Source organism: Podarcis muralis, chromosome 1 (assembly GCF_964188315.1).
Source record: "Podarcis muralis chromosome 1, rPodMur119.hap1.1, whole genome shotgun sequence".
In the NCBI taxonomy this organism is placed as follows: domain Eukaryota; kingdom Metazoa; phylum Chordata; class Lepidosauria; order Squamata; family Lacertidae; genus Podarcis; species Podarcis muralis.
The window spans coordinates 52,383,199-52,527,377 of record NC_135655.1 but is presented as its reverse complement, the minus strand read 5'-3'; the positions used below and the strand labels follow the sequence as shown (position 1 = coordinate 52,527,377).

Below are 144,179 nucleotides of genomic sequence, written 5' to 3'. Positions count from 1 at the left end.
GAATCATAGAAACATAGAATCATAGAGTTGGAATAGACCACAAGGGCCATCGAGTCCAACCCCCTGCCAAGCAGGAAACACCATCAGAGCACTCCTGACATATGGTTGTCAAGCCTCTGCTTAAAGACCTCCAAAGAAGGAGACTCCACCACACTCCTTGGCAGCAAATTCCACTGTCGAACAGCTCTTACTGTCAGGAAGTTCTTCCTAATGTTTAGGTGGAATCTTCTTTCTTGTAGTCTGGATCCATTGCTCCGCTCTGGAGCAGCAGAAAACAACCTTTCTCCCTCCTCTATATGACATCCTTTTATATATTTGAACATGGCTATCATATCACCCCTTAACCTCCTCTTCTCCAGGCTAAACATGCCCAGCTCCCTTAGCCGTTCCTCATAAGGCATCGTTTCCAGGCCTTTGACCATTTTGGTTGCCCTCCTCTGGACACGTTCCAGTTTGTCAGTGTCCTTCTTGAACTGTGGTGCCCAGAACTGGACACAGTACTCCAGGTGAGGTCTGACCAGAGCAGAATACAGTGGCACTATTACTTCCCTTGATCTAGATGCTATACTCCTATTGATGCAGCCCAGCTGCATACTCTGGTGAATCAGGGCTTCACTAAGGCTCAGGTTTGAGCTGGCCATTCAAGAAGCAAATGTAGCGGGCAGCCAGGCTAGTGAGCAAGAGCTGCTACATGTTCATTGATTTAAAGCAAAAAAATGTACAATGCCTCTAAATACTTAATAGAGTTGTGGTGGCCGAGTTTCACTCCATGGTTGCTTCTAGGTTACCTGTTTATTGAACATTCTTACTGATTTGCTTGCGCCAAGTTTGCAGGGAGATTGCACTGTGTTGCATGAATGAAGCATCATCACACACTTTCCAGTGTGTTTTCCTGTCATGCTCCCTATTGCAAAAAGTTTGAGTTGCAGGGAAGGGAGCCACCAGGGAGCAGGTTTGTTTTGCAAGAGGTCCAAATCAACTTAATCTGTGCAACCTGAATTTGCAGGTAAAGATAGTGACAATCTGGGAGCACCCCAGTTCACCTGGTTTCCCCTTCTTTCTTGCCAATCACAAAGCAGTGCTATTATAATGTTCATGCTTTAACGCCACCAAAACGAAATGCACGAAATATTATACTGGAGCTCGTGTCAGTGACATTACTGATATTAGAATCAGGTAGGTAGCTGTGTTGGTCTGACGCAGTTGAAATAAATAAATAATAATAAAAAATGTCCAGTAGCACCTTAGAGACCAACTAAGTTTGTTCTGGGTATAAGCTTTTGTGTGCATGCACACCTCTTCAGATACCAATTAGTGATATTAGTGTTATTCAAACTAACATCCTCTCTGATTGTTTCACTGATGTCTTTGTCTCTTCCCTCCTCTCCCATCACTGCTATTTCCTTTGGGTTTTTTTTCTGCTGCTCCCAGTGACTTTCTTGGCTTCCATGTTTTCTTATTAGACCCATAATGGTCATATTTAATGATTAACAAGAGCAATCCAGAAGGACAACCTCCAAACCAGCAAACAATAGTACAGAAAAACAAAGCCACAGGTACACAGACCCTATACCTTTTAAGCATGGCTGTTCATCAGAAGCAAACAGTATAATATTTTGTGAAGATCTCATAAAGGATGGAAAACATGTAGGGCACTTATTTTTTTTATTTTTTTTTGGAATAAACGCTTTGTGAGTACCTGTGGCTTTATTCTTTCATGAAAGAATAATAAGTAATAATTGACGTCTCTAAATGTTAAAAGAAAGGCGGGCATTTTTTACATTGCACATGCCTGCATATGTGTAGCATCACGAGGAAACCTAACAGCCAAAACATGTGTGCCACTAACCACCAACCTGAGAACAATGGATCATGCATTCCAGATGTCAGAGGAAAAGACCTAAGGGACAATATTGAACCAGATCACTTTGAAACATTGATCAAGAGAGGAAGAGGAGTCACTGAAAGCCCATATATACATCACAAAACAAATGTTCTCCACACAGCAAGGGGACACAGAGTGTTTGAACAAGTACAACCAATAATATATGTTTTTTTTTATTTATAATAGATCTCTCAGGCGCAGCCCATAAACTAATAGTAATTTTCATTGATATCATAGTTTCGAATGGACATAAAATTATGTGATAAAATATGATATAGTATAGCATATATACTGTAGAGCAGCCTTCCCCAGCCGTGCTGGCTGGGGCTTATGGGAGTTGTAGTCCAAAACATCTGGATGGTACCAGTTTGGGGAAGCCTGCTGCAGAGCATACTATAGCTGCTTCATAAGGATGCTATTCCGCATCACAGATGTTATATTGATTACAAGATGAATTCTAGCTACTTAAGGGTAAATAGATTATCCAGACCCTCCAAGTGTCCCAGTTTCTGATTGGATTCTACTTTTCCTTAGGGCACCCCTGTTTTCATTGGAGGAATGTTGGAGGGTATGGAGTTATCTGGCCTCCTAGCCAAGGGGACATCTGTAGACAGCCCTGTATAGGGAAGTTTTTTTAATGTTTAATGTTTTATTATGTTTTTATATATGTTGGAAGCCACCCAGAGTGGTTGGGGTTATAATAATAATCTGTGCTTTTTTCTGGGGGGACGCAGGGGTAAACATACCCCTAAACATTTTGTGAATCTTTCTTCTTTTGTCCATTTACTAACTATAAAATGGTGATTTTCTTGAGTCAAAATGAGAGTACCCCTAAACATTTTTTAAGAAAAAAGCACTAATAATAATAATAACAATAACAATAATAGTGTTATTCAAGCTAACAAATCCCACAAATCCTCTCTGATAGTTTCACTGAAGTAATAATAATAATAATAATAATAATAATAATAATTGAATAGAAAGTCCCTATTTCCATCGGAGAAATATTGGAGGGTATGGATTATCTGGTTAGAATATCTTGCTATAGAGAATTGCTTTCCTTCAGAGGGATTTCTCTCTTTCCCCCTGTCCATCCATATGCCATAAGCTCTGCCTGAGTCAGACCTCTGCTTTCTCGTTCCCCCTTCATTCATGCTATAACACAAGAGGGAATTTTATGGTGATAGGGAAGGATAACAAGGCAGGCCTGAAGCAGGTTGCTAGACTCCAAAAGCTACAAGGAAAGGCTGGAGGCACAGGAGACTCTGAAGAAAAATCTAATCCTCTTCAGATGAGAATCTTTAACCTCGTTGACCCAAGAGCCATGAATCACCCATTAACAGCCTGTCCCCTCTGCATGCTTTGCTTTATTATCGATTTAGCAGTGCAGAGAAAATATTCTTTCTACGTTTCCTTCAGAGGCATTACATCTGCCCAGGCAGCAGCAGAGGTGTAGCCCTAGACCGAAGCAGTGCGAGCTCCTCCCTGTGGTGAAAAAGGGGGAATGTCAAGTTGCGAAGGTTGCTTGGATGACGTGTGGGATGCCGCGCAGAATGTTGTTGCGCCCTCCCGCAAATCAGCACTTCTATGAAAGTAAAAAATATTTTTCTACATATGCAAGCTGTCCTCAAGGCCGTCTCCCATAACTGGAAATTACAGGAGTTCTACTTCAACAGGATATAAGTAGAGATTGAAATAAAGTTAGGTCATCCCAGAAAGGATTACCAGTGTTTTCTATCCCAATTGAGTTTATTACTGGGTCTTTCAGTATCATAGAAATTGGCAACTTGATTCCTTAGTTAGCCCTTCTTGCAGAAAGTAAGATATTCATTACATTGTTTTAAGCAAACAATAGCCACTGCTTTTCTTGCAATGTGTCAGTGTTGAGGATGCTACAGATTGCCATGATTTCACATGATGTAGCAGCGCATCAATAAAGACAGGCCAGGTATAGGAACCATTAGCAAACCAAAATGCAGTGGAGGAATCTAAAGCAAGTGGGATTTGCAACTAAACATTGCAGTATGGAGTCTTCTCTTCAGGATTCCAGCCAGCCTATCATGCTCTTTTTCAGAATACTCCATTCTCCCTACTCCACTCAGTTTCCACCCCCAGTCAGTCAGCATTTGGGGTCCACCGAGCATGCTCAGTCCTCAATCGGATATTGATTTACTACCCTTAAAAAAAATGTATTTTGTCCTTTTGCAAACTTTGAGGTTTCTCCCAAGCCGGCTGCTACTTCCCTCTGCTGGCTGGATGGCTGTTTTGGCTGTATACCTTTTGTCACTTGGAGAATGGAATATTAATATATATGATGAATTTTCCCAAAGGTATTGCTACTTCAACAAAGTTTATTTGCTGTGGTTCATGACTTATTTGGAAGAGTCTTACCCCTGAGAGCAAATTAAGTTCTGCTGTCTCAACCACTAAATCAGATCCCATCTTTGTTCTGGAGTTTTCCTTTAATCTGGCAGAACTCAAAGAATATTAGAGAGTATATGTATGAGCTACATTTTAGAAATAACAGTAATTGGGGGGGGGCGTTTATGTTTTGTTGAAATGACTTTAAGGACTTGTGATAGTCTTAAATTGTAGAATTATAAAGCTCTGAGAAATACTCTGGTCTCTGGTCCAGTCCTCACACTGTCCTCTTCCTCTATATGTATAGCTGCCTCAAACCCTGTTCCCATATTTATTTTGTTTAGCTTACATAATTTATCTCTCCTGTAGACTAGGTGGTGCCTCTCAACAAGAGTCCAATAGATAAAATGGTGACTGCAAATTAGGAGTGGGCCAGGGAGAAATAATGATTTTGTTACACATTGTTTAGAATTACATTCATTTTGTTACTAATTCAACATTGTTCAGTTGTTTTCTTAACTCTGATTTGCACGCCATTAATTTCAGTGGGATGCCCTGTCAGCCTTCCACTGTTGGCAACTTTGGTAGTTTCCATCCAAATTGCACAACATTTTCAGGCACCTTATCACTATTTCAAGGCGTCAGATCTGCCAAATATCAAACAGGTTGGGGGAATTAAAAAATTAGAGGGCAACCTGTCAACTTCCCATTGCTTTCAGTGAGAAACCCAGTTGCTTTTCTCGTGCTAGTAACCTCTGTGCTTGTGATCTTATTGGAATAAATTTCAGTCATTCTGAGCTATCACAGAGGATTCCTATTATATAGTAAGAAATGACAAAGGGTTCCTATTTTACAGCAATGTAAAAGGCACAAAGACTAACTGCTATCTAAACTAAACAGAACTACCAAGAGCAAGCAGGCAAGCAGGCAGGTGAGTGCCTGTCTTAAGCAGCCTCAGTGTGGCAGGCAGAGGATCTGAGCAGGGGCCAGGCTTACAGTGCAATTCTGTACATGTCTACTGAGAAATAAACACCATTGCATTAATTGAATGCACACGTAAGTGTGTATAGCACTGCACCCTTAGGTGACAGCAGCAGGAGCAGCAGCAAAACTGATTTGCTTTTGTACAATAAGCAGAAAGAGGACATTAAACCCTCATCAATCAATAGCCGCATTCTTTAGTTGACTTGCATCTAGTCCCTCTTTAAATATTGGGGGGGGGGGGGAATAAACCTTAGAAGAGACATGAGAGCACACTACATTTACAGGACATTAGATAAGTCCAAATAGGTGCTATAACTAATTGAGATACTTTGGTTTCGTTTAAAGAAGGCCGCAGGGACAAGAGTCAGTGGCTGCAAATTGTATGCTAATGAATGCAATTTTGAAATAAGAAGAGTGTCAGAGCAAAAATATTTCCAGAACCTCACCAAGAATATTGTGCTATTTCTTTATGTTGCGACTCTTTGGCATTGGAAAGGTGTCAACTAGGAACAGGGTTACTGTTGGTGCAGAAATGGACCCAGTTACATTTCCTTTGAAGGATGGGAACCTGGGTTTCGGGAATAAATTTTCCCTCAGGCCAGCAAGGTGAGTGAAAGAGGTTGTACTTTTCTGAGGAATGTGCTCTTGGTCAGTGTCTATGGTTGCAATCCTAATGGCACTTTGCTGGAAATAAGCCCCTCTGAATTCAGTATTACTTATGCTTGCATAGGCGTAGTTAGGATTGTGCTATAGGTCTTTTCAAGATGTTTGTTCCCTCAGAATCTTTCTGCAGTCTTTCTCCTCTTTGCTTGTGACAGACAATAACCTGAAATTCATGGACTGAGGTTGCTGGTGGACAGATAATCCTGCTATGGGGGAAAAGTTGTGGATGAGAAAGGCTTATGTTCTTTTTTTCCCTGTTGCTTTGATTCTGTGGAGTACAGTGGTACCTTGGGTTACAAACACCTCGGATTACAAACATTTCGGGTTACAGACTCCGCTAACTCAGAAGTAGTACCTCAGGTTAAGAACTTTACCTCAGAATGAGAACAGAAATCGTGCGGTGGTGGCGTGGCGGCAGCGGGAGGCCCCTTTAGCTAAAGTGGTACCTCAGGTTAAGAACAGTTTCAGGTTAAGAACGGACCTCCGGAACAAATTGAGTTCTTAACCCGAGGTACCACTGTACCATGATCTGGAGATGGATTGCCTTTGCCTTTGAACAGAGGCGGTTTCAGGGAAATGCAACCAGTTAGGCCACACTGGCTGCTGCACTGCAGGGGGTGCCACAACAATGCTGTAGAATGAAGCGGGACACGGGTGGTGCTGTGGTCTAAACCACCAAGCCTCTTGAGCTTGCTCATCCTAAGGTCGGAAGTTTGAATCCACACGACAGGGTGAGCGCCTGTTGCTTTTGTCCCAGCTCCTGCCAACCTCGCAATTTGAAAGCACATCAGTGCAAGTAGGTAAATAAGTACTGCTTTGATGGGAAGGTAAATAGTGTTTCTGTGCGCTCTGGCTTCCATCACGGTGTTCCGTTGTGCCAGAAGTGGTTTAGTCATGCTGGCCACATGACCCAGAAAGCTATCTGCAGACAAACTCAGGCTCCCTCAGCCTGAAGCAAGATGAGCGCCACACCCCATAGTTGCCTTTGACTAGACTTAACTGTCCAGGGGTCCTTTACCTTACCTAGAAGGGAGCATGAGAGGCAGTGGGGCACTGAATTTTGGTGTCACACAGGGTGCTGGTGAAATTTGACAGCCCAATGTCTGCCACTGCTTTGAAGCCAACAAGCCACACAGAGCAGCTCTGGGGTTGTTTTTTTTCTGAGTCACAAGAATGGCTGAAGGGCTGAGGCAATAGAGTGTGGTCAAAAGAGCGGTCCTGGGTGCTGTTGGGTCCATTGTCTTTGAGCAGCCTTCCTTGAACCCAGTGTCCTGCAGAAGTTTTGAACTACAGCTCCCATCAGCCCCAGCCAGAGTGGCAAAGGGTCAGAGACTGTGAGAGTTGCAGTCCTAAACTTCTGGAGGGCACCAGCCTGGGGGAAGGCTGCCTTAAGGAATGAAAGATGGCTGCAATATCTCAGCCTGAACTCCATTTTAGCTGGAGGATGCTCATATCACAGCATTTGCCTCAGGCCAATCCTGGGCTGTCAGTGCCAACTTCGCAAAGGCAAGCCGTTTGAGGCACACAGGTGCTCGGCTGCATTTAAATAATGAAACACATCTTAATGGACTACCACTTTTCATTGAAGCAGGGGTCAGTGCTGCACCGTGTCTTATTCGTAGAAGGGGGTGGGGAGATAAAAGAAAGGACCCAACATTTAGGCAGCAAAAACAGCTTCCCCAGCACAATAAAGACGTGTTTCATTACACAAAGTGACTGACGATTTGTGTGCGTCTTCCAGGTCTGGGTTTTGACACTTGCTTTTCTGACCAGAACCACATTGGTGCAGCTGGCTTTGTTAAAAAGAAAGAAAGAAAAAGCAGGCAGCCAGCAACTGGAAATTGAATAGCACACATGCTTTGAGGTCCTTTGGGCAAGCTCCATGCACATAGCACTTAGGAGCCCTCCTAGATCTCTTCTCCTGGGGCAACAATACTTAGCATGGAAGGTATCTGTTAAATGTTGGACTGAATGGTTGCTTCCTGTGTGATTGCCAATGTTCTGCACATGACCAGGAAAAGTAGGAAAATGTCCCTCTCTTGGGACAGCATTGTATATCAGCAGCTGACATTTTGTTTAGTACAGTGCATTCTTATAGTAAAATCACTACTACCCTCTTTTGCCTGCCTTGTGTTGATCCTTCACACGATTATATTCAGATTGGTTAAGAATGATATCTTCTGACTGTCCAAGGAAAATGTCAGTGAGCAGACATGATCAAACCACCCAGATCTTTGCTGGATCTGAGGATAGCAGCAAACAATTGCACTGTTAATTGCATATAGTTGCTTCAATACAGCAATTATACTCCAAGAGGAAGGATTTTCATCTTTGTGAGACAGGCACTGATAATATAATGCCAAGAGGGTTATGTTAGAGATAGCAAGGGAAGGTGGAGGTAGATAGAGAAACGCTCACAATTAAAAAAGATACTGAAATATCTTAAGTAGGCAAAGAACAACAACTATGAAAGAAAACACTAACACCAAAACTTTAAAAGGGTGTAATAGCTGACATGGAAATGGATGTCCTACACAGAATTAGTTCAAAACCTACTTATGTTCAATAGGATATAATCCAGGATACTACCTGGCTTTCACATCTGTAGAGTCTTAGAAATGAATTCTGCTCCTATGACCGTAAGAAATACTTACATGGGTGGCTCAATATATTAAATGTATGTATCATTTTTTAAAAAAAGGATGCCTTTAATTTTACACTTGATTAGCATAAAGAAAGTGTATAAGAAATCTTCTGAAAGATCTAGCTAATGCTGTGGAAACTTTAGAGAAACTTTATTTTAGATTAGTGGAAGTGTAAAAGGATTCTGGAATTTCGGAAACAGGAGTTTCTCAAATATATCATATAATTTTCCTCATGTCCTTCTACATGTCATCTGGGCTTACTGATGGATATTGTGACATGGGCATTGCTGGGAATATGTTACCACCAATGCTAGAATATCACAACATCAATTTAGTTTTTCCACTAACATGGAATTGTGCATTGGAAATGGTGGTGCTGGTGTGTGTGTGTGTGTGTGTGTAACTAGGAATGATCCTGTCCAGTAGATATAAATAAGGGGTAACTGCTTACTAAGACTTTGAATAGAATGGATATTACTCTGCCCCAGCCTGCTTCCCAGGTGTTTTGAACTACAATTCCTATCAACCCCAGCCAGCCTGGCCAATTGTCAGAAATGAAATGGAAGTAGTAGTGCAAAACATCTGGAAAGCACTAGGTTGTGGGAGACTCATGCATACAAATAAATTAACCAATCACAGGGTCTGGGGGAGAGGTTTCCATACACCTTTTTTATTCAGAAAAAAAACATGTTAGCACTTGCATAAATACTATGATTATATGTGTGTTCACTGTATGGTGCCAACATTTATCCTTTCTATCTGTTAATCAGCAATACAAGTCAATGTCTTTACATCCCTTATTTGTTAATATTCTCAACAGAAAATTATTGGCAGGGTATGAACATAAGAAGAGTCAGGCTGAATAAGACCAAAGACCCGTCCAGTTCAGCCACTATGGGAAGCCCTCAAACAGCATCTGAGAGCAACAGCACTCACCCAACTTGTAATTTGTAGCAACTGGTGTAGAAGCACATACTGTGTCTGACATGGTTCCCTCCACTCATAAGAAGTGTATTATGAATGTTCACCAACAAGTTGCCTGAAATCATTTGGAAAGTGGTCTTCTTTTTGTTTCCTGGTCAGATTTACTTGGACGTGTTTTTATACAATACACAAGCCAGCTATCAGTCACCTCTGGCACTTTTGGATTGGAGGCACTTTATTTCTTCTCCATTATTTAGTAAATGGCCAGTGAAAATGTGACATGCCAGCCATTTGACATCATTAAATTGCAGTTGCTCTGCAGATCATGTAGCGATAAGCTGGGCAGGGGAAGGCAGAAGGGGGAGATTTGTGATGCAGAGCCCAGGTCAGCCGTGGTTTATTAAGTCCCATTAACCATATGGTCATGATTATAATAAAAGCTTGAGTTATAGCTAGTGACAAGTATAACTCCCCAAACCATGATATATATGTGATAGATGTAGATGGGTGTCAATTCAATAGTACTGATGCAGGCTTATACTATAGCAATCATGTTCATACCAGTCCCAAAGACAAGGAGGAAAGTTACGTGAAATCCCCACTATAGGAAACCCTATGAAAAGCACAACTTCTTCTTTTTACTTTTAAAAGTTCTCTCCCTGTCTGCCTTCTCTCAGCTGAGCTGTCATTTCTGTAACAAAGATCTGGTCGCCACTAGATCTTTGTTACAGATAAGATTGTGTGGTGGCAGTATATTACATGGTGTTTCATCTTTATGAGCTTTTACTGCAGTGTGTTAATTTGTGGTGATCACATGTGCAGAGATCTCCATCTTACATGCAACACGCTACAGTGTAAGTCTACCCAGTGTAGAAGGGATGGAAAGCAATCATGAACCACCATTTATTTCACAGAGGGATTGAGGGCATCATCTCCTGAGGTGCTATTTGCCAGTCCTTTGCATGGCACCAAATAAGCGAAACAGAGAAAGGGGTTGCCAACAGAGGTTCCATATAGGGCTAAGGGCTAGAGTGGCAATGTCCTTTTGAAAAATTCCTTTCTTATCACCAACCAAAACATCACAAAGTAGAGAGCAAGCTTTTGGGACCACCAGAATGTTAAAAATTCTTCATGGGGTGGCAATTTGCTGCCCCTCACACCCACCACCTGAGGCAATTGTCTCATTCCACATCATGGATTGTGCAACGATTAATGTACCGTATTTTAGAATCTCTCTGGAATTTATTTAAGTCACTAAACTTTGGCATTCTGTTTTGCAAAACAAAACAAAAAAAACCTTCAAAGTGGCTAAGAAAAATTAATAAATATGTAGAATCCAACACAATCAAATGTAAATGTGCATACACAAGCAGCAGCATCAAGGGTAAACCATGTGTTTCTGTATTTCCCATATCCCTGTGTAAAATCAGAAAAGTGTCCTTGGGCATCTTACCTAACAAATAATACGCTCCCGGTACACTTCTGAGCACAATTCAAAGTGTTGGTGCTGACCTGTAAAGCCCTAAATGTCCTCTGTCCTGTACACCTGAAGGAGCGTCTCCTCCCCCATCGTTCTGCCCGGACACTGAGGTCCAGCACTGAGGGCCTTCTGGTGGTTCCCTCGCTGCCAGAAGAAGAAGAAGAGAAGAGTTTGGATTTGATATCCCGCCTTTCACTCCCCTTCAGGAGTCTCAAAGCGGCTAACAATCTCCTTTCCCTTCCTCCCCCAGAAGTGAGGTTACAGGGAACCAGGCAGAGGGCCTTCTTTGTAGTGGTGCCCGCCCTGTGGAATACCCTCCCATCAGATGTCAAGGAAATAAGCAACTATTTTACTTTTAAAAGACAGCTGAAGGTGGCCCTGTTTAGGGAAGTTTTTAATGTTTGATGCTGTATTGTTTTTAATATTCGGTTGGAAGCCGCCCAGAGTGGCTGGGAAAACCCAGCCAGATGGGCTGGGTATAAATAATAAATTATTATTATTATTGAAGGTTACTGAGCTCAGGTAAGAGAAACACTTGAATTACTTCACACATGCTGTATAAAGGTTGGGTATTTTTATTATCATACCATATGGTTCCTGCCCTCCTAAGGGGCACTATTGAAGCTCTTTCCCTTTATCTGATGATTAACACTGATGTTTCTTCCTTTCCTTCAACAGGATTTCTGTTTTATTTAACTTTAACAAAGCATTACGTCCCAGGTGTGAGTCTTACCCACCTGTATCCTCTCACAACATCTGTCTGAATCAGTTCCTCCTCTTACTGTGTTATTTATCCCCATACAATGGAGCTTCGTGGTATAGCAGCCGCCTTGCATGCAAAAGGTACCAAGTTCGATTCATAGCATTTGTAGGTTGGGCTGGGAGAGCCACTGCCAGGTAGTGTGGACCAGGGATGTGCAGTACATCCTTAGACCCAGGGAGATCAGAAGTGGACCTCTCAGCCTATCTGGCCCTCTCCTGGGCCACACGCCTAATCAGCCCTGTTTCATACCTTCCTTGATTATATTTTACCCAGCTGAAATGTGTCCTCAAACTCTGATTGTGCCTCTTCCTTCCCCTGGATGGAGAGCAGAGAAGGGCCTCACTGGATAAATGTAAACTATATTTGTTGGCCTACTGTTTTTGCCCATGGCCCCACTCACTACCAGCTTGTGGTCCTCAGAAGGTTGCTTAGATATGGCACTGGGCCAAAGAAAGCTTCACCATCCTTGGTGTAGACAGTATGGACACAGCTAGCACTTTGGAGACTCATGATCACTTTGTTGATGTTGCCAAGCCTTCTACTTCCAGGTTTACTCAGAAAAGGACAAGAGCTGCATAAGCTACCCGCCACTGCATATTGCACCCCAAAATATTAAAGAATGGCTGCTTGCTTCCTTCTCCTCCTTCTCCTCCTCCTCCTCCTCTTCTTATGTTGATATATATAGTGCCTCTAAGCAGTGCTTTCTCCAATATTACTTTGTTTTAAAGAAGTTAATATCAAAGTGCCCGTGAACATGCACAAAATGTTTCTTCTCTTTGCTAAAGGTAACAGTGTCTGGTTTTTTAAAAACTGGACACAGTTTTTAAAACTGTGGAGAGCCAGTGTGGTGTAGTGGTTAAGAGCGGTAGTCTCGTAATCTGGGGAACCGTGTTCACGTCTCCGCTCCTCCACATGTAGCTGCTGGGTGACCTTGGGCTAGTCACACTTCTTTGAAGTCTCTCAGCCCCACTCACTTCACAGAGTGTATCAATCCAAACTCTTCTTCTTCTTCTTCTTCAGTGCCATAGAGCATATGCAGAATGCCTCTGAGGATGGGAAGCAGCCTTTTGCAATAAATAAGATTAGCCAGAGGTATGATCACATAATACTCCCATTCACCCTCTCCAAACACAGGCATGGTACTTGCTCACGTTTCTCTTTGGACACATTTGCCACCCAGGTCCTCAGAACGTTGACCTTTCTTTTGCCATTGCGATATTCTCACCCTTCTGCAGGAATAAGAGGCTCAAACTTTGGAGGGCCTCTCGAAGCTTCGGAAGCCTTTCTTGGGCTTCTCTTCCACCATCTTCTATCTGGAAGCTATAACGCTGGGATCTTGGGGGTATAAATAAGAGTAATTTGGTAAAGACAGCATTGGGAAATGCCGGGCAAGCCCCCTCCCCCCCATATGACCTAAAAGGCAAGCGCTGAAGATAAATAAGAACAGTTCGTGTAACCCATGTGCTCATCTTAACAATAAACAGAATGGCTGCGGAGCAGGGACTTTAAAAGGTTTCTCCTCCGCAAAGATGAATGGTTTGCTGGAGCTGCCTTGGATTCCGTTCTAGGGGGTTAAGTATGAGTAATTGGGTGTTAGAAGTGCTTGCTCAGAATGAGGGCTTGTGCGCACCAGCTCCAGGGGGAAGAGAGCATGTAATGATGGCTTTTGAGTAATTTATTGTTTCGTTTGCTTATTAGCTTGGCATCACCATAAGTCTTCGGTCGCTGCATGTGATGCCTTTGAACTGGAGCCCCGGGTGTGGTACACACTGTGACACAGAGTTTTGATGTGTGCCCCGCAGCTCCCGTAGGATTTCCGCTCTTTGCTCCGTGCAGCTGAGCTGTCCAGAGAGGGATAAATCATCCTCCGTTCCTCAGAGCAAGGCTGGGTTTTATGGGTATTATCTATCATTGTAGGTTCTTCATCTGGACATGCATAAGCTTACCATCTCTCAACATTCAGAGCAGGATTTCACTAGGTTGATAGGATTGAAACATGGAGAGCAGTGGCCCTGTGGGCCTCCCTTGCATTTGCGCCTGGGCCAGAGAATGTGGAATTGGAGGCCGATTGTATGCAACGAATAAACAAAGCCTGGCCTGGGCTACTCTTACAACGATAAGGCAGATCATTCAAGAAGACAAATTCCTAGACTACGGCTCTTGCCAGTGTGATAGCAAACTTCACTTTGGTTGTTTGAGCAGGGGGGCAAGTTCTTGCCAGAATATCAGTTTCTGCCAAGGGCCAGTGTGATCCAATGAAGTATGATTATGAATATTTATAAACTTATAAATTTTATACTGCCCTTCATCCGAAGATCACAGGGTGGCTTATAATATAAAAATGTGATGGCTTTGAACATGAGAGATTAGAGCTCCACTGTTGTTTGCATCTATCTGTCCGAGAGATGGTGGAATCCACCTCCGGGGGGTGAAGTCAACTGATGGAGAATCACAGCACCTGCTGTAGCTGCAGAGACCGGTAACTCATAACTGCTGCTTTCTGTGTTGTTTTTGCTGTTAGCAGCACTGAAGTGAACTCCCCAGGGCACAAGTGTGTATGGAGATCCTGGACTACCTAGACAACAAGAGGGTTCTTGGCCTTGCTAATGGAAAGCAGAGCAATAAATTTGGCACCAGTTTGGCTGCAGGAATTGCTCAAAGGAGGCAAACAGGGTGCAGTCCAACCATCTTAAGGACTCCACTACATACTTGTGCAGGGTTAAGTCCTTAGTTTTTTCTTCTCCCACAGAAAAGGCAACAGGGGTTTTTCCTTGGGGTTTACTCCTGAAGCCTTTCTCACGAATGAGTATAGCCACAAGGCAGCAGAGGTTTAGGATCAGAGTTTACCTTCTTCTACATGGGCTACCTCTGCAAGTCAATGAGCCCCACCTGACCCTCATTTCCCTCAACAGCACAGGCAGTAGCCACCTTCTTGACTGTTGATCCTGCCATTGGTATTGTCTGCTCAATCTGACAGAGCCTGCCTTCGCATGCAGGTGAAGTCCCTTACTCACCAAGGGTTTGAGACCCATGGACTACCCTCACCTGGGTTAGCCAGACAATTGGAGCCGTTTCCCAGGGTGTGGCTGCTGTCGCATGTTGACAGCTTCTAGGAGCCACAGGTGAGAGCTGAGTACAGGATGGAGACCAAGGGAGGATAAACTACCCCCAAAGGAGCATGACTGTCCCCCGCCAGAGGTGCTACCCCTCCCCTAATTTTGTTGTTGTTTAGCCGTTTAGTCGTGCCCGACTCTTCGTGACCCCATGGACCAGAGCACGCCAGGCACTCCTGTCTTCCACTGCCTCCCGCAGTTTGGTCAGACTCATGTTTGTGGCTTCGAGAACACTGTCCAACCATCTCGTCCTCTGTCGCCCCCTTCTCCTTGTGCCTTCCATCTTTCCCAACATCAGGGTCTTTTCCAGGGAGTCTTCTCTTCTCATGAGGTGGCCAAAGTATTGGAGCCTCAGCTTCACGATCTGTCCTTCCAGTGAGCACTCAGGGCTGATTTCCTTAAGAGCCCCCTCCCCTAATACCCCATATCAATAGTTACATGGCCTTTTGGCAGTTTTCAAAGTTACCATTCCTTTTATAAAATGGCCTAGTTTAATAATTTTCAAATTGTGTTCTGAAATCCTGGCTTTTTTTCTATTAGAATATCAATAGTGTTATATAACCTGACCTGAATAGCTAGCTTAGCAACTACAGCCAATTATCTTCTGTAGTTAAGATCTGCAGAGGAGTGCTAGATGTGTTACCAACACAGCACCATGTGTTCATATAAGGTCATGGTGAGACCAAAGAAGCTTGGATAAGCCTCTCCTCCTTACAGAGGGGAGGAGTTGTGAGCAGGAGCCGTTTCCAGCATTGGTAGAGGGCATTCCAGCCCCTGCCCAGCTGGCCTGGCTGCTGCGCCATGCCCCCAGGTAGCCAACCAATCAGGTGGTGGCTTGGGGGCGGGGTTTAGCTGCTCAAATACAGCTGCGGCAGCACTTCCCTTTCATTCCGCTTCTGGTTTTTGTTGGATCACCCACCCACCCTCCCTTTAGTTCATTGCTTGGTTCTTGAAATTGCTATGGACCTGTGGTTGGTCGCCTTGGTCGTCCAAGGGGCCTAGTAGGAATTTTTATCCAACTGGCGAATTGGCACCGGCCTCTTGGTTTTTCGCCTACCTCGTAGCAAATCGTCACAACTTTTAGGTATTGGCGGTTAGGCATTGGAGTATGTTTGTGTATTGGAGGGCAGGATGTGGCCATCGCCTACTCCTCCACTTTTTGGTTATTCCGTTAAAGGAATCCGGCAGTCGTGGATCCTGTCCAATGCCCTTGCTGGTAGCTAGGGCCATGGCACGACCCCCGGTGACATCAGGGGGAGCTTTCAGTTGTATTTGCATCAACAGGCTCCTCCCACTGGTGGTTAACCCTTGTTAGACTCACCCCTCCCTGAGGGGGTGGAGTCACGCTCTGTTGTTTTATCCAATGCCTAAGCCAATACCTCTCACATGCTGTAATCAATAAAGTTGTGGCCTTTTTTTAGCCCATTAACCTAATATACTGTGTCCATGTGTCTTTCTTATCCCCAAGTGGGTGGCGGGTGCTTGAATCACAATGAGCATATGCTCTAAAATATGTCGTTGACTTCACAGGGAAGAGCTGTTGTTCGGTGGGAGAGCATCTACTTATATGCAGAAGGTCCCAGGATCCATTCCCAGCACATTCAGGTAGGTCTGGGAGAGACCCTGTCTGAAATCCTAGATGGCTACTGCCAAACAGTGTATACAGTATTGGTCTAGATCAGGGGTCAGCAACCCGCGGCTCCGGAGCCGCATGTGGCTCTTTTACACCTTTGCCGCGGCTCTGGGGCGGATACTAGCGAGGGGAGGAGGTGCATTGTGTGCCCTGACACTCCCCACTGTTTTAAATGTTGCAATGGTTTTGCAGCTCCCAGGTTTTTTTTCTTCGGTTCAAGTGGCTCTTTTTGTCTTAAAGGTTGCAGACCCCTGGTCTAGATGGATCATAGGGCAGGTTTCTATTTTCCACAATTCTGTGAGAAATGCAGAAGAGTTAGGGTTAGGGTTGATACCATCCCTCATAAAGGGACCCCTTGCCATTAAGTCCAGTCGTAGATGACTCTGGGGTTGTGGCGCTCATCTTACTTTACTGGCTGAGGGAGCTGGTGTTTTTCCGCAGGCAGCTTCCGGGTCATGTGGCCAGCATGACTAAGCTGCTTCTGGCAAACCAGAGCAGCACACGGAAATACTGTTTACCTTCCTGCCAGCACGGTACCTATTTATCTACTTGTACTTTGACGTGCTTTCGAACTGCTAGGTTGGCAGGAGCAGGGACTGAACAATGGGTGCTCACCCCATTGTGGGGATTCGAACCACCGACCTTCTGATCGGCAAGTTCTAGGCTCTGTGGTTTAGACCACAGCGCCACCTGCGTCAAAAGTGTCAAAAGTGTGGTCCTCTTTCATATACTTGTACAAATAATGTGATGTTCATATAATACAGTGGTACCTCGGGTTACATACGCTTCAGGTTACAGACTCTGCTAACCCAGAAATAGTACCTTGGGTTAAGAACTTTGCTACAGGATGAGAACAGAAATTGTGCTCCAGCGGCGCAGCAGCAGCAGCAGGAGGCCCCATTAGCTAAAGTGGTGCTTCAGGTTAAGTACTGTTTCAGGTTAAGAACAGACCTCCGGAATGAATTAAGTACTTAACCTGAGGTACCACTGTACTCTGAAATATAAAAGTGCTACTGGGAGTCTCTCTGTGTGTTTGATAACCACAAATATTTCACATGGCCAAATGCATGTGGCCATGAGATTGCTTTGGTTTGTGTCCAACACACAACTCAACCTGTATTTATTAAGTCACTGCAAAGCTACTGGATTAAGGGATCACATGTGAAATGAGTCAGGGCAAATGCTAAAGCAATATGGTTTCTTCAGTGCATCCCATACATACAGTGTATGTATGGTGCTGCATGAGTCCACTCAACTTGTTTTCAGAACATGCCAAGTTGGTTCTATGATTTGGCATCAGATGTTGGCACACATATTTTATGCCTGCTGAACCATCGTCAAATTGTCATATGCTTTGGGGTTGATTTTTTTAATGGTCTTGCAACACATTCATAAAATTAACAGATTTTGAACTTTGTTAGATTGGAAAAGGTTAGTGGAAGCAGGAACCAATTATTTTGACTTGATTGCAACCTTCTCCATAGACAAAAGGGTCATTGACCTGATGTTTTGGGATGAAGTGCTGAAAGCAAACTCACCATTCGACTTCCAAAATGGTTCAGAAACCAAGGCATGGCTTCCAATTGGCTACAGGAGCTTCCTGCACTCAATTGGAAGCCACAGAAACCGCGTCGGACGTTCGGCTTCAGAAAAACTTTTGCAAACTGGAACACTTACTTCCAGGTTTGCAGCGTTTGGGAGCCAATTTGTTCGGGAGCCAAGCCGTTTGAGTACCAAGGTACTACTGTAATAGCCACTGTTTATTGAGGAAAACCAGGAGCATCATTACTGTCATTGAGCCTAATGATAATAACATATATTGTACAATCAGCTTCTATGGCACTTTATAAAGCAATGTAAGCAAGGGGGTCCTGCCCCAAAGAGTTTATAACCTAAGCCAGCATTGTCCAACTAGGTGCCCTTCAGCTACTTCACCCTGTGACTCCCAACAGCACTAACCAGCAGGGCCTACGGTCAGGTAGAGGGGAGTTGTAGTCCAGAAATATGGGGGGGGGGGCACCAGGTGGGGGAGCCTTCATCTAAACGGAAAATTAAGGCTGCCATCTGAAACACACTTAGATAATCAGTCCCATTGGTCACAGTGGGACTTTCTTTTGAGGAAACATGTATAAGTTTGTGCTGCAAATCTTCTCTGGATTGAGGCAGGGATATGCTCTATCATTTTAAGAACCACTTCCAGTGAATCTATCAGGCAAGAGCTTCTGTGGGGGTAAATTGTCTGCAACTTGCATTCTCTTTCAATCCTGGATCTGAGGCTTTCGTCTCTCCTGATTAATTCAGTATTAGCCGGGGGCTTCATTGATCAGAGCAATCATTCCCCCCTTTCGGCAAGATTCTCTGCTGTACTTAGCAATGTCATATGCCCTACACATGTGCCTGTTCCCTGGGGTTGCAGAACTGAGAGGCAGCTGTGTGGCATGCAAAGATATTCTTAGTCACCATTATGCAAAAGAGTGCATATGCCAGTTTGTACTCAATAAACGGAAGATGGTGAACATCTCTGACGTGGACCCGACACCCACCCGCTTTCTCTCCCAGTCAACAGCTGGTGACTGGAACTGGAAAGGCCAACTTCAAAGAATCTATCTGGTTTTCCAGGTTAGCAACCAGACCCCTCTATTGTTCCTTTCGAGCAGGTCACACAAAGCACTTTTTTTTAAAAAAACAATTAAATACCCGGGTAACCTAATCCCTGAAAAGGCCGAAACCCCCCCTTCCTCTGGAAGCCCTCCAGAATGGAACGTTCCATTAAAAAACAACCCCCCTCCCTGAGCCCAAGTGCACCTCTGTAGTGCAGAGTGACAGGCACATTAAAGGGATCTCTTTCGGCTTCTTAAAGCCAGATGCCTCCTCCTTTCTGAGCAGGGCAAAGAGTCGGCTCAGCATGGAGTTTCTCCCCTGTTTCCTAAGGATGTCAGTCAAATGCAGATGCTTGGAAGTTCAAGCGTGGCCAAAAGGAAGCAGATTTCAAAACACACCTCTCTCTCTCTCTCTCTCTCTCTCTCTCTCTCTCTCTCTCTCCAACCCCCACCACCCTTTCCCCTTCTCTCGGTCTTTTGTCTGTTGCTTTCCCCCTCCTGCCATCAAAGAAGGAAACGACAAAAAAGAGAGAAGATTCTAGAGCCATCAAGTCATAATCTATCACTCCTCTAATATTAATCAACGCAAGGCTCACTCAGGCCAGCTCCCCCTTCTTCCCCAGGGAATAGCTAACTTTGGATGGGTATTACAGGTTCCTGAAGGGGTTGTGGAAGAATTCCTTCTTTCGCAGTAGGAGCTTTGGATGATGGTTGGGACCACTGCCAGGTTTTCAGAGACACTCAGAAGATAAATGGACCTCACCCCCTGCTGCACTGTGTGGAGAGGAACTGGAGCCCTCCCTTACTGCAAACCCAAAAGCTTAAAAATTGCCCATGTAGATATAAACACCCGTGCTCTTGTTTTCTGTTCGCTGTGTTAATTATGTGATCCAGGATCCTAATCTCCATCCCATATTTTACACCATAAAAGGGTCAAAACAGCCTGAAGGAATCTTAAAGCAGTTCCCTATTAGCCATAAAACTGACATAGGCTGTGGCCAGTAGCAGTGGGCAGCGAGGTGGAAACTGATTGCTCCCCGAGGCCCCCAAGTCCTTCCCCAGTAAATAACTACAAACGGACACATAATTTTAGTTTAAGTTTTTGGGCAAAATTTAGGCCACAACTTTATTGATTACAAAACAAATTGAGTGGCATTGGACTAGGCATTGGTCAGGGACTATAACTGACTCCAGCCTTTCTGGCTGGCAGTCTGAAAGGGTAAACACCAAACGAGAGAACAACATTGGTGAAGATCGATTGAAGCTCACCCCGGGGTTCCTGTGGTCCTGGCATGGCCCTAGCCCCTCTAGCGGACTTCGGACGAGATCCAGGACCCCCAGATTCCTTTACCGGAATACCCTATTTCTGGAGGGGCAGGTGATGGCCACACCTCCCCTCCCGCACATTTCTATAAACCAATGCCTAACCCTCAAACCTTACAAAGTTGTGACAATTGCTAAGCGGGTAGGCGAAAACCAAGTGGCTAAAGCCAATCTGCCAAATGGAAAAATTCCTACCCAGCCCCTGCTCCAAAGCAGGCGACCCAATCCAAAGCAAGGCCAAAGCAGCAGCACCTAAAATAGGGAGGGAGGGCAGGTGTTCGGCAGCGTGAAGCAAGTGCCCCACCCCCACCCTCGCCCCAGTTGACCCAAACAGCCAAGCGTGATCCCGGGGCCCAACAGACAAAGCTTGGGCCACGCCTAGCAACAACACACCCTGTGGGGGTGGCTTAAGGGTCCTGCGTGCAACCAGGACCCTCGATTTAGGAGGATCCCATGAAGTGGACTCCATTCACACTGTACATTCATATTGATTTGATACCACTTTAAACAGTCTGTTTAAAGAATTATGGGAGCTGTAGTTGGTTAAGGGTGCTGAGAATTGTTAGGAGAGTCCTATTCCTCCCACAGGAGCTACAGTTCCCAGAAAGGTTTAACAATCAATCCTTCTTCTCAGGAAGTTTGAGCCCAAGAATACCAGGAAGGTGCGGTGTTGGCCTGAAGAGGCAGCATGTTCAGATCCGCATCCCTCTTTCCCAGTAGCTTTGCTATCACATTGCTAGTAAGCACATATACAGGCTTTCCATAGCAGGACTTCTTATAGCCCTATTGTTGACTGACCAAATTAATTTCAGGTCAGCCAGAAGAAAATGAGTTTCTATGCAGGTTTGCACAATAAAATCAGGAAAACCATCCTGTGTCTCTCTGGATGTCATGGTATGTTCAGCTTGCCACTGAGAGGATCAGACAAAATGCCATGATAACCACACTTGGCTGGGTGAACCTCTGGTCTGACTCTTTAGGCAAAACTTACATTGTCATTGTTGTGTGTGGCTTTCTGTCTAGGCTTTCTGTCAGAGAAGGAAGGCAAATTTTGAATATTCATTCTCAACCATTGATCCCCCTACACACAAAAAAAAAACCAACAACCAATAATTCTGAAGGTTGAGAGGTCTTTCAGAAAAGCATGGGTGGTGGTCAGGGGGCTGCAAGCGGAGGGCAAATTTGCTGAACTAACTTCCCTCTCCCTTTCACTGATGGGAACTTCCACCCGATCAAAGAGGCTTCCACCCATGGAGAGACTTCACTGGATACAGGCTATCGTATATGTCAGGAATGACAACAGTACATGTATTTGCTTTAGAATATTTGGAAAAGCTTCTATCACTTATATTGAAGGGACAACTTCAAAAACTCACCTGATTTTTCATGCATGCTTTGATTCCATGACTAGGGTTTGAGATTTTCTTTTCATCCTGAAGCTTTTTCATTGTTATGTGTGACTGCAGTATAGCATCTATTATAGCTTTTTTTCTTTTCATTTTGTTCTTCTCTCAAATGTAAATCATAGCTATGAGACCAGCAGCTTTCAATGCCTCCTCTCCTCAAACTTTTCCATCATTAGAGCAACTTGTACCCAATAACTTGATTCTGAGTTGCTTATCTCCTCCCTGCTCCCATCCATTTTCCTTTAGGTCGTGCCTTTTTAGACTGCAAGCCTGAGAGCAGGGATGGTCTTTTTGTGATTTTTGAGTCTTTTTTGTCTAAGGAGCAGATGGAAAATTCTTTACATAATAAACAAACAAAATATTTTCCCATTAGGTATTTACAATGTTTTCTACCATATAAAGTGTAATTATCCTAAAGAAGTGGCTGTAGGCCATGAGGCAAGGACCATTGTTGTGTCATTTCATTGTGACCTGCACAAAGACTATGTAATCTCTGCAAAATTTTTGGTACACAATAAGCTTCCAGACTTCGGGTTGAAATTTATCTTCAAGATTCCCTGCAGGTTTTTGTTTTGTTTTGTTTTGTTTTTGCTAGGACATGTTTAAAAGAACAGCTCTAAATTTGAACTTGGCACCCAGTCAGTGCAAGAGTTTGAGGCTATATCTTTGATACTTTTTTGCCCTATATGGGACCCAGAGAATTCAAAGTGACTCAAAGAGAGCCACGGGGCATTGAAATAATTTGTGAAAGCACCACAGAAAAGACAAAGAATAGACAGAACAAAATGTGTGTAACATGCGTGGAATGAACCTCATTTGTCAGATCTTGAGTAAGGAACGAAACAACTCCCTGGGCCCCATGTTTTGGACTTTCTGCTACATATCTACCTGAGACTTGGTCTGAAGGTCAGGAGGGTGCTACCTTGTTCAAGTCATAGGGAGGTCAATGTTTGGATGCCTGGTATGTATGCTGCTTTGAGTTCCATGGTAGAATAAAAGTAGAATATAAATGCAAGAAAATACAATAGTTTTCCCCCATTTAGCCTGGTTTCAGAAGCAATACAACAGTTAGATAATATACAATCAGGTTTTAATTTCTAGGGCAGAACATCACCTACCATGTGCCCCCCAATGTCAACACTCAGTTTTTAATATGCCTTCAACAAAAACATTCTTTAAAAAGACAGTACAGGAAGGTTCAATAGCTCACTCTTTCAAAGTTCTGGGAATAGTGAAGAAAAGCTGTTGCCAGCATTTCCAATCTACTCCTTTTTATAGCGGAACAGCTGGCCTGACAATCTCTTCCCAGTTCTGTGGTTAGCTGGCTACAGGCATGCAGTCATTACTTTATATTAATGGGAGATGCAAACATTGTTTTGCTGGTTACAATTATTCTCTGAACGATACAATCTTAAAAATTATAGCTTTTGAGAATCTCCCTTTTCTGTAGTTCTTCCCAGGAGCCCTGGCCTGGGTCAGTTCCCAGTAACTTGATTTTCCAGGATGCTTTGGGGAGGGTGGGGAAGTTGGCTTACATAATTATTTGTTTGTTTTTGATTTCTACTTTTTGAATACTCTGTCACTTTGAGATTCTGCAGCATACTCGCTGGCGACCATCTTTGGTACAGGGAGCAGCAGCAAGGGCTTAAAGTCCAAAAGTTCCCTCTTAGGAGCAAGCTGCAGGAAGAGAACTGGTGCCATCACTGTGCAGTGGGTCTCCCAACCGTCCTGTGGCAGCACTCTAGACAAGAGAGTAAACAGTTCGCATCAATAATTTGCTCATGAAACTGCAGTAATGAAAATAACAAGGCAACCAAACACCTGCTGGTTCCAGGACTGGACTGAACCACCCTGTTCCAAAAGCATTATCCCTCTGCTGATTTTCTTGGTGAGGGAAAGGAATCTGGAAAGCCAGTGTGGTATAGTGGTTACAGCGTCAGACTAGGACTTAGCCATGAGGCTCACTTGGGCCACTCACTGCCTCTCAGCCTAATCAACCTCATTGTGTTTTTGTGGGGATTAAATGAGGAAGGGGAGAGCCATGGGTGCCACCTTGAGCCCTTTGGAGAAACAGGTGGGATATAAACGCAATAATTTAAATGAAATTAAATAATCTGAAATTTCCAGAATAAGGTTGCTGTTTATCTTACAGGGCCTATCCTGGAAATATAGCCAGCAGGAAAATGTGAAGAGAGCCTTGTACTGCTTTCTACTGGTTATGCTTCATGAAATGTGATTGGTCCCAAGGCATTCCCGGAAGTGTAATCCCTGGAATGCTGTGGAGGGAACCTTCCTTCCTTCCTTCCTTCCTTCCTTCCTTCCTTCCTTCCTTCCTTCCTTCCTTCCTGTATTTCGTAAAATTTATCTGCAAAATAATTTCAGAGGTTTACTAACCTTATGAGTGGTGCAAACCCCTTTTTCTGAATTTTGTTAGAAAACCACGATCCAGTTCTGTTCACTGTTGTTGGTTCCCCTATCTGCTGCTTCTTCTTTGGGGCCCCTCATGCAACCCTTATGGTGATTGCTTCTTTCTAGTTTAGTCCCCGTTAACGAGCTAATGTCATGAAGCTACTTAGCTAATAAAGAGTTGGTAACGCTTGATGACATCACCAAAGCCTATTGAGAGAGAAGGCTGCAAAGAGCAAGGCAAACGTAGTTAGGAATAGCTGGAATATTCTTGAAAGAGGAAAGGGCTTTTCGGCATTGCCAAAAACGTTCCTGAAATACAATGTGTAAATTTGGCTCAGCCCTATTTTCAACTATTCACCTTTGTTTCAGCACACATTTAAGTTCCTCTTGTGGTTTTCCACTCTAGTTTTACCCACCCCTTTTCTTCACTCTGCTCTGGGAACAATTCAAACAAGCGGTGGGAGGGGGGAAATGGGGCACCATTCATGAGCACGAGAGAGGAGGCCACCCACATTAGCTTCTCTGGGCAGTCTCTTGGCAGGATTCCTCCTTTATCGGGGGGAAACGCGCACAGTTGGTTCCATTAATTGGTACCAAACCTTCTATTTGAATTTTGAATGAATCTCAAGATGTAATCAATGAAGATGTACATATATACACAAGAACTGCATGAGTTTGGAAGTTCTGTTGTGTCTTTACATAGTTATTGTGGGAAGCAAAGTACCTCCATGGCTGGAGATAAAATGATGAGGAAAGCTTCGATTTTTGTGCACCAGGCAGCTGTTAAGAGGAGAAGCAGTTCAAAAGAGGGAAATGCCAAATACATCCCCTCAGTTTCACAGTCATTCTTGCACCCAATCTAGTGCAGTGCAGTGCAGATAGGACAAGTGACAGGAACTCGTCCACTTCTCCAGTGGTGATGAGTAGGATGGAGAACTGGAGCCCTCAGATAAGTAGGCCGGGATGCGAGAGAAATTTGATTTTGTTTCCGTAATAAGAATAAGAATACATAATTTGCACTTCTTGACACAGAAGAAAATACTGAAACACAGCTGTCCTTCAAACTTTGCTCTTCTCTAATGCAGTTCTGCAACTAAATGATGTGTATGAAAATGCGCACAAAATTAGTGAAAATGGTGCATAAAAATTCATATATACGTGAAAATAACATTATAAAATGCATTATATTATGGGAAACTGCTTGCAAAAATGCCTGATAATTATACAAAAATGTATAATTATCTATACAAAATCTATACAACTATACAAATATACAAAAATGTGTTTATTAGGAGAAATTCACTCTAAAACACTCACATTTTCATGAGGATTTTTTATATATATTAATTTTTTTTGCAAATTGTTGCAGATACGTGGAGAACTGAATTCAAGTTGGGAAAAATGAGAAATGCAAATTCACAGATCTGGTCCATTCCTATAAGTAGGACAGATGAAAGGACTGCAGCCCCCCCTTTTTTACTTCCATTTCTCCCTGTCTGTCAAACTTCAAACCTTTAGCTAGTGGCTTCATAACTATGAAGCACAACCAACCCCTGAAATCATTAACAGTCAATTTTCACATTTAATGTACATCTTCATTCCAAATTCTTCCTTCACATGCTGCATGCTTGCAGACAGGAAATTCAGACAACATTACAAAGAAGCATATTCCCACTCCAGATGAACACACATGCAAAAAGCAAGACAAACCCATAAACTTTATGACATCAAGAATTCAAACTCATCAAAATGTTAACCATCCTGACAAAACTGCAGAATGGCTCCCTCCTCCACCAGATGCATATGAAACCTCTAATAATGGAGATGTGTTTGCAAGCTGCTATTACAAGAAGTGTGCAGAATCCCATAATGATCTCAACTGTAGGAACCCATAAGATCAGTTCAGGCAGGACACAACTGGCACCTCTTTCCTTTGGCGCCTTTTCTGTTGAGTTTGGTTAAGTGCTACACTGTTAAGTTGATCGTGGTGGAAGCTGCTACTAGTAAGAAGTTCCTCTCTAGATCAAACCAGAAGCTATTATATATCCAATTATAGGATTTTCCTGTCTGTTGCGAATACATCATATGAATGTTGACGTTCCTCAGGCTGGCTTGGTCTGAAAAGTTCTGATTTGCCTCCAGACTGATTTGAACATCCCAGGTAAACATTTTAGTTCAGGTTTCCCTCATGTCCTGGGAATTAACTGCTTCTGCACCACAATTCTTTCAGTTCCTGATCCATTTCCCAGATCCTGCTTGATCCTGTTATCTCTGTATCAATATATCCCTCCTGAACTTGAACTTCTTTATAAACTTATAAGCATTCTGAGCATGGCAAATTCTTATTCCTTCAGATCAGTCCTAAAAGCCAAGACTCAGACTGCCAGATCCCTTCCTCAGAACTATATCTGGGAACACTCATGATTGCTTTGAAACAAATCCAAAGATTTTGAGGGGGGTGGGGAATGGAAAGCTGGCTTTAGGAGAACGTTCTATGATTTTCAACATTGAGGTGAAGAATAAGATTAGGACAAGGTTATTGAAGAGCATTTGACTTAGTCAACTGCAAAAAATGGCCCTCTCAGGTCTGACAGGACATAAGTATATTTTTGTCTAGAAGCCAAGAAAATTTAGGGCTGGATTCAACTTAACATTTGTGCTGGTGGAAGCCAGTTCAACAAGCACAATGGGGCCTCCCTTCCAGTGGCCCTCCCCCAATTGTCTCTGTGGGGTCAGAAGAACCCATAGAATAGTGTGATGGGTGAGGATATAGACAAAATTATCTGTGCCCCCCCCCCAAGGGAGCTTGGAGTAGCAATGCAGAGCACTGAATTTCTCTCATACACAAATAAGGACACAAATAGCAACAAAGTCAACTCAAGCGCCAAAAATTAATTCTCAGAAATATTCGTGCTCTGAAGCTAGTATGTATAAATTAGAACTTTGGTTATAACATTTCATCCAGGTCAAAGTCTCAATTTCTTATTCTAGAGTAGATCAAACAATGTCTTTCCTGCCAAATACCGGTAATCACAATTCGTCTATTACCGTTATTTATGAGATTTCTGATCTGCATGTAAGGGTTATAAATAATGGAACAGGACTTAGTAATTGGTCTCACCAATTATTCTGTGTTAGCAAAGTCACTCAAATAACAAAGGAGAAAAGAAATCCTGATAAAACTATATTTCAGAAAAGCTGAACAAAAATAGTATATAATTTGGAAAGGAACAGAGAGGTGTTGTCTTTCTTAGTTCAAGCTTTGCATTTAGCAGGGAGACGTTCAACCAAACATACAGGGGTGGCGAGATATCCCACAGAACTGCACAGCCAATTAGGGCATGTGCCACTTCAGCAAAGATCGCCTTACTACTTGTTGCTTGTTGCTACTCCAGCCTTGGCTAGTTGACATAACCCTAGTGAATTAACCCTTTAATTGTGCACAGGGTGATCTTCTGCTCTTGTGGGCGGGCTGTCCAGTTAATAGCATAGAGCACCAGAAAGCAATGCAACAAAAAGAGGGAGCAAGAAGTCCATGCCAGTCAGGTGTTGAATGAGCAGATTCAAGAAGCATTCTGCAAGAGCATCCATTACCTCTCTGGTGGAGGCTGAGGGACTTTAAACAGAGAATTTGCAGCATCTACCCAGATTATAATCTGAATTCTTTAGGAAAAGCCATGGCAGTTTTATAAAGCCAATAATTGTATAATATGGGTATTGGGATATTCACATGTTTCAATATGTGTATTTTGGGGTTCACGTGAGCCACAGACGGGTAACCAGAGTTATAATGTTAAATCTTAGAAAATATAGGGTTAAATAATATTCAATAGCGCCCCCCCCCCTCGAGTCCTAAATCAAATAATCAGAGTCAGGGTTTAGAAAACTGCAGTTATTTTATTTCAGTTGATTTATACTTCATATTTCCTCGCAAAGGGAATCCAGGGCAGCTAACAAATCTGTAATTTTAATGATACAAAATAACAAAAAACCTTTAAATCCACTTTAAAACACCAATAAAAACACACATAACAACCATAATAAAACAGAACAAGCTAGACTCTGCTCATTTGCTTTGGGCTTGCCAACCTGAGACCTTTGTAGACAGAAGAGTGAGACCCAAAGGGCAATGGACCATCCTTATTTTTTGTGTGGCTGCAGTTAATGCTGTTATTTGGCAGTGACAAGGCAAATCAGAATGGCAGTGCCCTTTTGCCACAGAGAAGACGCATCCCTGTGCTTCAGAATGCCTCCGTGTTAAGGGCCCTGGAGTTAATGTTTACCTGATGCTGCACACACTGCAGCAAGAGCAGCAGCACACATGACACCCACATTGATGGCAGCCGAATCTCCAGCCGTCAATTTACCACACACATCATAAGTCAGGGAGACCTCCAGTGCGCTGCCCTCGGAGTGCTGGCTCCAAGCCGCATCTCTACTCGGTTTGCACCATAATCTGCATATTTAACAGTTCACTACAGAGCATAGCCAAGCCATAAATCCCTTGCTGGGAGCGGCACTAGGTTCATTTGGCATGCTGCACAGACAGCTTGAAGCACTTCTGCTGCCCCGGGCAGTTGGGAACTGCCCCTCCTTCCCATTTCCCAGTCACGTAGTTGCACATGAAGGAAGCAGACAGGCGACACTCCCTGTCCCTACTGTTTTGCTGTCACTTCTTCAGCAATTACTGCAGACCCATCCTATCTGGGCCAAAGCCATCGACCACACAGCATGGCCGCCGCTTTGTTTTTGTTCTTTTTTTGTGTGCCTTCAGGCGCTGACCACGTCAGACTCTGGAACTCTTCACAACACATCTTTTTTAATCAGGAAGCACTCCCAACATCATCAGTCTGCCTTGGACCGAGACGTAGTTTCCCAGTTGCCAGAATAGTACAAGGTTTGCCATCAAATATATGGGTTCTGTATCAGTGCCTTTTAGGCGGCTGTGCTTCATGGTCTGTCTTTTGGTTAGAGGGCCAAGGGTTTTTATGGGGTAGTTTCAGCTGGTGGCTAACAGGAATTGCTTCATCTTCCACTTTGCTCATCCCAGCTTCTCTTTGACTCCAAGTTCCCATCAGTGCCAGTAAAAGGAAGGAGGAATGGAATATGAAAACCAGCTCAACAGCTCCAGTAGAAAACTCCTTTGCTGTGCCACAAACCCACTCAATGTCTAGCTCTGCCTTCCATGACGCAACCCTGCTCATTCCCTACTGGACTTTAGCTTTCCTCCTCACCCATTTATATGGCTACAGTATAGCCCTTGAGAGAAGAAAGAAAGAAAGAAAGAAAGAAAGAAAGAAAGAAAGAAAGAAAGAAAGAAAGAAAGATTTTCCTTTCAGGGAAGATTTGACAAACCTTTGCTCTTGAGGTGCCCCCCAAATACTCACATTTTCCAGATGTCAAGAGATGTTTCTGAGAGTCTTATCTGAACCTTCTATGCCTAGTTTTCTTATCAATGACCCAGTTGTCATAGGAACAGATGAAAGTGCCTTATACTGAGCCAGATTTGGTCTGTCCAGCTCAGTATACTGGCAGACAGCTCTCCAGAGTTTCAGGCAGGAATCCCTCCCAGCCCTAACCTGGGGATGCTGGGGATTGAATCTGGGACCTTTTGCATGCAAAGCAGATGCTCTGCCGCTGAGCTACCACCCTCCCCCTGCTTCAGACGTTATTTTGCGCAGCTTACTTGCCCATTCAATTGCTGGTAGCAAGCGTGGCAAACCTTCCAGATGTTGCTGGACTGTTCCCGTAATTCCTGACTGTTGGCCATGTTGGCTGGGTCTGATGGGAGCTTGGTAGCTAATACAGCCAATAACTGAGCAAAAGACTGGACAACCACGTGTTGTGAGGTTAACCTGGGGGTACTGTGAATTAAACACTGGCTTCCTGTGCCACTGGAGCTGCTAGTCAGAGAAAAGAACTACAAGCAGTTCCAGCAGGGACATTCAGACAGATGCCCAAATCCACCTGGTCTGGGAAATCATGTGACACTAGAGGACAAACCAAAGGATATCAAAACTGCCGGTTTCCCTCGCTGTGGGTCATTTGTTGTTGATACCCAGATTCTTTCTCTGTGCCATCACATTGTTGGTATTTGACCTGCCTGCCTCCCAAGATACCAACAACCTGATGGCACAGAGGAAGAATCTGGGTATCAACAAAAAATGCAGCGCTCAAACGATGGAGGTAGATGGGCGGGGAGCTCTAACTGCGCCCGTTCCAGAGACTAGCAGAGAATGCCAGACCCCTTATCATCTTCATTCTTTAACACTTGATTTAACCACACACAAAAAATTAAGCCCTGTGTAGATAGAAAAAAGATAAGATAGTGATGTCCCACAGGCTCACGGTCTTAACAGACACACTGAAAAATAAATAGAAATAAAGAAAAGGGAGGGAAGAGAAAGGAAGAATAGGAGTAGCTGTTCTTCCACTGCCTGGTGGATGGTGACAAGCTGTCCCTTCCCCGCCATGATGCAACCCCTCAATGTCTTGTTTCCCCTGGCTGGTGGCAGAGGCCAGAGCATATTTCCCTTGAGATCTGTAGTCCCAGGACTGTGCCTTACTTACCTCCAGGCAATACAGGACTGTAGTTGTCGCAGTCCTGTGTTTTTTTCTGTACAGTGGTACCTCGGGTTACAGACGCTTCAGGTTACAGACTCCGCTAACCCAGAAATAGTACCTCGGGTTAAGAACTTTGCTTTAGGATGAGAACAGAAATCGCTTGGCGGTGGCGCAGTGGCAGCGGGAGGCCCCATTAGCTAAAGTGGTACCTCATGTTAAGAACAGTTTCAGGTTAAGAACGGATCTCCAGAACAAATTAAGTTCTTAACCCGAGGTACCACTGTATTTCATTTCCTTCTGAGTGTGCATTTGTGTGGAAATCTGATGCAATGTTTGTCAGCTGTGAAGAACTAGATGGGGCAGAGAGGCCGAAACTTGGAAGACTCTGAAGAGAGAAGAGAGAGGTGGTGTTGGTGAGGAGGCTGTCTGATACGTGTGTGCAGACCATCATGAGTGGTTTTACTCTTCTCCTAAAATACCAGATAGTAGCTTGAAGGTGCTCCTTGACCCAGCACATAGGTATTTATACTTTATTTGAAAATTTATAATCCGCTCTTTCATAACATACACCGCAGCTCACAACATATAAAATGTGACAAAATCAAACTATAAACATCTACAAGGTGCAGTTAAGAACACCAGTACATACTGAATGGTGAAAAGAAAAAATCATATTATGAAAGCCCACCTAAGCAATACAGTTTTCAGAAAGATGTCTGAAAAGTAATGTTCCTCTACTGGTGGGGAGTTCCACATTTGTAAATATTTGTGTTCTTTTATCATATAGGTTCTCCACATGCTTCTTTCTTTCTTTCTTTCTTTCTTTCTTTCTTTCTTTCTTTTTCTTTCTGTCAGAGTCACTGCTTCAAACTGAACATCGCAGTGATGACTTGCAGGGAAAAATCCCAACCAAACCATTTTTTTCTCTGGCACAAAATGCAGAATTTGTCAACAAATAACATTTCACGGGAGTGGGGGAAAGCCAGCCCCATATTTTCAACAATTCTTTTGGGTTGGCAAAAGAATCCACTTAATTGAAACAAAATTTTAAATTGACCAAAAAGAGGGAAATTGATGAATGAAGGCGTCCTCATTTGAACAATATCAGTGATTTATTGCTGAGGGGTAGAAGGGATGCTGAGCACATGTATCTTTGCTCCAGTTTAGGAAAATAACTCCTTTGTTCTCTTACGTCAACGCTAATGAAAACTATTGTTAATTGTCAGATGTTTTCAAAAAGTTTAAAAATAAAATTTCGATCTGGGTGGCCTTTCAGAAGCCTTGGCTGCAATACCTAAATTGTGGCCTCTGAATTTAAAATAAAGGCCTAGGTTGCTGAGGCAAAAGGGGAGACTCCAAAAAATGCTAACAATGGAAACATATTTTCTTTAATAACTTAAAGGACTTTTGGTAACCAAAAATTGCATACATCCCTACAAAATGAATTGAGGGTGTTCAGCTGTCAAGTTTTAAATCCCCTATAACTCAGTCGTAGTTATGTTACTTGGAAGTAATTTCCCTCTGCTTTCAGTTGGGTCACCAGGATGGTGAAAGTTGTGGAAACCAATCTTTATGAGGAATAGTGGAAAGAGTTGGGAGTTGGGCATGTTTAGCTTGGAGAAGAAAATGTTAACGGGGGATATGATAGCATTCTACAAGCATCTGAATGGGTGTCATGCAGAAGACTTTTGGTCTCTGTTGCAGAGCTTGAACCAAGGTGTGGGAATGGCAGGGAAGCAGATTTGGGCTAAATATGAGCAGAAACATCAAAACAAGAAGTCCTCCTAGTGATGCACCAATAAAACTGCTAGCACATTTTCATAGCTAAGCAGGGTCCTACATGGTTTCAAATTGGATGGGGGAATCACATGTTGAGATTCCTTCAATATTCTACAGTTTTATGATTCTAATAAATAGTAAGCGATAATGGAACAGATTGCCTTGGGATGGGAGGTCAGCGGAATCTCCTTTGCTGGAGGCATTTAAGCAGTGTACTGTAGTTACACACACACATTCTTTATTACGGTCCAAAGACCCACAAAAACATGTTTGGAAGCAAAATGCAGCGGAGATACATGGGAAAAGATTCCAAGGCAGTCACTATGTTTTATCCAGAGCATGTTGATTTCTATTTCTTATTACCTCTGAGAGAAATTTTGCCATGGCCAGGATAATTAATATTTGACTTATCTTCGAGAAGATACTTGAGATAGAAGATTTCAGTTGCACCCTGTATTAGAGACGTTGCTCTCTGCAGGGAGTCAGACTAAATAACTTCCAAGGTCCTTCCTAACTTTTTAATTCTATGGTTCTAAGCCTCGGTGAGGTAATACTTCTCTGAACAACTGCCCACCGATCCTGTAATGTGCAATGATCCAATATGTACAGTGGCATATTTATAGTTAGAGCAGAGCAATAGCAAAGGATATATGGAAGGCGGCAGATAAATTTGCAATAATAGCAACAGTGCATTTGCTAAATAAATAAATAAATAAATAAGTAAGTAAGTAAGTAAGTAAGTAAGTAAGTAAGTAAGTAAATAAATGTGAAATATCCATGAAGGATGCTGATGCAAAATGACAGATTGAATATACATTGTAGTGTTAAATTGTGTGGATGTTCAGAAGTACAATAACATTAATATGCACAGAGAAGAAGAAGAAGAAGAAGAAGAAGAAGAAGAAGAAGAAGAAGAAGAAGAAGAAACGCTTGATGCTGATTGCTTTATATTTATTTCTTTTATTAACTCTCACCCAGAGGAAACTAGACCTCCTGTAACTCATACATCTTTGGGGCATGGTTATTTAACTAAACATGCTGCTATGATTTTCTGCCTTATACATGTTATTTCGCTTTGTAACTAATACCCATATCAATACCAATGATTTGTTATTTGCCTTGTTTCTTCTGTTTCTTCTTAATAAAATATATATTATTATTTTTTAAAAACAACAATTTTATTTATACCCTGCCCATCTGACTGGGTTTCCCCATTCACTCTGAATTGCCTCTGTTAGCATTGTCAGTTGTTAATCTCCTTCTTTATACTCTTTAGAAAAATATAAAACTCTGGAGAATCTTTTGATATAGGATATTGTAAAGACAAAGGACGGGTTTTTGTGTGTGCTTTCATCCCATTCCCCTTGTTGGGGCCTTTCCAACATTGCAGCCACAATACAAAACACAATAATTCACACACAGTGGCCTGCCTCATTCTCGACAATGTCAAGGAATGCATCTTGCACACAATCCCATTGTATGTGTGCAGAACATTTCCTGACATTTAAGAGAAAACAGCAGTAAGCATATACGGAGCACTGCTGCTGAACTGGGTGCTTGCTAAGCGAATGCACATGAAACTGCTTAGCACAAGTCAAACCAAATAGGACTGGGGGCTGATGAACTGCTTAAAGAAAATAAAAACCCAAGAGAAACTGATAAAGCAGATTCAGTGGAATATACCAGAATAACAGAACATCATCACTGTGAGGGTCATAAGGACTATGGTGATAAAATCCAGGGCCTTCTGAATAGCAGGTAGGACTGCAGAATCCGTCGTGCAAAACCACATAGCTTGCAACACCAACTCTCATATTTTTTAGCCCTAGCTAGTCCATCAAAGTGTGTGATGATGGATGGATGAATTTGTACATTTTGGTTTTCCTCAGTTTCTCATTTTTTCCCAGTCCTAAGAAAACTTATTCACATTCTCACTTAAAAAAAAAAAAGTCCTCATGAAAATGTGCCAGCAATCTAGTGTGCATTTCTTTTATGATACACATTTATACAGTATATGTAATTTTGCCTAATACAGTATATACATTTTTGTATGCACTTCCCCTAATATATTCATTTTGCATGCTATTTTCACTAATGGATGCACAGACATTTTTGTGCACGTTGTTTTGTTGGGAAACGGCAGCAGTAAAATTGGAAAAGTGCAAATTTCAAAGGATAGGATTCCGCCCTCACAGTGTTTGCATATCCTTCTGAAAAGAGCAGATTTAGCAAGTGCACACTAAACCAAGCTATCCCTCATCCTTAGGCTTGCCATATTCCCAAAAGTGAAAATCCAGACAAAGTTGTTCAGCTTTTTTTTGGTGGGGGGCATATCTCCCCCCAAAACAAGCCTTTGGTCTTTAGTAGGATTTTAAAAACATTTTTTTTCTTTTAAAATCACCTTAGTTGACATTCATTTGTCTGGGTTTCCCCGGACATTTAGCCGATTCGGTGAAAATCTGCCGGGACGCCATTTTGACAGTCTGATTCCCGGACATGTCGGGGGAAACCCAGGCATATGGTAGCCCTACTCATTTTTATTTGTGAGGTGGATTCCTAAACATTGCAGAGAATAAATGTGCATTATTATGTTTTGCCTTGAAATCATAGAGTTGGAAAGATCCTGAAAAGCGAGATGGATGGAAACAGCTCAAAGTATTCAATCCTACTGCACCAAAAGAACCTCTGGTCATTCACTGTCTAATCACAAAAATGGCTTTTCTGCCATTTTGTATGTACCTTCTACTGTCGTCTATCACTGACAGAGCTTTGTTGAGATCTGCAGTCCTTCAAGATTTTCAAGGTCTTAGAGATGAATGGAATGGAGATGGAATGCAGTGTTCCATTCAGCTCAGTCAATGGAAAATTGCTTTGTTTTATATTGTATTATTTTTATTGTATATTGTGCTTCATATATTATAACTTCTCTTCTAGGGCCTTCTCGGTAGTGGCGCCTGCCCTGTGGAACACGCTCCCATCAAATGTCAAAGAAATAAACAACTATATGACATTTAGAAGACATCTGAAGGCAGCCCTGTTTAGGGAAGTTTTTAATGACAGATGTTTTAATGTACTATTAATCTTTTGCTGGATGCCGCCCAGAGTGGCTGGGGAAACCCAGCCAGATGGGCGGGGTAGAAATAATAATTTATTATTATTATTATTATTATTATTATTATTATTATTAGTTGTGAACTGCCATAAGACCTATGGCTATAGGGTGGTGTACAAATTGAACAGATAATAAGGCTGGCAATGTAATGCTGAAAACACGTATTTGAGGGCTATGATGTGGACATGTCCTATTTTATTTCTGGTGAGAAATTACTATACATAACTGTGTTTTTGGCAAAATCCTTGACATTTGTGGATGTTCATTCACTCTTCAACTGTATTCCTGTGGTGTAGGGACTAATAGATGGATAACAAAAGTGGTTTCTCTGAGGCCTTATGGCAGCTAAGTGACTTATACTGCAAGGCTACAATATTCAGTGTAGCATCCAGTGGTTTGTGCACCTGGCTTAGAATAATCAATTTCATTTCAAGACCTATTTGGACATTAGGGCTGCTATCTATATTAATTTATGCATTTAAATCAGGATTGATGGGCTCTTTTTATAGTTTATGTCTTCTGGAAATGGTTTTTTAAAATAATAATATAAACAAATGCATTTTCAGTTGCTTCTAGACACCCACCACAGTTAATATTATCCAAATTTACCAAGGATGGACAGTTCAGAAAAATCCTGCTTCCGTGATGATATAAGGTGAAAGTCCATGGATTACAGTAGGATCAGCAGACTCTTCTCTGAAAATTGTAGCGATTGACTATACAGTGGAAGGCTGTCTGCCAAATATCCTGGTTCCAAGTTCTTTCAGTTCAGCAGCAAGCCTCTGAACATGGCCCAGTAAGAGTGGCCAGCGCAGTTCTTTCAGCACAGGTGAAATATTTGCATCACTGGGTGCCCCATTCAGCACCCAAACTGCTGGGTTCTGCACTAGCTGTGACGCCTAGACCAGGTACAAAGGGTAGCCAATGTGGGGGTGAGGCTGTGCCAGACTTGGGCTTCTTACTGCATAATGTGCCAAATATCTCAGGGATAGGAAAGGAAACAGTAACTGCGTTAGTAAGACTGAAGAATGAAAACTAGGTGTGGATCTTTCTCACATGCCCCCCGGATGTTTATATTTTGTTTTTGCATGTGATGTACCTGGTTCTCCCCCTCTGCATTTTACTTCTGTGAGGTAAATTAGGCTGAGAGACAGTGACTGTTCCAATGTGACCCAATTAGCTTTGTGGTAGAGTAGAGCTTTGAACCCTGGTCTCTCAGGTTCCAATCAGACACTTTAACCATCACACCAAAGCAGCTCTTCTCAGAAGGGTTAAATATGAGTCTTCTGTGCAAGTATGTCTATAGAAATAATGGGAGGGGAAGAGCAATCCAAAACACATGAAGTACATCAGCACAACTGACTCAGGAAGGGGAGAGAGCTTTGCATGTCAAAGTTTTCCACAAGGCGTCAGCTGTTCTTTAACCAGAGTGGCGCTTTACAGGCGTCATCCTAGTTTCTTTCCCACTGTGGGAACTGAGCCTTAAAAAAAAGAAAAAAACCTGTTTTGTCTGTAACCAAGGAATTAAGGAGATGGATGAAGGCAGCCGAAAAGTGTGACAATCTCCTAAAGACTCACAGATGGAGAGCAGGCTCTGTGAGCCGAACTACTCTGAATGTTCACTTTTGAATGAGGGCTTTCTACATGATCGATACACGTTTGAAAACCCCAGATTTTACTACTATTTCCCCTTCCCTATTATGTTCTGCTCCCTTCCCCAACCTCAAAATGTTTGACTTTGGGAAAGGAAATAGTGGGTGGTTAAAGGCTCCCTTAACACACCAGAGGACCCACACAGCCTCCTCCTTAGGAGCAACTGACATGCAGAACATCTCTTCCCACAGTGAATCAGGGGACTTGACTACAAGCCCCATGATCTCTGACAGGAAACAATACTCTCTGTGTTATTCCCAGCGAATGAGAGATTGCATGGTGCCTTCTCTTAGGTAGCAGTTGACATGCGGAACATCATTTCCTGTTGGAAATCATGGGGCTCATCCCAGGGATATGCGCTGAAGGCACATGAGTCAACATCTTGCTTAAAGCTAAGCAGGTGCCCGTGTGGTTGGAGCCTGGATGGGTGACCACCTGGAACCACACGTATGCCACCCAGATGCAAGAAATGTGAGATAGAGATATATAACTGTGTACAATCAAATGGTATGTAATTTTTGCTAAATAAAAATAAAACAAACCCTGGAAGGTTCATCCAATCCATTTCTGTAGAGGAGGAACCCTGTGGCAGCTGTCCTGTGTTGAGGGAATCTGCTGTCGGCTGTCCTCTCGACCTTTCTCAAGGTGAGGCTTGAGAAGCAGAAGGAATGGCAGGGAGAGTGGACTGTGAGCTCCAGTTCTCTCATAATAATAGCACTCCTGGACATCCAATGGAGCTCAATGTTGGAAGATGCAGGACAGACAAAATAAGATACTTCTTCATATAGTGCATAGCTTAACTATGGGATTCGCTCCCATGAGAGGTTGTGATGGCCCCCAACTCAAATAGCTTTAGAAGATTAGACAAATTCATAGAGGCTAAGTCTTATCCTTGACAACCATATGTCAGGAGTGCTCTGATGGTGTTTCCTGCTTGGCAGGGGGTTGGACTCGATGGCCCTTGTGGTCTATTCCAACTCAATGATTCTATGATTCTATGATTCTATGATTTATCCATGACTAGTAGCCAAACATCCATTACTACCACCTTCACTGTTGGAGGCAGTATGCCTCTGAATACCAGTTGCTGGGAACTGAATGTGCAGAGAGTGCTGTTGTATTCAGGTCCTGCTTGCAGGCCTCCTGCGGGCATCTGGTTGGCCACTATGAGAACAGGATGCTGGACCAGATAGGCTTTTGCGCTGATCCAGCAGAGCTTAGTGGTGGGGCTGTGTCTTCCTCATACTGAAGCTGCTCAATAACAGAACTTATTAGGGCCCCACCACACTTTGGGATACTCTCCAAGTACTTCCCCTCTGAATAATTGCTCTGTCCCTGGAGACCACATCTCCCATAGTTCCCAGGTCATTCAGATGAAGTACGCCTAATTATCCTGTAAGAAGGGGAAAGCCTTCTTTGTGGTTACATCCCCCTCTCCCTTGAGCATTCAGCTCCAGCCGAGCAGAATGTTTGCAGATCCAGTGTTGCATGTAATAGGCCTTTTCATGCTGTTCTCCTCCTCAAGGAGCCTCTGCTGGTGGCAAGGGAGATGGGAAGGCTGCAAATTGCCTCACCACATCTAAAGCCCCTTTCTTAGCAGCCTGGGCGAGATGAGGAGAAGTTAACAGCAGTTTATAATTGCTGGCATATTTGGAGTGTGTAAACACCAAGGAGGGGAGAGAGGATTGTTTAGGGTGGTCCAAGTGAGCAGAACTAGGGCAAAGGGAAGGGAAACCGAGAAGACAAACAACGCAGGCTGCATAAAGTGGACAGATTCTGCGAAGGGAGGTTGGCCATTTCAGACAATCCTTCATCACTTCTACAGCACCCAGGCACATCCATTTTAGGCCTTTTGCAAGGAGGCTTGTGCAGATGAAGCCACCAAACAGGATACCTGGCAGCATCTATGCCAGCCTTCACCAGTCTGGTGCTGGCATGGTTTTCCAGACTACAACTCCCATCAGTCCCAGCCAGTATGGCTGTTATATACTGAGCTGAATCCTAGAACAATAGGATCCAGAATGCAGCAGTCTGATTGGTCCGCAGGAGCCACCCAATCCAGCTCCACGTGGAAGTGAATCAGCGACCTGACTGGCCTACAGGAGCAGCCCAGAATTAGCCAATCACGCGGGGCCCATTGTGTAAATAATGTATATATAGCTAGAGGTTTTGGGGAAAGTTTCATTCATTGCTACTATGAGCTGAATAAAGAGCATGAAATTCACACTCGACTCAGAGTATATTTCAATGGCCATGCTGGAAAGGGTTTCTGGGAGTTTTGGTCTAGCACATCTAGAGGACACCAGGTTGGCGAAGTCTATAAAAGAGCCCTGCTGGATCAGGCCAAAGGCCCATCTAGTCCCGCGTCTAGTCCAACCCCATGCCTATGGGACAGGGGTGGCACGTCTCCCTTTTGCTGCTTGAGGCTCAATGGGGTTTACCACCCTGCCACCGCCAATGCAACATAGCCTGCTGCCTCTGCCACCAGCATTGGAACCAATTTCAGGAGAGAATGTGCTGAAATTGTGCGAGATCGCACATGATCTGCAAGATCTCGTTGGTACTGGCACCACTTCTCTGCCAGTGGGGCAGGGGGGTGCCCGCTTGTGTGCTGCCTTGGGGGCTTTTGTCACCTGAGGGAACAGCCTCACTCCGCCTAATGGCTGCACCAACTCTGCTATGGGAAGCTCGTAAGCAAGACATGAATGCCACAGCACTCTCCCTACTTGTGATTCTCAGCAACAGACATCCTGCCTCCAACATAACCATCATGGACAAAATTAGCCTCTAAAGAGGTTGACTGCGTCACCACCAAGCCTCTCGGGCTTGCCAACTGGAAGGTCGGTAGTTCGAATCCACGTGACTGAGTGAGCTCCTGTTGCTTTGTCCCAGCTCCAGCCAACCTAGCAGTTCCAAAGCATACCAATGCAAGTGGATAAATAGGTACCATGGTGGTGGGAAGGTAAATGGTGTTACCATGCACTCTGGCACCTGTCATTGTGTTCTGTGCATTTAGTCATGCTGGCTACATGACCCAGAAAAGCTGTCTGCGGACAAACACCGGCTCCCTTGGCCTGAAAGCAGAGATGAGTGCCACACTCCATAGTCAAATTTGACTGGACATAACCGTCCAGGGGTCCTTTACCTATACCTTTAACCTTGTAAATCCCATGGTGTAATAATATGAAAGAACCACTAGATACAGCCTGAGTGGGTTGTGCTCCATGGAAAATCCCAATAACTCATTCAAAGGCAACACCCATTGACCCAAGGAAAGAGTTCACTCACTCAGGAAAACGTAACACAGAATTTGATACTGTAAGCAATCACATCGTCTATAAGCATAGTCTCAGCGGTTCCAGACCACAGTGCAACTCAGAGTTAAGTGTGCTTAAGACAATTGATTTCAAACGACTAATGCGCTGAGTTGAACTGTGGGATTAGACCCTAGTTTGTCTCATGGTTGTCTAACACTGAGAGGCCTCGCAGAGCATGTGCAAAGCATTTCTATTATCACTGAGTAAGCACAGATCACATTTTGTGGATTTAGTGGCTTGGTCTTCCAAGTCAGAGATAGCTTCCAGCTTGAGCCCCGGCAGTTCTCTTTTTAGAAAAGAAATCTGCATTGTAAATTACGTGGGAGGATAGAATATACAGGCAGTGACTGATTTGCATGGGGTTTACATTCCAGACCCCCATGCACGTTGCCGGGACCCACGTAGAGCCACCCTCCCTCATTCCGCCCCTGCTCCATTCTGCCCCCTTTTGTGACATTTTTAGGTCACTTTGGGGTTCAGCACAATGTGTGTGTGTGTGTGTGTGTGTGTGTGTGGCCATGCACATATCGGTTGCATCTAAAATGGTTGCTGCCTGTAATTTAAAGCAGCTCATATGTTTGGTATTGCAATCTTGCAAGCATCCTTACCCTTTGGATAACCAGAGGTTTGAATAAACAAAGGATTTTCAAAGCATCACATTGTCATCATTGATTGTTGATAGCTTTGACTGAATATTGGATAGCTTTGATTGAATGTTGGGTAACAGAGCCGTTAACTTACTGGCCCATCTCTGCCTCGGAGCTTCTTATGCCATATTTACTCCAAAAGTTGTCAATCAACCTTGTGGTTTTCATCACCTGGATGAATGAATTGGCTCCAAGGAAAATGGGGAATGAGAAAACTGCTTAGCATCTGACTGAATTTCAAATTGCCATGTCTGTTACCATTTTCCTATTCGTGGAACTTGACCTGACCAGGAACCTCTCTCATAGGTTTACAGCTGTATTGGATTGAAGCTGAGCAGCTGAATCTTGATATTTTGCAGAGTGTTATCCAACAACAGGCTTCCCCTTTCAGCAACTTCTCTATCAGCACCGAGTCTCCCTATCTGTGACTCTCTTGCGTTAGACAAATGATTATTGCTGGATGAAAGGACATGGGCAGTGTGGAAAGCAGTTAGATGGGTGGGGTATAAATAATAAAAAAATTATATTTATTTTTATTAAATAAACATGTACAGAAATGGAGTGGCATTCCTGACTGAAGTCTCTATATGCCTACAAAACATTGCACACATAGAAACATTTTGGTTTTCTATAGGGTATACATAGCTTGAGGAGGGTATTTTCTACCATGAGGCCTACATACATTTCTCTTACGGAGTGTGTAAAAAGGGTCCCAGAAGTATGACTCGGAAAGCTAGATGAAATATAGGAGGCCATTCTTGAGATTAAAAAATAAAAACCCCATTCCTGAAAGCCATATTTCAACAAGTGACTGTGGAATCTCATAAAGGAAAGTCAACTTAGTGGCAAGATAGTTTAAATGCTTGTTCCTCAAGGAGCTCAGTGCAGTGTTTTACATATATGTGATTCATTCTGTCCTCTGACAGAAACCATGATAGGTTATGTGTGAGAGAATATCTTGCCCAAACCCAGTCAGCTTCCCACAGGCATCTGGTTGGCTACTGTCAGAGCAGGATCCTGGACTAGATGGGCCAATCTAGCAGGGCTTTTCTTATGTTGATGTTTTCTTATGACAGTGATGTTTCAGGACCTGATTCAAAAATTGGAATCAATAGCACTCGTTTTGCTCCTGTTCTTCACAGAATTAGGCCTGAACCTAACCACTTTGTATTTATTATGTTGTTTGTTCCAATGTTTTTAACATCCCCCCCTTGTAAGTTGACTTTTGAGGGTTTGCCTGAAAAGGCACAATAGAAATATGAAGGAGAGACTAAACCACAGAGATTTCATTTCAACATCTTAACAAGGCCTTCTTTCTTCAGATATTCTCCATTGGCAAAGTCACCGCCTCCATAGTTGCATCTGAATCATCCCTCCCCTTGCTAAGGCAGTCCCCAACTTCAGTTCATAATTTTGGCACCACAAAAATACAGCAGTTCCTCTTGATCAGCACAGCAAAAACTATAGTTCATACTCCAGTCACCTCCCTCATCTTCTCCGTCCTCTGGCCTTCAATTATCACACCCCTTTGCTCCCACATCTATCCAGAATTCTATCACAAAAAAAATCATTCACCCATTTCCTATAATTCAGACCATGCTATGTCCTGCTCTCAATCTCAACACTACTTGCACTGGTGTGCTTTTGAACTGCTAGGTTGGCAAGAGCTGGAACAGAGCAATGGGAGCTCACCCCATCACAGGGATTCAAACCGCCAACTTTCTGATCAGCAAGCCCAAGAGGCTCAGTGGTTTAGACCACAGCACCACAGGCCCCTATTACCTTTACCTTACACCCTAAAACCGCCTCTGATAACTCCATTGCTTCCACTTATGTACAGAATGCCCTCCAAAAGCACCTGTGCTATTCCAAATTTCTTCCTTCATATCTTCCCAAGTCCACCTCTTCTGTGAATCCTTAGCCTCAAATCCTCAGTTCTCAGCTCCTACTGAAACTCTACCATTCTCCCATACCTTCCCTCAGTTGTGTCCCTCTCTATCAAATTATAGATTGCAAATTCTTTGGGGCAAGAACTTCACTCCATAAAGTGCTGTCCATGTTGATGGTCTACTACCACTGCAGTAAAATATACAATTTGTGATGGTCTTGGCCTGAAGTTTGTTGTTGTGGTGGTTGTTGTTGTTATAAATTTGCAGTTCATTCTCATCTTGGTAAGAATATCCCACAGTTAGACTCGGAGCAGGATGAATTATTATAAAACTTAGAGGGTTATCTTAATACAGTAACAAAATTATTTAGCCTTCATCCAGCCGGCTGTCTTCACTAGCAAGCCATCAATTTAAAATAAAATCCGAGACTAAAGGCTGACACCAGCTGGCCATTGGGTAGATTACACCTAATGATTTTATTTTATCTGCCAGGTTTTTCCCCCTACCACAACACAGATTTCATTTAAAGATGCTAACGTAATGAACAACACCACAGCCAGGGATCAAAACTGACAGGGAAGCCTCAGACTTTGTGCCCTGGACAATTTGGCTTGCGGTGTTAGAGATCCATAAGACACTGAAATATTGTTATATTTAGATATATGAGGGGAAATGAATGAGAGGAAATGAGAGGAAATATAAAAATTTCAGCATGGGACTGCAATATGCAGTTATTTGGCTACTTAGAGAAATGGTTATTAGTACTTTCTCCTAACCTAATCTCCATAGCTCAGTCGGTAGAGCATCATCAGACGCTTAATTTCAGGGTCAGGGGTTCAAGCCCCACACTGGGCAAAAATATTCCTGCCTTGCAGGGGGTTGGACTGGATGACCCTCAGGATCCCTTCCAACTCTACAACTCTATGGTTTTATGATGTTCAGCTTAACATGCATGCAGGTTTAGATATGACCAGAAGGTGGCATATGTTTACTAACTTGAAAGAGCACAAAAAAGCACGCTTTTCATTTATGTTGTGGCACAAGCTCATCCTGTGTCCCTCACTGGGTTCCACTGAGATGAAGGGTGGGCTATATATCCTCTTAATAAAATTTCAGCATTCTCTACTGCTGCTTCTCCTCTCCCTTGCCTTCTTTTCTTCATTACCATCACTTGTTCTTGGCCATTGTGAGAGCAGGATTCTAGACTAGAGGAGGGCTGTGTAGTTTATTTGTGTTTATTTATTTACTTATAAAAGTTTATGTAAGGCTTGGCTTCTTGTTGCTGTCAAATGATCCTCGCCAACTCAGAATGCAACCAATGGTGCTCCTGAGCTTGATCGCAGTGATTGAGCTGGGATAGAATAATAGAATCCTAGAGCTGGAAGGGACCCAAGGGTCATCTAGTCCAACCCCCTGCAATGCAGGAATCTCAGCTAAAGCATCCATCCAACCTCTGTTTAAAACCTCCAAGGAAGGAGAGTCCACCACCTCTCATGGGAGTCTGTTCCGGGTTCAGGCAGTCCCTTATTGCCTGATCCAATGGGCACTTCTTATGTTTATTTTATTTATTAATTGAATTTATATACTGTCCTATACCCAGCAGTGGAGTAGCTAGCCACTCGGGTGCCAGGTCCTGCACCCAGGGGCGGGTCAAGCCACCCCTGGGGGTGTGTGCTGCGTGGAGCCTCTTCGCCGCCTCCCCATCAGCTGTAGGGCAGCTGAGGGAGAGGCGGTGGGCAGACACAAGCCCTGTCAGGAGTTCAGCCTGCACACACACACACACACACACACAAAATCAAGACCAAGACTTACCATATTTTTCGCCCTATAGGACGCACCGGCCCATAGGATGCACCTAGTTTTTTTTGGGGGGGGGGAATAAAGAGAAAAAAAATTATTCCCCCCCCCCAGCTGCGGCTTCAACGCACCCCACGCTCCAGGCAGCAGGCTGCTATCCGCAGCCTAGGGAGCCCTGTGGGAACTCCCGTGGGCTCCCCAGGCTTGCTGATAGCTTCCTGAAGCCTGGAGAGGTTTCTCTCCAAGCTTCAGCGAAAGCCTGCATTCGCCCCACAGGATGCACACAGATTTCCCCTTCATTTTTGGAGGGGAAAAGTGTGTCCTATAGGGCGAAAAATACGGTATAATTTTAAAGGAGACTCATGAAATAAAATGCGGATTTCATACTTATACAGTCTGAACGCAGAACCCTTGACAGCTTTTGTAATGCAAGCCATACATAAAATACTTAGTGATGGTTAGCTAAGCCAAAGAAAACAACTTGATTCCCAGAACTGTGGCTATCTTGGGATGTTTTGAAACATTATCTCATTGCAGCGTGGTTTTTGATATCTAGTGATAAGGCCATAATGTCAAACAATGCAAGACACAAAATGCGTAACTGTGCGTTTGTTGATTTGCTAGTCAATATCCTAAAAAGGTTTCTACATCTTTAAGAAATGGATAGGCTCGTGTGCAGTTTCTCCCATTATTGCAGTGGTGCGATGGGAAAGCTTACATTGCATTTTTGGAACTAGAAATTCATCATCCCACGTGCAAGAATGTAAGAATAACTTAATATATCATAAAGTTTGTAACAAGAAGAGACAACCTGGCAGCTCTGTCTAGCAGATTCTCTGATGAATATTTAGCTCTTTGTTCACACTCTCTTCACATTATATCCACTTCACCTCAGCAAGCTTGGTGCCACATTGAATCATGTTCTCCACACTTGCATACTGACTGTCTCCAGCAGTGTGCAATCAGGGAAGCATAGAGCCTTCCTTTTTAATTTGCATTACTGGAGTCAGGGGTGGAAGTCCAGCCAATAGCTGAAATTGTTGGCATGCAAATAAATCTGTTGCACTGTAGACAGGAAAATCTGTCCATTTTGCTATCTCTTATTTTTCCAATCCACACATTTTTTAAAAAGTCTGCACAAAAATTCACCAGCATTTTAGTGCTTCCCTCTTAATATGCACATTTTAAATTCTGCCTGCTATGCATATTTTTGCAAGCAATCTTCCCTAGTGTAAGGCATTTTTTCTATTTTATTTCCACTAATCTGCTTTTTCATTCACACTCTCCTCAAAATGTACACGTTGGTTGGAGAACTGCATTACAAAATTCAGAGAAGTGTGAATTTTGAAGGAAAGCTGTATTTTAGTTTTTGTATTGCTCAAGTGTGAATTAAGTATGAAATCAAAATCTCTCCTATTCCTAGCTGTAAATCACAATACATTACTGTAAAATACCACATCATACAGGAGGGGGAAATTGCACCAGTAATAAATCGTGCTTTTGAAGGCCAAAGACAGCCACTGAATTAATATTAATATTTGCATCTCTTACCAGCCTCTGTCAGTCCTGCCACCAAGGCTCATTATAGGCAGCTTTTAAAGGAGACACAGAGACACACCAGAGCTAGGAACGAGACCACATAACACCGGTCCTGAAAGACCTACATTGGCTCCCAGTACGTTTCCAGGCACAATTCAAAGTGTTGGTGTTGACCTTTAAAGCCCTAAATGGCCTTGGTCCAGTATACCTGAAGGAGCGTCTCCACCCCCATCGTTCAGCCTGGACACTGAGGTCCAGCACCAAGGGCCTTCTGGCGGTTCCCTCACTGCGAGAAGCGAAGTTACAGGGAACCAGGCAGAGGGCCTTCTCGGTGGTGGCGCCCACCCAGTGGAACGCCCTCCCAGCAGATGTCAAAGAAATAAACAACCATCAAACTTTTAGAAGACATCTGAAGGCAGACCTGTTTAGGGAAGCTTTTAATACTGGATGAATCATCGTATTTTAATATTCTGCTTGAAGCCGCCCAGAGTGGCTGGGGAAACCCAGTCAGATGGGCAGGGTATAAATATATTATAATTATATAATTATAATTATAATTATTATAACAAGATCACAGCCAATGGACAGCCTAGGTAGGTGGAGCCACTCCAAAACCTGAAGATACTACCCAGAAGATTATGAAGTTCTAATAGACTGAAGACTCCCAGCTCTAGCCCTGGCAGGTCCTGACACCAACTTCAATGTTCCCTAATTTAAGGGCATGTCTTCACATGTTTCAAACATGGAGCTCTGTGACAGATCAGAAGAGGAACTCCACCAGTTTTCAAGGGTTCTTCCAAAGAGAATTGTGCTCATCAGGGCTCATCTAGGCATCTTGGCACCTGGGACAAAGACCGTGAAACACCCCCCCCCCCAACTAACCCTGTATTTTATGATGCAGAAAAGGGACAACGATTGTAATAAAATGATAAGCATGAGTGAAGCTTTTTCGTTTTAATATAAGTTCTTGAATGCCTTTGTACACGGCAGACATATTTGCCCCATTCTCATATCCTTGGCCTCTGGCATTTTTAATATTGATGTCATCCTGTTTTAATATGTGTTTTTGTCCACTAAACCGCTGCCTGTTTTCTGTATTGTTTCAATGAACTCTGCAAAACTTTCCTCAGTCAAAATGTTTCTAGTATCAACAGGGACATAATCTGATGCATTTGTTTGTGGTGAGAAATGTCTGGAGTATAATAAAATAGCAATGGAAAATTACTTTTTTTAATCCTAGAATTCAGCTCACCACAAACATTTCCCCCAATAATTCAAGACATTCATTTCATACTTTATGTGGCACTTTTTATGATTTAACAAATAATTTTTAACTTCACTGTCGTAATGACTAATCAGTACAATGAGATTTAGAAGAATCCTGTATTAGGACTGCTAAAAATCTCTATAGCCTCTAAGAGCAGAATAATGTCCAAAATAACCTTCAGAATGTGCAGCCAGTTCTCCTTTTCTGTCTGAATTGCCTTTTGTAAGGAATCATAAATAAGTCCAACACTTTCCCTTTTTCTTTTCCAAGTTCTTCCGTTTATAAAAAATATATATTGGTGGTCTGATACATTTTCATGATCATTAATTTGACTGAAATGCTTCTTCCAGTCATTGAAACCCTTTGATTTACACAAATATTTGTATATGCTTCAGAGATGTTTGTCGCAAATTTACAAGGAAAGCAAAAGAATGACTTAGAATTTTTTTTGAATATAGCATCCAGTTTTGATCAACATATTTGCCATTCAGAAGTGTATTTAAAAACCAGTTACCAGAAAAATTACAACAGTCCTCTGATGCAGATTCTGAAAAATCAGCATATTCACCTTGTTGGGGTCCATGTTCAATTATTATAAATCTTAATTTGTCCATATTGAACTGAAAGAAAGGCAAGACCCAAATTGAGCTCATATGCACACAGGACTGTGAACATTGTAAGTTTACTAGGAGCAATGTTTGTATATGCTACTGTGTGTCGGTTGGACTTTTGCTTTGCTGCAGACATGCTCTCACCACACACGTACATAAGAATGCAATATGAGCCTTCTGAATCAGCCCAATGCCCCCTCTAGTCCAGCATCCTGTTTTTAGAGTGGCCAACTAGGTGCCTGTGGAAAACCTGCAAGAAGAACATGAGTGCAATAACACTCTGCCCACCTGCATTTCCCAGCGACTGGTGTTCAGATGCACACTGCGTTTGACAGTGGAGGCAGAACAATAGCATCAGGGCTAGTAGCCATTTTTGAGCTGTTGATGTATACTGAGAGCTGTGGCTATATCTCCTACTTGCTACCCAGTTTCTGAAATCTTTGTGCAGTTACCACCCACCAGACTTTACACGTTGTTTTTGCTGCTGCTGCTGTTAATTGAGTTTATATACAGTGGTACCTCGGGTTAAGAACTTAATTCATTCTGGAGGTCCGTTCTTAACCTGAAACTGTTCTTAACCTGAGGTACCACTTCAGCTAATGGGGCCTCCTGCTGCCGCCGTGCCGCCAGAGCACAATTTCTGTTCTCATCCTGAAGCAAAGTTCTTAACCCGAGGTACTATTTCCGGGTTAGCGGATTCTGTAACCTGAAGTGTCTGTAACCCGAGGTGCCAGTGTACAGTGGTACCTTGGGTTAAGTACTTAATTCGTTCTGGAGGTCTGTTCTTAACCTGAAACTGTTCTTAACCTGGGGTACCACTTTAGCTAATAGGGTCTCCCGCTGGTGCCGCACCGCTGCTGCACGATTTCTGTTCTCATCCTGAAGCAAAGTTCTTAACCCGAGGTACTATTTCTGGGTTAGCAAAGTCTGTAACCTGAAGTGTCTGTAACCCGAGGTACCACTGTACTGCCCTATACCCAGAGGTCTCAGGGCGGTTCACAGAAAAGATCACAGCATATATAATCAGAATAAAAACAACAACTCAATAATACCCGTAACCCCCCCCCCCTTAGAAAAGAGCCACATTTTAAGAGGGCATCCAAAGGCCTGGTTAAAAGGGAACGTTTTTGCCTGGCCCCTAAAGGTGTATAATGAAGGCGCCCGGCAAACTTACCTGGGGAGACATTTGACACTCTGCCACTGCAGAGAAGGCCCGTTCTCATGTTGCCACCCTACAGACCTCTCGGAGAGGAGGCACACGAAGGAGGGCCTCAGAAGTGAAGAGGCGTTCCTTGAGGTATTGCAGTCCTGAACCATTTAAGGCTTTTGTTATTGCTGCATCTCCCCACCATAACATTCATTACTATCCATTCCCAATGATCTCACCTCACATAGAATAAAAGTGAGCAAGTTTTGTTCTTGTAAATAATGTGTATAATGTTTGTCTTCATTTGGTTGCCCCTTGGAGTGTCTAGGCTGTCTGAGTAATGGGTGGAGGTTCTAAGATGAACTGAAAAAGGCCCTTCCCTTAAGCCCAGCTCTAGGAATAATGAAGGGGTGGGGGTGGGAAGAGGGTGCTTTAGATTTACTTGACTGATGGCTAGAGGCTGTCAGATCTTACAGAACTTAGAAGAGAAAGCTTAACAATCACATGGCATGTGGGGAAGATTTCAGAGAGAAAAAATAAGAAAAAAGCCTTTTAAAATCAGTGAATCCAAATATTGAAGCATGTAGAATTTTAGTTGGGGGAAAAGGGAAGACAACTCATTACATAAACAGCCTTGCGCGCATATATATATATATATATATATATATATATATATATATATATATATGTCATTCAGCAAAATTTCTTTTTGCCTGCTTGAACAGACACTCGAATTTCAGAGTACATGCAGAGATGCAGAGTTTCACACAGAAGAAAGGTTTGGAGAGAAAGGTTTGGAGAGAAAGGTTTGGAGAGAAAGAGCATCTTTGTTTTTAATTATGTTCCATATTGATAAACAGTTATATTTGTTTGCAGCTATATTTTGAATTGTTATAGGCAATGCAATTTTGTTGTGCACTTTGTCATTTCTGTGGGTTATGTTCAGGAATGTGGAAAGGCAGTATATCAGTCTAAAAAGAAATTAAACCTTTGGTCACCTGGTTGGATAGTTTCCAGGGAGCCTCACATATTTAGGAAACTGAGACAATTAAAAGTCAGCCTCTTTATAGAGCTAGATCAGTGCTTGGGCCAATGACAAGAAGAGCTCAATCTCAGATGTAAATGGTCTAAATGATCAATCAATTAAGAGGCTGCTCCCACCTCATTAATGTTTTCAGACTTGCCTTATAAAAGAAATGTTGAGTTTTCACCAGAGGTGTTATTGGGGGAAAGGGGATTAAAACAGAATGTCAAATGAAGATGAAGATGAAGGTGAAGATATTTGGTTACAGTATCTGGTACAGTATTCTGGGTTGACCACAAGGGTGCAAAATCACAAGACACTCAAGGGGGAGCTCTTAGCTTACATCAGGGTTCTCCACAGGCTCTCATACAAGGGCACTTGATTCCTGCAAGCTTTAAAAGTAGGGTGGCCAACGTTTAAAAACAACTTCTGTAGCTGTGTCTAAGAGTAGCCTGATGGGCAGACATCATGGTAATCTCAATGCTGTTAGATGCTTAATCTGCTAATTTCTGTATAAGGTAAAGGTACCCCTGACCATTAGGTCCAGTCATGGATGACTCTAGGGTTGCAGCGCTCATCTCGCTTTACTGGCCAAGGGAGCTGGCGTTTGTACGCAGACAGCTTCCAGGTCATGTGGCCAGCATGACTAAGCTGCTTCTGGCGAACCAGAGCAGTGCACGGAAACGCCATTTACCTTCCCGCAGGAGCGGTACCTATTTACCGGTATCTACTTGCACTTTGACGTGCTTTTGAACTGCTAGGTTGGCAGAAGCAGGGACCAAGCAACAGGAGCTCACGCCGTTGCAGGGATTCAAACCACCAACCTTCTGATTGGAAAGCCCTAGGCTCTGTGGTTTAGACCACAGTGCCATATCAAACTGCAATTAGAAGCAAAACAGCAGGCCAGGCCTTTTTCCCCCTTCTGATCAGTTGACAACCCTAGTATCAAACAAAGAATGCAGGAGTTCTTCATGCACACATATTTTTTATATTCAAACCTTAGGGGGAGATTCTATTTATATGCATTCATAGCCTGCCTTCATTATGTGGTCTCAGGACTCTGTATGGCTCTGTACAAACATGAAGGTTATGATAGTAAATAGATGTTTGCAAGTGGTAACAGGAGTTAGGACATCAAGATATCCCACCCCATCCCCCAAATGAGAGGAAGAGCCAACATTATATTCAATGTACACGTCCTAAGGCTTTTGAAATTTCTGTGGCAAGTATTAATGCACTAGTTTACACCCAAAAGTTTACCACACATCCAGTTGGCTCTGTATATTTAATGCAAAATGTGTGGTGGAAATCAAATATGAAATGCATTTGAAGGCTTAAAATATTTTATGCAAATATTTAGCTACAAGCCTCAGCAAAGGACAAATCCCACATACATTAAACACCAAGCACTTTTTATTACTACCACACCAATGCCAAGCACGTTTGTTTACAAGGGGAAGGTTTCCAGTCTGCGAAATCTTTGTCTTTCATGTTAAAAAGCGACGTTGTTATTAATCCTGACACGTTCTGAACGTTCACCTTAAGGGAATTCTCACAAGTTCAAGTGAGGACGTAAACCCATTTTCTGGATTGCAGCGTTTCAAACTGCCACAGGTAGGAGATTAAATAGGGTATTTAAAGGAGGCAGGGGATAACTTTACCAAAGAGATGATCAGTGTCTTCAGTCTATCCTCCTCTGCCAGTCTGCACAGTTCAGGGCGGATTCTCCCAACTATAAAGGTCACTACTTTCCCCCAGTACTATACTCATAGTCCAGAGAGGGCCCAGACATTCTGGATACAGATTGCCTCAGGGCCAGGGCCAGCCCACCATGGGTGTAGCCAGGATCTGGGGGGGGGGGCGGTGCGGCGGCAGGACACCCACCTGTCATCATTCTCTGTCTGGCTCTTGTCTAGCAGATATAAAATGTCTCAACAATTGTTTTAGATTACTTTCTTTGGACAGAAAAACCTGTTAAAATCTTTCTATGATTTCCAATTTTAGTTAAGTATTTTTATTTATTTACTTGATTGGGGAGGGGGCAGCTGCCCCACGCTCACCCCTCTGGCTACTCTCATGAAGCCCACCCATCAGATAAGGTGAGGCGATCACCTCCGGTGTCAGGATCTTCAGTAGTTCCCAATGTAGATCTTTTTTGTGTGATGTAGATCTTCACTCACCCGCTTCTTCTGTCGTTTTGTGGTTCGCTTCAAGTGCCAAAATGTATCGGACCAGCCGTGCTCCTGGATACAAATAGAAAGGCAAAGAGCCTTACAGGAATTTGCATCTCTCTAAACCAGACTTTCTGAGTGGGCTGGGACCCACCAGTAGGCCTTGGAATAGTTTAAAATGATGTCTGGAAAGTTACATTGTATGTATCCCTATCCTGTGTGTGTTTACTTGGGAAGTAAAGTTCTATTAGTCTTCAGCAGATCCTCTTCTTCCCCAGTAAGTGTGTACAGGATTCTGTCTTTATTGTCCCTCTCTGTGAAAACGATCTCTGGATCCTTATGATTTACTCTGTAGTAATTCCTTTCAGGAAAATAAACCTACTTTGGAATAAGAGATTCAAGGGCCAATGCCTTAACACCACAAGCATTAAGCAGTTTTGGAGTGAGAGAAGACCAAGAGGCAACACTTAACAATGGCTTTAAAGGAGGAAATGGAATATAACTATTACAGCCAAATAAGGAGGGAAGATGGAAAATAAAGATTTGTGTTTGAATTTGGCAAAAACATTAAGTTTGGCTTTATATTCTCTCCAAACAACTGGTTTAACTCAACTGTTTCCTCGATCTTTTTATGAGACATCCCAGACACGTATTATTATCATTCCTGTTATAAATTTTAATAAGCAATTGACGTCCTAATAATAACCCCAGTTATATCAAAGGAGAAAGTTATGCACTCATTAACTTCTCTTATATTGCATTGGATTTAAAAACACTTAAGCATTGCTGGATTGTACCAAGTTTCTGTTTGGCTGCAATAGCCAAATCATTTTTACTCCAGCAGAGGGTAAGGCTTAATTAAATCTGCTGAGAGGCAAGTTCTATAGTGGTAGGCATTGTAATCTTGCAATCGGATCCGCATGATTTTTTATTCAAATTTATTTCTATTGATTTCAATGGAGCACACCCCCTGATAAGTATGCGTAGGATCGCAGCCTTAAAAATACTGGAACAATTCTGGAGTAAATGAGTTAGATCCCTAGCTCTTATTAGAAGAAGGGTAGCAAAGAGTCCGCAGATAAAGCAGAAAAACTAGCCCATTTTAGCAGTTTCCCTCTGTTTATTAGTAGGCACAACAGGAACACAACAGGAAGTGAAGAAAGTAATTAAGTAATCTTACAAACCCAAGCATTTAATCATTATAATAAACACTCAATTAATGACAGTTATATTCAGGGCATCTTTTCAGCTGGAATTCGCCATTCAAAGAGAAAGAGTTCATAATGTTCATAGTGAGTTACAGCACCTCATTTTCTAGAAAAATAGCACTGGTTAAAAGAGGCTACCATGGCCAGGTGTGCAGAAACATTTAGGCACACAGGTTTTGCTCTTCAACAAATAAACATTCAATTCCAACATATTTCTTCCAAGCAAATTACCCTCAATCTGAGGAATGTGCTTTGCACATCAAACTTTAGAGCTGGAACACGCAAATTGTCTATGTCTAGAGGACGTGGGTGGCGCTGTGGGTAAAAGCCTCAGCGCCTAGGGCTTGCCGACCGAAAGGTCGGCGGTTCGAATCCCCGTGGCAGGGTGCGCTCCCGTTGTTCGGTCCCAGCGCCTGCCAACCTAGCAGTTCGAAAGCACTCCCAGGTGCAAGTAGATAAATAGGGACCGCTTACTAGCGGGAAGGTAAACGGCGTTTCCGTGTGCGGCTCTGGCTCGCCAGAGCAGCGATGTCACGCTGGCCACGTGACCCGGAAGTGTCTCCGGACAGCGCTGGCTCCCGGCCTCTAGAGTGAGATGAGCGCACAACCCTAGAGTCTGGCAAGACTGGCCCTTACGGGCAGGGGTACCTTTACCTTTTTTAGAGGAAACTAAGAATACTCCCGCAGCTACTGCAAAGCCATCCTTTGGGAGAAAGAAGCTTGGAGAACATGGGTTGTATCCAGTGCTGCATGAGCAGAGTACTGTTCATACAATGAGAGCTTTCCCTTCCTCTCCCTGGGTGTCCCCCAAATATGCTCCATGTCCCCCCCCCATCCTCTAGGGCAGATTTTGAGGGTGTTCAAGGGAGATTCTGTTCCCAGCCACTGCACTCATCAGCAGGAAGTGCTTATGTCCCTTCTGTTCTGCCACCACCCCCTTCCAGCACCCAAAACTGTGCACGTGTCAGCAGTCCTGATCCCATGCAAGTGGGGAGTTGCCTGTACAGCTCTTTATCCAAAGTTCCCAGGGCAGGGTACAACATTAAGAACATAGTTTATGGAGCATAATATTAATAAATGCAATACAGAGCACAATAATAGTCAGCATAATTATAAAATAATCACATTGAAAAGGCCATAGATTATTTAATGGCTGAAGGCCTGAGTAATGAGGAATGTTCTTGGCACCTAAAGATATGTAACGATGGTGGCAGGCAAGCCTCTCTGGGGACAGCATTACACAAGCGGGGGCCACATAAAAGGCCTGTTCTCGTATTGTCCCTCTCCAAGCCTCTCAAGGAGTGAAGACACAAAGAGCGGCCTCCGATGCTGATCACAGGGTCCAGTTTGGTTCTTAGTGGGGAGGTGGTCCTTAAGTTACTGAGGTCCTGAGCCATGTAAGGCTTTATAGGTCAACACCAGCACTATTGAATTGGGTATGAAAACTAACTGGCAACCAGGATTAAACCAAGAAGAAACCTTGGTTAGAGCTTGTGGTTTGTTGGGAGCAAAACGAAGAGCCAGGATTTAAACACAGTATTAAACCAAACCCTGGCTTAGCCTCTAGTTGCACAGCAGGGGAGAAGAGCAGTGACTATAATCTGGGAACTAGCACATTAGGCTTTTTGCACCACATGATCATTGACTTCTATGAACTAGTGCTGGGCCACAGTATGTGCAGACCGTCCAAGTGTCCCTATTTTCCATGGACACCCCTGATTTACAGAAGCCGTCCGAGTTTCTGATTTGATCCCGGAATGCCCCACCTTTCCTTAGGATGTCCCTATATTCATTGGAGAAATGTTGGAGGGTATGGAGTTATCCAACCCCAGAGCCATCTGGATGCAATCCTGTATAGGGAAGTATTTTCAATGTTTTATTAGGTTATTATATATTTTGGAAGCTGCCCAGAGTGGCTGGGGCAACCCAGTAAGATGTGTGGAGTATAAATAGTAAAATTATCATTATGGAATGGGACGTCCCTATTTTCATCAGACAAATGTTGGAGGGTATGTATGTGTCCCAGCAACGTTCACAAACCTTGTTGGGGTGGGGGCTGGGAGACACACCAAAAATTGGATTCATTTTGGAGTGTGAGTGGTGTTCATTCTAAGAACGTTGTGGGAGTGGAGGCCTTGCCACTGAGTGTGAGGTGATAAATGATCTTTCTTTTTTCTCACAGCCCACTGAGGGCCAGATTCCACTCAGGGGTTGTTCACATGCCGATCCCAAATGCACAGATCATCCCCAATATGGGTTTGTTTGTTTGAACATGTTCCACTGCTGCTGTTTGAGGATTCGTTCTCTCTTTACTTTGCTTAATTTTGCTTTTCGTTTCTGCAAAAAGCTTGCTGTTGGTTCCCCGCCTCCGGCGCTGACTTTGCACTTCTCCTTGTACAGGACTGATGTTTGATGCGCTCCAATTCTCACACGACGCTGTTTCTTTGTGGGTTGGGTGCTGCTGGGGCTGGTGTGTGTGTGTGTCTCTCTGTCTCTTTCTGATTTGCTGACCCCCCCACCCCTAAATTCTGCTGCAGATGGACTGGTGTTTTTTTTTGGGGGGGGGGGGGAGTTCCTTCCGATGTGTCTTGGGTGCCACTTGGCTTTCCTCGCTTATTTTCCTTTCCGTTGACGCGGAGATGTGGGTGATTTCGGCTTTTTCCACTGCTGCCTCTGCTGGTCTCCACTGTCCCTCGCCCACTCATTTTCTTTCCTGCATGTGCGTGTGGGGAGTTCTCCTCGCTTCCCGCATCTCGTGCTCCCTGCCTGAACTTGCCCCGAGGCTTCTCTGTGCTGCTTGCTTTTCACCTTCTGCGACGAGGAGCGAGCTTGCAGGTAATCGCCCTGTGTCTTGAGGAACACCCCGATACTAGATCCTGACTTTCCTTCCGCGTGCTTTATTATGCGCTCCTTTGTTCTCACCCTCCTTGTGCTCAGCTCTGACTAGTCAGCACTTTCCCAGAAAGGTGCACTTGGCAACCCTGCGGCAGGAATCGGGGAGCCTGGCCTCCTCTGCATGGCACGGTGCCACCCTTGCTCTCAAGGCTCCGCGCAGGGCCCTCCAGCCTCGCTCTCACCGAGGCTGCAGAAGCACATTCCCGGAGAGGTGCACTTGGCAGCCTTCCCTGTGCAAAGGCAATTGGGCAGCCTGAGCCAGTGCTGCTGACATGCTGCTCTCAGTCCGCATCCAGCCAGCCCACCCCCCAACTCCCCAGCCTTGCTGCCACAGGAGGTTGCAGAAAGCCCGGGAAGCCCAGGGTGAAAGGAGAATTCCCTTCCTCGCAGGATGGGCGGTGCTGCTGCTTCTGCCTGCTTCCCTCGGGCGAGCAGAGGGTTAAGCGTGCGAGGCGTCTCTGGGCTGCCCCAGGGGGTTGGCCGTTGCCGCCGCCGCCGCCGCTGACTCCTCCTGATCAGGAGGACTGGAAGCAGCTGGGGCGGAGAAGAGAAGCCAAGTCTCGTCGAAGCCACATCGCCTTGCGTTTTCCGCGGCACGCGAGGCTGGGCAGGCGCTGCACGTCGCTTGTTGTGCGTCTCCCGTTGCAGGTAATCGGGATTCGGTTCCTGCCTGCCGGTTCTTTACGACCAGATTGCAGGAGTATGTGAGAGGGGTGTGCGCGCGTGCGGGGGGGGGGGCTGCTCTGCGGTGGGTATCTAACGCGCTACATTGAGGAGCGAGGCGGGGGAGGGTCGTTGCTCCCTCCATTATTAGGTCGAGGAAACGTCTTTCCCCCTCTTCCGGATCTTTTGCTTGTTGGGGATACTTCTCCTTAGTGTTATTCCCTTCCTTCCCCCCGCCACCGTCCTCTCGAAATATTAGTTTTTGGACACGGCGACCCCACTGGGTTGATCGCCCCTCTGGGGTTCCCACGTGACGGGGTTCCTTCCCGCGTCGAGTTGTTATTAAGGGTTGATCCACTTTGTGTGGGCACCTGAGGATAAGGTTGGCGTTATTGTTTCGGGCGGGGGGCGGGAAGAGGGGCCACGTCGTCACAGCGGAGAGCCAGTTTTGAAAAGTAATATTAAAACAGGAGTCGTCCGCCTATACGATCGCTTCATTCCCCCCCCCCCCCCAATGTCTCCTTTGCCTTCCTCCCCTTAATTCTACGCTAATGATTAATCTTTTCTGTTCCATTTCCTGTTGGCAGTGGTAGGTTTTGCTGGGGGCATAAAGCAGTGGGAGGGGAAAGCTCTGGGTTGTGGGTAGATTTGCTACTGATTTCTGGCAGGGTTCCTGCTCTTTTGAACGACAGGTAGAAGTTCAATAGGTGAAGACTTCCTCCTTTCACTGAGGCAGTGCTGGGAAATGTTTCCCTTGAGAGTGAAAGGGACTTTCCACCTCAATGCTGTGCTTTTTTGTCTAAAGCCAGCTGGTTTCAGAGCAGCCAGCACCTATCTGGAATCAAAGTTCAGAGTCTTCCGCCCACATGAAGCCAGGCTGAGTTTCTTTTCAGTCCTACAGCCCCTTTCTTGATCCGGAGTCTCATTCTGGCTGAAATTGCCCTGTTAATCTGGAAGATTGAGAAGGTGGCATGTCCAGCTGTTGTTAGAAAGCACCTCTTGCCGCATGGCATACCCCAAAATGTTGTGTTTTAGCTAGGAGGCAGAAGTTCAATATATGGCCATACTCCTGAGATGAATGGAAAGACACCAGCTTGATGTGAGATGCGAGCAGCAGTGACGCAGCTGTGTGTCAGGCAGGAGCATGAAGTGGTGGTGTCCTTGGACCGCAGAGTGGAAGAACAAGCTGTGGGCATGGAGTATGACTGGGGTGACAGCTGGCTTCATGGAAACTTTTGAGTTGGGGTTTTTTTTTTGCAAGGGAAGTGATCTCAAAAATAGTCACTTTGGGGATTCATTGATAGAGGCTGGAGAGCAAAAGTTGACAAATCAAACTGTCTTGGAAGCAGTCGGAGCACCCCTTTTGCAATGGCTGCCAGCATGTGGCACTTAAGATGGACAGAGCTGCTGGTGTTGGGTGGACACAGTGATGGATTGTGTTATCTGTAAAAAGATACCTTGGTCATCTATAGGCTCCCTTGAGAGCAAGCTCCTGTGGCAGTTGTGCTTAGCTTGGGTGTGTGTGTGTGTGTGCCATTTGTGTTTGGAGGGATGTGTGTGCAGGCATGACTCACCCAAGGAACTCGGGGTTTCTCGGAGTGTAATCAGAAACGTGTATTGTAAATAGAGGTGAACTGTTGAGAAGCCTTTCTGGTGTCGACTGCAGCTGTTGCATTCCAATGCGCTGCCAAGTCTTTAGCACAGAGCTGTATTCTGGGCATGGCAGCTCTGCTGTGTTGCCATTTTATCGGAGAAGGAGAGAGCTTCTGAGCCCCTCTGCTGCCAGGATGTGATCTTGACTTATTGTGTTCTATGGTGGAGGATGTCAAAGTGACCGTGCTTTGGATGGATTTGGCCAAAGTAATTGACCTGTCGGTTGGATGTTCAAGCATGATTTACAAACATCACCCTTTCAGTTCCTTCTGAGATGGTACCATGTGTGCTGCAGCTTGGGAACTGGGACACAGTGGTACTGACATACTTGAGGAAATTCTCGGGCAGGGCTGGGGAAGACTATGGGCTAATCTTGCCCTCCCGGGGGCCTGGTAAGGACAGGGCTTCAATGGGTAGCTTGAAATGGGCTCCCAATTGTTCCTTTGTTGGGGCAAGGAATGCTCTTGCTTCCCCTTCAGCTGATGGCCAGGAGGAGTGTGCCTTGCTGAAGGAGGAGGAAGCAGTTTTCCTTGAATGGAGACTGCTTCTCCCTCTCTGTGCTGCTCTTTGAAGCGGCCCCTTTCAACTTCCAAAACCAGGAGTCGAAAGGAGCAGCTTGCATAGGACCCAGCTTGGCACAGACAGCCAAAGAAAGCAGCTCATTTTGGAAGCGGTTACATTTTGGAAGGACCGACTGTGCATGGGACTCCTCCTGCAGACAGCTGGTCCATCCAAAAGGAATTAAAATAAAAATAAAAATCCCAGAGGCTGAAACAGGAGCAGGGGCTGCGTGGGTGTCTGAAAGCCCACTGCAAGCCGCAAAATGCTTTCAAACAGCCTGGGAAGTCCTAACAATTGGGGCTTCAAAGTGCAGCATCACCTGATGTCATAGTGATGTCAGGTGATTGACAGGTGTGCAACATGGCCACCTGACACATTTGGCCTACATAGCAGTGGGGAGACAGCAGGAAATGTTCCTTGGACCCTGCCCCTGTTCTATAAGAGCTTCACATGGATTTGGGATAGCAAATGATTTTTCCGTCAAGAAGACAGATGTTTTTGAATGCTGGTTAATAATATAGGGTGGTTGCTTGCACAAGGAAATTTCTGAAGTGCAGTATGCCTCATCCCATCCTGGTCTCTGCTTGAGGCACACAGCAGTCTTGATGGGGCATGAATGTGATGAGAATACTTGGGCATGGAAGTCTGTCTCTTGTATGAGAGGAAACATCTCCATATAAACTAAGTTTCCTAAAGGCATCTGGCTGGTCAAAGGATGCTGGACTAGATGGGCCTTTGGCCTGATCCGGCAGGGCTCCTCCTCTTCAGTTCAGGTCCCTTGAAGTCCGCTGAACATCTTACTTCCTTGCTCGGCTACATACATTCTCCTAATATGCGGGATCATGTGTTTTTGGTTTTTTAAATTTCCCCAGCCCTTGTACATACCAGGTTTTATCTTTCTCTTCCAGTGAACCCATGCCTTTCATTTGTGGCTGTACTCAAATCTCCATATGTTTTTTACTTGCTATGCTCTGGTGCCAGGGACTGAATTATCTCCTATGAATGTAGTGGTGGCTTGAACTGGATGATGATGAATCTTCTCTGCCTCTCATATGGTTGCTCTTGTAGTCTTGGGTGCTTCTTGGCTGAGAGGTCCAGCGTGCCACGGAAGCATAAAGCTGAAGTGGAAACTTCAGGAACTAATGGCTGGCTGCGCTGTTTTATGGACAGACTTGGGCACTGGCCAGTGCTGGATACTTCCAAGGAAAGTAACTGCTGCATGTACATCACGCAAGGCAGAACTGTACTATAAAAGCACATGCAAGGCTTCCAGACCACAGAAACTGTTACTAGATGCTGCCTGGTGAACCTGCTGTTTCAGGTGGCCTGCATGGGCTCCTGGTTTTTGATGGCATGCAGGACTCTGCATTAGCAAGAGGGGTACTACATGAATAAGCACTCCTCCTTTACTCAAGCATTCCTATTGAGATACTCAGTTATTTTGGAAACACCCCACATTCCTGTGCATACTAGTGTCAATATTTCCAGTTTGCACTGAAATAAATGGAAATGTGTTTCCTGCAATGCATGTGTCAAATAAAAGTTCTAGTATTTGCTGTAATCTTACTGAGGAGGAGCTCCAGACATCTGCACTGAATACAGTGTACCTAAACTGGACACACATACACAGTGCTTAAATTCCTTCATTCTCTTACAGCAGAATATATTACTCCTAAATGGAGGAATTGGAGCTGCACTCTGCAGCATTTTGAACTCCAAAGCTGCTGCATTTATTAAAAAAAACAAAAAACTGGAAGTAGCACAAAAGTGAAAAATAACGCTGCAGTGTCTTTACTGATATTAAATGTAGCCTCAAACTGGTCCAGTGTCCAAATGCAAGAGAGATCCCAAGTGACTTAATCTGCAGTTTGTTTAAGCCCATCTGTTTTTGAGTAAAGAGATCCTTAGCACTTCTGCAGTGCTGTATGCTATCAAATGGAAAGCGAGTTCTCTCCAGTTCTGCTTCCCCTCATTGCAGCAGCCTGGATCTCTATGCAGGCACAGATTTGTCTGCGATGTACACTTGGCCAGAGAAGGGAGGGAATAATAAACTGCCTAACTTCAAGAGCTCACATTAACATGAAGGTAGCTGAGAGATTCTGGAAAGTTTTTATATTCGTCTACTGTGTACTTTACCTTTATGCCTATTGTGTATAAGGAAATCTAGTGGGGAGGAGAGGGGGTCTGCATACCTCAAAAGGGTTTGAGATCTCACAACATTGCTTATGAACAATGGTGAGCTAAATTACCTGCATGAGAAATTGTGTGAACAAGTCCTTGGTAGATTTGGCACAGGTCCTAACTGCTGCCAAGTATTAGGTCTTTACAAAGCTTCAAAGTCCCAGCTGAACCCCTGGCATCCTTCTTGGTCGATTCAGCACAGTGATTGGCATTCTGATTCCAAGAGTGAGCAAGGCTGCTGCCTGTGGCCTCAATTCCTCCCTATGTATTGTTGAAAGAGTCATGGACCTTATTATATCATCTTTACCTTCTTTAGCGTGCCCTGTCCCTTCTTCCAGTCAAGGGATCCTGGAAAAGAAACGGTGAAGTATCGCGACAGAGAGGTTCTGTTTAATGTTCATTCTCTTCCAGTAGGTGTTGCTTTAAATAGAATAAGAATTCTCTCATCTTTTACCAGCTGGGGTAAGCTGGTTAAAAAAAGAAAAGAAAAGATTTGTACTGTAGGAGGTGACAAGTGAAGAACCACAGGACTGTTGTGCAGCGCAATATTAGATTATGATGCCCAACTGGACCTTGTCAGTGGGGGAAAAAACTGCTCATGCCTCTTTCCACAGCACGGCGCCCTTGATGTTGTACTAAAAGTTCCACCAATTTTTCCATTGTCCATGCTAGCTTGGACTGATTGAAGTTCAAAGCATCTAGAGGACATCAGGCTGGGGAAGGTTTGCCTGCATTGCATTAGCAGCGTTCCACAGAAGAATAGTGAAATGTTTCCTTAAACTGTGTGTGTTCTTTGCCTCTCCCATTCCTGTGTTTCAAGGATGGTAAAGGTCTAACTTCCACTACATGGAAAAACTGTCCTGGGAATGAAGCGAGAGATCATCTCGGCCCCTTTAGGGTCAGAGCTCAAGCTGACTTTGGCTGTTCCCCTGACTATTGTGTGCTGAGTCCTCTGAAGGCCAGCCAAGGCCGTACCTAATAAAATCTATAAACATTTCCTGTGTATGCAGTTCTCTGGCTTAAATGAGGACTGGGGTGGGGACATTTTATTTTGAGCAAGGTGGTTGTTGTGTAGATCTGGAAGAAGCTTTCGCTTAATCCCTTGGGCCTTATCCCTAGAGATGTAAAGACCCTCCATATCTAAAGATACTAAAATGATTTCTAAGCACTTGCCCCTTTCTTTGCATACCACCTGTTTAAAGGTAAATTGTGACCAGCTTGGAGCAGGGACCAGTCTTCTTGCTTACACACAAAGAATTAATTTGGATCCTGTCTTATTTCAATAATAATAAATCATACTTTGAGCCAGCCTTTCCCAACCTTCCAGATGTTGTTGGGCTACAACTTCCATCAGCCCTAGTACTGCCTACATGGACTAGCAGTGGCTCTCTAAGTTTTCAGAAAGGGGGCGTTTCCAACCCTACCTGGAAATGTCAAGGCTTAATCCTAGCTCCTTCCGCGCACATGGCGTGTGCTCTGCCACTGAGCTACAGCCCTTTCCCATTGAGTTTAAAGCCTTGGCTTGCAGTAGTTCTTCAGGCTGGTGTCATTCTATCACTTGCTTCCTGGCCTGTTTTCAACAGGAGCTGCTGGGGAGTAAAATGAGGACTACTTGCATGTATGACTGTTTAATGCCTGCTTGTAGTCTCCTATCCACATTTTGTTAAACAGCTTAGCAGTCTTGTGGTTGGCTGTAGCCATTCCTATAATATGCTTCAAGAAAACTCAACCCTTATTTGAAACACCATGTAAACTGCAAATGGTTGAAGTTGTGGAGTTATCATTCAGCTTTTGCAGAGCCAGAATTAGCATACATACATACAAAGGAGCAAGGAAGGAGATGAGATATAGCATGACCCGGGGGTGCCAGTTTGAATAAAATATTGTTGGGTGGCCAGGTAAGCCCCACTGTACATAATTGATCGTATGACACAGCGCACACACTCCATTTGAATGGCAATGCCCACTAGCTTTAAGGGGGCCTGGACCCCTCAGATATTTTATTGGGGCCGAAGTGACCTTGGCCCCATGGAGTTGGCTCCTATGGCACGCCCCATTCACATGTGCCTACAAGGCAATGTGGAAAGGTGTTGAAGTCTGCAGGAACAGTGTCCTGATCTCACCATTTGTTTACAAGAATTTGCACTGGCTGGTCCTAAACCTGCCCGTCAACCTGGTGCCCTCCACATGTTTTGGACCCTTAACTCTCACCAGTACCATCCAGCATGACTACTGGTCAGGGATGGTGGGAGTTGTGTCTTTCAGGTGTTTTGGTTACCTTGCTGGCTGAAATACGTTTACACGGGAGTGTGCTATCTGGGCCTGTATTCTGAGATTTAACATCGCCAAGCCCTTCCATACCCATCTCTTCCTTGTTCTAGCCTTAAGCCTAACCACTCGTGGGAAGGTGAAGTGAATTCAGAAGTCTGTCCACTTCCCACCTGCAAAATTTTTGAGTTTTTGTGGCTATAGAACTTAAATGGAAATACAGTGGTACCTCGGGTTAAGTACTTAATTTGTTCCGGAGGGCCGTTCTTAACCTGAAACTGTTCTTAACCTGAAGCACCACTTTAGCTAATAGGGCCTCCTGCTGCTGCCGTGCCGCTGCTGTGCGATTTCTGTTCTCATCCTGAAGCAAAGTTCTTAACCCGAGGTACTATTTCTGGGTTAGTGGAGTCTGTAACCTGAAGCGTATGTAACCCGAGGTACCACTGTACAAGTGTTCAGAGCTGTGTTAAGAAGTTGTCTAAGCAACTTGGATTACTTCAGAATTCAGCAATGCTAACTTAAGCCCAAAGCACCTACTGAATAAGTTTTAAAGAGAAGAATGCAATAGATCACAAGAGATGCATCAACGGATGAAGGATTTGCCCATGGATGATGAGAAACACCTGTGCATAATCTGCATGTGCTCATTTAGGAATCTTGGGTTGTTTTCTTTGTCCATAATTACTAGTATCATAGTTGGGGCTGTGGGCAAAATAGTGTTAAAGTCCTGTTATGGAAAGCTTCAGCACTTGCCGCGTGCAGGAAAGGGAGCTTCATATGGCAATAATTAAAAGATGCATGTGTGAAAGACAGTTGGCTGTGCAAAACTTCCCTCTTCCCCTGCAGGGGAACAGTAAGGAACCATTTTAGCCTCTGCTAATTGTCTAATAACTCCCAGATCTTTTGGCTAGCTTGTAAATATTTTCCAAATGAGAGTTAAAGCAGCAGCAGTGAGGAACTGTAGTGAGCTATGTTGCTAATGTTGATTTTAGCAGAGACGCTTAAGTCAGACAACATTGTGAGACAACTCAGATGTCTCAAGGTAGGGTCACCACTATAATTATTAAATTCCAGATTTTGCACCCCTCCCCTCCAAAACAGAGGAGTTGGGTGCAGAAGATGGGGGTGGGAGGAGGCTGGAAAAGGGAAAATGCTGGAAAAAGAATTGGCCAGCACAGGAAACCTCATTCTGCCTAGACTAAGTTGTGTAGATCATTAGCAGACGGGAGCTCTCTGAGAGTGAGCAGTGGGGCAGAAACAGGGAGGGAGAGATTTTCCTCCTGCACTATTTAGCATGTGGGTTTTCTTTTGGGCTTCTTTCAAACTGCTGAAGAATGCAATGTCCCCTATGCCTTCCATTTTTTGCTTTAAGCCGTTTGCTTCATGCATTCACCGGTATGAATTAACAATGTATTTTAATTCAATATTAAAATTAAGCTAAATTGTTTGCAAGAATTTCTGAGAATTTGTCTTTTTCCCCCTGCCACCCCAAATCTGTTGGAGAATTCCACACCCCCCCCCCACACCCCAGAGACTATTTGGAAGATATGCCTCTCCCTCCCCAATTTTGCTCCCTAAAAATGGAATGGATAATTTCTGGGAAGCCACGTGTGCTATAATGCTATACGTATTGTATATATATCATACATTCAATATACAGCATTATTGTAGTGTTGCATGTGGGTGCATGTATAGTATTCTATATTGTGCTGTTTTGGCACCATCATAATATAGCTTTCCTTTTCCTCTGTCTCTCCCTCTCTTCCCTTTCTTGCTTCTTTCCTTCCACACATATAGGGCTGCATGAAGAAAGGGAAAGCCTGGCTCAGGCCTCCGAATAGTCCTGTCATTCTTTTCTCCCCGCTCCCTGACCTGTCATCAGGGAAATTGTCTGGTGTCAAACATTACTTTATGGAGAATGCAATACTCATTTGTCTGCACTATATACAGTCGTACTTCAGAAGTCGAACAGAATCCGTTTTGGAAGTCCGTTCGACTTCCAAAACGTTCGGAAACCAAAGTGCAGCTTCTGATTGGCTGCAGGAAACTCCTGCAGCCAATTGGAAGCTGCAGAAGCCCCAGTGGACATTTGGGTTCAAAAAATAGTTCGCAAAGCAGAACAGTCACTTCCAGGTTTGCGGCATTCGGAAGCCAAAACGTCCAAGAACTAAGCAGTTCAAAACCAAGGTACGGCTGTATTTCACAACCTTGTAATGTTGGCTATAGACTAAATTTGCTCCATCCTTTTCAAAACGTCTCTCTTAACGTGCAAGTTCAGTTGCCCGTTTCATAGCCATCTCATCTTAAGGAAACAAATTCTGAATATAGCAGCTCCTCAAGGCACTTGTTCCACTTTCATGGGGTGATGAGTGTTTCTGAGAGTGGGGATTTCTGGCAAAGTCTCAAGTGCAGGCATCCTTATAGTGCCATCAGTTGTGAGGCAGAACAGTGGTGGGCATTGAGTCTGGGCCAGTAGGTTTTATCCTTACCTCCATCAGAATAACTTCTGGTTTGCCTAACTTGGTTATTTACCAGCTAATTAATACTAGAACTGAGGGGAGGAAGGCTTGCTCGGCTGATAGATCTTTATAAACTGGTTTGAGCTCCAAAAAACCTCCCCTCCATGTTTCAAAGGGGTGCAGAGTGTTTATTGGATGGGAGTATGCCTTTGCAATGAACTACTGCAATTGAGTTTATATCTCCTGTCTTGTTTTGGTGTGTCCCCCATTGCTCAGTGGCAAGGGCTAGGAGCATTGACTCGAATACCAAAGTGTTCTTTCCCCACCCACAAATTCCTAGTAAAGGCAATTTATTTGCACTGGTGATATCCTATAGCAAAATCTGAAGAACTGATTGGATGTATAGCATTACCAAAGCTGAAAGCTAAAAAGGGACATTTATTAACTTCAGCTGTTTAAAAATACAAAACATGGACAACTACACAGAGGTGGTATTTTTTTGTGCTCCCCAAAGTCCCCTTCTTACTCTGGAAAAAAAAATATCATGGGTGAAAATTGATGCAGCTGTGAATATAGTTTCACTGGTATTACAACATGCTGCTTTAACAACAAATGTGTTGCACAATGCTCTTATATTACTGCTGTTCAAGGTAACCTTTGCCTGCGTTAAATTCAACACTTGGAATGTTATAAAACTGCTATATCCGGCTAGCTAGTAGCTTGCTGTCTTTAATAGGGCCCATTTCATACCTACATCTCCTAATGCAAGCCTGCTCAAATCGCATGTTCTTGTCCCAGTTTTCACTCAGACCACTTCGTTTGACTGAACCGAAGATGCTGGCTGAAAAGGGTTCAGCTGCATGTAGTATGATCAGGGTTGTGTTCCAAAGCTCCCTTCAGCCCCAGACAGCATGGCCAGGGGCCAGTGTGGATGGGAGTTGGCCTCTTACATCTGGAGTGCTGCAGGTTAGCCACCCACAGCGAGACAAAGCGCCCACCATTATACTGTTTCTACTGGCCAGTTACCATGATAGTAAAGGTGTGCGCTGGTCACTCTATGGCCAAATTCTTTCTATCCTCTGTCTTTGAACAATTAGAAACTTCAGTTTGCTCATAGCTGCAGTTAAGTATCACACGTTCCTTTTTGTACTTAGAGGGGAAGGCCTGGGCCAGGGAGCTTGTGCAGCCTGCTTCTGAGGAGACCAGCACTCACCTGGAGTGTGTTCTGTTTTGCCTTGTGTGCTTACTTGTTTTGGCTTGAGCTTAAATAGTAAACTGCCCAGAATGCCCTGGCAGAAAGGCAGTAAATGCCGTTAGTAAGTAAATAGGATTGGGCTATAGACGTGTTGCCTGTAACAATTGCTCTCATTAATCCTCCCACCTGACCACAGCACCCTGGGTGATGCTATTCCTGCCACGCTGTTGGTCCTCTGCCACACTGTATGCTGGATGGAACTCTAAACTACAAAGTACAGTCATACCTTGGTTGACGAACGCCTTGCGACTCAAATGTTTTGGCTCCCAAACGCCACAAATCTGGAAGTGAGTGTTCCAGTTTGCAAATGTTCTTTGGAAGTCTGACATGACTTCTGATTGGCTGCAGGAGCTTCCTGCAGCCAATTGGAAGCCACACCCTGGTTTCCGAATGTTTTGGAAGTTGAACGGACTTCCGGAACAGATTCCGTTTGACATCCGAGGTACCACTGTACACTGTCTCTCTGTGTGTGAACTTAAGCAGGGAGAAGGTCAACCGCTGTGGATATTAAATAGCTTTAATGAAGTTCAGGGAACAAGAATACATGGGTTAAAAATGGAACTTGTCCCGTGAGGAGCATTTGACAGAAGAACACGATACAAAGGAATAAATATGAAGATACCTAACTTACCACTTTCTAGTCTGTAATGTCCCAGAACCAAAGTTATCAGTGCCTGTCATTTGTTGGCAACAAATGCTCTGAGACTGGCACTGGGGGGCTTTGTGATGAGGTCCCCATTCTAAGTGTGACTTCTGGAGTGTCTTGCTTTCTAGATGGGTTGTTGAGATTTTCAAGACGCTTATAAGGGCGCCCATGGAAGAAGCATATTCGCCAAGACTTCCTTGCTTGTTCATCTAACCATAAATGCACCTGAACGCCTGTAGTCTTACATCTATCTCTAGAGCCCGTGAATGATCCCTTCGACCTAACTAATTATAAATCTGGCAGGCAATTCTCTGGGTGTGGGTAAAATGATGAGCCCAGCCCTTAACTTTCCCTTGTACTTGTGCACTGAATCTCTTCTTCAGAGCTTGTTGACGTTATTATACCCTGCCCTCTGGCAAAAAGGTAGTTTCTTCCCTGACCCCTGTTCAACTGGATCTAAAGTTTGTTGTGAGCCTCTCACTGAGGTTGGAGGACGTATTGGCATTCAGCTCTAAAGTTTCACAGTATATGCCTTGCCAGAAGCTTCTGAGTTGGGTTGAAGGAGCCAGCTCTCCTTTTCTGGATGTTGAATCAGCCCTGATTAACAGCTAGCAACACGCTTCAAGCCAATTTTTAACACGCATGTTTTCCTACACAAAGCACTGCCCACTCTGTTGTGTTGATGATCAAAATTGAAAATGGAAGCTGGGCTGAAATAGCACATGCATATATATTGCATATGTATTTTTAAACCATTAATTCTGTGAGCCACCCTGAGGGTGGAATATTAAACAAAAACTAGGTGATGTATTTTAATGTTTTTATATTGCTGCCCTGTGATCCTCAGTTAAAGAGTGGTATAGAAATTTAATAACAAATAAATAAATAACCAACCTAGTTATCCTATCCACAGGTATCCTAGCTCACTCTGCTACAGTTTCCTTCATCTCTCCCACTCGGCTCTGCAGTGAAGTGGATCAGGTTAGTGCAAAGGTTGGCCACTCCTCTCTCCTTGTGCACACACCAGTCCTGATGCATTGACATACTCTTTTCAAAAGCGACTCCTAGTTTCCCCATTATTGGTGAAACTGGCCATGTTTCTTCTCTCCATTCCACCCCTCCTGCTCCAAAGTACACTTACATGCAGGGCGAAGGGGAGTAAACAGAGTAGAGCACTGAAAATGCTCTTCAGTGTTGTTTGCAGGCGCTGCAAATCCAGAAAGACTGAAAGGGGGTTGTAAAGCCCCCTTTTGGCATGGCCATCCGGTGGATTAAAAAAATCCAATGCACAGGAATTTAATCTGCATTCAAACCTGCATCTCTCTCTCTCTCTCTCATGTGCACCAACCGTGGGGGAGAGCCTCAAAAGCATTTTAAGTGGAATTGTGGAATCTGTCTCAATGCCTTTCAAATGGCTGTGTTTCTTCGTAAATCGCTCCCTGGCTGCCTTTTCCACTTGGGTCAGTCAAGGGGTTTTTCCTTTTCCTTACTGTACTGAGGCACCGTCCTAGATAGGGATAAGTAAAGAGGATTCCATGATGTCTAGAAGGACAACTTAATCCTTGGCAAGTAACCTCTCTTCCCCTTTCAGACAATGACAATAACAGCTTTCATTAAAAGGGGGAAGGGATTATATTTGTCCTAAAGTTTACAGCTTGAGCTTTTAGGAAGTAGCATTGCGCTCTTCAAACAACCCGGCCCATCCTTCTGGCTCATATCCTAGAATGTGCAAGAGGGAGAGGTAGGATCTTTGCAAATGGCAACAGTCTTGCTTTTGAGAATTCCCTTCTGTTAATGGTCTCATTCAAATCCTGCTAGAAAGCCTTCCCCTTTTCTTCAGGCATTGAATAAAAGAAATGTCCTTTTTTTGTAGTAATAATAATGTTCTTCTTGGCCGGGATCTTGGGTTGCATTTTTCGCCTGTCATTTCTAGCGCTGTTCCTGGAAGCGGTGCTGGCGCAGAACTCGACGGCAGGCTGCAGAATGAGCGCACCCCCCCCCCACATCCCACCCCACTTAAGATGCAAGCTGTGGTGTTTTGCAGCTCCGCACCCTTCTTCTTTCCTGGTTCTGCTATTGCCATTAAGACCCTGAGAAACAGGCCTTGAATGGAAACTCTGGGAATCTGAGAAGCAGAGAAGAATTGGAGTTGCTGAGAACAATTGTGGTGTGAGGCAGAGTGGGTGAGGAACAAAGGAGCAGCAGCTAGGAAATGCCGAGACCCTGTCCAGGCAGATCCAGCCTTCTGAAAGCAAGCCTCTGTCCTTTGGGGATCACAAAAGCAGCTTCTGCCTTCATAACAATAGTGCAGGATGCAGCCTGGAGTTGAGGTGGCTGTTAATTCGTGCATGACGGGGAGGGCGGGGGAGTCAAAGGGCTCCAGCTATTCACATGGCAAAACGGTAATTCCTGGAGGGGGAAAGTTTGTGTACTCAGAGAAACTAGTGTGAAAGAGGATTGAAGGCAAAAAAAAAATCTCTAGAAATAGAAGAACTTTAAATCTCAAATATGTGAGCTTTGCTTCAGTCTCCTTTCCATCCCCTTTAGCTTTTAAAATGATGCTATGGAGAAATCAGGAGTAAGGGGAGGCAAACTGTGCTGCAGCAGATTTTAGCAGTGTTAGTGCAGATTGCGCCTGCCAGTATTGGACCTAGAGTGTTCACATTTGTGGTCCTTTATGAGATCAGGTCTCAGTGCTCACAAAATGCTCAAAGGCAAAGAAGACTCGTGAAAACTCATTTTAACCTCCTTTCCAGCTACACTCCTTGTTTCAATTTGTTTTTGTTTTTTTACCTCCCCATCTTGTTTCCTTTGTTTTAAGTCTTAATACATGTTAGGAAACCAAATGTTCATGAAAATTAACAAGGGCAAGCCTGTTGAGTTTTCTGCAGTGACTTTCTGTTCATGTGCAGGGGGGAGTTAACTGCCCTTTTAATGTGTGTTTTCAGTAGTGTTTACAAGAAAGCTGTCCCCTTATGGTATGTTAAATGGCAGGAGCAAACCCTCTAGGTAAGCCATTAAGGTTTGTGTCCTAGAGCAAACATTGGCAAAGGTGAATGCATCACTCAAGCCCTGTGGAGCAACAGCTTTGGCCCTGTCTCTGTCGACACTAGGGACAGCGGGAGTTGTATTTTTAACTTTGGGTGAAAGCCAAAAGGTGACAAGGCAGTGCAAACATCGAATGTGGTGTTCAGGAGTTTGACTCCGGCTGCTTTCTGCCTGAAAAATTGCTTATAGGTCTGTCTTATCGCAAGGTAAATTGGATTACTTGCTACACTTAATATGCTTCCCTTTATATAAGGCTCCTGGGGAATCTCACAGCTAGGCAGCTTAATATCAGAGCTACACTGGGACAAATCAAGGATGTAGGGCCTACGAGAGCTATGTTTGGGGGAGAGATGAATATGGTGTGAGAATAGTCAAATTAAACATAGTTTAATTTTCAGTTTGCTTGCTGATACCCAGCCATTTTGCAGAATGACTTTATTATACTGCCACCATAATGGCAAAACATCTTGGGCTGATCCTGAGGGTGGACTGTAGAAAGCATTTCCAAATAAATAGCCTTTCATGCTCCTTCATAGCTTGTTACATTTTCTTGCAGTAGCTACATCTTCCTGAAGCTTTTTGCAGAAACCTTCCAGGTGTGATCCAATTAGTGCCCTTGCATTCACAGGCAGATCATTGATCCAGCAGAGGTGCCCCACTAGTGGAAGTGGAAGGTTGTCATGTTAAACGAAACCCCCAACTTTCTGGAGCTGATTCAGGGTCTGCTGTGATGAGGGGAAATTGGCAAAAATTGCATCCCCTTGTCTCCTGTTAGTGGATGCTTCTGCTAGTTAAAAAGCCCTTCTATCAATGTAGGGGCAGAATTTGATTGCACCCTCTGTGTCAAACAATCTTATGTACTTTAATTCCATGCTTGATTGCAGTCTCTTGATAGTAATTTATGCACAGCAAATTCTGAAGTCTCTGGCAAATGTTGTATAAATTTGGGGAAAGGAGCTTCTGACAATCTTTGGGCCCCATGCTTCCTGTGGATATATGTTTCATGCTTCAACAAAAAGGGAAAATCTCTTAGTGCAGATTGCAAGAGTCTCTAAAGACAGAGGTTTCTAAAGTTGCGTAGTTAACACAACTGCGTAGATTTAGGCAGTCCCTTTGATGCAGAAATCCTGGTGATTAATTCAGGTGCAATATTAACCTTGCCCATCCCCTTTGGATCACTATTCGAACCTGTAGTGAGGCCACACTAGGAATGCTGTGTACAGCACTGGTTGCACTGCCACCAAAAGGTTATTGTAGAGCTGGAAAGTGGTCAGCATGGCGGAACCAGAATGATCACGGGGTAGGAGCAAGTTCCCTATGAGGAAAGGTTACCATATATGGCACTTTTTGGATTAGCGAAAAGGCCCATAAGATGCGGTCAGGGGAAAGTCCCCCCCCCCTTTGTAATACCAGAACTTGGGTCTGTCCAATAAAGCTGAATATTGGAAGGTTCAGAACAGACAAAACGAAGTATTTCACAGAGTACTTAGTTAAATGATGGATTTTGTTTACACAAGTGGTAGTGGAAGCCACCAACTTGGATGGCTTTAAAGAAGACCAGATAGATTCCTGGAGGATAAGGATGTCAGTGACTGCTAATGAAGATGGCTGTGTTGTGCCCCTATTGTCAGAGCCACTATGCTTTTGATTGCTGGTTACTGGCAATCACAAGTGGGAAGAGTGCTGTTGCACTGAAATTCTGCTTGCAGGCTTCTCGTAGGAATCTGGCTGGCCATTGTGAGAACAGGATGCTGGACCCAAGGGCATTTGGCTTAATTCAGCAGGGCTGTTAGGTTCTTACTGTGTCTTTAAGGAATGGTGGTGCAGGACCTGTCAAGCAGGTAATAAGCAAGCCACGTATGCTTGAAATTCCTGTTGTGTAGCTGAGGATCACTTAAGATGTGACTCTGTTGCCTTACAATGCCTGTTGGCCATCCTTTTATGTTCGTAGAGATTAAATGTTATTGTGTAAAGATCCCGTTGTTTTTTTTACAGAGTTAGGGTGGTTAATATGATTTGGAATAAACTTGGAATAAACCCTGCATGTTTTTGTTTCCTAGAGAGTGCATATCCTTGTAAACCACTTGTGAGATGCATCTTAATTAAGCATTATATAAATTGTTTAAATAAATAAACTAAAAACATAACCTTATCCATTCCTGCTGACTACATAGTCAAAGATTGCATTGAAGACCCTTCTCTGCTTCCCACTGCCCTGCCACAGAGCACAGGTTCAGTGTTTCCTTGTGTTCATTTCTCCAGACACTTTCAAGCTGGTATCATCAATGCATTCTTTTTGTTTTCCTAAGCACAAAGCTTTTCCTAAGGCAGTACAAACCTTTTCCTTCTGCAGCTTGAGCTAGATCAGCCTTTCTCAACCTTTGGTCTCCAGATGTTCTTGAACTACAACTCCCATCATCACTAGGAATGATGGGAGTTGTAGTCCAACAACATATAGGGACCCAAGGTTGAAAAAGTTTGAGCTAGAGGATGGAAACTCTATTTCTCCAGGCAGTCTCCAGGCATTCCATGCTTTCCCTTTGCCATCTACTGGATGGCAGCTCTTCCCTTGTAGGACTCAAGTGCTCCTCCTATTGCATAGTTTGGAGCTCCAAATAAGGGATAATACTGAAGGTACCTCTATGCCACTTGACTATGAATGGTGGAGCAGAAGAAAGCAGATTCTGGACTCTTGAACTTCAGTGCAATTAGACTCTTGCTCTCTCCAGCAGAGGCTTTGACCTGTTACCCATTTTTGCTTATTTTGAGACAAACTGCAAAAGGAGCTGAGAAATCCAGATCCTCATAGAGCTCTCTTGTTGACTAAACCAGGGACCAGTTCAAGGTAACGGGGCAGAGGATGTAAAGGTTTTGAGTGAGCCCTTGAATAGTGGCTTGCATCTTCAAGTTTCTCATAAAGGCCAGCTACTACCTGGAGTCCCGTGGATTTTGTGTGTTCTGCATGATGTTCTAAGTTCGCATACATCTTCTCCACAATGTGAGCTTGGAATGTAAAGACAACTCAGCAAATGAAAGAGGCCACCCAGCTGGCCTTTGTTTCTGGTTAACCTATTTCCAGACTTATCGGTTGCTGAAACAGACTGCCAAATGTGAAATGTGAAAGTCTGGAGACTTCGGAATCTCCTCTTGTGTTTTCTCCCCCTCCCCCCCTGAAACGCATCCAGTTCTCTTTCCCTGTTCTTCAGCTGCCAAATTCCTGTGGAACTTATCCCATGTGTGTGTTCTCCCCCTGCCCCTAACGTGGCTTGTAGCAGCCTTGCCAGAACTCCTTCTGCACGGACTCTTCTGGTCAAAGTGATGAATTAGCTTTCTCATGGCTGTTTGATCACAGCGTGGAGAATGGGGAGGGTGGGGAGGGTGGAGTGATGCAAATAGTAAGTGGCAGGCCTCAGTGTGAGGCTTGGCAGGTTTGTAAATGACTAATGTCCTCATGTTGCTCTACTTAATTCCAGTAGAATCAGCTACCTACCTGGGAAATGTGCACAGTTTCTGCCCTTAATCCCAGGCATAGTACGAACCTGCAAAGTCTTTTATCTTGAAACAGTCTCTGCTGAAGAAAACTTCCTAAACAATTTTACTTGCCATGTCCTCATTTTGATTAAAAGAATTGAAACTTGCTATATAGTCAGAATTTGTATAGCTTTCAGCCAAGAGAACATTTTATGTCTTCAAAATAACTATGGTAGGCATAATTTACACAGATTTTCTAAATATGAAGACTTTAGCCCAGAAGTTGGATTATTCCATGTATGGCAGTAAGAAACTGGAAAAATGGGTTGAGGTTAGGATGGAGAGCTGCAGAGGGTAGTTGGACAGAGGCAATAAGCAATGGATAGAACAAATTAGTTATTTCCAAAAGTCAAATGCTCTGGCCACATCTAAGCCTTTAGCAGATGTTTTAAACTAACAAGGGACACGGGTGGTGCTGTGATCTAAACCAGTGTTCCCCAACCTTGGGCCTCCAGCTGTTTTTGGACTACAACTCCCATCATCCCTCGCTAGCAAGACCAATGGTCAAGGATGATGGGAATTGTAGTCCAAAAACAGCTGGAGGCCCAAGATTGGGGAACACTGATCTAAACCACTGAGCCTCTTGGGCTTGCCAATCAGAAGGTCGGCAGATCAAATCCCCACGATGAGGTGAACTCCTGTTGCTCTGTCCCAGCTTCTGCCAACCTAGCAGGTTGAAAGCATGCCAGTACAAGTAGATAAATAGGTACCGCTGCGGCGCGAAGGTAAACAGCATTTCCATGCACTCTGGTTTCTGTCACGGTGTTCCGTTGCACCAGAAGCTGTTTAGTCATGCTGGCCACATGATCCGGAAAGCTGTCTGTGGACGAACACTGGCTCCCTCGGCCTGAAAGCAAGATGAGCTCCACAACCCCATGGTCGCCTTTGACTGGACTTAACCGTCCAGGGGTCCTTTACCTTTTTTTTTACTTTAAACTAACAGTCCTGCACTGGTCTCATGTCCTCTCAAGCCATGAGGTTAACTTGCTGAATTATCTAGACTGAATTAGTTAGGCTGTGCAGGATAGAAAGCCTCCTTTACCTCTGTCCTTGGTTGGACTTAAACCCCTGTCTTCTGCAGTAACACCTCTAGAGGTTTGTGTTGCGGTTTGTCTATTTCAGTGACAGGACGCCAGAGTATGTGCAAATACTATAACCACATTGAGCAACCAACAGGGCTGGCATTTAATGTGCAACTTTAAACTTTACAGTACAATTTGTGTCATGTGGAGACGCTCTGGAGCCTTGAACACTGAACTGGCGGCAGAAGCACATTGTATACAGTTAAGGATGCCAGATGTCCCTTTTTTTAGTTTTAAAGAAGGAATAACTGGAGAAGCCAGGAGCAAATCTAGGAAAGGCTGCTCTGATTTGGCTTTTATACCGTGTTGTCCATTGGTTTATAATCTCTTCTCATAAAGACATCTCAAAGCATCTTAACAATGAAAAATGCCTGCAATATTTATTATAGGTGAATTAAATCTCCTAGAGAATATAGCATAGATAACTTTGTGGCTTGTGTTGTAGTCTGACATTTTCTGTAGAGAAGAAAGCAGGGACTTGCATTTCTAGATTCTTATGGCTTATTTGACTCTGTTCCACTGGGCTTGCAAATCTGCCTCTAGGAAAAGTGACTGTCATCAGTCAAGCTACCATATATCAAAATCTCCCCCCACTTTTTATTCTAGCCTGCCTCTTTTCTCCTCAATTATATATATTCACTCTACACTATTCTGGAGAATTCTGCTGTGTCTGCCTCTCTTTCACATGGTGTATTTTAATATAGTGAAGCTGGCACCACCTTGTTATAACCCAATATACCATAGGGGTAGATGAGTTGTAGAGTGATAGTGCCTTCCCAAAAATTGGCAGTCTGTTGTCTTTCTTTGCCAGAATGATGAAAATGAGCAGAAAGTATGAGAACACACATTCAGACTATACATCTTAAGCACTATGATACCACTTCAGTCATGGCTTTCCCCCAAATAATTCTTGAAAATGTAGTTTAAAGGGTGCTCAGAGTTGTTAGGGGACACTTATCCTCCCACAGCTCCAATTCCCAGGGTGACTTAGCAATCAACCCCTCTTCTTAGGGAACTCTGGGAATTGTAGTTCAGGAATGAGAATAAAGATCCTCTAACAACTCCCAGTACCATTAGCAAACTACAGCTCCCAGAATTCTTGGGTGGGCGGAAACCATGACTGCTTATGTGTGGTGCTAATGTACAGTAGCTAAAGTACACATGACGAATCACTGCTTTGATACCAAGTGAAACAGAGCAACGCTTTAAGATGCCTCATTTGAAATTTGGTAGGGACACGGGGGACCAGATAGAGTTCCTTTGGGATCTGTGCTATTTGGCTATCCCTGGTTCAATGGAAAGAAGGTTGTGGCATCTGTTGTTCAAGACTAATGGCTCTGGGATGTCTTTTTATTTGCTCTGCATATGTGTAACCAGGTGAGTTGCTAGCATGCAGTGCTAGGGGATAACAGGTTTTTTGAGTGTGGGTGGATTTCAGTCTTCGGCAGGATATCTCAAGCGCGTTTGTACATAACTTCGTAAGGAGCAGGCTGGGTTGAACAAGAAGACATTTGTCTTTGCGTGGCACTGACTTCCTTTTCCCCATTGGAGACTGAGCTGCCCTGGTATTCTGTGATTGACGGCAGATAGCATTCTATGAAATCATTGCCCCCCCCCCCCGCTGCATTCTATATTGAAACCAATTCCACCAAGATGAGTTCAATAGTATTGCTTTTATGAATGTAAACTGAGATCTGTATAAATTTATGCTGGCCCTTCTCATTTGAGACTTCTGAAAGAACTGCTGCTAAAATGGGTAGACTGTGTGGCACTTGGCCCTCCAGTCCGAACAGGAGAACAGACTTGTAATAACCCACAAAGGCAACATTTGAGGGACCTGAACTGCTGTGCCAAATTAGATGTGATAGGAACAAATCTTTGAATCTATATAACACTTCTGTTAGGCTGCACCGTTTCAGAAATGTGCTTCCTCTGCACTAAAAAAACATGTTCATTAATGGCTATTTGGAAGTGACAGTTTTTTGAGATGTTAAAACATAGTTTCCAGTCTTGAATCCCCAATCACACTGAACTAGTTGGTGAATGTTCCTCTTAAGCTGCTAGCTGTATTTTGACACTTCCACATCTTTTGTTGTTAATTCAGAGACAAAAAGAAACAAACAAAAAAAATTTTTTAAGCACCTTGCAAAATTGCTGTATGCCAAAGCAGTTGTGTAACTGATTCATCATATCTCAAGTCTGACTTTACTAGTGCCTGAAAAGGTTGCAAAGTAGAGTCTGTTAGGCTCTGGTGAGTGGCAATTTGTAAATACAATACTTGTTAAATTTAACAAACATGTTTTACTAGGTAGTGAAGCTAGTCTGTAATAACAGCATTCTGACAGCCAGTTCACACTGTTAAATCACTTTGGATTTATGCAGCCCTAGGGCTGCATGAAGAATATGTGTGAAACAAGAGGTTTACAGGTGATCGCCATGACAGGGGAGGGTCAAAGCTGGTTTCACCAAGAGAGGTAAACTGGGTGAATAATCCCTGAAAAGGGCCTGAGTTATGCAGTGAGATGACAAAATAAGTTTTTGTGTAAGGCTATTGGATAAATAACAAATGAGACACCCTGCAGCAGCAGCAATCTGAAATAATCCCAGGATTAACTGCCTGTGCTGGTCTTTTACCTTTTCTTCCATGTATCATTACTGCTGGCAGGGAATTCTGATTTTAGAAACTAAAACCTATTGCCCCATTAGTGTAGTAAAAAAGCTCTGCTAGAGAAGATGTACATTCTTATAAGAAAAATCTCCAGCTTCATAATTGTCAAGAGCTGCCTCAATTTTTGTGGCTTTAGAGTTTTGCTTTGCAGCTGACTTCACAAGCTAGGCCTTGTTGCGCTCTTGGGTTGGTAGGTGATGAAATAACCGTGTCAGGACACACTTAATTACAAAACAGCAACGTGCTGCAGCTGCATAAATCCATCGCCCTTAGATAATGTTAACGTTGACCCTGCACACCCAGTTGAGTATAGGTGACAAACTTAACCTGATCGCTAGCTGGAGTCTTCACGGAAGATGGCCTCTGGGGAATGTGCTGACTGCTGTTAGTAAACAAAAGGGTCATTAATTCTGCCACTGCTCATTAGCTCCCTGCAGGTAATAGGAAGGTGTAGCATGCTTATGAAACAGAGCAGCATACCTCTCCCTCTGGTGCTCTCTCTCCAGTAGTTCTTTGAAAAAAATGGCTTCCTGTTGCAGCACTTGGAGGTGAAATAGCAGTGCTAAGTCACTTAATATGCTGCAGCGCCATTAGCTGCTTCTTATTGATCCCCTTTATCTTCACCCATGCTGCTTGCTTTTTATCTCTAGCTTACTCAAAATCAAATAGCTCCCTAGTGTAGGATCAACTTACAGTGCAATCTCTAATGCCTGTTTCCTGGGAGTAAGCTTCCATGAATGCAAATGGCACTTGCTCCCAAGCAAAGTGTGGATGGGACTGCAAGCCTTTATTGATGCCATTATCACTTGGCCAGGGGTCAGCAAACTTTTTCAGCAGGGGGTTGGTCCACTGTCCCTCAGACCTTATGGGGGGCTGGACTATTTCTTTTGGGGGGGGGATAGGAACAAATTCCTATGCCCCACAAATAACCCAGAGATGCATTTTAAATAAAAGGACACATTCTACTCATGTAAAAACATGCTGATTGCCGGACCGTCTGTGGGCTGGATTTAAAAGCTGATTGGGCCGGATCTGGCCCCCAGGCCTTAGTTTGCCTACCCATGACTTGGACAATCAGCTTAAACTTGCAGTTCTTAGATGAAGTATGCATACGTTGCCACTGGCAAGTTAGATCAGGGTTATCAAGAGCTGTATTTGCTCAGGGGTAGTTTGCTAGAGCCTGAGCAAAAGATGGAGGGGGCTCCCTCCTCTCTTTCTGCCACTCACTTTCCACAATCTGTTCCTTGCTACCTGCATGAAATTAGGCCAAGGGGTGCAGGTTGGGCACCCATGCCTTGGAGGCACTCCCTCCTATGTAGGTGAGAGAAGGCGGTTGGGATGCCTCATCTAAAATGGTACTGCAGTTTTTATAAGCTTTTATAAACTAACCCAAACATAGATTGCTGTCTTATCTAACCTGTTGATTTGGTTGGCTGAACAGTGTTAGAAATTAGCCAGGCACCAGACACGTTTTGCAACTGGCGTGGGTCCAATTGAGACCATGTGGAGATCTCTAGATGCCAGGTAGGCAATTGTGGAAAGTAAAATGTCATCTAGAGAAGGATCTGAAATATTTTCTTTGAAGCTTGAATTTGTTTAATTCTGGGTTGTTTTATTTGATGTTTTAATGTGTCGTAAACCACTTTGAGATTTGTTCTTTAAAATATAAAGTGGTATAGAAATGAAACAAACAAACAACAACCACCTCCATTGCAAAAAAAAGGCATCTAGACATTCCATTTTGGCAACCGTGACCCAGGTTTGAGGTGCCATTTGGCAATTAGATTAGATCATATATCTGAGTTTCTAACACTGGTTGACTATAATAGCACACATGACTGAACAAATCTGTATTGTCTTCCTGCCTCAATGGGGGAACTTCCGTTTAACCCAGGAACAAGATTTGTTCCATTTCTTAAAACATATGGAACTTGCTCTGTTGGGATGAGAAAGGCATTCTATGGTCATTCCACATACATCTATTGAACAGTTGTTGCTGGGGATCATGAGCAGGAGAATGCGATTGCACTCAAATCATGCTTTTGGGTATTTAGTTGGACACAGTGCGTCTAGTTGGCTACTGTGAGAACAGAATCCTGGGCTAGATAGGCCTCTAGCTGATCTAGCATGGCTTTCCTTAGGCTTTTACATGGTGGATGTGAGGCAGAGTTCTCAGTGGGGATTATTCATCAGCTTCTAACGTCTCTGCCCTCAAAGCCTGTGGGTTGGTCACCATATTGGCCACCCCCTGTTGTGATGAAGTGTACCCACAAAACTGTGGCCTGTGTTGGCCTGAGAGAAAGAGGGCAGTGAATGAGTAGCACTTGAGAGACTGTTCAGTTTGTTTACATGGCAGGTAAATTCTCATGGCTCCATCCCCAGGTGCATAATGCTGGGACCATACATCAGCCTTTGTGACATATTCTAGTACTGTGTAGAAAGCAGGAAGCAGCTGTTGGAGATTTTCCTTTGCCTTCTTCTTACCTCCCACCTGACTAACCTTCTGTAACTGTGCGTGCAGACATTAGTCACTCTTTGAGAGTAGCTCCAGCCCAGAAAATGACAAACCTGCAAGAAAGCAAAGAGAGCCACAAATTCTGAGCAGTGGAGCAGGGAAGGCACAGCCCATGTTTTCTTCCTCTTGCTGCTTGACAAAGCATGAGGTAGTAGTGATGATGAAGAAGAAAGGCTGCTGTTGTCTGTATTGTCACATGGGAGACGCTCCGTTGAATCAGGTGGAAGTTCTGTGCAAAAACAAGCATAGGGTAAGACTGGGTGCCTGTGGTGCATGGAAGAAGCAGGAGACACGGGGAAGAGATGAGCGATGGATGGTTATCACGTTGGTCATCCTGCCCCCCCCCCCCGCCCAGCAATGCTACATGTTCACAGTAAACTAATGTGGCTCCAGCAGGGGCAGTTCTGTAACCATGTCTCTGATCCAGTTTGAAGTTGTTCTCCATTTCAGCAAAGGAAGGAGGCCGGAAGTCTGTTCTCAAAGGATACTATTTCTGCTACTAGATCTTGGCAATAAGCCCGTACAAACCTGTGTGTTGCTCTTGACTCATTTTGCCACTGTCAGACCCAATGCGGGCACAGCAGTGCTACAAGAAGCTCTGTGTCACTATGAGCACTTTTGAAATTATAGCTACGTTCGGGTGAATATACCTTGAACCACCCAAGTGTCTGAGGAATGCCAACAGGAATGCAGTAAATGCTGTTAGACCTGAACCTCAGAATGGCATCACATGCTGCATTCTCTGTTATTGTAGTCGTGTTATGCCGGCTTCCTAAAATAACGTTGTGTATTGTCTGATTAGGTCAGAATATCTAATCATGGGTGACAAGCTGTGAAGGTTGAGACTTGGGCCTACACATGTACAGTGGTACCTCTGGATGTAAACGGGATCTGTTCCGGAGCCCTGTTCACACCCTGAAGTGAACGTAAGATGCGACTGCGCATCTGCGGGTCACGTTTCGCCGCTTCCGCGCATGCGCATGACATCATTTTGACATTCCATTTTGGCAACCGTTACTTCCGGGTCGCCACGGAGCGCAACCCAAAAATATTTAAGCTGAAGCATATTCATCCCGAGGTATGACTGTACCTCATTGGAATCAAATCAAATCAATACCAAAATTAATAATAACTGAAAACAGGTAAAATTCTATATGGGACAGGGTAGATTTTTTTGGGATGATTTCTATAAATTTAGGGTGATACCCATTGGTGCCAGCCACTTATATAACAACCATTCTACTAGCAGAAGCTTCATTCTTAGCATAGCACCACTTATCAGCTGTAGACTAGAGGTCATGTGTCTTGGTCATGGAAGTGCTGACTCCTTCAGGCATATAACTCTATTAGTGTGAGGTTTATGCTCATGAAAGTGAACTGAACCCTAGTGATACACCATGTGCGGCAGTTCTTGCAAAACAGGGTGTGTATGTGAAGCTCAAAAATTGAGCTTTTCTATTTGTGTGTGTTGAAGGAGTTGGGGGTTGTCAATTAACGCTGCAAACAGAAGATGGGAATACTGATTGGAGCTTGTTGTGGCTTTGTTTAATAGGTTTCCTCAGAGGTGATTTGTAAGGAGGCGAGTCAGAAGAGGCTTTTGAAAATCACACATCATCCTTTTCCCAGTGAGAAGAGAAGCAGTGAATTTCCTCACAGCTTTCTTTCTCTTTCCCATAGTATCTTTTTACAGCTCTTCCCCTTGTATAGGTTTTTTGGGCTGGGGGAAGAAGTAGGATAGTAGAATGTGGTGTACCGGCCTTTATTCAGGTATCTTTTGGCCAAAGGGAAGGCTACTTAAGCTCATGTTACATGGCTCTGCTGAATGACTACTTGGGGTCACATTACAGAACTATACTAAATGAGTCACAAGTTTTCCTCCTGCTGCCCTTAACAAGAAGACCACTGTTTAGGAAGACCTAAGACAGAGGTTTTCAACCTTTTTGAGTCCACGGCTCCCTTGACCAACTACATTCTTTCTGCGGCACCCCGTGGGGCTCAGGAGCCCAGTTATGTCTCCCCTTGCCTGCAGTGCCTTTTTCAAACTCCCTCCCTTGTGGAGGATTCCCTCAGCCTCCTCTCCTCTCCCCTCTCATTGGGAGTCCCCCGGGCAGTCACTGCTGCCGCCCCTGGTCTCTGAGCTGCCCCAAAGAGAGAGGCCTCCTCACACTGCCCCACAGGGGCCTGGGAAGAGGATGCCTGCAGCCCGCCCAATGGAGACTGGCCAAAGGTGACTGTGAGGCCAGCACCTTACCTTGGGAGGCAGCAGTGGCAGCAGCAGGTGCTGTTGGGTCTGCATGGTGGAAAGTCTCCCCTTCAGCACTCAGGCAGGTCTTGCACACAGCAAGCACAAGAAAGGCCAGTGCAGCACCTGCCGGCTTGCCTGCCCAGCCTCCCACTTGTTCGTCCATTCCCAACATCAGAGGCTGGTGGACTGGCTGACTGGGCTCCCTCGCCCACTTGCTTGCTTACTCTGAGGCCGCCTCAGCTCCTCACAACCAGCACCCCTTGGCCAGCCCCAGAGGCACCATTCACCTGGGGAGCTTGTATCCAGGGCTGCTGCAACAAACAGATGTGCAAGCCTTTGGGAGGCAGAGATGGGAGAAGGCAGCAGAGGAGGGAGGGAAGGAAAGAGGGACAGAGACCCGTGTTGCCTGTGGCACCCCTGACCGCCATTCAAGGCACCCCAGGGTGCCATGGCATGCTGATTGTAAACCACTGACCTAAGACCTTGCTTGCTTGTGTGAATTTCCAGTGGTTAGGTTCACTGCTTTCAATAATCATTCTCTCCAGAGACTTTAAGAGAAGCATAAAGTTGGAATCCTTTAAATGACCTTTTCACTGTTCCAGGCAAAGTAGTCTGCTGCCATCTTCCTTTCTGCTTCTGCATGGTAGATTCTGGAATCTGGGGCCGGCAAAGTCTGCTTAGTTTATCAAGATTCCTTATTTATTTATATCTCTGCAACTGACTTGCCAAAACTCCTTCTGAGCAGTTTACAAGTATAAAACCGATTATAAAAACATAGCTGCACATAGTTAAAACACACAGCAAAACAATTTCATCACATCATTTGAAAAATACTCCCAACTCTACAATTCTACGAAATTCGATAATTAAAATGTACAATAAACAAGTCTGTTAAAACAGGTTCAAGTCAGGAACCTCAAGTAATCTTGCTTTTATAAATAGCACTCCCTTGGTTGCACTACGTACCAGCCTTGCTAGGAAAAAGAACTTACCCAAGTTGCGCTTCTTTCCCCTCTTATTTAACTTCTTGGATGAAAGAAGATGTGCTTTTTGAAATGCCGGCAATTAGAAAATACCTGAACTGGCAAGGCAGGCTGGCTGACTACTCCAAGAACTTATCTGTACCTATCAGAATTCACAAGGCTAAAAAAAAAAAAATATTCTTAACTGATCTGAGATCAAAGCTTTATTCATCTGCTTCAAACCTGTCAATTGTTTTTAATTGATTGCCAGTAGGCTGCACAGACACAATGGCTCCTTCCTCCTTCTGCCAAGTTTGATTAGGAGAGGGAAAATCCTTAGCTGATGCTCTGCCTTTCCAGGTGAAATATCTTTGGTGCCGGTTCCAGTTAGAAGAATTGTGGGCATACAAAGGCAATGCTGGTTAGCTGAAATGAAATAAATATGCCTCTCAAAACTGGTTTCTCTTGCCAAAACAGTTCTGGAATTACTGTAACATTAATGATGATGATGATGATTTATTTATACCCCGCCCATCTGGCTGGGTTTCCCCAACCACTCTGGGCAGCTCCCAACGAATATTAACAATAATAATAAAAAGCGATAAAACGTCAATATAAAAAACTTCCCTAAACAGGGTTGCCTTCAGATGTCTTCTAAAAGTCAGATAGCAGTTTATTTCCTTGACATCTGATGGGAGGGCGTTCCACAGGACGGACGCCACTACCAAGAAGGCCCTCTGCCTGAAGGAACCTCACTTCTCATAGGGAGGAAACCGCCAGAAGGCTCTTGGAGCTGGACCTCAGTGTCCGAGCTGAATGAAGTGAGTGGAGACGCTCCTTCAGGTAGCACTTTATATTCCCAATCTTTAAACTGATAGATGAAATTTTCTTAGTGCTTCCCTCCCCCTCCCAATCTAACTGTACTACTTACTTTTGGTTTACTACATTTTTGCTTATTGCTTCAACTCTGAGAGTGGACAAAAGAGCTGATCATCTGCTTTGCATGCAAAGGATGCTGGGTTCAATCCCTGATCTTTCCAGGTAGTACTAGGAATGTCCTCTGCCTCTAACCCTGGAGAGCCACTGCCAGTCACTGTAGACCAGCCTTCTCTGACCTGGTGCCCTTCAGATGTTTTGGACCACACCTCCCTTCCAACCTCCATCAAGCATGTGGGAGTGGCCATTCAAAGCATCTGGAGGGCATCAGGTTGGCAAAAGTTGCTGTAGGCAATCCTCACCAATGGTCTGACTTAGCATAAAGTAGCTTCCTGTAGCCCCCTAGGATTTTGGATGCATGCTGCTCTCTCAAATCTTCTCCCCTAAATGGACCTTGCACATTTTTCTGTGGAAAGTTTTCTGCACATCACTGCCTATATGGACATGGAATTCTTATGCTATGACTGATCTTTGTTCAATGATTGCAGGGAAATTTCACCCAGCTTTAATAATGTGTTTGAAACCTTGTGAATAGACTCTTTTTGTTCTTAGATTTAAAAAACAAAACAAGGGGAAGCCTGTTTTATTTATAAACTAAGAGAATGTTCTGCATGTATATCTCTGCTAAACCTTCCTCCTCTCTCTTAAACGTGACGGTGTATATTTTAATTTTATGACTATATCCCCTCGGCAAGAAAATAATGCTCAATAGCTACCGTACATCATAGCATTGGAGAGCTGTAGGAAAAACTTTTTTTCTGTTTAGAGAAGGAATAAGGTGAGGGTGGGTAAACACTTGAAGAAAGGACCATTCTCAAAGTGTAGAAGATGTCTGGAGTTACCACTTGTAACTGTCTGTGAGCTTGGCCCCAAAGATCTAGCTCTAATCCTTGTGTTTGTTAAAAAAAAAGTTCCTGAAGGGAAAAACTGATCAACTACGTTTGCTCTGATCTGAATGCCAATTCTGAGGATAGCCCTCATTTCTTTCCCACTCTGGCAATTTCTCATAGGAAGAAAAGCATGCTCTCTGAATATCTGCAGCTCGTCAGTGTAAATTGAACTTTGTATTTGTCTGCTTCTTGCACGTAACTTCTATTTATTTATTTAAAGCCTTTTTGCCCCATCCTTTAGCCAGAAGGCTACCGGAGCGGGCTTAACAGACGATCAATGAAAATGAACAATCACACAAGGAAAAAAGGGGTGAGGAGAGAAGAGGGGGAAAGGCAAACTTGGGACCAATTCTTAAAGTTCTTACGATAGCCGGGTAGATTGGCAACTGTTCAGAGGGAAGAGGAGCCAAATCTATCTGTTGTTTCAGCAGAACCTATGGAATGGCCTTCCTTCCCATCTCTCCCTCTGCTGCAGTCTGCTGGAATAGCATCTGTTTGGTGGCAACCATATGTGTTACATACAAATAAATGCAGTTTTATTTTGTTAATCCTGCCACACAGTCATGGGCATGCAATTGAGAATAGTGTTGTTTAGGCATGTGCTTGAACAATGAAAGGGTGCTTTCAGTGTTGTGAAGTACACCGTATTGATCCAATATGGGGCTACCTTTGTCAGCAAGCCAAGAGTCCTGCCTTCCACCCCTACTCCACAGTGGAGGTATTTCCCGAATAATGGCTTCCAGCAAGCACACCTGGGGCAGTCTTGAACTGACTTCCATGTTGCTTTTGATGGATGACCCTTCTACTTTTAAAGAGAATCTCTTGATAGAGTCTGCAGCTCAGTAGTACAGTCCAGGTCAGATCCTCTGGTGCAGCAGTTCTCAACCTGTGGGTCCCCAGATGTTGCTGGACTACAACTCCCATCATCCCTGAGCTCTGGCCTTGCTAGCTAGGAATGATGGGAGTTGTGGTCCAACAACATCTGGGGACCCACAGGTTGAGAAAGGCTGCTCTGGTGCACCCTTGGTTAAAAAGGTTTCGGTAGGAGGTGGTTGCAGAAAGATATCTGCCGCCCATAAAGAGCAGATAATATTGGGCTAGATGGACAAATAGTTTGACTGAGGTCCAAGGTAGCTTTCTTTGTTCCCAAGTGCTGAAGTCAGCTTCTTAATATCCTACTGAGTTAAGGGTGACTCTCAGCAGGCTTGTGAGGTCCTGGGGCTTCCGCTTGGGACATGATGGAAGAACGGGCACACACTCCTCACAGTTTCAGGACTAAACATCCATTTTCTAACTTTCAGTTTTCCAAAGGAAGCAGCATCTCTTCTCCCCCACAGAGCTGATAAATTTTTGAGAACTGCTGCTGGTTAGCGAGAGCTATCCATTTAGAATGATGCTCCACTTCCACCCTGATCTCAGTACTGACCTAAATATCCTAATAAGATTAAATACAGGCTTTAGACTGGAAACAGAATAACTTGCTCTGTTCTGTTGCCCTTTGCTGAATGCAACCCCACTGTGAGGAAGCTCTGAGCAGATCTTCTGCAGGCAGCTCTTAAGTCTGTCCAACCTATTTCCTGTTGCATTGTGAGATAAGATCATTAAGGATGTTGTCAAATGCTATTTATTTGACACTAGTTTTTATGAGAATTGTCACCTTGCTTCCTGTATTGGAGGAGGCAACAACTCATTGAGGAAAGTGAAAGTCTCCACTAGGATAGGTGAGGCAAGCACACAATATCTCTTTGGCTCCCCCTACCCACCAATTCTTGTTCCTACCTGAAAGTATTGACATAAGATACTGTACTGCAATAAGTTCGTGTGCCATCAATTCTTCCATTTTCTAAAAAGCTTTCTCCTTCTGCATACTCATGCCCAGGCATATCTGCTTATATTTGGTGATGGTAAAGTACAGCAGGCCAGAACAGGGCAAAGCAGAATTCTTTTCTTGGACTTCTGTCCAAAGTGGAACATTTCCAAGCCTTTTCTGTCTTTGCGGCACTATTAATTCTCTCTTTTGGATTGCACACCTGGTGTTTAAATATCTCTTGTCTTATTAAAATGTGCACACAAAGTTTGCACATAGTTTGCATATTTAGAATTAGCTCCAGGTGTTCAACTAGACTGGCTTCTACATTGGATTTCTGCTGAATTTCCAATTCCCCTCTGCTAAATATGGGTAACTCTAGTAAAGAATCTTGGGTGATATTGTCATTCAGAAGCTTTTAGCCACCACAGATGTAACACCAGGTGAAATATCTGCTGTTTCATAGCATGGGACTTGGGGGGGGGGGACAAGATTGACGTGATTGGCCAGTTAGTTAAGTATTTATATTGTTTTACTTGATGGGGGGGGGCAGCTGCCTCCCGCCCCCCTGGCTACGCCTATGTTTCATACACCCATGTTTAATGGTGAGCAAAAGGCTGACTAGCTTGTGATTGCTGTCAAATATAGTTTTCTTGAGGCTGCCACTGCTATTTCTTCTATGGGATCATGTAAACAGTAGTGTGTGTGTGTGCGCTACATGAAGGACCATATATGAGACCCAATATTGGTGGCTTCCAGATGTGGCTAGCATAGAGGCATACAGTTGGTGCTTATCTGCCACAAGCAGATAAGCCTTGTACCTAAAATGGGTCTTGTACCTAAATGGGCACTGCCCCTTTCTCTAGGACCTAATGTTGAGGGAAAAGATAGCTTCATTTAGGCCATTATCTGAGGGAGAAAGGGATTAAGGACTCCCTGCTGCTGCAGTCCCAAGATTAAGGACCTTGCTGGTGGTTGCAGTTTAGGCGACATAAAAGTAACTGACTGAAAAGCAATGCCACCTAGAAGGGAAAAGGTTAAACTGTGAGTTCACTCCTATATGAGAATGACAGACCATAGATAAAGGAAATGGCTAGAAGTACAAATACAGAAAATGCTGTCCACCTGAAAATCTGTGGGGTTGCTTCGCTATGACTGATCTACCCTTGGGAAGATTGCACAGCTGTGTGTGAGTGAAGTTGTGTTCTTTTTGACAATAAAAAATGACAATAAAGATATTATTATTATTATTATTATTATTATTATTATTATTATTATTTTTTTTTTTCTGAGTTCTGAAAAGAAACAGAAAGTAAAGGGCAAAAATATGGGAGGAAGGTGATTTCATGATGGTGTCCTGCCAGTGTCCTGAAAAAAGTAGTGAACAGAGCATGGGGTTCCCAACATTCCACAGTAAATGCCTCATGTGGAAGCATCCTTAATCTCCGGTGTCTCCAATATAAGGAGGTTTCTAAACTGGCTCTGAAATATCTGTACCTGAGGTGCAGATGGTGCTTCACTGAAAAGATCAGAAGAGCCCTGGTGCTCCAGGCCAAAGGCTCCTTTTGACCAACATTTTGTTCTTTCAGTGGCCAACCAACCAGATGGAAAGTGGTTCCTTTGATGGATGGGGCTAGTTTGATGAACTACAAACTGGAACTGGCAAAAACAGTGAATAAGACAAAGCTATACATATATATTGCCCCAGTGTGGTTTTTCTAGAAAAAGAGGTGCCAGAACTGACAATGAACGCTTCACTTGTTCTCTTAAAATGGCAATGGCGCACACTTGAGATGTGCTGGAACTGAGTTCTGCCTGAAACCCCCCCCCCCCCGTATTCTCCCCTGCTAAGGAAACAGCTCGTCAGAGAAGTATTCTGTTGAAATGCTTTGCTTTCTGAGGGGGTGGTGTGGGAGGGGAGATTCTGGTAAAATATTTCTTAAAATTTCCAGACCACAGTCAAGTTGTGATGCTGTAAAGGATATATGCTCATATGGCTGTCTGTTTTCCACCCAGGTTCTATAAAAAAGAGAAGATGGGGTCTGGCTGCCTGAAAGTCACAAAGTACTTCCTTTTCCTCTTCAACCTCCTTTTCTTTGTAAGTATTTGGATTCAGAATCTGGGGGAATCTGTTTTTTAAGTTGAGTGCGGGCGGGAGCAACTGTATCCTAACAGCAGAACTGGCATCTAATATTGGAGAAAGAATATAACAAGAACCCTTCTTATAAAGACTGTTCTATCTCTCTCCAAAGATCTCCCAAACTCGATTGTGATAAGTTAATTCTATTTCTAAGATAACAACCCTTTATTGCATCCAAATCATATTGAATCTGAATCACTTAATCTGCTTCCCACAACAGTACCAGGTGGTAAAAAGGTAAAGGTAAAGGTACCCCTGCCCGTACGGGCCAGTCTTGCCAGACTCTAGGGTTGTGCGCCCATCTCACTCAAGAGGCTGGGGGCCAGCGCTGTCCGGAGACACTTCCGGGTCACGTGGCCAGCGTGACAAAGCTGCATCTGGCGAGCCAGCACAGCACACGGAACGCCGTTTACCTTCCCGCTGGTAAGCGGTCCCTATTTATCTACTTGCTTTCGAACTGCTTTCGTGCTTTCGAACTGCTAGGTTGGCAGGCGCTGGGACCGAGCAGCGGGAGCGCACCCCACCGCGGGGATTCGAACCGCCGACCTTTCGATCGGCAAGCCCTAGGCGCTGAGGCTTTTACCCACAGCGCCACCCGCGTCCCCCCACCAGGTGGTAGCTCAAAACAAAAAAAATTCCTTCCAGTAGCACCTTAAACACCAACTAAGTTAGTTCTTGGTATGAGCTTTCGTGTGCATGCACACTTCTTCAGATACACAGGTGGTAGCTCAGTATCTCCATTTGCGTAGAGGAAGACATTGGTTTTCAGCTGAAATCTGAACAAACTCAGAGCCCGCTGTACAGTGGGCTGGGGTGCTTCTTTCTGCAGCAGTGCTCAACCCAAATAACTGTGTGTGCACAGTTTCGTACCAAAAAGACTTTGCAGACTATAGAAATGCCCCGATTGGACTAGCTAAGTGGTACCTATGATCAAGATGCCTGTTGGATGACTAAACTTTCCTGACACTCCTGCAAAGGTTCTTGGCTTTATTAAAATCGGAGTCTTGGGCACTTGGAGAAACTACTCGTTTAATTATTTAACCCTCCTTGGATGTAATTAAAGTCTGTCTTGACCTGTTTGCCTGTATAGTACTAGCAAATGCTAAAAAAGAAGAAACAGTGAGAGGCTGGGGAAATGCAACTAATTGTATAGTGTGATTCCATTAAGTGCTTTTGGGTATTGTGTGCTCCCTATCTGAGACAAGCTGAGCCAAATTACCGGCTAGCCAATTTTTAATCAAATCCTTGGCTGTTCTCTGCAATAATTGCAGTTTGACATCCAGCCACAACATGTGTGGTTATAATCAGTGCACTGCTGAATGGATTTTTTCCTGTGAGTTAATGTGTTTCTATTTGCAGGATGCAACAGATTAGTGCCAAGAGGAGCAGCAATTTTATTTATTTTATTTTATTTAAGACAATCTTTATATACTACGAATTCATAAAGAAAATATCAAAGTGGTTCGCAACAACTGCGCATAAAACTGTGCAATGGAAACCATATTAAAAAAGTTAAAATTAGATGGCTTTTATGGAAAGATGTATTCTTAATAAGCCTGATAGAATAGAAGTGTTTTCAGTAGGCATTTATTAATTGAAGCAGAAGGTGCCTGCTGAATCTCTATGGCCAGAGTGTTCCACTATACTGGGCTGATGACACTGAGGCTCAGTTACTTCTAGCAGAGAATTACAGACTTAAAGAACAAGCTTTGCAGTCAGCCTGTGCTAACCTGTTTTCAGGATCAGCAAAGCCCTGGTACAGTTCTCTCATTAAACATATTGATTCCTTCCTTCCTTTCTGCTAAGAGTATATCTGGTGTCAGATGGACATCTAAGACAAACTTACAACATCTTTATAATCTTATATTTAGCAGAGAACGGGAGCCCGTTTTTTGTCCTTATCTACATAAATGACTGTATACAGCTGATTTTAGATTGAAGCCCAACAAATTCATCCTGTGTTTAAAATAAAGTTTGCCCATTACACTAACTTAAATTCTAATACTGCTGTACACAATCATTGGAAAAATCTAGCAGTGAGCTAGATAAATGTATAAAAATCTCCTGGGCAAACAGGCAAATTTTTCATTTCCTGCTTCTTTCGTGATAAACAGAGTGTAGAAACACTTAAGTTGATTCAACAAAAGATTGGCTGATCAGTCTCACTTGGGCTATGCTTCATAAACTATAATCCTTTACAAACAGGTTAAATTTACAAAGGGGGAATGTGTGTTCATGATCACCTAACAAATACTAACTAACATCATCCCTGACCACTGGTCCTGTTAGCTAGGGATGATGGGAGTTGTAGTCCCAAAACATCTGGAGGGCCGAGTTTGGCCATGCCTGGACTAGACGATCCTCAGGGTTCCTTCCAACTCTACAATTCTATAATTTGTTGACAAGCAGTACCCAAATACATTCGTATTAGTTCTTGAACATTTTGGCTCCCGAACGCTGCACATGAGTGTTCCAGTTTGTGAACTATTTTTGGAAGCTGAACGTTTGACAGGTTCTTCAGCGGATTCCGAAGCTGTGCTTTGGTTTCCGAACGTTTTAGAAGTTGAACGGACTTCCAGAACAGATTCCGTTCGACTTCCAAAGTACGACTGTATTTGAAAAGCCTAGATAACATAATAAGGGGTACTTTGGGGTTCCAGAATACCAGGGGAACATGGATTCTAAATATCTAAATATCTCCCTCCCCCCACTCTCTCTCTCTCTCTCTCGCTCTCTCTCTCTCTCACACACACAGTCTCTATTAAAACCCAAAATTTAGTCATGGAAACTATTAAGTTAGACATCTGGTAGTTAACGTGGGCCTGGAAATGTGGGCTGCTGCATCTCTCCTGGCTAGCGGGAGAGGAGCAGTTGTTAGTGGGCTTTTGTCCCACCCACTAATCTTTCCTGCAGCCAGTTTGGTAACTTCTCTCAACTTGATGTGGCACATATACTTTGGAACCCAGATGAGAAAAAGGCAATTGGAGGAGGGAGTCTTCTCCATTGGTTATCATAGGGTGTGCATGCAAACACTCCTTGCAGTGCAGAAGGAGCTGCCTAGGTTCCCAGAGCAGTGTTTGCTAGACATGTAACACCACCCTTGGGGCGTATCAGTTGTATAGTTGTGTAATGTGAAGAAAAAGACGACTATGGGGTTGCAGCGCTCATCTCGCTTTCAGGCTGAGGGAGCCAGCATTTGTCCACAGACATCTTCCTGGGTCATGTGGCCAGGATGACTAAACCGCTTCTGGCGCAACAAAACACCATGACGGAAGCCAGAGCACACGGAAACTCTGTTTACTTTCCCGCCACAGTGGTACCTATTTATCTACTTGCACTGTTGTGCTTTCTAACTGCTAGGTTGGCAGAAGCTGGGACATAGCAACAGGAGCACATCCCATCGTGCAGATTTGACCTGCCAACCTTCTGATCGGCAAACCCAAGAGGTTCAGTGGTTTAGACCACAGTGCCACCTGCTCCCAATAGTAGTATTAATAGCTAGCTGTAGCCCCTACCAAGACAAGAACTGTCCTTATAACATTTCCCCCCAAAGCAAAATATATCCCAAACCTCCATGAAGGATTGAAATGCACATGATCTTCATGAGTACAGATCACTTGTGTAATATTCGGGGGGGGGGGGTATTTTATTAATTGCTAATAACTCAGAGTTCGTGAGGAGTACCAAGTTTTTGCTGCAAGTATTCTTACAGCTGCTAAACATAAAAAATGTTAGTTTGTAATTTCTATGGAACTCATTTATTGTAGACTCTGAAAGACTATTTTCCCTCTTACTGCATCTTGAATAACTTTTTTCACTAAGGCTCAAAACTACTTAATCTCACTACATGACCACTAAGCATGCATTGAATACCTGGGCTTCAATTTACACCACTGAAACAGTATTTTAAGCCATTTTCCGTTAACCCACCTAGGTGTGTAATCCTTTCAGTACATAATTTTATAGAAATTCTGTTTAGTGACCATGTTCAAAGAAATAGAGGGATGTTGGGTACATACCGTATTTTCGCCCTATAGGACGCACCGGCCCATAGGATGCACCTAGCTTTTTGGGGGGGAAATCAAGGAAAAAAAATTTATTTCCCCCCCAGGTTTGCGCAGCCATCCCCAAGCTAGAAGAGGGAGACGGAGCGCTCCGTCTCCCTCTTCTGCCTTCAGGGACAGCCTCTCTAGCCTCCGTGGGGCAGCGGCTTGCCCTGCTGTCCCCCGAGCTTATGGGGCTGGCGATGGGGAGAAGCAAGCTTGCTTCTCCCCCCCCCCCGCCAGCCTCCAGATCAGGTCGGGGAATAGCGGGGTGACGGTGCTCCGCCTCCCCGCTATCCCCCGAGCTTATGGGGCTGGCGATGGGGAGAAGCAAGCTTACTTCTCTCCCCCCCTCCAGCCTTCAGATCAGGTCGGGGAATAGCGGGGTGATGACGCTCTGCCTCCCCACTATCCCCCGAGCTTGTGGGGCTGGCGCGGGGGGGGGAGAAGTAAGCTTGCTTCTCCCCCCCCCCTCCAGCCTTCAGATCAGGTCGGGCAATAGCGGGGTGATGACGCTCTGCCTCCCCACTATCCCCCGAGCTTGTGGGCTGCAGGCTTTGGGACCTCCCGCGGGCTTGCAAGGCTTGCGGATAGCTTCCTGAAGCCTGCATTCGCACCATAGGACGCACACACATTTCCCCTTCATTTTTGGAGGGGGAAAAGTGCGTCCTATAGGGCGAAAAATACGGTAGATAGTCCAGCTTTTTTGTTGTTGTTAGTGCAAAAAACAACAACCACAAAACGAGTCATTGGGCACTCTCAACTTCTCTTTCTACAGAGGACCTTACATATGTTTTTAGAAAATGTATCTTTACTCAATTGCTGCTAGATCAATATATTTTTCAAAACTTACTGGTTTCCATCCCTTCTGCTCTTATAAACCAAATTCCCGACCGCGTAGATTAGTGGCGGATGGGAGTAGGATTTGTCCTTGGTAACCTAATTCTTGCAGTATTCAAAGATAAGTCTTATGCATTAAACAAATCACTAATGGTTCTATCTACTGTAAAACCTTTCCCTCATATATCACAGATGAAATGATAGATTATCTTTGCGACTAATGTTTTTCCCCCTCCCGCTCCCACACTTCAGCATAATTCTTGATTTTTACCTCTTTTTTTCCTTCACATTTTTTATCCTTTTATTCTTTCCCCCCAGAACAGCCATTCTCTCAGCAGGGTGCTAATGTTGAAATGTTCAGCTGACCTTTCTCCCGGCTTCATTCCCTGTCTTTTGTCAATATTCAATACTGCTTCGTGACAGTGTTGTATCTGAGGCCACTCCACCGTTTGATCTTGGTTATTGGATGGTTTATACAATTCTTTGGGTAAATGAATTGGTTGGGAAAGAAGTCTGTATTGTGTTCAATAACATTTGAAGAATATGCATAGCCAAGGTCAAGGAAATCAACTTTGACAAGGGCCTCATCTTAATAACTGATTCTTCTCATTGAGCTAAACTGTATCTATTTTTAGTGTATCAAACTTACTTTGCAACACATATTCCAATTAATATGGACACCTCCCATTTCCTCCTTCCATTCTTTTTTTCTGGTGTCTTGTTTATTATTTATCTTTTTTATATACATGAAGCATCTGATCTTTGTAACATCTCAAGAATTAATAATAGCAGATACTGGCCCCTGATAATTCATCAGACTTGTCACTTTCAGAAGCCTACTACCTGGAAGCCAAGAGACTTGAAGAACTCAAATTATTTGTAAATTTCAATAATAAACTGATATGATTCACATCTCCCAGACTGATGTGCCGATTGGAACTTGGTTAATCATCAAAGTTTGCACATCCAGAATATTCTGGCAGTTTTTGACTCAAAATGTATCAAATGATGTTTTTTTTGAAATGCATATTTTGGGAGAAATATTTCTAAGCCATAATCCATATCCTTTTTAAAAATTGCAAATTAACATCAATACCTGGCAGTTCCGTTAAGACATGATTGCCAATTGTAGCAATTTAATTGGCAGCTGTAATATGCCAAATCCTTGTGTTTTCAAAGTCTGCAGTGCTCAAAATACCAAGTCCCTTATAGTTTCTCTTTTCTCCTGTGCATACTGCATATTTTAACAATTTGACATTCAAAGAACCCCAAAAGTGTTCTGCTTCAGTGGGAGAATGCATTTAATGTTGTGCAATATATTCAAAGGACACAATCTCCCAATCTAGAGTTAATTCCAGACTGACAGTGAACTGTCACAAGTTTCTTCTTGGGCACTTCCTATTTGTAAACTGACTGGTGACTTGTTGAGCTCTATTTGGAAACGTTTCAACTTTGAGGAAATGCTGTGTTGAAAGGAACTGGGGTTTTGAACTCAAAAAGACTCTTCCTTTTGTACAGATGGTGTTCTTATTCTCCAGCTTTTATCTGCAACGTTTAACACCGAGTGTTACTCCTTGTCAACAAAATCCAATTGCTTCTTTTGGAGAACTGCTGCTCTAGTTCTCTTTTGCATCTGGAGCATCTGCTGAGTCTTTTACTCTGGTGGAGGTATAAATGTAGATGCTAACTAGAATCCTCCACCTTCCTCTGAATGGATCAGCTCCAAAGAACCATAGTTAAAGGCACCTGGTCTAGCGAGAAGACAATGGGGTGTAGGGTATACATTTCTACATGAGCTTCTCTTAAAGGCCTCATGTTCACTGCTGCCTTATCTGGGTTAGAGCATAGGAGATCCTCCTGGCTTAACTTGTTTGGCCTTACTTCTGCAGTTTTGTTTAGGAGCACCACTATCGATGAGATACAGTCTTTATTTCTTGAACCAAAATTAGGAGAAGCCTTCACACAATTAGGAAACCCAATGTGGTGTAGTGGTTAAGAGCGGTAGTCTTGTAATCTTGTGAACCGGGTTCACGTTTCTGCTCCTCCACATGCAGCTGCTGGGTGACCTTGGGCTAGTCACACTTCTGTGAAGTTTCTCAGCCCCACTCACCTCACAGAGTGTTTGTTGTGGGGGAGGAAGGGAAAGGAGAATGTTAGCCGCTTTGAGACTCCTTAGGGTAGTGATAAAACGGGATATCAAATCCAAACTCTTCTTCTCTTCTTCACACTTGCATGCTCCACCCTTTGACTTGGAGTGTTGTAGAACATACCCTTTTTCTTTCATCCATGAGACCTTCTTCATTCCTTATTTTCTTTCCTCTGGGGTTAAAAAGAGAAGTAGATTACAAAATATCTTTCCTTGACAGTTACGGTGTATTCTTGGGCAGCCACCCCTCCCAGCCAAATGTAAGAACCCATCACTCTGTGTTTCACCTGAAGATTAAGCGGTGTGTTAGCTTGGTGCTTCTACCACTTTAGGGTGACTTCAGATCCTAACAAAGAAAGCAGCAGCAGAGAGACTCTCATTCTGACAGGTGTGGAGGGTGCCTCAAGATGCGAGTGCCGAATCCATGTGAAACCTGTGCACAAGAGACATGCGCATGTTTCCCCTGGCATCTAAAGCAACGTCAGTGATACAAACTGCAATGCCCTTGTTAGACGTTCTGGGATGTCCCCCACGCCCAGATTGTGTTTAAATCATCACTAAGGTTCTTGCTTTCTCAAACAGTTGTGAATCTGAGTTCCCCTCCCTCTGCCACTCTTTCACCATGTGCCATGTAGAAACTGCAAGCAGGAAAGCTTGCCCAGATGGCACATCTGGAACTGGTTTTCAATTTGCGCTCTCCGCCAGCCCCCACCCCCCAGCTGCATGCTTCGTTTCCATCTCCGAGCAATCGGCTTTCCAGTTAAGGCTGCCAGGGACCAAAGGTCGTGGATGGTTTTAGCATGCAGAGGAAGACTCTTTTAAGATCTAGTTCTACAGTGAGGTGGGGCTAAGTCTTTAAACACACAGTTAAAGATGCAGAACTCTTTGAATACTAGTCCGGCTTCATCTTCAGAATTTGTTGGGGGACTGAGTGGGGGTGAATTGGATAGCAGAGCTAGAACTACAGGGTGCAATATGCTATCTGTTATTCCATAGCAGCATCACTTCATATTGGGTCTACAAGAGACAGTGTTCCATCCATTTTTGACTGTCGGAAATGATGGCTCAGTTGGTAGACTATGAGACTCTTAATCTCAGGGTCGTGGGTTTGAGCCCCACCTTGGGCAAAAAGATTCCTGCATTGCATGGAATTGAAGTGGATAACTTTTGTGGTCCCTTCCAGCTTTATAATTCTATTTCTGTTGGCTCAGAGAGTATTTGTAATTATTGACTCCTTGATGTTAAAGACAGTTTCTGCCCTTTCTGAAATGGGATACAAGCAGGGGAAAGGAAGTGGCTTTATCTGCATGCTTGGGCACTTGAATTCTTCTAGCATTACTGGAGTACTTGCAGCTGGTGTTTGAGGTGGGATGTTGGTTGGCTCCCAGGGATGGAAGACATTCCAGTACGAATACTAAGGTATTTGAAGCCATGTTGCCGTAAGTTTCTGGGGTTTCTGGGCCACTGGCTGGTCTGTGTGCAATCCGTTAAACTATTTTGGTGGTGCTAAATAGAGTTTCTCATTTCCCCCTTCCCTCTGTGCTTCATTGGCATCCACTAGCAAAGGGGGCGGGGTGGGGGAAACGATGTGTACCATGTTTAATTCCAAGTATCTTCCTGGGGAAACAAGCGGTTGCATTCAAAGCAGTTCCTTGTGCAAGCAGAATGCGTTCCACTTGCAAAGCAAGGCTTCCCCTCCTCACCCCGCATGACTTTTATGTTTCTTTTGGGGGTTCCCACAACCCTCTGAAGTAGATTTGAGTGTGGGGTGTGCATGGGAGAGGGGGAGGGGGAGTCCCATGCATGGCGTTCCTTGGTGGAATGCCATCCAGGCAGGACATGAAGGTTGGCAGTGGCCAGACCTCATCTGAATTGCAGCTTCTTCCCTGAATGTAGTTGAAGAGGGTGAATGGGAAGAATGATTGCCCAATGCAATAATTGTCCCCATTAAACTGTGCTCCTTTGGAGAGAGCAGGCGATACACGCATCTCATGATAATAGAACTATGCAGATAAATAGATTTGTGCCATGTTTTGCAGTGTTTTTGACGTGTGTCGGTGTGCAGCAAACATACTTGTGAATTAGCCTTGATTTGAGACTTCAGGTGACTTGATCTGGCCCTGTCAAGAGTGCAGGTTAACTGTCTCTATAGCAACTTTTTCAGGGAAGAAGACAAAGGGCGAGAGGCACTAAAGGGAACTTAATCTGAGTGGTGGCGGCGGCGAATCTATGCATCTACAATGGGCTGTGGAAAAGCTTTGCCCTGCAGTAACCCTGCTCGCCTCCCTGTTGCCACAGCACTTCAGCAAAGTGGATATTTTCACTCTTCCTCCGATTCCAGGCTTTCCACATCCCCCTCCTCTTCCCGCTCTGCAGCCTGTAAAGCCAAGTTATGTTCTTGGAGCCCTGGTGAGATGGCTCTGAGCTGACAGGAGGCGGATCCAAGCTGCTTGCCTTGAATAAATCCAGATCTGAGCGGCAAAGTATTTTCCCACATTTTGCACAGAAAGAAGTGGAAAGTCTCTCGAGGGAGACGGCTGGCTGAAGCAAATGGCGCTCAGAGGGGTAGATGGTTGGAATTCTCTCCCAGTAGACTTTTCTGGACTTCCTCTGGCAAGGCCACAGGTGACAGGAAGCATCTGTTCTTCAAGACTCCTCCAACCCTCCTTTGTTTCCGCTACCTTTTGCCTCAGGGGAAAGAGCTGCTTTTTCTGCAGTTCCATGGCATCTGAACCTTTGGGAACCTAAAGTTCAACCTGTGCATAAATGGCAGGCCAAACAAGGTTAGGCTATTCTCACATGTATAAAACTTGGTGGCTTTTGTAATAGGATGCCCACATGGTTCCCTAATAAGCTTTCTGTTTTTACCAGTGCTGGCACAAGCTCTCCCTTTGGAATAAGTTTTTTCCTAGGAGGAGCTTGCACTGCATGGAGATCTGCTCCACAGAAAACTATTCACTATGTAAACAGCTGCTACCTGGTGGTCATAATTCACTTGCCAGAGCTAAGATAATACAGGAGGGAAAGCAAGACTGCTGCTGCAATGTCTTATTGGCAAAGAGAACTAAATTTTAAGTATGAGCAGGTTGGTTTTATCCCATGGCTTCTCCCTGTGTTTACTATAGCAAGGGGAGCCCATTTTGCCAATGCCACCTTGTCACTGTGAGCTAACTTCACAGAGATCTCATCTTCTCCACACCTCCCTTGGAGGCAGGTGAACTATACTGGCAGTTTTTTGAATGGAACCATCACTTTTCCAGTTTGTCTGGCTTTCTGTATTTTGTAGCAACAACATGGAGGCAGTGGGAGAAAATTCCGCATTTCTGCTGACAATGTTAATGATCCTTTCATGACTGATGCGAGGCCCTGACAGAATACAGTCTGTTTCACATAAGCGGGTATAATAAACATCCTGTGTACCAGATTATTCTCAAAACACTCTAAAGTTCTGGAGGAGGTTTTGAATTACTGGCCTCTAGCCAGCAAATAGGTCTGCATGCTGTGTACTGTTAGATTATTTTGTTCTTCAATGTTTACTATAGGAGCTATTTATATTCAAGTGTGCCATGGAAGTCTCACTTAATTGTTAAGTATAAAGCGTTCGGCATGCGCTTGTTTTCCTTTACTGCTGACCAGGTGGGAAGCAACCTGTAACACACAGAAGTCCTGTCTGTGAAAGTTTCATTGTGTAATAAAAAATATCTGGATGTTCTAGTTGCAGAGCAGGGGGGCGGGGGACCTTTTCCACTCCATATTTCCTGTGGTGCTGTGGGTTAAACCACAGAGCCTAGGACTTGCCGATTAGAAGGTCGGCGGTTCGAATCCCCACGACAGGGTGAGCTCCCGTTGTTCGGTCCCTGCTCCTGCCAACCTAGCAGTTTGAAAGCACATCAAAGTGCAAGTAGATAAATAGGTACCGCTCTGGCGGGAAGGTAAACGGCATTTCCATATGCTGTTCTGGTTCGCCAGAAGTGGCTTAGTCATGCTGGCCACATGACCCGGAAGCCGTACTCCGGCTCCCTCGGCCAATAAAGTGAGATGAGCGCCACAACCCCAGAGTCGGCCACAACTGGACCTAATGGTCAGGGGTCCCTTTACCTTTACCTTTAACCTTCTGGGACCCACACACCAATGTTGCGCAGGGCCAGAGTCTGACCTGAGCAGAGCAAACAACGAAAATTTTATCTCTGTACTGCTGACTCGTTTCTCCAGCCACCCCTCTCTGTCCTCCACCCAGGCAAGCAAGAGGTATTCCAGCCAGGCAAAAGCACTTCTAGCCAGGGCAAAAGCAGGGCTGGTAATAGATGTGGTCTGGAGATAGCAGAGTGGGAATATAGCCTGGCTAGACAGCCAGTGTGGTGTAATGGCTAGAGCTTGGGACTAGGATCTGGGAGACCAGCTTTCGAATCCTTACTCGGCCATGCAACTGAGTGATCTTGGGCCAGCCACTGCCTTTCAGGCTAGCCTTGAAGAAAAAGGTGGGCTATAAAGACAATAAATAAGAGTCTTGAGGGCCAAATAGAAGGTCTTGAAAGGGTGCATTTGCCCCCTGGGCCTGAGGTTTCCTACTCCTTGTTGTAGAACTTGGGGAAAGGCAAGTCCCTGCCCTGATCATTTGAATTCAGCCTGGGCAGAGGTGTCTGCAGAGATTTTCTAGACCTATCCTTCTTGCCCCAGGTTGATTTTGTGATTTGCTAGATCAAATCTGCATTATGGCCCTGGGATTATTGTCCCATTCTCATCCGAGGATGAGGGCTGCCAGTTGGCTCCCACTGACGGAACACTGTTGGACTGCGACGTGTTTGCAGCTCTCTTGCCAACTGATGGCTCTGTGCCTTAGGTTTTGCTGCCATATGACTGTTGCACGACTCGTGGCTTCACTTAATTCTGGTTTGTAGGCAAATTTTTAGCCTGCGTGTTTATCACAGGAGGATGCACAGCAGAACAGGCTTCCTGTTTCTTTATTAAAGTGTGATCAGATGTAAAAAAAAGAAAAAGGTCTGATACAAGCCCTTATTCAGCTGTTTCCTTGTATTCTTTCTGCTTATGCCAAGACACACTGGTCCTATTGTGCTCTTCGCTACAGGCATGCTAACAGGGGTCTTGGTGGCACGTTAGCAGCAGAAATAGATGTTATAAGACACCTTAACCTGAGTGGTATGGCAAGCTACCTTCCAATTATTCTGCCTTTTTAAAAGCAGCTGTCTCTGGGACCTACTGCTTCATACTTCATGTGGAGGCCTGCATGATTAAGTGCTCCTCTCCAACTGTGTTTTAGCCTAGCCTTCTCCCTGACATTTAGCTCCCTATGCGGAGTGATTGTAGTTTACTTTTTGGTATGGACAAACATTCAATCTTGTCAGACCCCACAGTCAGTTTGAAGCAATAAACCTTAGGCAGGTTAACCACTTCAGTGGGAATGATGTCCAGGTTGCTAGCTTTCGAGCCATCCTTTTTTAGATAGCTTTTATGAATTTTATGAAATAAATAAAAACCATTGAAGCGGTGTTTTGAAGACTGCTTAGTTTAGCTCTTTTGTCTTTCCACTTTGCTTGACTTGTGATGACAAAGCAAAATAAAAACAAACAAACCAGGCTATACAATACCAATAACTTGCTTTTTGTTCTAAATTAACTGTAGCAGAGATGCTTGGTGCTTTGTTTTAAGTAGACCATTCTTTGTTCTAGACAACTCGTGCCTAACATATACACTATGAGCGAATCTGCTGTGTGCTGGCAGGACTCTTAACACTGTTCAGAAATGGGGGACTTAAAAGAACTGCTGTTTGATGGTGGGGGACCTGGCTCTCCAGATGTTGGACTCCAATTCCTACCAGCCCCAGCCAGCATGACCAGTGGTGACAGATGATGAGCCCATCAACATCTGGAGAGCCACAGATTCCCCACCACTGCTTTAGTTTGATTGACAGCTTCACATAGCTGAAGGCTCCTGAATTACTTATATCTAGCTGGAAACTACTGTAAGTTGGAGGTAGATAATATTTCAGTAATGGATAGGCGGAAATACCCAGAAAAACAGAAGTGGGTAAAACGTGTTAGCTTAAATACTAGGGCCAGCTGGGATGGATTTTATCTTTGTACTTTGCTCCTAGAAGCATCAATGTGACCCTTTCAGAAAAATAGGTTTGTACTAGAGGGAGCTTGTGCTATTGCATAAGGTGCTTTTGAAGACTCTTCTAGTGTAAAAGTAGCATAAGAAAAACACCTTTTGTACAATCTGTTTTCAGTAACCAAAACTTGTTTTCCAGATCTTGGGTGCTGTGATCCTGGGCTTCGGAATATGGATTTTGGTTGACAAGAATAGCTTCATTTCAGTTTTGCGTAAGACTGCTTTTCTTATCTTTGCCTTTGTTCCTTGGGTGTTTATCTGTCAAGAGAGAACACCGTGTTGTGCTTACTAAATTGTAAAGGGAAGCCCATCTGAACAGCAGCCCCCCTTCAGATCATAGTCCAAAGCAAAGGTGGCTTCCTGCTAGATTTAGAAGCGCTTTCTATTGCTAATCAGCCTTTTCTTTCTTGGAAGGCTATGTCAGGTCAGACAGAAAGCATTAGCCTTAAAGTTCTCCAAGGCTTGGTAACTTTGGTTCACCTCAGCAAAAGTCTGAGGGACAGATTTGGTAAAGGGGAACTGCCAAGCTAATGCATTTCCTTAAAAAAAAACTCCCTGTGCAGTTGTGCATGCTATTTCCACTTTCCATGTTCTTTATCTGGGTCAGTGCTACAGTGTTACTCACAAGGGAGAAATAACAAGACAGGGCTATGCTGAAAAGTGTGTTTTAAACCAAGTCCCCCCCCCCCTTTTTTAAAACAAATGCTTGCAGCCATTTTTAGACTGCAGAAGCAGTCAAGGCTTTGCCTTGTGACCTAGTTTTCTCCCTGTGGTCTAGAACCAAAACTAATAGCTGTATGAACTGAGCAGCTCAAAAGGAGTTTTGCCCACACTGAGCCTATGGACTGGTTTTGCTTGCCAACGACTTGAAGTATTCTGTATATGGGCTCCTTTCCTGCCCCAGCCCTGTTCCTTTCTTGCTTGTAATCTCACTGCATGTAGGCAGTATTTTTCTGCTTCCTTCCTTGAGATCCCAGATGAAGCCCTTTCCCCCCTCTTTTTATTTTTTATTTTTGCTTTGGTAACCTTAACAAAGTCTGGGAAGGAACTTTACACAGCAGGGCATTCCAATCCATTGCCAGAGAGGCCTCCCCCCCCCCCCCTTGTGCTTATCTGGCCTTTTTCCCAGAAACGAGGAAAAAGATGGCGCAAGAGGGAATATAAACTGTGAGCCTTTTGCCAACAAGGTTTGAGGAGCTTTCCTCCAAAATCCAAGACGTGCTGCAGGCTGTGGACTGAGCCCAGGCTGTGCCTTTCTGCTACAGTCTCTTTTTCCAAGGCTTTGTCTCAGTGCCTATCTATACCAGCGTTCACCAAGGTGTAGCCCTCTAGATGTTTTTTGGACTACAGCTTCCAGCGTCCCTGGCCAGTGACCATGCTGACTGGGGCTGATTGGAATTGGAGTCCGGAAACATCTGAAGGGCACACCATTGACAACCCCTGCCCTGTACATTTGGAAAGGCAGCCAGGTTGGGTCCATCAAATGAGTTAGTTGTCACTGCCCCATGTGAGAAGTTTTGCATAACCATCAGTGGAAGTGTCTTGTGATCCCACAGTAATATGCAACATGCAAACTCTCTCACACCCTACCCAGTAAGCTAATATTAATGCCACCAGCACTACTGTTTGGCAAGGAAGCAGTTCCCTTTCCTTACCTTTTTAAGGGTGTTTGCTGAACTGGGTTAGGGGGGGATAACTGGGGTTTGGTGGCTGCATATTAGAAGATGTGCATCCTTCAAAGGCCAATTCTACCTTGCAACTTAGCAGTTGTCTCAGAGGAACCTTTTGGGAGCAGCTAACTAGGCTCTGGGAGTAGAGTGAACGGAGACAGGATAAAGTCTTCTTTTGTGCTCCTCTTGCTTGCTTAGTCATCAATTCCTATTATGCAGCCTTCTCTCTTTCATCGCCCCACTTCACTTCTCTGACTGCCTATTTGTAGATCCCTCCATCACAAGCAACCTTCACATGGCCTTTGATTATCTAGGCCTGAAGTTCTTAGCTCTCTGAAGCGCATGTGGCTCTGAGCAGTCTTGTTTTTCTGGAGCTAACCAATGTTAAAAGAATCCTCCTTCACTTTGTGTCCTTTTCTCTTCTGGTTTCCACAGAGACCTCATCGTCGTCGCTGAAGATTGGGGCGTACATTCTCATTGGAGTCGGTGCCGTGACCATGTTGATGGGGTTCCTGGGCTGCATTGGAGCAGTCAATGAGATCCGCTGTCTCTTGGGTCTGGTGAGTGGAAAGAGATAAATGCTACTTTAAGTGACTTGCTGGTACTGCCTGAGGGCTGCAGTTGAACTAGAGACCAAGGCATGCAGGAATATCGACTACAGTTGATAGAGAAGTACAGTACTTCGGAATTCTAAGCGAGACATTCCTGGCTTCACAGAAAACTGAGGCATCTAGAGAAGGGCCTCCAAAGTTAACCAGGTAGCAACTTCAGTCTTTTTGGCTGTCCTGTCCTGATGATATAATGCTTTCCCAGGGAAAACACAACCTGATGCCTGTTATGTTTCTTCGATGTCCATGCAAAGCCTTTTTCAGATAAGTAATAGTGATTGCTAGCTCCTTCAGTTGATTATCATGTTGCTATTTTGTTGGATAAGGTGGTGGTTTCTTTTAAAAATAAATCAGTAACCTATAATTAATCTAAATAAGGACATATGATGATGGAGTTATATTGGGTTGCTGTCAGCGGCTCAGGAACAGAGGCACAGGGGAGAGAGGAAATGGAGAGCGAGGGGGAGGAATCTGAGGGCAGCGGAGGGCAGAATGACAGTGACCCGAGAGATTCCATGAGCCTCTCCAGTGAATCAGAAGATTCCCAGAAGGGAGCGCCGGTGGCCAGGGCAAGGGGGGTCCCAGGGGGGACACACCAGAAGCAGGGGGCCAGCGGAGACTCCCAAATCAGTAGCTGGAAATCAGGGCCAGCTTCCCCACCAGAGCGTAGTGGGGGGGAAGAGTCCCATAGGTCAGAGTCAGCGTCTCCTCCGGCAAGCAGGGAGGAGGAGTCAGGCCCAGCTAGCGTCCCCGAAGAGGGGAGCAGCGACAGGAGCAGTATAACGGTCAGAAGGAAGGTGGCAGGCTGGGCGCGCGCGCCAAGTTCAAATGTACAGGCGCGCGGGACAGCAGGAAGCCCAGATTGGGAACCAGGTCCTAAAGCCCGCCGGAGGGAGGGGGAAGATTCGGGGGACTCAGCGTCAGAAGAATCCAGAAAGGGGAAAACCCCGGCGGACAGGCGGACCCAGAGGAAGAGGGAGCAGAGGAAGAGGTGGAGCAAGGCTAGGGTCTTAAACTGGTGTCTGGGGGGAGGAGACTCAGATGGAGCTTTGGCGGTCTAGGGTTTAAGACGTAGAGCTGTGCGCCGTGGCTGTAAATGAGAAACGGAACTTTGATAAAGACTATTTAATATAACATCGGACTGGCGTTGGTCCTCTGTGAGCTGGGACCTGGGGCAGCTCTGACAGTTGCTAATAGGTTAAAAATAGGTATGACCAGGTTTGTGAATATTGGAGTGAGAGAGAGAGAGAGAGATGCATGGATTTGAAATAATTTGTGTGTATACATATGTGTGTATAAATATTATGTATCACCCCAGGTTTCAGTTTGCACTTGCCATTATGGGAGCTTTTCTCCCCTGTAGGTGAGGAAAATTATGGGTGGGATTAACCCAAGAAGCCTTGTCAGTGGAAGCTCTGTGCAAGGACTTTCGCTGTGCAGTGGGGCTTCCCCCCTACTGTGATTCTGCCCCCTCCCATGCTTCTCAGTTGGCTCTGGAAGTGGGGGACGGGAGAGCCCGCAGAACAGGGCTTAGACAAATGAAGTTTCTGTAATAGTCTATTATTGAATTCTAACATTTATTTTTGATTCTCATATGTATCATGAAATCCAAGTGTTACATGAGACCTTTCGGAATCATCTGGGATGCTGTGAGCCCCAAAAGTTGTCTCGACATCTGTTGTCCTTTGTATGCAGTACTCAGCCTGGCAGCTGACCTGTCTTTCTTTTTTTGCATCATAAAAAGTGATACTCCCATATATTGGGCGAAGCTTTTGAGCTATGCGACAATGAGTACCAGGCCGGTAGGGGGAGACTCTTGAACTGCTTCCAATTTGGGCAACTACCCTGTGTACATCTGGGCCAAGTTCTTGTTGGAACACCTGGAAGGAGCCAATTTATGAGCTTATTGCACTTGAAGAGTAGGCAAAAATGGGGGGAAATGTTTTTATTGGCTGTGTTGCATGGGAAATAACTGTATGCACTCCTAAAAAGAAAACAGGCTATCTCAAAAACTCATTCTTCTTAGGCCTGACTCTGTTCCATAGGCTGTCCCCTGAAGAGCTTTTCCTGAGGTTGCTGTCTATAGTAATGGCCATGCCAAACACCAAGTGATGTTGTGCTATTTCTTTTTTTCAGTACTTCACCTGCCTGTTGCTGATCCTCATAGCCCAGATAGCTGCTGGCGTGCTCATCTACCTCCAGCGGGATAGAGTAAGTGACTCCTTTCCTCTCCCACCTGCTTTCTTCCATGGAAACTGCGCTTTTGTACCCTGTGCTTTCACCATATGCTCCTGGTTTCTGATGCAGAACTTAGATTTGCCATTCCTCTCTGGGAAAATTCTTAAATCTAGCTCTTGTAGATTTAAGAGCTAGTCCTTGGGCAAATGCCCCTGAGGTCACATTTCCTTTCAAAATATTTCTCTTCATTGTTGTGTTCCCACACATACAATATCATGAGGTCGAGCTAAACAAAACATACGCCTGGATAGCTCAGTTGGTTAGAGCATGGTGCTGATAACGCCAAAATTGCAGGTTTCATCCCCGTATGGGACAGAAGTCCCTAGTGGACTTCTGCTAGCACCATGGACTTCACCTTTCTTCCTCCTTGGTGGCAGATCTAGGGAACTGGAGGAGAGTGTGCAAGTCAGCACTGGATACAACCCATAGCATTTACTTCATATTTTAGGGGTATAGGATGGTTTGTGTTGAATTTGCTTTTCACTGTTAACATAATTTGGTTAGTGAAGAGTCTAGATAATAAATGAATTGCTCAAAGGGCAACTCCTAAAACTGGGGTGCAGTCTACTTTGGGGGATTTTTTTAGAAGGCTGGGAAATTCTAAGCCCTTATTCCCTGCTGACATATTATGCCATGCAGACTTGGTGCTCAGTAGTGGCCTCCTGCCTCAGAAGTGGTGGCACATTTTTTTAGAATCTGGGTGAGAACCAATGTAAATAAAACTGGCATGATTTAATTTGGGGGTAGAGGAGCTCTGATCCTGTGCTGGTGATTGAATACAAACTCCCATCCACTCCAGATACCATGGCCAATGGTCAGAGTTTATGTTAGTTCTAATCCAGCAACATCTGGAGGGCCACAAGTTCCTGGTCCATAGCCTAGTTAAAAACGAAATAGCAGCTGGGAGAAAGTTACCCTAACCACTTCCCCGCTTGAGTGCTTCCTCTTAGGTGCATGTGTTCCAACGGTGTCTATAAACCTGGAACAGTCCCTATTTGCCAGCTGTCATGCACTCCTGGTTTCGTTGCTATTTTAGTGTCCTAGAGCTACCACTTGTGGCCTCCAAAAACTAAATTCTTATCTATTTTGTGTTTTTAATACTGTGAACCGGCCTGTGATCTTCAGATTATAGGAATGGTAAATAAATTTAATGAATAACCATAATAAAATTCTGAAAGGGTAGGGTTGCCCAGACATGGCATTATTTATTTCATTGTGGCATGTGGGTAGGCTTCCACTTCACACCTGCAGCTGTGTTTATTTCTGAGCTGTATTTTGAGACAAAGATGTAATTCTAGTATATAGTTTACCAAAAGGACCAGCACTGTTTTAGCTTTGGAACCAAAGCAGAATAGGCCAATACTGATTATATAAATGCAGCATGTGGACTGACTAGAACTTTTCTGGGTTGTGGCGTGTGTGTGAAAGAGAAAGTGGGCTCAAACAGCCATCCTTGGTATGAGAACTGGGACATTTCCTTTGTATAGTGTGGGTCTGAAGCAGGGTGGTAAAAATTATGTAAAATTTGGCTTTACATAATTGCCAAATTGACATGCTTGAGCCCCTTCCTACAGTTAGTGTCAAACCGGATGGAGTAAAGCCTTTTCTGTTTGTATGGAATTTTTAAAAATGTCTCTTCTGTGACCTTTTTATGATCTCCTGCAGTGGTTGAACCTGTTCTGTGCTTTTAACTGGCTGTTTTACATTGTAAAATAGCCAGTTAAAATTGCATAACTAGCTCAACAACAATATTCAGGATCTCGTCTCCTGCAACCTCTTTCACTTTAGCTGAGGTTGCTGTTGCGCTAAGAGAAAAAGTCTGCAAGAGACATTTTCCCTGATGCCAAAGAAAAAGACCCCTGGCTAGGTATAATGTATAAAGATTGCAATAGCCACCTCCTTCCTTCTTGAGGCATGTTATTCCATGAAGCTCCAGCAATTTTTTCTCCAGAACTCTTCTGCTGCTACCAGTCTTTGACTGAGGGTTTTTTTGTTCCCTCAAAGTCTGGTTTTCTGAGATATTTTTCTCCCTTTGATGCTGTAGATGTTTTGGGTTTGGCTTGTCATATTTTCCTCCACATTATAAAGATGGAGGCCTCTATGTGGAGAAGTTGCTGCAGGGTTGCTCTAGCAACAGAGGTTGGTCCTGAAGCCTCATTTTTCTTCTGCTTCATAATGGTGGGGAGGCATCTTTGGAAACATCACAGAACTCTTCTTGGCAGGAAGAGTCTGGCACACCAGTCTCCTCTCCCCTCATGTTGTTTGATAAAGGTGGGCCTACTTCCAGCTAGAATCTGGCTGCCAGGAGGCAAAGCCGGCAGGCCTCCGTCTTCCCCCTCTCTCATCCAGTGGTCTGAGTCACAATAATGCATAGCTGAGTGTTTCGTTTTGTGCAAAGGAGAACTTGCTTTTGGTTAAATTTTAGCTTTCATATGTGTCCTGGGGCCGTGAAACTACCAGTGCAATTTTGCAGGTGGGATTCAGTTGAATAACAGCAAATTCAGGTTTTGCAGTTGAAAGTGGATTTGGAGCTCTTGTGCAACAAGCGCTCTTTCTCTCCTCAGACTTTTTCCTGGAAGGAAAGTGGCAAGAAAATGCCCTGGCAAGTGTTGGGGAGGATAAAAGCAAGGTCTTATGGGCTCAATAAGCAGGTTATCTGGAAGTAAACCAGGCCTACCCAGTACACGCTGCTCCTGTCAGGAATTCCTGTTGCACTTGGGTCCTTCTTCCAGGCTTCTCATAGGCATCTGGTTAGTCACAGCATGATGTGAGAAGGTTGAACAACATGGGCCTTTTGTCTCATCCAGCAAGGATGCTCTCATGATCTCACTTTCAGTCCAGATGATGTTGGACTTCAGTTCCTATTAGCTCCAGCAAACATGAGCCATGGCCAGGGAAGATGGGACGCCATGTTGGCTACCCCATTAGACTGACTGAGGCAGATTATAGGGGCAAGAAGGACAGAACTGGGTGTACCACATGGTCTGCACATCTTATGTTGGCCCACTGTCCTCAGGTGCATTGGAGGATGCTGTCTCACCGCCTATGTTGAAGTGTGACTCTCTGTCCATACAACTGGCTTCGGTCAATGAATGGGGACAGGGTGCCATCTTTGCCTCAGGTAGCAAAATGTCTTAGATCAGCCCTTCCTTTGCCTTGCCTCTTCTCAAAGATACTTTCCCCTCAATTCTCATTTACTTTGGGCCAAGCAAGGCATGATATTAAAATGCATGTCTGCATTTAATGTGCACTATATGGAAATTATTGGGAGCCCACTTAGGCAGAAACTGAGGGTGGAAGAGCCTCTGTTTCTGGAATCTGACTTGTAGTCAGTGAGGTAGTATTAAATGGAAACTTTTGACCTCTCGTGCTTTTCCATGGTATGTATGCAAACTCTCATCAAGGGGAAATTGTGAAACATTTCATTGTTCCTGTCTGATCTCATAACTGGGGCTGCCAGACGGGGAACGGGTGGAGAGGGTGGCGGAATTCAGGTTTTTGGGAGTAACTATCGATCAGGGCATGACTTGGAGCGCAAATACCACTGCTCTGGTGAAGAAGGCCCAGCAAAGAATTTATTTCCTCAGACTTTTAAAGAAGAACAATCTGAGTGAGAGACTGCTGGTGTCCTTCTACCGAGGCTCCATAGAGAGCATTCTTACATACTGTATTTGTGCTTGGTTCTCCAGTTGTACAGCTAGGGAGAGGAAGGTGCTCCAGAAGGTCATAACCACAGCCCAAAGGATTATTGGTCATCCTCTCCCATCTTTGGAAGAACTGTACGGTTCCCGTTGTCTTAGGAAAGCAAACAACATCCTGCAGGATTCATCTCACCCGGGACACAGTCTGTTTGCACTACTGCCTTCTGGCAGGAGATATAGAAACATCAAGTCAAGGACAAATAGACTGAAAAACAGTTTCTATCCAAGAGCTGTGGCCTTTTTGAATGCTGTAACTCGATAGTGTGACCTGGGAGTTTGATGGGTGTTGGTGTGGGTGTGGCTGGAATGTGGTTTGTTTGGTTGTTGTTGTTGTTTTGCTTTTGTTGTTTTTAAGGGATGGCATCCAATTTCGTTGCACTTGTGCAATGTTGCACTTGTGTAATGACAATAAAGAATCTATTCTATTCTATTCTATTCTATTCTATTCTATTCTGATCTCATAACTGGGGCTGCCAGACAGTAACCCAGACGCCTGTACCATACATAGCTCGGGATGTGAGCTTGTGCTTCACCTACTTGACACTTGCTGGGCTCGTGCCTCAGGAGTCCTCCCCAATGATTCAGTGACACAAACGGGCCAAAGAAAAGCTGGCTAACTTCTTCTTCCAAAACCTCCAGCTGTTGGCAGTACCCTGTAGAAACTCTGTACTAGAAGGAAGGGCTTGCTCTCGGTTGCTGTCCCTTCCTGTATATTCTTGACCAAGATCACCCTCCTGTGACAAGCAGGTACCCTTTTTTAGGGTTACAATATACACCGTTAGCATGACTGTGTTCTTTGTGCCATTGGACCAGTCAGGTGTTCCCGCTCTGCTCTCGGGATTAGGTTTGTGCTTTCCTCTCCTTTTTGGTTTCTGTTCCCTCGCGTCTCATTTCTTTGCTCCACATCCCACACAGATCCACACTTGTGGCCCTTCACTCTTTCAAAGCTATCCTCTGAATAGTATCCTGCTGAGGGTGACACACACAAAACCCTGAGATGTCATGCACATTTCTTGCTGTGACATCTTGTCGCAGGGGAAATTGCAAATATGCAAATGGAGGGAAGAGGGGAACCTGCGGACATGAAGCTCAGTGATGCAACACACCAAGCCACTGTTCAGGTGGAACATCCTTGTGTTTTGTTAGGTGGCTGTGGATTCATTTTTTTAACAGATTAAGTGTGGGCTCAACATGCTAATAACCTGATTTAATATCCAGGCTATTTTTAACAAGAGGTGAATGTTATTTTCTTTTTTAAAAAATAAATGTTTTATACTGTATCACACACAGAAGCAACTAGTGCAAAAGATATGCTTGGTGTGTGTGTGTGTGTGTGTGTGTGTGTGTGTGTGTGTGTGTTACTGTGTTATTTGGGGGAATTGCAGGGAAGACATTGAATTCCTATGTGGCCTGTTCTTTTTTGGAGAGGAAAAGGCTGAATGCATTTGGAAGTCATGTCATCTACTTAACCAGGAATGGAGAGGGGATTGGGAGCTACAGACTGTAGTTGCATGACAAGGAAAAAGCACAGTACACCTACATGGACATTGGACTAATCCATGCATTTCTAATCTCATTCACACATGACACTAAAAACTGATTCTGGGGCTAAGGTCTGGTGAGGCCACACCTAGGCAAAGGGTACAGTGCACCATGCCCACATCCTTTGGGTGGGAAAGCATCACTTGCCACTGACAATCTTGAAACTCGGACCTTTTTGGTTTTCCACATTTTGAGTCTGTAGCATGTAAAAGTGGCCTTCTCTTTTTAACACAGCAGAGGGGAGGGACAGGCTCCTTGCCTTCGTGCCATCTATGACTTAGGACAAAGGCAACCAGGACCAATTGCATTAGCGGCAGGAACCAGGTCAAGTTGTTTGCTGCTCATCCCTCCTTTCCTCCCTGGGAGGAGCTGGCGCGAGAGGCAGAGAGCTTGGCCATGTAAACTGAGTAACAGAGGGCCAGACGTCAGCTGGGAGTGATTGTATGATTCTCTTCCATCTGACTGCATGGCCAGGAGGAATATATGAGCAGATGCAGCCTCCTTCGGAGCGGCTTTGCTCGGAGGCAGTCTGTATGCAGCCACCACCGAGAACAGCCTTGCTCGGTTGTATGTCTGAGGAGAGTGCGAGCTTCATTGGGGCTGAGCTGCCATATGGAGATCTATTTGACTGGCTGCCCTGTGGAAATTTGACCTAGTTCTGAAAGCCCATTACGAATGCTTCAAGTGCCAGCTTTGTCCCCAGCGTGACACTCTCGAGCTTGTACAGTCGAGTGCTGGGTACTTTGTGCTTGCAGAATTCGGAAGAGGAGCTTTATTTAAAATAGCTTGACAGGGACAGGCTGGCAGTGTGGTTTAGCGCAGTAACTGGGCCACCCCGCTTAAGTGAGCTCATGAACTGGTGTAAGCTGCAGTCAGAGAGATCTCCCGCTTTACTGGCCTAGACAGGCACAGTAATCAGATTTGGGGGGGGGGGGGGGAACCTGTGACCCAGTTGCATTGCCATCAGAGGAAATTTGCTTCATTTGCAAATCTGGAGGTTCACTAATACACATCTATTGATCATATCTATCTATCTATCTATCTATCTATCTATCTATCTATCTATCTATCTATCTCTATCTATCTATCTATCATCTATCTATCTATCTATCTATCTATCTATCTATCATCTATCATCTATCTATCTATCTATCTCTATCTATCTATCATCTATCTATCTATCATCTATCTATCATCTATCTATCTATCATCTATCTATCTATCTATCTATCTAATCTATCTATATCTATCTATCATCTATCTATCTATCTATATCTATATCTATATCTATATCTATATCTATATCTATATCTATATCTATATCTATATCTATCCATCCATCCATCTATCTATCTATCTATCATCTATCTATCTATCTATCTGTCTATCTATCTATCTATCTATCTATCACCTATCTATCATCTATCATCTATCTATCTATCTATCTATCTATCTATCTATCTATCTATCATCTATCATCTATCATCTATCTATCTATCATCTATCTATCTGCCATTCATCTACCATCATCATCTATCTATTTTTATTGACTTACAGAAATATGTACAAACTTGCACATAACCATACAAACAACAACAAAACCATACACAGAGCATATTCAATGTAAAAACAAAATAAAGAGATACAGTTACATATGACCACATTTTTAAGATGAATTTATATAGCCCAACCGCAATGAGGAGTGAGTCATGGGAGCGGTACTTCTATGACTCTCCCTATTTATATAATAAAAATATGGGTACCAGTGTGCCTCAAAACTGTCTCATTTGGCTTTGCTCCAGACCAGGCGTTCAGATAAAGCAATGTTCCATATATTAGTAAATCCTGCCTCCCACATAGGAAGTTTTGATTTGCCAGTTTGGCTGACAATAGTAACATAAGCATTAGGTTTTCTTAAGTTGCAAGAAAACTGACATTTTTCTCTAAAGAAAGAAGGGCTATGGAGGCAAATACTGTTAAATAGCTGCTCTCGTTGAAAAAACCCAGCTTCAGAATGGCTGAATCTCCTCACATTCCCACCACTAATACGGTAATTTTGAGTTAACATCCTCTGGGAGGATCCTGACTTGAACTGGTCTCCTGTAGCTATGATTCTTATGGCATAAACCAAGGGTGGGGAGCCCCGGAAGTGGGGAGGGGGTGAGAGGTGGAGTGCAAAAAATGAGAGTTGAGCGGAAGATGTTCAAGATGTTTTCAAGCTGAGGCAGCCAACTGACCACTCTCTCTACAGAGCCTTCCCTCAGGAAAGGAAGCAGGAGTGGGGAGGGGGAGGATGTTTGTAGTTGCTTGACCCAGTATGGTGCCCACCCTTCAGAAAATGATGATTTGTCTGAAGAGGAGATGATCTAGGGACTTAGCCAGTCCATCCATAAACCATACATCCTTGCTTCTTATGAAGCTCTGAACTGTGTGTGTGTGTGTATTCACTACATGTTTAGAAAGGTTGCAGCTTTATAAATTGGTTGTGCCTTTTAACTGAACCTAATACTGTATGGGGACACGGGTGGCGCTGTGGGTAAAACCTCAGCGCCTAGGACTTGCCGATCGCATGGTTGGCGGTTCGAATCCCCGTGGCGGGGTGCACTCCTGTCGTTCGGTCCCAGCGCCTGCCAACCTAGCAGTTCGAAAGCACCCCTGGGTGCAAGTAGATAAATAGGGACCGCTTACCAGCGGGAAGGTAAACAGCGTTCCGTGTGCTGCGCTGGCTCGCCAGATGCAGCTTGTCACGCTGGCCACGTGACCCGGAAGTGTCTGCGGACAGCGCTGGCTCCCGGCCTATAGAGTGAGATGAGCGCACAACCCTAGAGTCTGTCAAGACTGGCCCATACGGGCAGGGGTACCTTTACCTTTTTAATACTGTATGAGGGACATGGGTGACGCTGTGGTCTAAACCATTGAGCCTCTTGGGCTTGCCGATCGGAAGGTTGGCGGTTCAAATCTGTGCGACTGGGTGAGCTCCCGTTGCTCTGCCCCAGCTCCTGCCAACCTAGAAGTTCGAAAGCACACCAGTGCTTTCGAGGTACCACTGTGGTACCTCCGTGGCAGGAAGGTAAACAGCATTTCCGTGCACTCTGGCTTCCGTCACAGTGTCCCGTTGCGCCATAAGCTGTTTAGTCATGCTGGCCATGTGACCCAGAAAGCTGTCTGTGGACAAACGCCGGCTCTCTCAGCCTGAAGCAAGATGAGCGCCACAACCCCATAGTTGCCTTTGACTGGACGTAACTGTTCAGCGATCCTTTACCTTTACCTTTAATACTGTATGGTAACCTGCATGTGTTCAACATGGGCTAAATGACTTTTTGAAATCTGTTGGACAAAGAGTGAGTGATCAATACTTAACCCCCCCTCTTTTTTTTTTTTTATTCATCAGCTCAGGAAAGAACTGGATATGATTGCTGGCAACCTCATTCAGAATTACAATCCCTATGACGACAAGAATAGGACCCTTGAGAATGCGTGGGACTATGTCCAGTTGCAGGTGAGTGGTCATGCAAGAGTTGACCAGACAAGGGGGAAAGGCTGGCTAATATTCGGTGCTGTGAGGAAGCTGTTATTGGCAGTCTCTGCAGAGATACTGTTGTCCGGCCACTAGGGATTTGGACACAAATTAATTCATAAACAGTGCTGTTTGAAGGCATAAACAGTGCTGTTTGAAGGCAGCAAACAGCAAAAAGTTGGAGGAGGGAGCCCTTTGGGGTTCATTCCCTACCATAGGGGCACACTCCCTACCATATTCTCCGTGTGGCCCCTCTGGGGGATGTGCAGAAGGGTGGCCACCTGAGAACGGGCAGATGCAACATTATTATAGCTTGATTATAGCTATACTGGAGGCAGTAGCCTCATTGCACTCTTATTTGCTCACCTTTCTTTACTGCTATGAGCTTATGGAAAGGCACAAGCAAGAGCCACTTCACTCAGGAGTTATTTTACATGGGCTGGGGGGGGGGTGAGGGAGAGAGAGGTGTTTGCATGGAACACGAAGCCATGGTTTATTTTAACCAGTGCTATTTTTCTAGAAAAAGAGGTGCAGGCACTCACCATGAATGCCTCTCCTGTTCTCTTATAATGGCAATGGCACCCACCCGAGAGGTGCCGGAACTGAGTTCCAGTGAGTTCAAGCTGGGGAAAAAAGCCCTGGTTTTAACCGTGGTTTGTTCAACAAATCAAGTGTTGCCTCACACAATGAACAAGCAAGCTTTGGCTTTGCTTTGGACCACATGCCACTGAGCTTCCAGCCCCAGAAACCTGTGGCTGCATGAAGCTATGACTATTGAACGTGTGACTGTCATGGTTTGCATACTCATAATGACTCACTTTGAGCCACCTTGGGTTTGCAAACGATGGCAGCAATCTGCACCCCCTCTCAGCTCAGTGGTGGTCCTACGCCTCCAGCTGACTGGCGTGTGTTGTCCCCAGATCAATATTAAGTGACACACATGTGAAGTGTGTGTGTGTGTGTGTGTGTGTGTGTGTGTGTGTGTTGCTGAAGACAGAACTTTCCTGGTATGTGATTTAATTCCAAGGAATATTTCTAGATGCAGTGGAGGTACAAGTGTGTGTGTGTGTTTTTGTGTGTGTGTTATTTTAAAGCAAATCCTTTCAGGAATCTTGAAACTCTTTTCTTTTTTCAAATATTATATAAATAGCTAAACCTCTTGCTTTGGGGACAAGAAGGCCCAAACCCTTCTGACTTCCATCTGGTGTGTGTTTCTTGGCAAACGCTTTGCATACATCAGGCTTGCACGACTCGGGATTTGCCAGGCTGAAATTGGCTCGCCTGCCATGCATTGTAAGATCTGCCAGATGTTTGGTACCTCTCTGTGTGCTTTCAGGCCCTGGCAGGCAGAACGCAATGCGTGGCTGGTGGGAAACAGCAAAAAAGAAAAACAGGATGCGTTTGGGTTATCATACTTGGTTAGTGAGCTGCAGTTGGCAGACCTGGTAGGTCACAAGTTGTGCCAGCCTGGCTTGGAGCATTGTGGCAGACAGGTCAGTAGGCTAAAGTTCTTAAGGCTTTATATAAGCATTGCATTGGAACAAACGGCTAGGTTCACATAGAGGTTGCCTCCTTTCTGCTCACCCTACAGCCTTCACTCTCGTGTGTGTGTTCTGGGTAAGTGCTTCCATGCTCATTGAGCTACGAGTGAGCCTTCGGTGTCTTATACAAAGAACGGAGCAAGAATATGAAAAACTGAGCAAAAGTTTTTGAACTTGTGGCTCTCTTTTGTTAAATCTAGGTGCTCAGTAATATACTGGCTCTGAAACTTCATGCACATAGTCATAACAACAAACAGCGCAACTGTTTTCCATGTTGCGCATACACACAAACACACACACACATATATATATATACACACACACACCCCACACCCTCCACTGCAACTAAACATTCAGAACCCCATTTGGCTCTGCAGATTTAAGTCCCAGCTCAGACATAGACATAGGCAACAAATCATGGCTTGGCCATTGTGAATAGGATTTGCTCCCTGGGCTTTCTTTTCCCCTAGGATACTACGATTTGTTTCCTTGTTCGGGCAAACCATTGGTTGCACCAGAAATGTCTTTCTCTTGCTGGTGCTGCCCCACAATAAATCTGGCTGAATCAAGACCTCCAATCAAATATTTGGGACAGATGGACTCAGATATTTATCTTGAGACTAATCTGACCTTTAAAGGCCAAAGGTTCCCCACCCCGCCAATAGGCTGTGGGCTAAGACAGCCTTCCCCAAGCATGCTGGCCACGGCTGAGAGGAGTTGCAGTCCAGCACATTTGGAGGATTGAGGAAAGCTGAACTAAGATTTGTCTGTCTGATAGTAGTTTGCTTTTAATATCTTCCTCCCCCTTCTCCTCAGCTGGGCTTGTTTAATTTGTTGGTGGTGAGGAGAGAGTAGGTGACAAGCGCCATCTTCTGGTGACCTGCTGTCTTAACACTTGGCATTCTGGTTTGAGGCGGCATGTACGCATGGAGCTGAGCTATTGCCTTATATTGAAATTACTAGCACTCTGAAAATTCAGAACTCTGGGTTGGATCCAGAGGCGTGAGAGCAGAATTAATTCTGGGATTGCAATGTTCTATGAACTGATGTGCGAGAGGCTGCAGAAGACAACATGGGTTTATTCAGCTTGTGTCTGTTTCTCATTTTTACAATCTTAAATTCATTAAATTAAATTTCTGCAGCAATTTGCAATATTTTTAAAAAATCCTCATGAAAATTCTTCAGTATTTTAGTGTGCTTTTCTCCTTTCATTCCGGACCAATGCACACATTTTTGCAAGCAGTTTCTCCTAATATACTACATTTACGTATATGTTATTTTTACCAATAGATTCCTTATTATGTGCACTGTCCCCTATATGCATTCCTGTAAACATTGTTCGCTTGGAGAACCGCATAACAAAATGCAGTGTGAATTTTGAAGGTGGCTGTGTTTTGGTTCTCAGATTGTTTTAGAGTTTGAATTTGATAGATTTGGCTTCCGTGTGGACGGAATCGAATTCCTCCCCTACTTTTAAGATACAGTGATTTCTTTCTTCAATGGCAGCTGTCTTGCTGTGGCTGGGCTGCACCAGAAAATTGGAAAAACAACACGTTCCTCCAGGACGGAAACCAGACATCCTACCCTTGCTCTTGCGGCAATGACTCGACTAACTCCCTCTCAGAAACAGGCTTCTGCTCTTTGGGTACTGTTTCCAACACCACAACGGTTGAGGACTGGCCTGTTAGAAAGCAGGTGAGTGTGTCTAACTTAATGGAATCCCATTGCAGGAGCTTGTATTAGAGCAGGTGTAGCTAAGCCTCAGTTTAGGGGCCTGATCTGCCACCTCAAGCAATTTTTCCTGGCCACCCAACACCCGACCAATTTGGTGGCAGCACCAGAAAGGAAAAAAGAAAAGAAAAAGAAATAGTTTTTTAAGTAGGTGCGTGGATGAAGAGGCAGTTGCTGCCTCCCCTGTTGTCAGGTTGATCATTTGAGTGGAGAGCGTGCAGTAGTCCTTCTCCCCCAACTGATCCATGTACATCAGCTGAGGAAGGGAGGGGTGTGTGTGTGTGCCTCTGTTTGTTTTCATGCGGGTGTCCAGGGTGGTCACACCCAGGTTTGGCCAGTCCAACCTCTGGCATGAGGCTCCCAGCGGATTTATCAAGGTTGAATGTTGTTGGGATTTGTCCAAGGAAATGGGGGCAATTGGCAGGCCCCCAGCTAGCTCCAGCCTATCGGCCGGCAGCCGGGCGATCTCCAGTGATCCTTGGATCAGCATGTAACTGTGACTCAAGCTTCAGAAACCTTCAGAAGCTGAGCACACAAGCCAGCAGAATAAACTCTTCGCAACAGAAGGGCAGATAGAGGCTGTGTAAAGCGTATTTACAGGCATTTTATTCAGCATCAGGACAAAGGGAAAAACATGTCTTCTCCCCTTCGTGTCCAAGCAAGCAGCATAAGCAAAAGCTGTACACACAACGGAAGTTCCCAGCAAGCTTTGCTGGAATGTAAACAGACATGTGACATGCAACAACTCCACATATCTGTTAAGGTGGAACGGAATATAGTAACAAATGTGGCCCTGGGCCAAGAAAGTGTATCTACCCCTGTATGAGAGTTTTCCTGACCATAAAGAAAGATAGTAAGCTGGAAGATGCCAACAAGGTGCAGGCTGTGCTGTTTCACAATACTAAGATATTGCTGTTTTCTGTATTGACCTAACCCCACCTTGCTAATAAGTGGGGAAGGGGAGTGAAGATCCTTTTGCATGGTATTAAATGCTTGGCAAGTCATTTTTCTCACCCTTTTGTTTACTCCCAGGGCTGTCGGGAAGGTGTGCAGAATTGGTTACAGGAGAATCTTGGCATCATTCTCGGAGTCTGTGCAGGGGTTGCTGTCATTGAGGTAAGATTCCCCCCCCCCCCGACACACACACACACACACACACACACACACACACACACACTGTTTTATAGAATGCATCCTGGATGGATGGATCTTGTACTTAGAAGCAAGGGACACAAGGTGTGTGAGCTCCACACACCAACATTGCTCATCTGGCCCCATCATTACAGTGCTATGCAGTTGTGGTGGCTTCTGAGTTGTAGATGCTTCACCATCTCAGAGCAGTGTAAGCGTGTGCAGAGTCTGGACTGTAATGTGGCATGAGACTGTTGTCTCGTGCTGACAACTCCTTTGCCATTTCTTACCCAAAACACTTGCTGGAAGTTAACACTTTTAAGACTGCGTTGCTTACTCTGCCTTTGTTTTCTCTCATGCAGGGGTCTTGCCAAAACAGCCAGTACTGCAATTAGATGCAAAAAAAATCTAGCCTTGCCTAATTAATGGAGTATGCTGTCAGGGACCGTGCTGAGGAGGGCTGCACTGAGGAGGAATGGTGGGAGCCTCCTGCTCCCCCTCCCCCTGCTCCTGAATCTTCCCAGTGTAAGGACAGTGTATATTTGGAACAGTGGTTTGCAGAGGGGCATAGTTCAGAAGGCAGAAGCTGGGAAATACTGGTTGGGGAACAGCTAGGAGAGGAAACATGGGAAGAGAGAAGGTTAACAGATTCACAGTCTCTGGACAGCATTCCTCCACCACCCTCCCCAAAGTTGAGAAGAGCCCAGAAAGTGGCAGAACAGAAAGCACAGAGGGTGCAAGCTCAGATTACGAGACATAGAAGTGACGTAGATTAATAGGGACAGAAGGGGGTGGGCTCCTTAATTGGGAGCACCGCCATTATTAGTAGATGTGTTCTTTGTTCTCTTGCTGTGATTATTAAAGTTTGTAACCTGTAAGAAGACTCCTTTTCCTTTGTTCTGCTTATCTACTGCCATGGGGGAGGAAACTGATTCCCTGAAGCCTGACATCTGCTACTTATGAACTGAACCTGCAACGCTAAGAGGCTTTCTTGCCCAGTTTCACTTTATTGCAGTGCTCAGCTTAACAATAAAAGTGTGGTTTTTTTTAATGAATAAAGAAAGGGGGGGAGGCTACCAATTATTTTTATCTTATTCGTTAAATGTATAGCTTGTCTTTCCTCTTGAAAGTGGGCCGAGGCAACAAACAAAAGATAAAACAATGTCCGGTGTGGTACAGTGAGTGCAGTATTGGACTGGTCTGTGGATGACCAGGGTTGAAATCCCCACTCAGCCATGAAGCTCCTCTGGCCAGCAGCTGCCTCTCTCAGCCAAACCTACCTCACAGGGCGGGGAAATGGGAATTAGCACAGGGATCCTCCAGGCCTAGGGTGCTTGGAACCAACCATCTCTTTGACCAGCTTCATTTTTTGCTTACTCTTTGTAGCTCCTGGGGATGATTCTCTCAATCTGCCTCTGCAAGAACATACACACTGAAGACTACACCAAAGTGCCCAAGTACTGAGACTGCTGGCCTCAAGAGCTGTCCCGGAGCTAACGGGGCTTTTCCTTCCTCGTACCCAGACTGTCTTCATCACTTACCATTCCTCCTGTGGCATCCAGCATTGCTATGGATCAATTAGGCTGCACCGCGGCTATGAATTCTCTGAGGGATCAGGGGCTTGGGCAGCCCCTCCTATCTCTTGACTGTTTTTCTACGAAGCTGGCCAATTTAAAGTCTTCCTCCGCTCGTGTGATGCCCTGCACCTTTTACTGCCAGCAGCACGCTAGACAGCCTCTTCTTTGTTATTATCCACTTCTGACCCCTTGTGACTAAGCGTAAAATGCTCCTTTTTCTTTTGCAGCTGTCTGCTACCATTGCTTTGTGTATTAGGAAGAACTTTTGGGGGCTTTAGCTGTTGTTGGTGGTTTGGGGTTCTCTCCTAAAGAAATACATGCAGTAGAAAGGATAATCCTTTCTCTAACTGACACCCTGGCCTTCCTTAAACTCACTTCCTCAGATCTGTTGAATTGTGTCTCTTGAATAGTTTTGCATAGTTCTGCTATAGTCCCCCCCCCCCCACAAGACATGTTCCCTTTTCACTTACTGCACCATCTTCAGTGACTTCAATCTGATGGAGGAGTGGCCCAGGCCCAGTCTTATGATGTCACCAGCTAGTAGTTACAGGGGTGTTGACTTGGGAGATTTGATTTTTGTACAAAACAAAACAAACCTTATCTTCTCTGCCACACTCTTCTTCCTTTCTGAATCTGGTTAGCTTGGAGGCACTTTAGAGACCACACCCTATAGCATACGTGAGTTTGCGCAGGCTCACTGGAATATGTTCTTTGGTTGCCAACTTTTTTTAGAGGTGATGCGTAATAATGTGCTGTGGTAAAAGAATATCTAGGATCGATGGCTTTTTCATACCAGTGGTGGCAGTGGAGCATTTGCTCTGACCCTTAGCTTGTGTAGCGACTCCTTCCTGTTAAACTAAATCTCTGTTTGGGTGCCATCTTTAATTCAGAGACTCATTGCAGCAGGAAGCCTCTGTCTCGGTGTTTCACTGGGAAATATGTTTTGTACCCAACAGCCATATTAGATTCTGCTCCAGGACTGAGAGCAGGGAGGGCAATGCATGAGGGGAATCCCTTGCTTTGGAGACAACAAAACTCCGGTAAGGCCTGTGGAAAATAGAGGGGCAGGTGGTAGTCTCATCCAGGTTAAGTGATTGCTCCTGAGCCACACGACACCCACTGACTGTTGCATGGAAGGCTTCCATTTTAGCACTAAGATGGCACTTAATGTAAACTTTCAAATTTGGACAAAGGATTTCCTCTCTTCTTTTTTTTCATATGCTGAGAGTCCTTAATCTCCTTGAATGCACAGGCCAGCAGGGCGCGTCCTAGCACAGGAAGACTTGTGGAGCGGAGAGTCTACAAGAAGGCATGAACGATTGCCCTGCGTGGAGATTTTTTAACAGGCTTGAGGTGGTCTAAAGTACAAGTCCCAAAGCTGAGAAGAGCCTCTCATATCTCCATGCACCCCAGAAAACATTTGCCCTTAGTTCTTAAATAATGACTGGTGGTGACAAATCCAAGAAAAAGCTATTAATAATTTGTTTTGTTTTGAGGGTAGAGTTAAGTGCAGGAAGAGCAGCATCAAGGAATCTGCCTGCCCCATGTTGAGTCCCTTCCTCATTTAAAAGCAAACAAAGCTTGCAAAAGGGATTTCCCTGGGAGTGATTGTTTTTGCTCTTCTCACCTCCAGCCTGGTCTTTCCTTTTCCCTCCCCCCCTTTTTTTTGGAATTGATTGTAAAGCTAGGTTTTATATTCACCTCTTGTGCTTCGATTGATAAGCCGCTTCAATTGATAAGCTGTTTGTGCTATGGTTCTTCTCTCGGATTCAGCGCTGAGCGGAAGGAAAGCTGAGCCCCTTCTGGATTTCTCCTTTTGTTTTTAGAAACCTCTTCCAAATGGAAGAAATGCATGTACAGATTTAAACAAGTAATGGGTGGGTATTTCAGTAATAAAAAGATTTGCTTAAAAAAAAGGTGTCTTGTCTTTGTGTAACATTCTATTGAAGTGGCCTTAAATATGTTTAGGGTGCTAAGAGAAGAACGGGGATCTGTACTGTAGAATAGCGAGTGTCAACATTGATTATGCTGATTAGTTTTCATTTCACAAACAGAACTCGTATGTGTGTGTGTGTGTAGTTCATATACAGTGGTACCTTGGGTTACACACGCTTCAGGTTACAGACTTCGCTAACCCAGAAATAGTGCTTCAGGTTAAGAACTTTGCTTCAGGATGAGAACAGAAATCGTGCTCCGGCGGTGCGGCAGCAGCAGGAGGCCCCATTAGCTAAAGTGGTGCTTCAGGTTAAGAACAGTTTCAGGTTAAGAACGGACCTCTGGAACGAATTAAGTACTTAACCCAAGGTACCACTGTATTAAGTACATTTTTGAACAATGGGCTTGTTAGGAATTGCAGAACGCTAATCATTCAAACGGCACAAGACATAGGATTGCATTTGATAATGGTGGAAATGCTTGTTACCAAAATCCTTGGATAATAAGCATGAGCAGTCTGGTCACCTTACTCCTACATAACTGTCAACCAGTAATCTTTAGCATGTGTTTACTAATACCATTTCCTATCCACTAGGGGGTGCTGGTGCTGTATGAAAATATACTACTGTATAAGACAGCAGCCCTTCCTCAATTGTCTTGTTCTTGGCATGGAATTTGTTCACTTGGATGCATGTTAACTTGTGTTTAGTTTAGACTATCCTAGTTTAGACTATCAATTGGTGTACTTTCTCTGCCCTTTCCTAAGAATTGCTGTTCTTTACACACTCCCCACTGAATTTTTAAGTGCCACGGGCACTTATTTGGTAAATAAGCCTTCCTAGGGGTTAAGAGTCCAGAAATGGGATATTTCCTGCTCCTGAGGTACAGCTTCTGTACTGTAATTGTTCTTGGAGTGCGGAGGAGGGTGCTAGACCTTACAGCTAATACCTGAACAGTGTCAGTTTAGACAAAGAGGGTAAACACCCAAACTGAATATGGAAAAGTGCAAGATTTTAATGGTGCATAAAGGTGCATGACAAAGGAGTTGAGATGTCCTCTTAAGTAAACCCAATTTTGTGTGTGACAAGATGACGCTGTTTGAAAGTTGTAGTCTGTGATTAGCTAATGCTCGCTATAGATCCATGTTAGGACAAACATGGATGATTAAGGGCTTATGCATGTCCTCTTCCTCCTCCTTTTTTTAATTACTAGGAGGGGGCATAGCAGTAGGCAAAAATAGTTGAGAATCTCATTCCCTCCCCACTTCTCCATTCCTTTCTCCGACAGCAAGTTTGCTCCTGAGAGGTTTAAAAATTGGAGAAGTGACTTATTCACATTTTAGTGTTGTTTGCTTCTTAAGGACATGGCAACAAAGAATTCTAAAGTTGCTTCCACAGTGGCTATTACTTTGGAAATCACCATTCATTGTTCTCTCACCTTTTGAAGTCTCCATCCAAATCTTCATAAAATTCTGTGTTGTCTTTCTTCTCTCTCTTTCCACCCCTAGGACCTTATTGCTGGTTAATTTCTCCCCTGTTTAAATGCAATTGCAATACCACCCTGTGTAGTGTGGAGGGCAAAACACTATGCAGGGCTACTGTGTCTTTTATTAGAACCTTCCTGTTTGTCATTACTAATCCTGTGTGTGCTTTTATTTAGCAAAGGTAGGTCATTACTAAAGAAATGCCCCCTAATAACTCATTTCCTATTGCAGGCATTAATTAACAGTCAACTCATTAATTTTTCTTTGTTTGTTGTGAAACTGTTACTTTGCGATTGAAAAAGGGCAGAAGTTGTAAGGAGCAAATCTAAAAAAGAAGTGTAATATATTGTCAAACATGCAGCCTTGATCCTCAGTGAAGACAAATAAGCCCTGACTGCACTCAACAGTTTCCTATCTATGATCTGAGATGGGCTGAAGTGCATTTGACAAATGTTCTGCGCATAAAACACACACAAATCCCAGGGTGGTGGTCTCGTTTGAACACAGAGCAGATAACGTTCTCATTCCTCAGGACGGATGCATTCCCTCACATTTTGAAATCGGCATGATAAATGGTTCTTTAATGGCCTGAGTCATTATGGAAGCGCATTGTGATTTCAGATTCCTGATTTATTTCAGAGCAAGCCTAATCGTGTAGAATAAATGCATCCAGATGATTGAGTGGGTTCAGCTTTGGTCACAGTGTCTACAGATGACATAATATCCCATTATGGCTCCAGAGTCAGGAGGAGGAGGAGGAGGGCTGTGTTGCGCACGCCATAAAATTCAGGGTGGTTTGAAGAAAAAGCAGGAGACTTTTTTCCTAGGATTTTTGGTACGATCATTTTAAAAACAAAAGGTGTTTATGGCCTCTGTGTGACTATATTGGCCATGGCCTTGTTCTGTAATGTAGTGTCTCCAGCCAAAGTGGGTTGTTGAATTTCAGCATGGGTGGGATCATCCCTCCAGAAACCTTTTCTCTCTTCCCTCCCCTCTGCATTTACTAAAGTCCGGATGTAAATGGGCTAAAGTTGCCTTGCTTTGTGCCTGCAATCGTTTTAGCATGAAGGCCAAGTACGGTCTTTATAAAGAGCAAGGACTATCAGCTATCCTGTGCAGAAGCCACAGCCTATTCCCCCAAAAGGTCTGGCCAACATCTTCTAGCTTAGTGTGAGCCAAAGTTCCCATGTGATGGTTTGGCAGTTGTGGATGAGCTTTCTGGTCTTGCAAGGGTGGTGTGTGTGCTCGTTTGCATCTTTCAACAAACAGTACATGATTGCTTTTTTAAAAAAAGGTGGGGAAGTCATGCAACTCCCAGGGAAATGTAGGAAAAGTTAAAAAGAAAAGCTGCCGTACACCAAGTCAGACAGCTGGTGTATCTAACTCAGCATTGTCTCTTGACACCCTAAAATATAAAACAAAAGCACAATTAATAAAAGAAGAGGCAATTAAAAATACACAGGTAAAACAAACAAGTGAAAACCAACATCAGGTTCCTGACAGCGAAGTATTTATCACAGCAAGTCAATAGTCTGCCTAAACAAGAAGGCCTTCATTTGTTTTGAAATTATAAAGACCCAACTTCATTCCATATTTTCAAATTAAAACCAAGGAAGGAGCAACCATGTCTCTTCACGGATGTTGCTGGACTCCAACTCCCATCAGCCCTAACTAGTAGCCTTGGTAGCTGGGGCTGATGGGACTTGCAGTTCCCCTAAACTAGACTGAGCCTATGTATTTAATGTGCAGGATTACACTCTTATCTGCACTGATTTTCATCCAGATTCTGACAAATGGGTGTTTGCTTAGGGGGCAGAGAGCCAATAACCACAGAGTCTGTATGGCTATATATCAGCAGGAAATAAGTGTTTCCAATTTCCCAGCTCTTTAAAAATATTCCCCTAAGCAACGTATGCCTCAGTTTTAGGAGTTGTGCTTTGAACAATTAATTTGTTAGCCAGACACTTGGATGGTTAACAAGGAGTGACTATTCAAAAATAAATCTAACTTGTCTCCTTATACCCTTGTAACATTCAGTAAACGTGTGTCCCTATTTTCTAGGGACAGTCCCAGATTTACAATAGCCGTCCCAGTTTTTGATTTGATCCTGAAATGTCCCGCTTCCCCTTAGGACGTCCCCATTTTCATTGGAGAAATATTGGAGTGTATGGTGGGACGTCCCTATTTTCATCAGAGAAATGTTGGAGGGTATGTCTTTGCTAGCCACCCCAGAAAACAGGCCTCAGGATGCATGGTAATGGCAGTAAGCCTTCCATTATTGCAAAGGACATGACATTGCCAGATACTCCCAGAAGCTGTGCCAGTGATATTCAGAAGGAAAGGTTTCTGAACGGACACAATCACTATATAGAGCCACCATGTTTAGAGGCAGTATACCCTGGAGAGCAAGAAGCGCACCAGGTGACTTTGGGCCAATCACAGACTCTCAGCCTAATTCACCTCACAAGATTCTTGTGAAGATAAATTGGGAGGTGAGAGGATCTTGCATGCTGCCTTGAGCTCCTTGGATGAATTAAATACATGCAATTTAATTATAGAAACTTGGAGAGGGGTGTTGCCTTCATGTCTTGCTTCCTGGAGGTATCTGGCTAGACCTACATTGGCTCCCAGCATATTTCTGAGCACAATTCAAAGTATTGGTGCTGACCTTGAAAGCCTTAACAGCCTTGGCCCAGTATACCTGAAGGAGCATCTCCACCCCCATTATTCTGCCCGGACACTGAGGTCCTCCTCCAAGGGCTTTCTGGCGGTTCCCTCACTGTGAGAAGTGAAGGTACAGGGAACCCGACAGAGGGCCTTCTCGGTAGTGGTGCCCTTCAGATGTCAAATAAACAACTATCAGCTTTTAGAAGACATTTGAAGGCAGCCCTGTTTAGGGAAGTTTTTAATGTTTGATGTTTTACCATGATTTTAATAGTCTGTTGGGAGCCGCCCAGAGTGGCTGGGGAAATCCAGCCAGATGGGTGGGGTATAAATAATAAATGATTATTATATAGCCATCACTGGAAGAGGTATACTGGGTTAAGTGAACTCTTGGTGTAATCTAGCTCACGGCTCTTCCTATTTTCTAACATACATTATTGTAGTGGTACGAAGCCCTCTGAGTGAAGAGGCTTAGGTTACCACAGTGTTTGACATTAGTTCAGTTCACATGCCATGCTAAGTCAAACCATGGCTTGACATGAATGATTAAATTTGTGGGAGGAGATTTTGGCCACTTTGCTTCTCCCGGGTCATTTTGCTGCCACGCTTCACTGAGCTAAGCCATGATTTGGCTTAGCATGTTTAGATGCAGGTATGTGGTCTAGCTCTCTCCAGATAAGCCACAAGTTGTAACCAACAGTTGTCCTGTGGTTTACAGCTTGAGGTTTGTCTGGAAGAGCTAAACCATGAGCCCAGGTTTTGATGACTCCCTAAGCCAAACCATGGTTTAGTTCAGCAAAGCACAGCAGCAAAAAGAGCAGGGTGGGGCCAAGCGGCTGCCATCTTGGAACGGCAGGTTTGTTCATTGGTGCTGAGCCGTGGTTTATCTTAGCATTGTGTGTGAACAATGGAGAATTGCCCCCTATTTAAGCATTAGGATGGAAATGAATCAAAATATTTCCTGTCCAGACCACATTGGAGACCAGATGCACTTAATTCTGTGAACCACCCTGAGACCTTTGGGTATAGGGCGGTATATAAATTCAACAAATTATAAATAATAAAAAAATAATTAATTTGTGCCTGGAATTAGTGTGTGTGTGTGTGTGTGTGCTTCTGTCGCTCTTGTGTAAAATGTCTCGTGGCATTTTATTGTTGTCCATTCCCATCAAAAGGGGAAAGTTTGACAATTAAGTCTTTGGGTAGTCAGTGTTTTGTTGAAGTTTAAGACTTCCGGAAGCCCCAGAAAGAAGATGACATTTCCAAAACTCTTTCAGGAAGTTGCTTTGAGAGAAGAGAGGCCCAGCTCTGGACATTGTCCATTCTTTCCTGATTCCTCAGGTCCTCGGGTTGTGCTGCACTGCTTCTTTTTCCATTCCAGAGTGCTTTCAGAGGCTTATTTGGGTGGCATGGGAGGTGGGGCATTTCGTTGCTGCTCATCAAGAGGCAACTTAATCTCCATCTGGAACTCCAGCCAGCTTCTATGGTCCTTGAGTTCCCCGTGTCATCACATCCTCTTACTCAAAGGTTTATGAACTTAATGGCTCTCCTTGAATTCATCCTTGCTGCCCAAAGAGCCAGCTGCTCACCAGCTCTAACCCAAACAATGTGAGGCCATAGGATATATCCTGACACCTGATCCTTGGCTTTTAAATGGGAAGCTGCCAAGTAGCTTTTGTTAAGATGTCTTGGCAGAGGTTGGGTGGGAGAGAGAAGAAAGATGTGCTGTGGGGATGGGCAAATCTACCCATTTCAGTTTCTCATTTTTCCAATCTTAAGTTGAGTTCTGCTACAACTGATACCCTTGCTGTTTGTACAGGGGTATATGGGGAAAGGGACCAACCCTCATATTTTAAACAAATTGGGATTCAGTTTGTTTTCTTCACTGTCCTGCAACACACCATCCCCAACAGTGAGAGAAACAGGGCTGTTCCACTGCATGATGCTGAAAACTGAACCTGTTGAACTTCTGTTTCCAAAGGTGTAAAGGGCAATGCAGCCCTACCAGAAATAAAACAATTTTACAACAGCAACTCAAGTGCTGAAGTGTATGATGTTTTCTGTGTTTTGAGACAGCTTTAAAATTCTTTTGTTGTCTCTTTTTGGTTATGTCATCTAGTTAAGGGAGCAAGTTTCACTTACACAGAAAAGCGTGTTTTTTAAAATGAAAAGCCACACTGGAGGAAGGAATTTAGAGCAACAAAATGAAATGCACCAAAGGGTTAAGCACTCCCTCTTTCCCCCACCACTTCCCTGCTCTAAATTCTGCCCCCAAACACCTACAGTGGATTTTAAAATGAGAAACAACAAAGAGTTAGGGCTTACTTAGAGCGTTTACAGACTGCCAGTACTTTGCGGGAGGGTTTCAGTGCATGATAGGAAATTTAAGTGAATTAAAGCATCTGCCACCCTAGCACAATGCATCCACATTTAGAAAGAAATGGTTAGGAAAGTGACAACATGGAAATGTGTTGAAAAATGTGGAATGAACAAATGGTTAAGTAGAATTCATATAACCGCCCCACAAACAAATCAGAACAGTTGCTCAATAAGGACCAGGTGCAATCTAACCTCTGCATAAACTTTGTGCAAGCAGATCGCGATGAATGCTCCATAAATAAGTCGCCTGCAGGAACCGTTATTCATATCAGTGTGTGGCATGCATTTATCCCCTGGGTTTCAGTTCTAAAATGTGACTTCTTAGTTCTGTTTCTTGTCCCAGAGGATCAAGATGACTCTTTGTAACAGTGAGAAACGGAGCTTGAGGAATTCACTCGCTTCAGAGAACTTCAGATAATGAGAACTGCTTGAGGAACAGGAGTGTGTGCCAAATCCCATTTCTTCCTCCCAACTTAGTTCCATCTCCAATGCAACATTAACACCATAGAACATTTTTTAAAAAATGTTTCCCAGGCACAGAATTACTAAATTATTCCAGCTCAGGCACAGCCAAATCACTGCTGATTATTATTATTAGCCTGTGTTGGGAAAACTCCAAATACAGCCCTTTACTACAGATTTTTCCTTTAAGTTTCACTCACAGGCTAAAGAACGGGGATTTTCTAGTTGTCCGCACTCAGTGGGTTCTGGTCTGGCTACTCTCACTATAATCCCTTCCTCTGACTTTCAGCTCAAGCTAAAAGCAGAATTATGGGGGAGAGGTGTAATTCTATTCATAAGGGTGCTGTCAGGTGCTGGAAACAATTATTTGAGATACAAATCACAGCTCTGTAGAAGAGAAAGAAACTGAATCACATGTTCTGGTTCTTTCAAGACTCTTCTGAAAGCTGTTGCAAAACACCTTCAGCCAGAGGGGAGGTTTTCAGAGTGGCTGTTGGTTCTGCTGATGTGCTTAGGAATCACATCTCTCCAACTATTATTCAGACCCAGCTGAAAACAAGAGATCCTCAGTGGAACTGCAGATGTGAAACTTAGCAGCTGGAAGCACAGAGCATTTGAAGTCAGAATTTGATGCTCCAGAACAGGAGTAGGGAGCCTTGATGGACTACAACTCCTAACAGCCCCAACTATTGACCATGCTGGCTGAACTTGATGGGACTTGGAGTCCATCAACATCCTGTGGGTGCTCCACCCCTGCTCTGGAAATTGTTTAGGCAATGAACAGCGACTCAGGGTAGCAAAGGGATGGCAAGGAAGAGCAGTGTTCAGGGCTGGACCAAGACATTTTGCTGCCTGAGGTATCAAATAGTTCACCCGCCCATATAAATAATGTTGCAGCAGCAACAACAGCCTGTTTGCTGGCCTTCCCTAATCTATTGGTTTTTCTGTTCCACACCACTGGAAATTACAAAATACAAATATACTGTGACTGGAAGCTGGGAGAGCAAGCAAAGCATCAGGGCACATTTTGGAGGAGCACCTGCTACCCCTTAGAGCCATTCCTCTAAGGCAACCAAGCTGGATGGAAAGCAAAGAGAAGGATGCTGGCAAGAATGCAACATCCAGCAGGCAGACGGACTCCTGGCAACAACAACAGCGATAGTGAGGTTATATCCTGGAGAGACTCCCTAATATGCTCTGGTAGGAACCCACATGCATCCTGGGGAAGGAAACAGCAGCTGAAGAAAGCCCAGAGAACAGACAAAACAGGAAAGGGAGAAAAGCTGAAGACCACAGCAAGCGAGGGGGTCCTTCAGTCAACAGCATCATTACCTAGCGCCCTCCAGCCTCTGAGCCTTCCTTCTCCCCTTCCTGTTTGTCTGCTGCGCTTCTCAGCTTTTGCCAGTAGGTGTCTCCAATCTCTTGACACAAAGGCTCCACTCTCTACAGCGCTTTCTTTGCTTGAGGGGACCATGAGCAAAACATAACATGCGAATGGGCAGATTTCAGAGCAAGATCAGATACTACGTAGTGTTAAGCTGGAGATGCCTTTATTTTTCTTTAAAGGAAGGGGAGAAGAAGTAACTGCAGCAGTTGCATATGTTAAAACCGACTTCCAGTGCTAATAATAGCTTTGCACTTATCACCTGTTTGTGTAACGCAATGTCCTCTTAGCAGGATGTATATGCCGTAAAACAATGCAACCAACAACCTGAGAAAATGGGGTTCTCCAGAGATCCTTGAGTGCAGGCTTTTTCTTTTAAAAATTGCCAGTGTGCGGCCCTGATTCAGACCTGTGCCCTCGTGTGGGCATATGCCTGTTCCCTCGGCCTGAAGCAAGATGAGTGCTGCACCCCATAATCACCTTTGACTGGAATTAACCATCCAGTGGTCCTTTACCTCAGTGGGGTCTCCCACTGAGTGATGGCCCTTGGCAGGTGCATAACAAGAACAACCCTGCCTGCTGTTCCTAAGCCCTTTACAGAAATTAAGTAGCTAAAACTTGGCATAAAGTTCAATGCAAAGGGAAAAGCTTCACCCACTTAATTTGTGGTGTTTGAAGCGCAGGAGCACAGGCTGATAAAAAAGGTGGCAACCCTAACAGTGGGAGAGGAGGCAAGGAAGGAACAGGTTGACCTCCTGAGTTATGAACTGAGATGCTAATTTCTAGTGCTAAGTAGTTCCTACACTTCCCTGCTGGACGGGAAAGATTTAGCAAGCTGCCACAGTGCTTGAAAATGTTGACATCCGTCTAAAACAAGGGTGGCTTCCAAGGACAGGAAGTATCGCAGGTCAGTAACTCTGTAAAGCTGTCCTATGACCTTTGGAGATACCCAGCATCAGCAGATTATTTGTTTTTCTGGCTGGTTATGAGTTCCTCTCGTCTTAACTCCACCTCATCTGGTCTGCTGAGAGAGCATCTCCTTCTGGCTCCTCCTCTCCCTGAACTATTTCTCTCCCAGCCGCTCCTTGTATAAGAACACTGTAACTTTTAAGAAAGGTTCTTAAGTTTGCTTCACCCACGCCTTTCTTCCTTTCTTCCTATCCCTTTCCCCCTTTGTGTCATGTCCTTTAGATGATGAGCCTGAGATCAAATCAGGGGCAGCCTTGTTATCTAACTACCTACCTACCATCTATATCTATCTATCTATCTATCTATCTATCTATCTATCTATCTATCTATCTATCTATCTATCATCTATCTATCTATCATCTATCTATCTATCATCATCTATCTATCTAATCTATCTATCTATCATCTATCCACCACTCCAGGAGCCTTTTCAGTTGATACACTTTAAAATAAATAAATCCAAAAATATTGCTGTTTTGGCTTGCATTGTTTCCTGATCTGTAATACTCTCTTCCTTGTGCTTTCTGTCACATCCCTCCCTATGTCTGGAGTGGTTTCCTCCTTTGTATGTCCACAAATTTAAGATTTTAAAATAGGCATTTGATTCCATTCTGGAGCAGGAAACGGGTGGCTGGTGGTCATGGTGGGTGTTTGCCAATTTGACCCTTTCCAGGTTTCTTAGCTATGCAGCTGCTGAACCACCTTGGCCTTTCTTCCCAGTTTTGCAGATTAAGAGGTAGCAGGCATCCCTATGAAGTTCCTGGGCAGATCTCTGCTTATCTCTGTAGCTCCCCAGTGAGGAAGAAGGATGACTGCTTCTTCTGTTCACCAAAGGCCAATGCCACAGTCGCCATGGCAAACATGGCAAGTGAGATTTTTGAAGACTGACTATTATGGGGAATTCAGCTGCTGCTGCCACACTGCAGTGTTTTAGACCTGGTTTGTAGTAATTTTCCTGACTCTGAATACAGTAACATCAGCCCTAGTGTTCACTACAGGCTGTCAATAGACCTTTGATGAAATGGACAGGGGAGTTGCCTTTGGGGTGGCTGAAAATGCCATTGTTCTGCCACCCACATTGAGATCTGCTACACAATCCATGCTACCATAGCTGGAATTTTGCTTTTAAATAAATACATCTCCCTTCATGTTTACACTAAATTGTGAGCGTACCAACATATTTTAAATCTGTTTTGCAGCAATGTACAACTATTCCTCTTTTTGTTTCAAAAAGAAAGAAGGGCTAATTTTAATAATGCTGGTGCCCAGAATGAGTGCAGGAAACAATATAATAATAATAAAATAATAATAATAATAATAATAATAATAATAATAATAATAATAATAATAATAATTTATTTATACCCTGCCTTTTCCCCTGATGGGACTTAAAGAGCCATGTTTGGCAAAGTTCTTCCCCTTTCAGAGTGGTTTAAAATAGCTCTTGCTTTTGCAGTCCACCAAAAAATTTTAAAATAGTCATTTCCTGAACTATTTCCCAGAAAGAACTTTTTCAGGAAATAACTAATTAAAGGGCCAGTCTCTGGGACAAGCAGACGATGGAGAAGCCTTTGCTGATTGAAGGCAGCAATCCTCAATGCACTTTATAAAATACTTCTCTTCACATTGCTCTAATTGTGTGGATGTGGTTTAACTTCTGCATATTTTGAATGAAGATAGTAGGAGCAAGCGGGACAGCGGGCAGCACTGGAGCAGAGATGGATGGGAAGGAGGCTGGTGTTGAATTTTCGTTAAGCTCATTATCAGTGAGGCGGGAGTGAGGCACGAGCACAAAACTGATGAGAACCAGCCAAAGGGAAAGCTAACAGCTGAATGTTAAAGTGAAAAACAACTCCATATAAGGCACAAAGAGGGCTCTCATATGAAATGGATTGAGCAAGCTGCGTTTCAAGGACTGTGGTTGGATGAGAGATGGTAGGGCAATGGAGTGACTGGAGGTGGTTTAACAGGTGATAAAACAACCAAGGTGATGTCTGTTTTTCTTCTATAGAATGTGTCCTAATAGAAAGCTCTTGCACACCCTTTGGTCCAGTAATGGATTTCTGGATGATGATGATGATGATGATGATAATAATAATATTTCTGGTAGCTCTCAGATGGGCGCCATTGCCATTATAAGAGAACAATGGAGGCGTTCATGGTGAGTTCTGGCACATCTTTTTCTAGAAAAATAGCAACAACAACAACATATTACTTATAACCTGCCCATCTAACTGGGTTTTCTCAGCCACTCTGAGTGGCTTCCAACATATTTAAGAACACAGAGAAAAACAGACATTAAAAACCTCCCAATACAGGGAGGCCTTCAGATGCCTTCAGAAAGTTGTGTGGTTGTTTATCTGTTTGACATATGATGGGAGGGGAGGCTCCACAGGGCGTGGACCACTACAGAGAAACGCTGACCAATTGAAAAATTGGTATGAGCCTCTGTACTTGAACCCCAAAGGGATTTTTTCTCTCCCCCAAGGGAGAGATTTATCCTTCTGTCCTTGCCTTGGTCCTGATTACCTCCCCTTCTGCTGAAGCTGCTATTTGCATTAGGCAGGAAGCCACTTGGCAATGCAGCTTCAAGCGGGGGCTTTTTGTCAGGGCTGCAGTAGAGGAAGAAAGGGTTAACCCAGCTCCTGACATTGCTGCCCCAATTGTCTCCCTTGACTGTTATTTTCAATACATTTAAAATGTCCCTGGTAATTGCATCTAGTTTGGCGTTTGTTGAGCAGCATGGGGTTTATTTCAGTACAAACTTACTTAGAAACTTGCCCCTAGGGTTGGGCATTGCAGGATTGTTAGGGGCCACATGAAAGCACAGCTTAGAGCCATGTTTTTAATTGCATTTCCACCTAGGTGCACAAAGAGAAATGCCTCAGCCAAGTTGATGGGACTGTTGCCTTTGAGCAGAGATGGGGAACCTGTGGCCCTATGTACTACAAACTCTACAAGCCTTGACCATATGCCACACTTGCTTGGGCTGATGGGAACTGGAGTTCAGCAACATCTGGAGGACCACAGGTCCCTCATCCTTGCTTTAGAAAACCATACTAAAATGTCATTTATAATGCTGATTAGCCCTGATGCTCTTTCCATTTGGTCCAGCTGCATTGAAATGAACTGGGTTTTCACATCACTGTGTTGCCATGCAACTTCAGCGTAGTACAGTTTGGCCTGTCTATGCCACTGTTTTCCTTGCAGAGCTTCTACAGCTTGCCATCACTTCAAGGAGCGAAGCTTTTCTTGCCATCTCATCTCATGGGCAAACCTTACATGTTGAATTTCTGCCTGCCACACAGCTCTTAAAAGTAGAGAAGCCCCGCTGCTGCTGAGTGCTATTCCAACTGGCAGATGATGGCAGTTCAGACTTGGCTGTCTTTGCTCCCTGTTCATTGGTTTGGATTCCCCCGCCCCCTTCCCTGGAGCTGCTTTTGATTGTTCTCCCCAGACTGTGCAGGTTTCCTCTAGCAACAACTTTCCCCCTCTTGTACAGTTTAGGCTTTGCTTCTCATTTAACCGAAATGGTGGGTTCATTATCGTCCCAGTTTGCTACTCCCCACCCACCGAGGTCTCTTTACAACTGGCCTAATGTTACGTGTCAAAAGTTCTCCTTTCCCAGGTGTGTAGAGTGGGAATAATAACTGCACACAAGCAGCGTGAAATGAAGCCTTTGTTCAAACTTGGCAAGCAGGCTGGTTTACCAAATTTGCTGACAGAGAAGCAGGTGAGTGGCTCCAAACAGAAGCAAAAGAGCAGCCCAGCAAAGACAGCAAGGCAAGTACAGTGGTACCTCGGTTTTCAAACAGCTTAGTTCTCAAATTGTCTGGATTGGATTAATCCATTTTACATTACTTTCTATGGGAAAGCACCCCTTGGTTTTGGAATGCTTAGGTTTTTGAACAGACTTCCGAAATGGATTAAGTTTGAGAACCAAGGTACCACTGTACAGAAAATGGAAAGGGAGGAACCGATCCAATTAGAACTTTCACAGTCACAGTGATATGAACCTAAGAAGAGCCTGCTGGATCAGGCCAATTGCTTTTCTAGTCAAGCATCCTGCTCTCACAGTCGCAAGCCAGATGCCTGTGAAAAACCCACAAGCAGGATTCCTGCAGTTGGTACAGTCATACCTTAGTTGACGAATGCCTTGCAACTTGAACATTTTGGCTCCCGAATGCCGCAAACCCAGCAGTGAGTGTTCTGGTTTGCGAACGTTCTTTGGAACCCAAGCGTCTGACATGGCTTCTGTGGCTTCCAATTGGCTGTAGGATCTTCCTGCAGCCAATCAGAAGCCGCACCTTGGTTTCAAAACATTTTGGAAGTTGAACGGACTTCTGGAACGGATTTTGTTCAACTTCCAAGGTACCACTGTATTGAGAAGCATTGCTGTCTCCAACTGTGGAGGCAGAGGATAACCATAATGGCTATTGGCCATTGATAGCCCTCTCCCCTTTGAATTTGTCTAATCCTGAATTTGTCTAATCTTCAGCATAATCATGCGAAAGGTGGGCTGGATGAATCCGAAGCCGGAATTAAGATTGCCGGAAGAAATATCAACAATCTCAGATATGCAGATGACACAACCTTGATGGCAGAAAGTGAGGAGGAATTAAAGAACCTTTTATTGAGGGTGAAAGAGGAGAGTGCAAAATATGGTCTGAAGCTCAACATCAAAAAAACGAAGATCATGGCCACTGGTCCCATCACCTCCTGGCAAATAGAAGGGGAAGAAATGGAGGCAGTGAGAGATTTTACTTTCTTGGGCTCCATGATCACTGCAGATGGTGACAGCAGCCACGAAAATAAAAGACACCTGCTTCTTAGGAGAAAAGCAATGACAAACCTAGACAGCATCTTAAAAAGTAGAGACATCACCTTGCCAACAAAGGTCCGTATAGTAAAAGCTATGGTTTTCCCAGTACTGATGTATGGAAGTGAGAGCTGGACCATAAAGAAGGCTGATCACCAAAGAATTGATGCTTTTGAATTATGGTGCTGGAGGAGACTCTTGAGAGTCCCATGGACGGCAAGAAGATAAAATGTATCCATTCTTAAGGAAATCAGCCCTGAGTGTTCACTGGAAGGACAGATCGTGAAGCTGAAGGCTCCAGTACTTTGGCCACCTCATGAGAAGAGAAGACTCCCTGGAAAAGACCCTGATGTTGGGAAAGATGGAGGGCACAAGGAGAAGGGAATGACAGAGGATGAGATGGTTGGATGGTGTTCTTGAAGCTACCAGCATGAGTTTGATCAAACTGCAGGAGGCAGTGGAGGACAGAAGTGCCTGGCGTGCTCTGTTCCATGGGGTCATGAAGAGTCGGACACGACTAAACGACTAAACAACAACAATCTTCAGCAGGAGGGTCTCTCTTGCTTTATGGATGCTGATAATAATATTGCCACCTTTTCCCTAGCCCTACTCCTCTGCTTATAACAGTAGCCTGATATGCAGAACATTTCTACAGCATCTCTCTGCCCTGCCTTCCTCGATGTCTTTGTGGCAGGCCACAGTTGAGGGCTCAGGTGCAGAGTTGGTACAGAATTAGACTTTAAAGTCTAATTACAATGAGGGAGGAGCAGTTTTGGCATTTGCAACTTGTGAGGTAAGGGTTAACCTTTCCATGGTTTCTCCAGTTTGCTAAAACAGGCCCCCAAGGCTGGCTGTGAATGCACCATTCTGGACCGCTTTCCTCCTCTCCGCTAGCATGCAGAAGAAGAAGGAAAAATCAATAATGCCTGGTTTATGTCCAAAGCGGGGATAATGGTTTGCTTCACTCAAATAAACTACAATCTGCAGACAAGGTTTGTTCTTGGCTTACTGATTATGGTTTATTTGAGCAAAACAAACCATGATCCCCGGTTCGGACACAATGCTAAACTAGGGATTACTGGCTTGGTCCTGCATGCTATCAGGGAGGAGCAATTTGGCTCAGATTGGTGCGCTCCTAGTAAGCCACATAAACTATGGCTTATGCATGAACTTCAGTACAGTGGCTTTCTGGGGTTTCAAACAGGAGTCATTCCAGACCATACATAGGGATGCCAGAGGCTGAACCTGGGTCATTTTGCAACCAAAGCAAATGCCAACTGACCCACTTTCACTGAGCTACAGCTCCTGTTCCCCTATAAAGATGCCAAGATTGCAACCTTAACTCCAAGTATCGGTAATTATAACAGACTGCTATGTGTATTGTGCCCCTTGCCATTATGATTTCTAATGTACAGAAATATATCTGCTTAGTTTGCCCCCCCCCCCCAAAGCTAGTTCTTTATTTTGCCACACCTGCAAATCAAGGACCACAAGGACAGCTGTACAGTTTGAAACCTCTCCCAACAAGAACAGCCTTGAATTCATATGACATCCATCTCTACTGCAATTACTGAAAACAGCTGTTATTTGAACCATGCTAGGCCACAAGAGGTCAGATTAAGCACCTTTCTAGCACAGGCGGTAGAAATACTGCTAATTTTTGAGGTGTAAACCCAAGGTAATTACCTGGGAAATGTTTTACAAGAAATATTTATTTGAAGCTCCTTGGGGCCTTAGTTTATCTAGAGTGATCTAAAGGCCCACTTCTCCAGCTGCTCCATACAATTGTTGAATGCTCTCCCCAGGTAGGGAAGTTTTTAATGTTTGATGTTATTTTTAGTATTCAGTTGGGAGCCGCTCAGAATGGCTGGAGAAACCCAGCCAGATGGGTGGGGAATGAATGAATGAATAAAAGGCTCACCTTTAGGTGCTGTGGGATATTTACAGTGCAGTCAAACCAACAATGCATGTTTGCTAGATAAGTCCATGATGGGAGCTGAAATACATGGAGTTTTCCTGTAAGTTTGCTAGAGAGGACTGTGTGAGAGGGCGTGTTCTCCTTCATGGAGAGCATGTGTTGTGGTGGGGTCTAACAAGTCATCCCACTGTTGCTGGGCGGGTAAGTTTAGATGGCCACAAATGCGACTGGGCTCCTCTATGTTGTTGGGGAGATTTTAATCTTGCTAATTTTGATTGACAGCCTAGAAGCTTTACATTCCCTGCGCGCAGCGTTGAGCTTCCTCTTTTCGCTGCGCGCATCGGATCACCCACCCACACTCCCTATATTTAGGGTTGTTCGTGCTGACCTCGCTATGCCTGTCATGGGGTTGTCTGCTTTTGGGGCAGGGCCCTGGTAGGAATTTTGTCCATTTGGCTGATTGGCTGTTGCCATTTGGTTTTTGCCTACTGCGTAGCAAATCGTCACAACTTGTAAAGTTTGTGGTTAGGCATGGGTTTTTCATGAATTGGTTGTAGTGGTTAAGAGCGGTAGTCTCGTAATCTGGTGAATGGGGTTTGCATCTCCGCAACCTCCACATGCAGCTGCTGGGTGACCTTGGGCCAGTCACACTTCTCTGAAGTCTCTCAGCCTCACTCACCTCACAAAGTGTTTGTTGTGGGGGAGAAAGGGAAAGGAAAATGTTAGCCGCTTTGAGACTCCTTTGGGTAGTGATAAAGCAGGATATCAAATCCAAACTCTTCTTCTCCAATGCTGCTGCTGCAAGGGTATTCCATTAAAGGAATCCAGGGGCTCACCATGCTTTTGTCTGCACCCCTGTCAAGGGGGCTGGGGCCACGCAAGAGCCCCTGGGCGCATTTGGGGAGAGGTGAGGGCCCGGTACTCAGCTCCATTCTCTCCCCAAAATGCTTTCCCTTTCTAACTTTTGCAGGCTTGTGGATGTCAGTTTTGTCCCTGGGTAGGGACAGATAGTCACAACCAATGCCTAAGCAACCACTCACATTTTGTATTTTAATAAAGTTGTGGCCAAAATTATGCCAAAAACCTTAAACAAAAATTCTGTGTGAATTGTGTTTATTTAAGGGTGTACTTGGGGACCTCTACACGCAAACAAGGGTGTAGCCATATCTAATTTCCTCACCTGGCTGGTCACTTCCTCTTTGCCCTTTGATTTCCTTCCAGCAATTTTGAGAACATCTGCACATTTGAGCTCCAATGCTCAGGCACCATTTTAAACTAGGTCTTTGTAACTTCATTGCCGGAAAAAAGCTGCTGTCTTCAACAAGTAGTCTGAGTGAGTAAATGTTGTTTTTACCTTTTACAAGACTGTTTGTGTGATTATTGTTTTAAGGAGGGAAATACCAGGAGAATCCAGTCTGACTAAAAGCATCCTGGATTAGTTGAACTAAAAGGCTAAAACTAGCCTATCTAAGCTTCCCATTTAAGCTGCAGAGGGATGGCACTCTGCTGAAATCACAAATGGAAGGAAGGAAGGATAAAATCTAATAAATACAGTGCTTTTTTTCTAAAAGAATGTTTAGGGGTATTCTCATTTTGACTCAAGAAAACCACTATTTTATAGTTCAAATTGGGAAAAATAAATGCAGTAAATGGACAAAAGTACAAAGATTCACAAAATGTTTAGGGGTATGCGTACCCCTGTGTCCCCCCAGGAAAAAAACAACACCGAATAAATATATCCTCTCCTAGCATCTATACACAGGTGCCAGGCAAAAAATGTTCCTCTTCAACCTCCTGTATCCTTTTAAATGCGCTTGTGAAGAGGTTATTGGCTTGTTTTGTTCTTGTTTTCAGTATGCATTCTGTGTTTTATCTTTTTTATGCCGTGAACTGCCGCCAGATCTTCGGATGTAGGGCAGTATAGAAATGTAATAAATAAAAACAATGGAAAAATAAAGACTTGTGTCAGGAGCAGCCGACTGGGAGCAGCAGCCTTGCTGGCATCACTGTGGCGGGAAGAGGCAAGTAGGTCGTGGGAAGCTAGACACTGGGAGAGCCAATGTGGTGCTCCTGCTGGAGCATCTAAACAGTGCTGACCTGTTTCCCCCACCCCTAATGGTAAGGTACAGTGTCAGGAGGCCAGGTAAGCACCACTGCCCCTCCCCACAGTTGTTCCTGCCTTGTGGCTTGCATGATGGATTATCTTCTGGAAAGGCAGATTCCATAGCATTTTAGGGGGTGGGGTAGAGGCAGCTGGTGGGGGGGGGGGATAGCAAGAGGTATTGTAAGGAACCTGCTGGCCATCGACTGATTCATATGCATGCAGGCGGACCCTAAGTGCACCCAAAAGGTTTTCCCCTCAGTAACCTCCCCTCTTTTTTCTCCACGATACTTTTTTCATTCCAAATATTAAAGAAAGCTTTGCCTGTTGGGGTTTCTACATGGAAGCGCTACCAGAAAATAATAGTTAACTCTGTTAGCACAAAGGGTGAGGGTTGGACGTGGACAGCCAAGGTTATGGGAATGAAGATGGGACTGAATGGGGCTCAGGGCAAAAAAGCGCAGCTGTGAGCAGGACAGCCAAAGGGCACCAGGTGCTCGCATAAATATGGCGGTAAATTGTTGTGTTGCAGTATTTTTTACTTAATTGTGAGAAATATCTGCTGAGGAAGGGCATCTCTCTAGGGTGACTAGGCCAGGGATTGCCAATGGGGATGTTGTGGTTTTTGAATTGCCTTCAAATTTCCTTTTCTGCGTATATTGTAATGTTTTACTGTTGCTATGGCCATTGGCTAATGCGAATAAAGTTTTATCTATCTTTTTAATTGCCTTGTTTTATTGTAAATTCTAATTATGGAAGTTTTTAAACTATTTTGATGGAATTGTTTTATTGTGTGTTCTAATTGTATATGGATTTTGCCATTTGTTTTTTTTTATAATAATATTTTATTAAGTTTTTAACAATAAAGAAATACCAAAACAACAAACGAAGAACAATAAAAAACACAAGAAAAATATAAAACACAGCAATACAAAATTAAAACATACAAAAATACTAACATTTAGCCTAACAAAGAAAAAAGAAAAAGAGACCAGAAAAAACTAATAAGCGCGCACAAAAAAGAAAAACACAAATCCCTCTTTTTTCATTTCTCATCTTTGATTAACTTATTTTCCTGACTTCCTCACGCCTCCCTTTTTTGTATCCCTTTTTGAAAATTGGTTCAGCAAATTCATATTCTACTACTTTATCCTTAGTTGGTTTTCCTCCCAAATTATAATTTCAAATTTTTATCTATTATCAATCCAGTCTTACGTTATGTCTTGTTGCTAGAACCCCTTCCTTTCATTTCAATGTCATCAGCATTCATACATTTTACAATATTTCTGTAAATAAGTTTTAAATTTCTTCCAATCTTCTTCCACCAACTCT

At 44.1% G+C, this 144,179-nt stretch overlaps 1 protein-coding gene across 5 annotated transcripts; it reads left to right on the top strand.

Annotated features, from left to right (window-relative positions):
- The first annotated feature begins 56,698 nt into the window (after positions 1-56,698).
- CD82 (CD82 molecule) lies at positions 56,699-125,982 on the top strand. Of its 5 annotated transcripts, XM_077928968.1 has the most exons (10): positions 57,334-57,457; positions 69,409-69,476; positions 90,196-90,277; positions 103,617-103,689; positions 105,583-105,707; positions 107,892-107,966; positions 116,628-116,735; positions 119,801-119,989; positions 121,058-121,141; positions 122,543-125,982. In XM_077928968.1, exons 3-10 carry the CDS (start codon positions 90,215-90,217, stop codon positions 122,618-122,620), a joined length of 795 nt encoding a protein of 264 aa, XP_077785094.1. In that variant the 5' UTR covers positions 57,334-57,457; positions 69,409-69,476; positions 90,196-90,214; the 3' UTR covers positions 122,621-125,982. The 5 variants fall into 5 exon arrangements, with proteins under 5 accessions (XP_077785101.1, XP_077785092.1, XP_077785094.1 ...); XM_077928975.1 differs by lacking the exons at positions 57,334-57,457; positions 69,409-69,476 and adding an exon at positions 56,699-56,749; XM_077928966.1 differs by lacking the exon at positions 69,409-69,476 and having other exon boundaries at positions 57,328-57,457.
- Positions 125,983-144,179: the final 18,197 nt, after the last annotated feature.

What these genes read in the sequence shown, in the direction of transcription:
- CD82 (XM_077928975.1), top strand. Translation starts at nt 90,215, where the DNA reads ATGGGGTCTGGCTGCCTGAAAGTCACAAAGTACTTCCTTTTCCTCTTC. An exon ending in TCCGCTGTCTCTTGGGTCTG is followed by an intron (nt 105,708 to 107,891) that starts GTGAGTGGAAAG and finishes TCTTTTTTTCAG; the next exon opens with TACTTCACCTGCCTGTTGCT. An exon ending in TCTACCTCCAGCGGGATAGA is followed by an intron (nt 107,967 to 116,627) that starts GTAAGTGACTCC and finishes TTTATTCATCAG; the next exon opens with CTCAGGAAAGAACTGGATAT.